The following is a 117,731-nucleotide window of genomic DNA, read 5'->3' as shown; positions in this document are numbered from 1 at the left end:
GCACGGGGGCTCTATCCCAGGACCCTGGGATCATGACCTGAGCCAAAGACAGAGACTTAAACTACTGAGCCAAAGCAGGCGCCCCTTAAAATCTTTCTTTAAAAAAAGTGCATTAAGAAGGTGACAAGATGGGACGCCTGGATGGCTCAATGTGTTAAGCCGCTGCCTTCAGCTCAGGTCATGATCTCAGGGTCCTGGGATGGAGGCCCGCATCGGGCTCTCTGCTCAGCAGGGAGCCTGCTTCCCCCACCCTCTCTCTCTGCCTGCCTCTATGCCTACTTGTGATCTCTCTGTCAAATAAATAAGTAAAATCTTTAAAAAGAAAAAACATTTCTTCTACTTTATTATCATTATCCTTTTTTTTCAAGAATTTATTTATTTGACAGAGAGAGATCACAAGAGACAGAAAGGCAGGCAGAGAGTGAGAGAGAGGGGAGCAGTCTCCCTGCTGAGCAGAGAGCCCGACGCGGGACTCGATCCCAGGACCCTGAGATCATGACCTGAGCCGGAGGCAGCGGCTTAACCCACTGAGCCACCCAGGCGCCCAATAAAATCTTTTAAAAAAAAAAAAGAAGGTGACAAAATAACTCACAGAATGGGAGAAAATACTTGCAAGTCATATATATGATAAAGAACTAGTAATCCAAAATATGTGAAGAATTTGCAACAAAATAACAAAAGGGCAAATAACCCAATTTACAATAGGCAAAGAGCTAAATAGACATTTCTCCAAAAAAGTTACACAAATAAAAGTCAATCAGAGAAAGACAAGTAACATATGGTTTCACTCATATGTGGAATATAAGAAATAGTGCAGAGAATCATAGAGGAAGGGAGGGAAAACTGAGTGGGAAGAAACCAGAGAGGGAGACAAATCATGAGAGATTCTTTACTATAAGAAACAAACTGAGGGTTGTTGGAGGGGAGGTGGGTGGGGGATGGAGTAACTGGGGGACAGGCATTAGAGAGGACACATGACGTGATGAACACTGGGTGTTTTATGCAAATGATGAATTACTAAAGTCTATGACGTTCAGTCATTCTGAACTGATGATGTACTCTATGTTGGCTAATTAAATTTAAATTTTAAAAGTTGTATAAAGGACCAACAAGCATGAAAAGATGCTCAACATTATTAGCCATCATGGAAAAGCAAATCAAAACTACAATGAGAGGGGTGCCTGGGTGGCTCAGTTGGTTAAGCATCGTACTCGTAGTTTCGCCTCAGGTCATGATCTCAGGATCCTGCAGTCAAGCTGTGTGTGTTGGGCTCTGTGTTAGGGTTCTTCCCCCTCCCCTCTGCCCCTCCCTTGACCTCTCTCTCTAAAGTAAGTTAAAACAACAATAACAACAACAATGAGATACAACTTCCTATTCTTAGGATGGGTCTGATCAAAGAGACGGACAATGACATATTTCTGAAGATGTAGGGAAATGGGAACCCTCATATATTGCTGGTGGAAATTTCAAAAGGTGCAGCTGCCTTAGAAAATAGTTTGGTAGTTCCTCAAAAAGTTAGAGTTACCATATGACCCAGCAATTAAACTCCTAGGTATATATCCCTAGGCAATGTTCACAGCAGCATTATTCATAACTATTATTATTTCCTCCAGAAGAGGAAACAACCCAGATGTTTATCAACTGGCAGATGGGAATGAGATGGCATGATATGCTCATACAATGGGATATTATTTGGCAATAAAAAGGGAAGAAGTACCGACAGGCTGCACCATGGATGGAACTTGGAAACGTGCTAAATAAAAGAAACCAGTCCCCAAAGGCCATACATTGTATGAGTCTATTCAGAATAGACAGATCTATAGAGACAAAAAGTAAGATTAGTAGTTGCCTAGGTCCGAGGAGTGGGGAAAATGGGAATGATTGCCAGTGGGTACAGAGCTTCTTTTGGGGTTGGCAAAAATGGGTTAAAGTTAGATAGGGGGACAGGAGGCCTGCTTCTCCCTCTCCCACTCCCCCTGCTTGTGTTCCCTCTCTCGCTGTGTCTCTCTCTGTCAAGTAAATAAATAAAATCTTTAAAAAAAAATAAAGTCAGAGAGGGATGATGATGGCATGGTTGGTGCATGATAGTTCTCTATGTATGACTCTGAATATTCTGAAAATCACTTGTAGAGGTTAAGGACAGGCGGTCCTGAGATGGTCCACATTGGCATGAGGGTTATTTATGCAATCAAAGCCTAGCAGACGGGGCACCTGGGTGGCTCAGTCATTGAGCGGCTGCCTTCAGCTCGGGTCATGGTCCCAGTGTCCTGGGATAGAACCCCACATCGGGCTCCCTGCTCCCTTCTCGAAGAAACACCTTCGAGAAGCTGTTTCTCCCTTTCCCACTCCCCTGCTAGTGTTCCCTTTCTTGTTGTGTCTCTCTCTCAAATAAATCAATAAAATCTTAAAAGAAAAGAAAAGAGAAGAAAGCCTAGCAGATGCAGGAAAAGCTCTTTACTCCCCCTGCCTGACTTGCCCCCCCATCCCCTGCCGGAACTGCCTTAAAAAAATTGATAGAGAACCTGCTCCCAGAAGAGAGCTATCACCATAGATAACTATATTATACCGTGAGTATACAGCAGAAGTATCCATGCAAAAGAAAAAAAAAAATCCAAAAATTTTGCCGGGCAGTGGTGACAGTCCTTGGCCCCTGCATTTCTCTCAGCTCTGGTTTCTGTCTCTCAGTCCTGATGACCTCGCAGACCAGTCTCTCTCCTCCCCGAGTAGTGTCTCCCATACAGTCAGGTGCCCTTGAATTGTTCATTTTATTTTTTTAAAAGATTTTATTTATTTATTTGACAGAGAACACAAGTAGGCAGAGAGGCAGGCAGAGAGAGAGAGAGAGAGAGAAGCAGGCTCTGCACTGAGCAGAGAGCCCAATGCGGGGCTCGATCCCAGGACCCTGGGATCATGACCTGGGCAGAAAGCAGAGGCTTTAACCCACTGAGCCACCCAGGCGCCCCAAATTGTTCACTTTAAACATACACTCTGAATGTGTAGTATATGAATTATATCCCAATCAAGTTGTTAAAATGGACTTATTTTTTTTAAAGATTTTATTTATTTATTGACAGACAGAGATCACAAGTAGGCAGAGAGGCAGGCAGAGGGATAAAGGGGAAGCAGGCGCCTCACTGAGCAGAGAGCCCGAGGCGGGGCTCGAACCCTGGGATCATGACCTGAGCCTAATGCAGAGGCTTTACACACTGAGCCACCCAGGCGCCCCAAAATGGATTTATTTTTTATTTTATTTATTTATTTTTATTTTAGAGAGAGAGTTTGTGGGCATAAGCAGTGGGGGGAGGAGGAGAGGCAGAGAGAGAGAGAGAATTTCAAGCAGGTTCCATGCCCTGCGCAGACCCCAATGCAGGGTTCCTCTGCGGCTCTACCTCACGACCCTGAGATCATGACCTGAGGCCAAAATAAACAGTCAGATGCTTAACCGGTTGAGCCAACCAGGTGCCTCTATCCCTTGTGAATAGAGATACAAACATTCTGTTAGGAACTTTTTAAAAAATATTTTATTTATTTATTTGACAGACAGAGATCACAAGTAGGCAGAGAGGCAGGCAGAGAGTGAGGAAGGGAAGCAGACTCCCCACTGAGCAGAGAGCCTGATTTGGGGCTCCATCCCAGGAACCTGGGATCATAATCTGAGCTGAAGTTAGAGGCTTTAACCCCCTGAGCCACCCAGGCACTCCCTGTTAGGAATTTTTAGCAGAATAAAAACCTAACAAAATAAACTGAATTCTCAGTAGAATATCCTGCCGCACAGTCTGCAGTAATTTGTTACGGAAGTCCGAGGAAAGGAAAACAGTAGCCTATATAGAAAGTTCTAGGGAATCTACAAAAAAGCTTTTCAAACTAGTGAGTGAGCATAGCAAGATTTCAGGAAACAAGATCAATAAAAGCAATTAAAAGTAAGTAATAAATAATAATTTATTATGAATTAATTTTATTATGGGTGCTTGGCTCACTCAGTCAGTAGTGCATGTGACTCTGGGGTTTGTGAGTTCAAGCCCCACGTTGGGTGCAGAGGTGACCTAAACAAAACTTTAAAAAAATTAATTAGTCTTGTTATTATAAATGATAATAAAAGAAAATTCAGAACAATGGTATCTCTGTATTCCAGTAATAAACAGTTGGAAATGGAATTTTAAAATACCATTTGTGATATCATCAAAAAATATGAGATAGTTGGGGATAAATATGACTAATTATGCATACGACCTCTCCACTGGAAACTACAAAGCACTGCGGAGAGAAATCAGAGACCTAAATAAACGGAGAGGGATTTTATGCTCATGGAGCAGGTGATGCGGTAGTGTTCAGGTATCAGTTATTTGAAAATTAATCTATAGATTCAGTGCAGTCCCAATAAGAATCCCAGCAACTTTTTTTTTTTCCCAGAAATTCACAAGCTGATTTTAAAGTTCGTATGAAATGTGAAGGCGGGAACAACTTTGAAAAGGAAAACAGGGACGCCTGCGTGGCCCAGTGGGTTAAGCCTCGGCCTTCGGTTCAGGTCACGATTTCAGGGTTCTGGGATCGAGCCCCGCATCCGGCTCTCTGCTCAGCAGGGAGTCTGCTTCCCCCTCTCTCTCTCCGCCTGTCTCTCTGCCTACTTGTGATCTCTCTCTCTCTGTCAAATAATAAATAAATAAATAAATAAAATCTTAAAAAATAAACAAAAGTAAAATAAAAAGACCAACTATACTAAGTGTTGGGGAGGATGTGGTGTAACAGAGACTCTCATACGCTGCTGGTATGGGTGAAAAATGGTAGAGCCATATTGGAAAATGGTTTGGCAGTTTCTTAAAATTTAAAATTCATCCAGCCTTTCCAGTCCAAGAAAAAAGAAAGCATATATCCATATAAAGGCATGTGCATGAATATTCATAGCAGCTTTAGTTGTAATAGCAACAAATGGAAACACACAAATGCTCATCCACAGGTGAACGGATGGACAACGGTATATTCACATAATGGAATTTACACAGCAGTAAAAAGGAATGAAGCGGGGCACCAGCTGGCTCCGTCCACAGAACATGCAGCTCCCGATCTCAGAGTTGTGAGTTCAAGCCCTACGCTGGGTGTAGAGATTATTTAAAAATAAAATCTTGGGGGGGGCGCCGGGGTGGCTCAGTGGGTTAAGCCTCTGCCTTCGGCTCAGGTCATGATCCCAGGGTCCTGGGATCGAGCCCCACATCGGGCTCTCTGCTCTGCAGGGAGCCTGCTTCCTCCTCTCTCTCTGCCTGCCTCTCTGCCTACTTGTGATCTCTGTCAGATAAATAAAGAAAAAATCTTAAAAAAAATAAAAATAATAAAAAAATAAAATCTTGGGGTGCTTGGGTGGCTCAGTTGTCAGGCGTCTGCCTTTGGCTCAGGTCATGATCCCAGAGTCCTGGGATCAAGCCCAGCTTCAGGTTCCCTGCTCGGCGGAAAACCTGCTTCTCCCCTTGCTTGTGCTCCCTCTCTCGCTGTGTCTATCTCTGTCAAATAAATAAATAAGGCCTTTAAAATAAAATAAAAATAAAATCCTTTGAAAATAAGCAAATAATTAAATAAAATTATTAAAAGTAGTGAAGGGCTGATACATGCTACAGCGTGCAAAATCTCAAAATAATTATGCTGAGTGACAGAAGCCAGATAAAAAGGAGCACACAGCGTATTCCCTTTTATATACAATTCTAGAAAATGCAAACTAATCTATAGTGACGGAAAGCAGATGAATGGTTGCCTGGATGGGGCGGGTGAGGGTGTACGAAAAGAGGAAAAAAGGCAGGAGATAGGAAGGGTGGGAAGAATCTTTTGAGGGCAAAGGATATTCTTATTATTTTAATTGTGGTAACAGTTTCACAGTCACTATATATATGTATATATAAACTTATGTATGTGTACACTTTAAACATGGGCAGCTTACGGAACATCAAATATATCTTGCAGCTGGTAAAACTGTATAAAAATGAAACCAGTGGGGGAACTGGGTGAGGAGTACAAAGGATCTTTCTGTACTATCTATGGATCTTCCTGCAAACCTATAGTATTTCAATGCAGAAAGTTAAATGGAGATTTAAAAAATTGTATTAGTACTCGGTAAATTGATCTGGGAAAAAAAGCTATGTATTTTTTAAGATTTTATTTACTTACCTGACAGAGAGAAAGAGAGATCACAAGTAGGCTGAGCAGCAGGCAGAGAGAGAAGGGGAAGGCTTCCACTAAGCAGAGAGCCCAATGTGGGACTCGATCCCAGGACTCTGGGATCATGACCAGAGCCAAAGGCAGACAGTTAACCAGCTGAACCACACACAGGTGCCCTGGTCTAACTTATTTTATTTTATTTTATTTTATTTTATTTTTTTTAAAGATTTTATTTATTTATTTGAGAGAGAGAGACAGTGAGAGAGAGCATGAGCGAGGAGAAGGTCAGAGAGCGAAGCAGACTCCCCATGGAGCTGGGAACCTGATGTGGGACTCGATCCCGGGACTCCAGGATCACGCCCTGAGCCGAAGGCAGTCGTCCAACCAACTGAGCCACCCAGGCGTCCCTAACTTATTTTTTTTTAAAGATTTTATTTATTTATTTGACAGATGGAGATCACAAGTAGGCAGAGAAGCAGGCAAAGAGAGGGGGAAGCAGGCTCCCTGTTGAGCAGAGAGCCCGATGTGGGGCTTGATCCCAGGACCCTGGGAACATGACCTGAGCCGAAGGCAGAGGCTTTAACCCACTGAGCCACCCAGGCACCCCAACTCATTTTTTTTTTTAAGATTTTATTTATTTAGAGGGCACCTGGGTGGCTCAGTGGGTTAAAGCCTCTGCATCAGGCTCCCTTCCCCCTCAGCCTGCCACTCCCCTTGATTGTACTCTCTCTCTCTGTCAAATAAATAAATAAAATCTTTAAAAAGCAAACTCCATATATGTTATGAAGATTCACATTTTTATCACAAAGGGTGCATATTTTTCCCCTCTGGATGTTTATCTTTTACTTTGCCACATAGAGATTTTAAATTTTATGTGGTTATTTATGTTTTATCTTTCATGGCTTCTGGATCTTGTGCCTTCATTCCCTAAGATTATGAACACTTTTCTATATATTTCTTCTAATCCCATAGATTTTCTCCTTGTAGAACTGTAATTCATCTAGAATTTATTTTTCTGTCAGATGTGAGATAGAAATAGGACTTTATTTTTTTTTAAATGATAGCCAACTGTCGGTAATTCTCTTAACATACCATTTGTGTTTTTCCCTGTCTTCCTAACTAACATTTTAAAGGGCTGACTGATACTCTTTTTTTTTTTTTTTAAATCTGGAAACAATTCTTTTACTGTTGTGCAATTGTGACATTTATTTATTTCTTGTATTTCCTACAAGAACTTAATCTTCGTATCCCACAGAAACATTTAGCTCTGTATCTACCACACAAGTGGGTGCAGAACTGTGGGGTCGACAAATAAAGGGACAGAGACCTGTGTGCGGGCTTCACGGGAGCGGAAAAGTCCTCAGAGCTGGAGGGCAGGTTTGAGGTTTCCCATCCCTGTGACAAAGTTTTCACCCATCAGTGGATAAATTAAAAAAAAAAAAAAAAAAAAAAGACATATGCACACATGAGCCCCTAGGTGTAGAGAAAATCACTGTAAGGCTGCCAACGATCTGTCCTCGGGAAGGATCCTGAAATCTTGGCTTTTTCTCGTGTTCTGGTGTGGTGAGTTTCACGTTCAACTCCGAAAGCCAAGGAAACACTGAACTCCCGGCGTGCTCATCCATCCCGTAGACACCGAACCACAGCCAGGAGCCCTCCGCTCGGCGCGGGCACTGCTGTCACAGGCGTGCAGGACTCAGCCGTGAAAAGACCAGCCTGGAGGCCTGTGTCGTGCAGCAGGGAAAGTCCACATTCCCGAAACAAGGACGCCAGTTTATGGCCGCCGAGGGCCGGGTAAGGAAGAGGACAGGGTGACAAGTGCACTGATGGAAATGGAGGCCCAGGAAAGCGCAAAGAACAGGCCTCGGGAACACAGTTCGGGCGGTCACAGGCGCGTCCTTAACTTGGGCTGCGAGGCCCGCGAGACGGGTGGGGGCGGGGGCAGGGGCGGCACCTGAGCGGGGCGGGGCCGGGCCGAGGGGGCGGGGCGGGGCGGGGCGGGGCGGGGCGAGACGGAACACACGCGCCCGCCACTGCGTTTCCTGTCGGAGGCCTTTGCAGACAGCCCCGCGTCCCCAGGGGGCGGCGGCGGCGGTGGCGGTGGCGGCGGCGGAGGCAGCGGGGGGATCCGGAAGTCAACGCCATGTCGAGTCTGCACAAGAGCCGGTGAGGGCCACGGGGGCCGACCCAGCCACACCACTCCCGGTCAGGCCGCCCCTCTGCTTTGCAGAGGGGGACGCAGGCGCGGCCAGGAACCCGGGAGCACCCCCCGCGGTAGAGGGTCTCGGGCGCCCACTTTCCAACCTCATTGCCTGTGGGCCTGAGAGGGCACGGAGCGGAGGGACTTCTGCTGCTCCCCGCTGTCACCCCATTTCTCTCCCTCATCCTGGACCCCGGGTTTCCCTCTTCCCCTCGTGCCTTCCTCATCCAAGGCCTCGAAGCCCGGTTCCCCAGCTCCCCAACCCCACCCCCGTTTTTGTCTCCCCCTCTGTCCCAGCACCCTGTCCCCCGCTGGCCCGTTTCTAACTAGACATGCTGGAGCACCTGGATTCTCCAGGCTCCCCTCCCCCAGGCCAAATCCCTCAGCACCGGCCAAATTTTGCTCACTCTTCAATTTTCCTCCGCCACTTGTTCTTTAAACCTTTTGTCCTTGCCTGCGGGTTAGCCCAGAAGTCTTCTAATGGTTATATTTTTGAGCCTGGAGAGCTGCGTGCAGATTACACAGGCCCGTTGTCTAGGGATCATGTTACTCCTGGTTCCTAGGGTTCCTTGAGTTCAGATAGTGGCCCTGTGGGCTGGGCTTGGCCAGCAGGAAGTGCCCAATAAATGCTCGCTCACTAAATATTAGAAATGTGTCTGATTTCATGATGTTTGCTTGAGAACCTCTAGACAAGAATACCTCTCTGTTTCTGGGTTTGAAGGAAGGAGTGATCTGTAGTTCTGTCGTTCCCCAAAGATGCCTTTGGCCAGGACCTTGACAGCTTTGCTGTCTTTCTGTCCTGAAGGGACAGGGGGAACGGGTTGAAGACTGGTGATATGAGAGCTCTGGGCTTCAGGAGTGGTCACTAAGTCTGTCACTGTGGGGTTTGGGTGTGCTTCACCTGCCTCCGCATCCCGCCTTCTAGGATTGCAGATTTCCACGATGTCCTGAAGGAGCCCACCATCGCCTTGGAAAAGCTTCGGGAACTCAGTTTTAGTGGTAAGCGGCGGTTCCTCTGGGTTCAGAGTGTTCCTAGAGAAACGCTGTGTGTGGTTGGAATGGAGGAGACAGGGGCGCCTGGGTGGTTCAGTGGGTTAAAGCCTCTGCCTTCGGCTCAGGTCATGATCCCAGGGTCCTGGGATCGAGCCCCGCATCGGGCTGTCTGCTCCGCGGAGAGCCTGCTTCCTCCTCTCTCTCTCTCTCTGCCTACTTGTGATCTCTGTCTGTCAAATAAATAAATAAAATCTTTAAAAAAAAAAAAAAAAAAAGAATGGAGGAGACAGCCCGCAAGGCCACACCTGGGCAGTTCTGGGGGCCAGGATGCCTCCCGGGGACTTCGCCAGATTGTGTGACTCTGAAACAGCCCTTGACAACCCTGACCACCAAGGACATGTCTGTGGGCCTGGATGTTTCCTGGTGTTTAAGTGGTGCTTGCTGCTTGCCGGGAGTAACTGGAGAGCGGGTCTGGGAGGCTGGAGCGGGAGGCTGGAGCTGCTGCAGTGTCTTCCTCACTCCTCAGACAACTTCCTGTGTTGTAGAGTTTGGTTAGCTGCAGAGTGGTTTCTGGTTCTCTCCCAGGCTCGGGGATCAAAGCCGACTCAGGGGATCGTGAACTTTGGTTAAGGCCTTGAGACCCTGACTCTAGGAGCCGAACTTCAGCAATGTTTGACTTTGCCCTCCCGGGCCTGGTTACCCTGCTAACACAGAGATTTCTGCTTATCTTATAAAATACCCTAAGGTGTTCTGTGCAGGTTCTTGTTACTGCTTGGCCCTTGTGACTTGGTCAGCAAGGAATTCTTGAGTTGCTGTTCTCCCCGTGCGGATTCTGAGGTGGAGGCATTAGCTCCTATTCGCGGTGTTGGGGGTCTGGGAGCAATAGCTGCTTTAGCGAACTTCCTCACAGTCTTGCCTCAGGAGTTTGTTTTTTGTTCACGAGTGATATTTAGACCCTGAAGACCTTGAGGGGGTCCCGGGGTGTGTACTGAGCTGGAGACTCTTCCAGACCTTGGGGCAGCCATTCTGCGGGAGCTGTGGAGTTGGGACTGTAGGATTCAGACACACCCGTGTTTGAGTCCCTGATTGCTCTGTGCTAAGGATTGGTTTCCTTATTTGGAAGATGAGGGCACCGATGCTAATCTTGCCTATTTACTAGAGTTATAATGAGGGTTAAGTGAAGCAGTGGGCATAAGGCACAAAGCACTTACCATTTATAGCTTAATTTATGTTCCACAAGTATTTATGGTTTGCCTTCTGTGTGCTGTGTCCCATGCTAGAGAAAGGGACTATAGGATGCATTTGGCTCTTGTCTTTCTGGGGCTTACCCAGTGCTCAGGGTTACAGATGTTAAATAAATACACAAACTGTGTTACACAGTCCTGATTGTGATGGACACTGTGAAGGAGAAGTCACGGAAACATCATCGCTTGTAATGAGAGATCTGACTTTAATTGGGAAGAGATGGTGGTGGGTAAATGCTGCTCCGAGGAAGAAATGCCGAGAATGAGAAGGTGTTATCCTCAAAAGAACATTCCACACAGAGGGAGTGCTGGGCTGGGGGCAGGGGTCACGGAGAGAAATACGCAGGATTAGCATCCAGTCCAGTCATCTTTCTGACAGAAAATGAACCTGAAAGAAGTACTTCTTGCGCATTCCATTTCCTGCCAGCTAACTCTGAGGTGGAGGGCTGGGGGTCCAGGGACTCTGGCCTGGGGCGTGACTCTTGCCTGCTGTGTCCACAGGCATCCCCTGTGAGGGCGGACTGCGGTGCCTCTGCTGGAAGGTGGGTGTGCCTGGGCTGGGGCGTCTGCTCTGCCGAGAGTCCTTGGGTTCCTGCATGGGCTATCCCCACCCCAGCCCCTTCTTCTTGTTCTGCGCCTTTCCTTGCTTGTTCGAGGAAACTTTTCTGGGAAGTTGGGGGTTTTCTGTTCTTCTTGGCATCCCCTCCAGGATCCCCTTGGGGATGGAACGCTTTGTATTGCCAGAGAAGCCCTCTCCTTCCTGGTTCATACAGAGAAACGGAAGTGATGCTTCATGGGACAAAAAAAAGGCCATGCTTTGCCCACGGCTCTTAGCTGAGGTGGGAGCCAAAGCCCAGTGCCTGGGTTTCCAGCCTCTTTGAGCACCACATTTTATTATCATTTGGAAGTCTGTGTGAAGAAAAGCAGTGGATAGGGCTGGTTTGGGGTCAAGGAGGAGGGAGTCAGTGGAGGAAAAAGGGAAGGCTACCCTAGTCCACACCTCCATTCGTGGGTTTCAGCCCGTCTGGTCTGCTCTGGGCTTTATTAGGCATTTTCCGTGAGGCCAGTCCACCTCCATGTCCTGTCTGGGACTGAGCTGGAGGGTCGCCAGAGCTTTATTCCTCTTCCTTGTGCAGATTCTCTTGAACTACCTCCCCTTGGAAAGAGCCTCATGGACCTCCATCCTGGCCAAGCAGAGGTGAGACCATGAGAGAGGGGGATGATGGGAGGCCCTTTGTGTCTGATCGCAGGTCTTGCCTCCTGTTGCTGCTTCTCTGGTCCATGCTCCCGGGATGGGACCTTTGGGATCATCCGTGTCTCCTCTTCTCTTCCACAGGGAGCTATATTCTCAGTTCCTGAGAGAAATGATTATTCAGCCTGGCATTGCTAAGGCCAACATGGGTGTGTCCAGGGAGGATGTGACCTTTGAGGACCACGTGAGTAAGGATGACAGCAGGGACCGAGGCTACAGAGTAGGGAGGGATGCAGGCTGTGGAGCTGGCAAGTTCCCCCAGCCCCGGAGGACAGGTGGAGCCAATCTGGGTCCCCTCTTGGCCTGTCCAGTACCTCCTTTCTGCGTGGGGCCACTCGGCCCATGAAAGCTGTTGTCTCTTGTTTCTATTTCCCGGGCTCTGGACGCAGTAGAGAATGTTAAGTCATATCTTGGGCTCCGAGGTGTGCGTAGCACTGAGCCGGGTCCTCATGTCGGCACTGTCTCCTTTCCACCCCACCTCTGTTCCCGTGGGGAAGGTTTTGATTTTATAGTTGAAGAAAGTCAGAGCAGGCAGGAGTGAGGATAGACTATGTTCCTGTGGCCAAGAGGAAGCCTCATTCTCTACTTAAATACTGAGCCCCTCCCCATGTGCAGGAAGTGAGGATAGATGGACCCAGGCTCCAAGGATTAGGAGGGGCGATTCAGAGTGTTGACGAGTCACATTTCAAGAGACCTAATGATACCACGTGCATTCATTCAAGCGTTCAGCAGCGCCTGGTGTAGGCAGCGTTCGAGAACAGCAGCCACAGACAGAAGGGACGCTCCCTGGCCAGCAGGGGTGTCGTCAGGACAGACTGCGGGGCTCTGCTTGGAGTTAGAACGTGATGTGGGAGGCTCCCCGTCTGGCCCACGGGCTGTCTCAGAGCTTCAGCGGGGCCCCTGGTGGGATTGTTGGTTCGGGGCCTCTGCTCCGGCCCCCAGACTGGAGTCTGTCGGCTGACATCCTGGTCGGACCTAGAACAGAGCCGCTGATTCTCTCCCTACAGCCGCTCAACCCCAATCCTGACAGCCGGTGGAACACTTACTTCAAAGACAACGAGGTGCTGCTGCAGATCGACAAAGATGTCCGGTAAGTGGAGCCCTGGGGGGTCAGGAGCTGGCCCATGGGACTGTTGGGGAGTTTCCCAGTCCTGTAATTTCCAGCCCATGCCCACAGGTGGGTGTTTGAGGAACTAGTGGGTTGTCCAGTAGGTGGGTCCAGGCCCCAGCGATGTCGGCCTGTGAATGGGGCTGGCAAGCGAGGTGAGTGCCTGATGCTCCTCTTTTTTTTTTTTTTTAAAGATTTTATTTATTTATTTGACAGACAGAGATCACAAGTAGGCAGAGAGGCAGACAGAGAGAGAGAGGAGGAAGCAGGCTCCCTGCTGAGCAGAGAGCCCCATGTGGGACTCGATCCCAGGACCCTGAGATCATGACCTGAGCCGAAGGCAGCGGCTTAACCCACTGAGCCACCCAGGCGCCCCCCTGATGCTCCTCTTGCCCTGCCTTAGTGGCATTGGTGCCCCAGGCGTGTACGGATGGTTCATCTGATGGTTCTGGCAGCAGATACTGAGGCCCTGCTTCATGGCAGGCTTCGTGCCAAGCTCTGGGTTGAGCATGGAGTCGACAGACATAGCCCTTTTTAGGAGCTTAGTACCTGGTGGGGAGGACCGGAAGATAGTCGTTCAGCAAGACATCTTCCAAGTAATTAGCATTTGTGGTAAAGCTCTGAGAGGAGAGTTCAGGGTTTTTAGAGTTTGGGGGAAGCCTTGGCTGAGGTCTCGGGAGTGGTAGACCTTGGGGGATGAGGAAGAGAAAGGTCATGGCTGGGGAGACCTGCCTGCAGGAAGGCCCTGGAAAGCGCACAGAAGCACATTCGAGGAGCAGTGTGAAGGCCAGCGTGCTTGAAGCCACACTAGACGGAGGCGGGGTTGGACCTCGGACTTGATCCGGAAGACATGGGGCAATTGTGCAAAGGTCTTAAGCATAGCAGTGACGGGGTCAGGTGGGTGTTTTATGAAAAGTGGTGAGCTACAGCGTGTACGTGGGTGTGCTTTCCCACTTGGCAGAGAAATGTGGAAACACACTTGTGCTGTCTGTGGGGTTGGCGGGTCTGGCAGTGGGCGGGATCTCCCACAAGGCTGTGTGCTGAGCGGGAAGGGAGCCTTATCTGCAGTGGGGCTGAGTGGTTGGAACTCGAGTTCTGGGTCTGTTTGGCTGGTTTCAGTTCCGCCTTCAGCGGGTGTCAGCTGAGTGTCCAGGCCCTTGCCACCCTGGGGGCTGCTCCTCTGTCTCTGCTCATTTGGCCCAGGCCTGTCTTCAGAAGGCCCCAGCTGGACACCCGGCCCAGCGCGGCTCCGCCAGGATGCCCGGGGCTCGTCTCCTGCATTCTTGGGCTGGTGTTGGGGCATCCTCTGTCCAGAAGGTGTCTTAACCAACCACATCTTAAACCCGGTTCTAGAGAAATGGGTTCAGTCTCACACTGGTAGCGACTGTAGCACGTTGCGCAGTGTTTCTAGAGAGCAGGTTTGCAACGTGCTGTATGTGAGAAGTCTGGAAAACGTGCTTCTGCTGTCTCACGGACACGAGAAAAACCTGGGGCCTTAAACTCACATGGCGCTGTGTGTCGGTGATTCCTCAGTCAGACCGGAAGCAAAACTGTCGCGTTCTAGAAACTATCTCCCACCTTGATTTGTTCTCTCCCTCTGTCTTGGACATCTTCCTGTGTCAGCTGTATATACTGTCCTTTTATACCATGTGCAACATCACTATTTTAAACCACGCTACACCTAACACCCTGGCATATTGGATAAATGTATATTTTTAAAGATTTTATTTTTTGTCAGAGAGAGAGAGAGAGTGAGTATGTGCGTGCCCACGGCTACCCGCACACAAGCAGGGGGTGTGGCAGGCCAAGGGAGAAACAAGGCTCCCTGATGAGCAGGGAGCCCAATGTGGACCTTGATCCCAGGGCCCTGGGGTCGTGACCTGAGCTGAAGGCAGATGCTTAACTGCTTGAGCCACCGAGGCTCTCTAGATAAATATTTTTGACATGGAAAGATGTTTCTGGTTTAAGAGAAGAGTTGCAGGGCAGCTGTCTTGCGTCCCCTCCCTTCTCGGGAGCTTTGTACTATCACTTTGCTGTTGCTCAATAAATCTTGCTTTGCTGCCCACCAAAAAAAGGAAAAGAAAAAAAAAAAGATTTGGATTAGAAGACTGTAAAGACCCCTAAAAGTTTATATATGTGTGTGTATCTATTTACAAATAACGTAAGAATATGGGTATATTTGTGTGTGGGTATATATATATAATACGTGTCTTGCTCTTTAAAAACAAAATGTTTTTTAAAAACACATAAAAAATGCCTTTGGGATACTGGTGCACCCCGCAGTGGGGCGCTGCTGGAATGCCCCAAACCTCCACCCTGAGTAACAGAACTCTGTCCTCTTTCCTCTCGACAGGAGGTTGTGCCCAGACATATCTTTCTTCCAGAGAGCCACCGAGTACCCCTGCCTCCTTATCCTGGACCCCCAGAATGAGTTTGAGACCCTTCGAAAGCGGGTGGAGCAGACAACGCTGAAATCGCAGACAGTGGCCCGGAACCGGAGTGGAGTCACAAATGTGAGAGCCAACCTGGGGACCCCAAGGGACCTTTTCCTCCATGCCTCCCTTGGAGCCCTGGCCACTGGCCATCAGGCCTCCGACCATCTGCCCTGACAGTTACCCAGAGCGACTTTGGGTAATTTGGTCCTGCCAGGTCCGCCTCTGGGGTTCCTCGTGCAAGTCAGGTCTCCAAAAGCTGGGTGTCAGGGGTCCCGGGGGAGGACCCTGCTGTGCAGTGGAGGAGCAGCAGAGGAGATGGCTCTTGAGAAAGTAATTACCTGTTGATGGGGAAAGTGTGGGAGCAGTGATGGCGGTGGGGAGCTGACCTGCACTGGCCTGGCCACGACCTCTCTGAGGAGGTGACATTTAAGCTGAGCCCCCAAGAACTAGGAGGAAAGCTCATTCCAGGAGGAGAGGAGGGCATATGTGGAGGCTTCAGGCAAGAGAGAGCCGTGGTGTGTTCGGGGACTGGGGGTGTCCAGCCTGGCTAGAGGCAGGGCTGCCGGAGGATGCTGGCAAGATCAGTGGTGTCGAGGATGCCTGGGGCCTTGGTCCTGAGGGCTGCGGAGCCTTGCAGCATTCCTGGCAGGCCAGTGACACGATTCGGGTCTGCTTCTGGAAAGGACTGCTGTGGGCCCCGTGAGGGTATTGATCGGAGGGGTAGGAATGGAGGTTGGGAGGCAGCTGCATTCTCCAGGCAAAGGCATGTGAGGACCAGGGTAGAATGGGGGGCTGGGGTAGAGCTGAGAGACTTAGGAGCTAGAATTTTTTTTTTAAGATCTTTTTTTTTTTTAAGATCTTATTTTTTTAAGTCGTCTCTATACCCAGTATGGTGTTCAGATTTACATCCCTGAGATCAAGAATCGTGTGCTCTGCTCACTGAGCCAGCCAGCTGTTCCAGGAGCTAGAATTAATAGGACTTATACTGGCCAAGTCGTGCTGAGTGTTTGAATCCCGTTCTTCTAACAGATTCTGTAACTCTGAGAAGTTGCTTGTAGCCAAATGAAGCACATTACCTTGTTCTTTAATTTACACCTGTGCTTTGTTATGTGGAACTCCCAAATTGTTCCTCAAAATTTTTCTTTGTCCTCCAACAGTGGAAAAACCCTTCTCTGGAATCTCCAACAAGCTAGTGACAGATAATTTCAGAAGCTTTTGGTCTCCCAAGTAGAATGACTGATGAGGTCTCTGTGTCTCTAGGAGAGCAGCCATTTTCTGCTACAGAGGTGACAAGGGCAGTTACAACTGATCCCAGGGTCCCCCATTCTGGGACAGAATGCTTGGTTTTGTGGGTGACCCTCTTACTCACTGCTGATGTCTTGGCTATAGGGCAAGGTGGGGATCTGACTTCATTCATTTCACTATAGTAATCGGGGTTTGAGAGCCAAGGTCTTACCCACTTTAGGTTCTAGTCTGGTCCTCGTGGCAGAGAACCTGACCAGAAGCTTCATCCCTGGACCTCGGGCCTGTGGTTGGACAGTTTAGTTGAGCATCCATCTAACTTTGGGACAGTAATACCCGGTGACCTTCCTGGACTTCCGTCTCCTCTTCTATAAACTGGACATAATCATTTCCAACCTCCTGGCTTTTAAACTGGCCAGAGGTTGAAATGAGCTTGTGGCTCTGTAGATTTTTGGAAGGCTGGAAAGTGCTTCTCTGAGGTCTTGGCTCCGGGCCCTGGGGTCAGCCACTCTGGGTGCTGCTACGTAATGCGAGCAGTTGATGAGTAACCCAGCATCTGTTTGTTTGTTTAATATTTTATTTATTTATTGGAGAGCACGAGCAGGGGGGAAGGGCAGAGAGAGAGGGAGAAGCAGACTCCTCACTGAGCAGGGAGCCTGACTTGGGACTTAATCCAGGACCCGGAGATCATGACCCGAGCCGAAGGCAGATGCTTCGCTGATGGAGCCACCCAGGCGCCCCGAGTGACCTAACATTTCTGAGCCTCAGTTTCCTCATTGTGAAAATAACGTTGAGCAGATACCATCGATTGTACAGAGGATTTGATGGCTTGTAGAGTGCCGTCTTGCACTCGGCAGACTCTCAGGAAATATTAGCGATGTGTGTCTGAGCGCATGTGGATGCACGTGCATAGGAGGGAGAGGGACTTGGTCTTCGGGACCCTGTGCTTCGGGGACGGCTCCATACGCTGTCCCTGCCCACTCTGGCCTGTAGTTCTCTCACCCTGGGGACCCCGGCACCCGACTCCTCGCAGAGCCCCTGAGGCTCCTGTTGGCACCTGCTGTTGGAGACCTCTGCCCTGCTTCACGAATGGCCCCCTGGAGCAGGGATCCTCTTCTATTTAGTGCCAACTTTTTCTTTTCCTTTCTTTTCTTTTTTGTTTAAGATTTATTTTAGAGAGAGAGAGTGAGAGAGAGGGAGTGTACGTGTGCACTCAGGGGACATGGAGAGGAAGAGGAAGAGAATCTCAAGCCGACTCCCTGCTTAGCGTGGAGCCTGGTGTGGGGCCGGAGCCCACCACCCTGAGGTCATGACCTGAGCCGAAACCAAGAGTTGGATGCTTGACCTCCTGAGCCACCCAGGCTCCCCTCTAACTTTTTCTTAATGGAGAATCTGAGGAGCACCTGGCTGGCTCAGCAGGTAGAACATGGGACTCTCAATCTCAGAGTTGTGAATTCGAGTCCCTCCTTGGATGTAGAGATGATTTAAATGAATGAAACTTAAAAAAAAAAAAAAGAGAGAGAGCGAGAGAGAGAAAATCTGAAACTTGCAGAGAAGCTGAAAGAAGAGTACAGTACTCAACTATATACTTTGCACCTGAATTCAACAGTTGTTAACTTCCTGCTGAACTTGTGGGTGTATTCTGTATGGAGTGAGTTGCGTGTGGCCTGACCCTTGCTCCCCAGGTATGTCAGCAGGCATCTCCTGGGAGCGAGCACCTCCTCCTCCTTAACCACCGTCACATCTATGAAAATTAATAATTCTGCACTAACACCCAGTATCCAGGCCATGGTCAGGTGTCCTCCATGGTGCTGAGAATATTTTTATTGTTTGACTCCCAGCCAGGACCCCGTCAAGGTGTATGTGTTGCACGGAGATGTTACGTTTCTGTAGTCTTGTGACCTAGGGCGGCCTCCACTGTCCCCCCCCAGGCGTAGTATTTGACTTTCTGAAGAATCTGGGCCAGTTGTCTGTTATTTAAAGGTTGGTTCTTGTTGTTGTTATTGTTGTTGTTGTTATTTTTAATTTATTTTAGAGAATGTGTGCATGCACGTGAGCCAGTGGGAAGAGAAGCACGGGAGAGGGAGACAAGTAGACTCCCCACTATGCAGGGAGTCTGACTCACAGCTGATAGAGGGCTCAGCTCTAGGACCCCGAGATCATGACCTGCACTGAAATCCAGAACTGTATGCTTCACCGACTGAGCCACCCAAGCGCTCCTGTTTAAAGATTTTTTAAAAAAGTAAAATATGGGGCACCTGGGTGGCTCAGTCGGTGAAGTGTCTGCCTTTGGCTCAGGTCCTGATCTCCAGGTCCTGGGATCGAGCTGGGCATTGGGCTCCCTGCTCAGCAGTGAGTGGCTTCTTCTTCTCCTCTGAGATCCCTCTCCCTCTGTGATTGCTTTCACTCTCTCTCAAATAAATAAAATCTTAAAAGAAAAAAAAAAAGTAAAGTATAACTTACATGCAATAAAATGCCAGATCTGAAGTGTATAGCTGGGTGAACTTTTTCTTATGTCCATATCTTGTGCTGCCAACCCAGTCAAGACACTGAACATTTCCATCATCTAGAATGTTCCTTAGTGTCCCTTGCCAGTCAGTAGGCCCTCACCTCAGAAGCAAGTGTTGTAGCTTTTATCACCATAAATTAGACTTTAGTCCAGCTGTCTTACACAATGTCCCACATTCTGGATTTGTCTGCTTGTTTCTCCTCATGGTATTGGACACATTCTGCTTAGCTCTGTATTCCCCATAAGCTGGAAGTTGGGTCTAGGCTGAAGGGTGAACATATCTGAACACATTATCTGTAATGCCGCCTGCCTTCCCGGGTCCTCTCCTCCCACAGATGAGCTCCCCGCACAAGAACTCCGCGCCGTCCTCCCTGAATGAGTACGAGGTGCTGCCCAGCGGCTGTGAGGCCCACTGGGAGGTGGTGGAGCGCATCCTGTTCATCTATGCCAAGCTCAACCCTGGCATCGCTTACGTGCAGGGCATGAATGAGATCGTGGGACCCCTCTACTATACCTTTGCCACTGACCCCAACAGCGAGTGGAAAGGTAAAAGGGCTCATGGCTGCCCCCATCCCTCCGGCGTCTCCCTAGAAAAGTGGACCAAGGAAAGCCAGGCTGATGGGCCTTATTAGGCTGTGCAACTCTCTTCCCTTCTCTGGGCCTCCATCTGCCCTCCATCAGATGGGAGAGGTTCACCTGGATGGTCTCTGGGTTCCTTTGCAGCTCAGGTTTTCTAGAATGTTGGAGGAATACTGATCCCTCTCTGTTTATCACTGAAATCCTGGTAGAGGAGGTGAGATTAATATACAGGAAGCTGAATGATTGACAAGGAATTAAATAATGATTGGGAAGATGTCATCAGAAGAGCATGTGATAGTTGCTAAGCGAAAGTACAGTGTTGCCAGAAGACGTGAGAAGCCATGATGTCCTTAGTGTGGGGGTGGAGCATGGTCAAGGAGAAAGGAGGGCCCGAGTCCAGCCAGGACCCGGGTGGGTGGCCTGGAGAGGCTCAGAGGTAACGGGGGAAGCTGTCCTATGAGTGAGAGTTGGGGTGGGACTCGAGAGAGCATCAGTTCCCTTGCAGCTGCCCTCCCCCTGCCCCTGTTGCCCAGAGCACGCCGAGGCAGACACCTTTTTCTGCTTCACCAACCTCATGGCTGAGATCCGGGACAACTTCATCAAAAGCCTGGATGACTCACAGTGCGGCATCACCTACAAGATGGAAAAGGTGTACTCCACCTTGAAGGACAAGGACATGGAACTCTACCTGAAACTGGTGAGGGGCACCAGGACCCCTGGGCCAAGGCAGACAGATGGGAAGGGGCACAGATAGCGCGCCTCCTGAGCACCCCAGGCCCCGGGCAAGGTCTGGCTTGAGTCTGGAGATGAAAAGTGGCCACTCCACTGGGGACCGCTGGCCCAAGTGCTGTGGCACGACTGGGAGACAGAGGCAGCAGTTGATGTGGAGACTAGCAGGCTGGGTGTGAAGAGGAAGTGGGCAGGGGGCCCGTCATGGGCCAGGCACGGCATAGGCTGTTTACCATGTGCTGGATGCCTTTAGCCTGGTGGTAGTCCTCTGAGAAAAACGTAGGAATGTCATTCTTAAAAATCAAAAATAATCTAAAAAGTTACTGGACTGGCATTCCCTGTTTATTTCAGAAAACAGTTTTGTGAAGAGACATTCTATATAAACAAAAATCATTTGAACAGAAAAATACATATAAACAGGTCTTTTTAAACAGAAATGGAATTATGTTTTTGCTTTCCCTAACAATTTTACGGTTAATATTCCCTGGGGCTGACCAGAGGCTCATCTTTCTGGGGAATGATGGCCCCATAGGCTGTAATGTAGCGGAAATAAGTGATATTTCACATGCTAATAAACACAAGCCCAGGCTTTTTAGTAAGTGCCCGATAATGGGTCTGTCTGCTGCTAAATCCAAGGTTTTAACCCATACCGTATTTTAAAAATAATCAGAGCAATCACTTGTAAATCTAGAGAGCTTACATCAAAGCTTGGATTTCTGGCTTCTCTTGACAAATTGGAAGATCTGACAGCACTGGCTAGCGGCAAGCAGCGGCTGCCCCTCAGCTGGCCGAGGCTCTCCAGGCACCCCAGTGCCTTTGCCCACTCAGTGTGCCTAGCCCAGGCACATGTGGCTGGTGTGATAGGCTGCATGGCACCGCGTGGTAACTGAGCACCCCACCCCATGCCTGTGTCTCCCCAGCAAGAGCAGAACATCAAGCCCCAGTTCTTCGCCTTCCGCTGGCTGACACTGCTGCTGTCCCAGGAGTTCTTGCTGCCCGATGTCATCCGTATCTGGGATTCCCTCTTCGCTGACGACAACCGTTTCGACTTCCTTCTCCTGGTCTGCTGTGCCATGCTCATGTGAGTGTGACCGCCAGCAGAGGGGTTGGCGGGGCCTGTCCTCAGGAGGAGTGAGCTACCACGGGCTGGGAGGAGGGAGTGGGAAGGGGCCTGCTGGGCCTGCACTCCGTGGCCTGGGGTTCCAGCAACTTCTCTGCTTGTTTCCCTCAGACTGATCCGGGAGCAGTTGCTGGAAGGGGACTTTACCGTAAACATGCGGCTCCTTCAGGTAATAGGATCTGGTGCGGTGAGCTCTAGCCGAGAGAGGCATGTGCTTACCAAGCACCCACCCACGCCCATGGGTGACAAGCTGCTGTGACAGGCTGTGGTCAGGAACCTGGGACATAAGCGTCCAAACCCTTGGGCGGATCTGGTCTGGATCTAGGTTTGAGTCCCACTTCTGCCACTTGAGTGTGGTGTTGCCTTGAGTGAATGACTCGGCATCCCTGGACCAGACGCTCTACGGAGCTTTGTTGTAACTGGGACACCGTGGCCCCGGGTCCATCGCAGTACTTGTTGGTGCGAGTGCTCGGGCCTGGGGGAGGACGGGGCACATAAGGGTTAAGAACCTGGGTGCCAAAGCAGACAGCTGTGGGTCCACGTCTTCGTGCTGCCATGCCTGAGCCAAGTGACCACCTCTCCAGGCCTCGCTTTCTTCAACACCTGGCCTGGGGTTGGTGTGCAGTAACTGGACTGGCCAGGTCTGTAAGAGAGGAGGTGACTTGTGAACTAGTGTGCCAGCAATGTCCGGTCCGTTCTCAGGTGGCTCGTTACGAATGCGCTTGGGTTTGAGGGCAGGAGAGAGATGGGGGGGGTGGTCCTGGTGCTAAGGAAGACGCTGTGATCCTAGCTGGTGCTGATTGGGTTGGGCTGGTGAGGGCTGCAGCAGGTGGTGTTCACTCTACGCAGGGATTTGGGCAGAATGCCACCTCCGGTAGCCTGTGGTCCCTGTCCCTGAGGCTGGGGGCCCAGGGCGGTGACAGGGCCCATGGGAGGGGCATGGCTATGGCAGAGGTGGTGAAGGGTGACTGACTTCAGAGGCACATTGTTGACCTTTCCCATACCTAGGATTATCCCATCACTGATGTCTGCCAGATCCTCCAGAAAGCCAAGGAACTCCAAGACTCAAAGTAGCCCGCTGGCAAGAGGCCCAGGTTTGGGAAAGAAGACACCGACCCCTGTACCGTGGCTTCTGGGACACACAGGAGCCTCTGGGATCCCAGCCAGCCTGAGGGGAAGCTGCAGGACCGGCCCACTCCAGGCCTCCTCATTTGGCCCTCACCCTAGGCCGCGCCCCTCTGGGGGCACACTGTGCCATGCTCCTTTCTAACCACCCAGCCCTGGCTCTCTCCCTGCTCTTCGACCCGGGGGACCTTTGGCCCAGGCTGCCGAGCAAGGCTGGAGCTCATGAGGTGGTTTCTTGGGGCTAGGGCACACTGGGGGCACTGGGGGCTGGCAGGGGTCCTCCCCTGCCTGTGCTCTGCCACTCCCTTCCTCCTCTCCTGCTCAGATCTTCTGGGCTCTGGTTGCAGGAGGTGCTGGGCAAATGAGCCAGAAACCACTTCTGGTTCTTGGTGCTTAGGCTTCTCCATGGGGACGGTGACACTGTGAAGGAGCTAAGAAGCTGCCAGGCCCAGGTCACACCCTCTGTCCCTTTCCCACCGAGTGTGTGTTTTTGTCGGTAGTCATGGGTGTGTGTGTGTGTGTGTCTTCATCCCCCAGGTGTCTGCTGCTCCTGTGTGTGCGTCTGTCATTGTGTGTGAGGGGGGTGGGGGTATCTTTGGTCCCTCGAGGTCTTTCTTCTTGGTCTCCCTCCCTTCACAGAGTATGTGTGACTCTGTGGCTCTGTCTGCCCCTCTCTCCATTTCCCTCTGCCCTTCTCTCTTGGGGTGCCTTATCCCCAGCCACTTCACCCCTCCTCCTCTCCATTCCATGAACCCCAGAGACAGTGAAGAGTCTGGCTGAGCAGAGCCCTTGGGGTCAGCTTTGGTATGTTCCCATCCCCAGCCCTAGGCCCCTGGGTCCCACAGACTGGGAGGGAGTCAGTGCCTCACTAGAGGGCCCTGAGTCTGCTCCCAACAAAAATCCTGGAAACCAAAAGCTGTTGAGAAATGGTGGCCCACAAGGCCCCTTGCCCTCCTTTCTGCCCAGGGTTGGAGGAAGGAGATGAGGGAGAACTGGATCTTCCAGAGGTTCCCCTCAAAGGCCCTTGTTTCCCAAAGGAAAAGGAGGCACAAATGGTACTGTGCCAGGGGTTGGGATCCAAGTGCTTCAGAAGACTAGTCATTCCCATGGCTTCCAGGTCCTGCCCAGGGCGGTGAGTCCCATAAAGGGGGGCGGGGTGCGACGGGAGCCTCCCTGGGCCAGCGGTAGCTGAGCTTAACAGCCCTGGATCCTGCCAGTGCCAGGAAAGGCATGTTTCCCCCAAGCAGGGTGAAGGAACTGCTGGCCCTTCTTCCCTGGGCACCTGCTTGGGCTGCCCCCAGGATTTGGGGCAGGGCGCCCTGAGCAGGAGCAACTGGCTTCTCTTGCCCCTGGGCCTTGGGAGGAGTGGGCTTATTTTGACCAAACCCCTCCTCCTCCTATGAGGAAGCAGGTGGCTTGGGTCTGGAAGGCTGGGCAATGTAGCAGGGGTCCTCAGGCTCTCAGACTGGCCAGCGGTCTTTCGTCCCCAGAGCCTTCCCGAGTCTGGCATCCAGGACTTCGTGCTGCCCACCCAGGCCTGGCTGTGGGCTGGGAAGAGCTGTCCCCAAGTGGCTCCTATACCAGGCTGTACCTTGGGACGTTGTGCACATGCCTTTTTGCCTCCTCCTCTCCCAACACACAGTGTTTGGGAGATTTTTTACTATTTATTCAGACCCCTGGTTATTTATTGCCGACTGGCTAGTGCTTGATTCGGAGGTGAAGGGTGGGGCCAAGAGGGTAAAAAGCCATTGGAGATAGTCTTCTGACTTTCCAAGTCAGAGTCTGTATTCTCTCCCCCTGCCTCTGGGACCTCCCTGATTTCCCAGCAGGTCCTGGCTGGGAGGGCTGTGAGCTCTGTACTGGAACTGGAGGGCTGGTGTTGAGAGGGCTGTTGTGGCCTCCGGACTGCAAGACCCCAGCATGGCACAGAGACCCACTTCCCATCAGCCTGGCTTGACCTCCTCCCAGAACTTGTCAGCTGGTGGTTCAGTCCCGACTTTGACCCCCTCCCAGTCTGAGGCTTGGGCCCCAGCCTGGGATGCAGCAGACTCTGCCCAGGACACCTGATGCATTCCCTCTTGCCTCTCCCTCTACTTTCCCTCCTGGGGCCATACTACTTGAATTATTGCGTTTGATTCGCCTCATTGGCAGGCTTAGGTCCAGTGCTCTCTCCTTGACCTTGGGATGAAGGTCAAGAGCAGAGGGATCATGTCCAGATTGGGCTGAGCTCCCCAGACTCTCCAGGGAGGCACCTGAGAGCCAGAGTGCCTGAGGCTTCCCCATTGGGAAGCTGCCCCCAGGACTTTGGACACTTAGAGATTGGGCTGTATGAGCTCAGCAGGTCTCACTGCGGGCTCAGAATGTGAGTCTGCTTTTGTTCTTTTCATCAGTTTTATTCCTTGAATCAATGCTGTTGATGACAAGTTGTCTTTAATAAATCATGTGTTCTTTGCAATGAGCTTTGGTGTTGTGATGGGCTGAAACCTTTGAGACCTCAGAGAAGGACAAGTCTGAGCAGGGGTGGAGTCCTGAGACTGAGAGTGGGCAAAGAAAAAGGCTGGGAAATTCTTGTTGAAGAGCCCATTCAAGTCTTCTCATTCAACAATTGCAATTTGCAACTGCTGACGAAGGGCCAGTGGGCTAGGGAAGGAGGTACTTCGCACTTGATCACACAGCAAGTTATTTTTGAGATTGACAGAATTTTGGAATTCAAGTAAATACAATCCAGACTAACCACAATCTAGAGAAAATCACTGAGAACATGTTAGTCTTTGCTTTATCATTGTCTTTTTCTTGATAAAATTTTGCGTACTGTCTCATCCCTGAGGTTAGGTGGTAAGCAAGTTGCTGATATTTGCGGGCTATATAGTATTCTCAAAGACTAAAAAATGTCCGAGTCCAGCCTCTACTTGGGGTATTTTGCTTAGTTCACCCTCCATTAGGAGTAATACTGCGGCGTTTAAAATCCTAGCGTTCCGGATTCATTTTCCTAGGCGCAGCTCTCTAAGTAGGTTGAAAGGTATGAACCTTTTAAGGCTGTTAAACATACTGCAAGGCTGTGTTCTAGAATCGTGCCGGTTTCCCACCCAACCAGCCATTCCCCAGCCACCTGCATCCTTGTCCTGTGGCTCGGATTTGCCCAAGTCCTAGAACTTTTGACGTACGGTGTAGTGGGTAGGAGGGTAGATTTTGGTGTCAGACAGACCTGGGGTCTTGTCCTTGTTCGCTTGTTTTGCCAAGTAGGAACTTCCTCTCGAGGCTCTTCTGAAGGTTAAGTCAAGTAGTGGAAGCGGATTAGATCAGTGCCTGAGGCTTCTCAGCGCGCCTAAGTCAACTCCTACGGCCGCGCGGAGGTCCGGATGCTGTCCGGTGAGGGGCGGGCGGGGCGGGGCGGTGGCAGCCAGTCACGAACCAGGAGCGCGGTGATACGCCCGCACGGTCCCGCCCCCTCTCTCTCGCGGCGCGCGTCTTAAAAGGGCAAAGAAAGGGCTCCGGGACATTTGCTCGGCGCCAGTCCTGACCCACTCTGTTGGGGTTCCCTAGGTTTTCGAAGCGTCTGTGAATGGAAACGACGAGGATCCCACCCTCTCGCGCCCCTATCCAGCCTCCTTCCCGCTGTGGGCCCCGTAGACCGGCGCGGCCCCTTTAAGAGCCTCGCGGTCGGCCGCCGGAGGTCGCGGCGTTCCCTCGGCGCCCCGGGCCGCTCTCAGCCTCCGCTCTGGCCGCGCTCTCCGCCATGCAAGCGCTGCGGGCAGGCCTGACCCTGGTGCTGGGCGCGGGGCTGGGCGCGGCGGCCGAGAGCTGGAGGCGCCGACGGCGGCCGGACGCGCGGGAGGCGCCGGGGCTGCTGGGCCGGCTGCCCGTGCTGCCCGTGGCCGCGGCAGCCGAGCTGCCCGCCGTGCCCGCGAAGCCCGGGGCCCCGGTGGGCACCGGCGAGCTGGCCAAGTACGGGCTGCCGGGGCTGGCGCAGCTCAAGAGCCGCGAGTCGTACGTGCTGTGCTACGACCCGCGCACCCGCTGCGCGCTCTGGGTGGTCGAGCAGCTGCGGCCCGAGCGGCTCCGTGGCGACGGGGACCGCAGCTCGTGCGACTTCCGCGAGGACGATTCGGTGCACGCGTACCACCGCGCCACCAACGCCGACTACCGCGGCAGTGGCTTCGACCGCGGCCACCTCGCCGCCGCCGCCAACCACCGCTGGAGCCAGAAGGCCATGGAGGACACCTTCTACCTGAGCAACGTCGCGCCCCAGGTAGCGGCCGCGCCCCGGCCCCTCAAAGACTCTCGGAGCCTCGGCTTGCGCTGCGCGGAGCCGGGAAGCTGCCGAGCGCGCGCTCCGGCTCAGGCGCTTGGCTGCTCAGTCCGCGCGCCCCTGGCGGGAGGCACTGAACACCGGGCCACCCAGCACCCGCTCCGCAGTCCGACCTTAACTGTGGGCCTCTGGGCATTTCCCTGAGCTTCAGTTTCCTTGCAGCGCCAAGGAACCGAAGACAATGCGTACAATGTACTGAGCACACTTCCCGGCCCTTGGCAGGCATTCAGCAGGGAACTGAGGCACAGAGAGGCAAAGGGACTGACCCATTGTCACACAGCAGAAAACTCGGGCAGTCTGTCTAGAGGACCCTGAGCCATTGTCCCTACTACCCTGCCTTGCCTCCCAGGAGTCCGAGGAAGTTAATTTGCAAAGCCAGCTGTTAGCAGTCACTGTGTGCCCTCTTTCAGGCCCTGTTCAAGTAGGGCTTGGAGACTTGACTTGGGCTCTGGATAAGGCCCAGGGGTTCTGAGCCTGCCATCTGACTTTTGCTCTCCCAGTGTCACAGTTCCTTGCCCATTTGACTTGACACGGGAGAGCTCAAGAGCAGACCCAGGAGTTCAGCTGGGATCTGCATGAGGTTCAAAAAGGAGAGGGTAGGGCTGGCAAGGTGCCTCCCCATGGGCCCCTGGGGATGGGTACAGGGAGCTTGTTACTCTCTCTGAAGAGGGAGAAGTGCCTCTTTCCTTGGTGTGGCTTTTTGGATCCGAGAAGCTGTTTTGAGGCCTGGGATGTTAGTCCTCCCATTCCGTCTGGGGGCAGGCTAGCACCCCCTGAGCTCTGTCATGGCCAGGTGACCTAAAGGGGTATCTCCTTCCTTGAACCCATTACCTTAGCATCTGACAGTCTGAGCCCCACTTCTTCAACCAGGTGCCCCATCTCAACCAGAATGCCTGGAACAACCTGGAGAAGTACAGCCGCAGCCTGACCCGCACCTACCAAAATGTCTATGTATGCACAGGGCCGCTCTTCCTGCCCAGGTAAGGCTAGAACTTAGGGGGGGAGGCACTGGGGATGCCAGGGCCTACCATTCACTAGAGGCCTCCTCCTGCCACTCATCCTCCAGGCCTGCCTCAGCTTCTGGGTCCACCTGCAGTCCCAAGTCACATCATCTGGTTTCTTGCCAAGGGTGTCCGTCCCCTGCACTTCAATAGCTGGAGGCCTGTGGGATACCCGCTAAGATGGCCTCTTCTGCCCCTGGCAGCAGGCCCCAAACCTGCCTCTGTTCCTCTCTCCTCACCTCTTGCCATGTGCTCCTGACTCCCCTTCTGTCCAGATAGAAAGCCTTGTACCAGGCTCTTGCTTTCACAGCCTCCTCTGCTTGGAACAACCCTCCTCACCCTTCTCCTGAAGCCAGGGTTTGACCTCCATCTCCCTGATCCCGAGTCTTCACTCTTGTCCCTCTGCAGCCCCACCTCCCAGGTAGAAGGGATCGGGCTCCCCTGGGCATGCTCAGTGAGTTTTCTGCCCACTGAAGACAGACTGGGGAGGCAAAGGGAAGCCATCAGCCCTGGAGTCCACAGGCTTCAGATGGAACCCAGGCCCTGTCACCTGGTCTCTGGGTGCCATGGGCAAAGGACCATGGAAAGTGGGCATAATAGCCATTCCCTCCCCTGTGGCTGCTTAGGGGTCAAAGGGGGGATGGGGGATCATCGCAGTAGGCGCTTGGCACGGGCTGACCAAGGCACCGATCATTAGCAAGTGCCTCCTGCAGCCTGCTGGAAGGAGTAGGCTCTGCTAAGGGGAAGATGGGAAGTCCTCCGTCCCGTGTTCTGGGCCCCAGGCCCAGTGCACGCCCCAGGCCCAGTGCACTGGGAATTCAGGGTCTAGCCCACTTGGTGCCCACCCTCCACAGGGGAGGCAGCCGTAACTCCAGGTCTGCACGAATGAAGGTGAATGCCCACGAGGCCTGGTTCTCTTAACAGCATTTATTGCCACCCCCACCCTGCCTGACCTGGTGCTGGGCCTGAGGAAAACAGGGGACGGGGGTGTCTACCCAGCAGGGAGCACCTCCTGCCTCCTGGGGGAGCCAGGAAGGGCATGGACGCCTCCTGCTAAGGGGGCAGTGCTACGGGCGGACACAAGGTGCAAGTCAGGTGCAAGTCAAGTTGGGGAAGGCTTCCTGGAGGTGCAGCCTCCCGTCCGACCAGACCCCTTGGGAGCTCAGAAAGGCCACGTGTGCCCCGCTCTGCCCGCAGGACGGAGGCTGACGGGAAGTCCTATGTGAAGTACCAGGTCATCGGCAAGAACCACGTGGCGGTGCCCACCCACTTCTTCAAGGTACTGATCCTGGAGGCAGCAGGCGGGCAAATTGAACTGCGCTCCTACGTGATGCCCAACGCCCCCGTGGACGAGGCGGTCCCGCTAGAACGCTTCCTGGTGCCCATTGAGAGCATTGAACGGGCTTCGGGGCTGCTCTTTGTGCCAAACATTCTGGCGCGGGCAGGCAGCCTCAAGGCCATCACTGCAGGCTGTAAGTGAAGGCTGTACCCCGCCGGACTGGGGGAGCTGGGTCGCATTAAAGGTGGTGATTTTTGGAGACAGAAGTCCTGGCTGTGTCTGTCCCAGGGGACCCTCAGGAGCCTTTAGCTTCCCTCCTGCTTGCTTTGCTGTCTTCTGCCTGACGGCACCTTCAGCTGGGCCGGGCGCCCGCCTGGGTGAGGCCAGGCTGCAGGGCGGCCAGAGAGATGAGGATGGCCTCCTGGAGGGGGAAGTGCGGCCACGGGCTGGGGTCTGGGAGGCTGGCAGGTGCCTGGCTGCCAGCCTCACCCACCCTGCCAACCTCACAGGGCTCGGCTGTCCAGGACCCACCGCCAGGGGCTTGCTGCCCTCTGCATGGCCCCAGAGAAGTTAAGAGCAAACTCCCCCCCATCCTGCCCATCTGCTGTGGGCTGGCTGCATGCCTTCTCCTCCCCACCACCCCCAAGGGCCTTGCCTCTCTGCTTCTCACTCTTCCCCTCTGTAAAATGTGCTCCTGATGTGATAATACCTACCTTTCACAGTCAAGGTCAGGGTCAGGATTAGGGAAGTTCTCAGCCCACAGGACAGGGTGGGTTTAGGGGTTCCTGCTGGTAGGGTGTGCCCTCAGGGACAGACTGTGTAGTCAGCCCCCTTGGAGACTACTGGAAGCCAAGGGCCTCTAGCATGCAGACCTCCCAGGACTGAGTCTCCCAGAGCTGGCTGCATACTGCCCCCCACAGCACTGAGGGGCCAGTGAGGCCCAGAGCGGAGGGCTGCCCTGCCCACTATGGTCACGTGTGAGGAAGTGGAACACTGAGCATACAGCTAGGGAAACAGGCCCAGAGCTGGAACGGCCAGGGTCTCCTGGGTCACCCAGCCTGGGAACAGTTGGGTGGGCAACTGCAGCCAGGATTCTGGACGCCCAGCTCACCCCTACACTATCCCTGCTGGAATTCACAATGGTGCGAAGCTGAGGCTGTCAGGAAACCATCTCCAGGGAAGGCTGGCTCGAGACCAGGCCTGCTGGGACAGACCCTGGCTGGCAGCAGAACCCTGACAGCAGCCTGGGGCGGGAGCGGGAGGCAGGCAGGCTCACCTCAGTGCGGATGGTGCGGCTGCCCTGGCTAGGACAGGTGTTGACATACAGATCGAAGAGGACGCTGGGTTCAGCCACCTCTAGGTTGGGGTCAGCCTCCACTCCAGCTTCCAGCCCCTGGAGGCCCCCAAACACCACGAGAGCATGCCTGGCACCACAGGAGGGAATCGGTCACTGCTCACCAGGCCACACCGAATGCAGCTTCCCAGGGCCTTCAGCCCCCACTCCTGGGACACAGTAGGGGCCCAGTCTGTACAGCTCTGCCCCCCACCAGACATGTTTCCGGCTCCACTCCCGCTACCCTGGTCCTTGCCCCAGGCTGTACCCACCTGAAGCTGGGAAGCTGGGCAGAGGTCACATCCGAGCCTCTCTCTGACGTCCCAATGGTCAGGTCATACCCGTCTTGGAAGGGGGCCTCAGCAAACACAGCACCTAGGGGAGAGACCAGGTCACTGGGGGTCCTGCTCCAATGCCACAGCCACTGGGCTACGTGTATCTACATACTTGGGGAGTGTGGGAGGGTTTGGGCCGGAGAAGGGGACTCAGGTAAGGGAGCCACACCCAGCCACACAACACACATCCACCATTCCTGAGACGTCTGCGACTCAGGAGGGAGAAACCACACCTGTGCTAGACCGGGGACACAGAGTAGAAGATGGGTGGGCAGGAGATCTGAGACCTCATATTACACCCTATACCCATCTGGTCCTTTTGTTCCATCCCCACCCCACGGCAGACATTTCTAGTGGATCACGACCCTTTTTCTCAGGAGTCCTTTACGGTATTCCAAGCAGCACAGTCAGGAAGACCAAGGCCCAGAGAAGGGAAGGCATTTGCCTAAGGACACACAGTAACGTAGAAGGACAAGGACCCTGGTCTGCCTTTTGTGTCAGGCAAGGTTCTCTGTGGCCTCCCAGAGAGGGTCAGCTCTTCAAAGGAGGAAGCGCTGCACTTACTGAGGCAGGAGGCCAGTCGGACTGTGTAGCCCCAGTACAGACCGGCTTTGGTGCGAGGGTCCTGCGAGGACACAACTTTTCCCCGGTAGGTCTTGCTTTCTGAAGAGGAAGTGGAGAGGCTGTGAAGATGGGGCAAGGGACAAGGCGTAGCAGGAGGCAGCTCTGAGCCCTCCGGCTGGCCAGGCTGGGAGGTTTCCAGATACCTGGGAGCTGTTTCTGGTTCAGCTGGACGGTCACCCGAAGTCCAGGCTCCAAGTTCTTGTCAATCTTCACCTCCTGGGGAGAAGCCAGGAGAAATGGGTGCTATTCCCCCAGAGGGCCAGCAGGTGTCCCTGTTCTCCCGGATGCTGAGGGCAGGAGGATCTGGGCAGCTGGCAAGGTACCGGAGGGGTCCAGGTCAGAGGGGTCCTTTGTCCCCTTTCTCTGGCACCTGGGCCAGGCCTGCTCTCAAGAGACCATTTGTGGTGTGCCTGGGTGGCTCAGTCGGTTAAGGGGCCAACTCTGGATTTCCACTCAAGTGCAAGATCTCAGAGTCCTGGGATCGAGTCCCAAGTGGGACTCAGCACTTAGTGCGGACTGGGTCTGCTTCAAGACTCTCTCTCTCTCCCTCTGCCCTGCCCCCCCCACACATGAGCAGGAGCAGGCTCTCTCTTTCTCTTTCAAATAAATAAATCTTTAAAAAAAGAGAGACCATTCTTGCAAAACAACTACCACAAGACGCTGGGCAAAGATAAATGCTCTGGGCCTGGCACAGAGCAGGAAGTAGTTCGTGAGATGAAATTCCAGTCTTCTGTTTTGAACACAAGTGGCTATGCCACTTCCTAGCTACAGCAGTTTGCGCAGCCACTTAACCTCCGCGAGCCTCGGTTCCCTCCTCCGTCAAAGAGCAAACCCTCCATACACAGCCCCTGTGACACAGCCCCGGGCCTGGCGTGGGGTCAACTGTCTGTGACGAATGACAACCAATGTCTGTGTTTCGTGCCAACTCTGAATTCAGGATAGGGCACTTTCTTTCCCTTCTGAGGTTTCTCTCTCTCCTGTTTTCTCCTTTCGTCTGGGTCTGGGTCTAGGTCATCCTGGTCTGCATTTAGCCTGTCATTGCTGATCTGCTTTTTGAGGGGAGGGGACCGTCCACCTGGAAGGGTTTCTGTCTCGACTCCAGAAGATTTGAGAATAAGCAGGTGGCAGACAAAGGCGCCAATCCCAGTGTGGCTCTGCGTCCTGCCAGAGCTGCCCCAGAAGGATTCTGAACTTATTTCTGTAGGGTTATGGTTGGGTTGTTTTGGGTCTAAGCGTGAGGACTACCTTCTGTTCATTTACTTTTTAAGAAACAGTACATTTGCTCTAGGCTTTAGCTACCAACCCCTGTTCGGGGGCATTTCTTTGGCCCAAGTCTACATCATGGGCGAACTGCAAGCACAGATGCCTGGGTCCAGGGCTCCCTAGACCCTGCCTGCCCTCTGTGGCCGTCGCGAGTCCAGAACGTATGTCCCAGCCTGCTCTCCCCATCCCTACCTTCTTCATGCCACAGTTGACAAAGGACCCATGGCCTGGCCGGGTGGGCCGGTCCACCACGATGCCTTCTCTGAACTCGGACTCCTCATCCTGACGCATGTGGTGAGGGCTGTCCAAGGGGTTCAGAAGCCCTGTGTGTTGGGAGATGCAAAGGCACCTAGTGGTATGGCAGGAACACTGGAGCCCCGGTCCAAGTTTCAGGCCTGCCACAGACCTGCCACTCTCCACCAGGCACAGGCCTTGCCCTGCCTGGGCCAGTTTTCTCAACTGCGCAGCCATTTCTCAGGGTCTGGGAGATGAACTCTGAGAAATGGGGGTCAGTACCCCCTTGCAGCCTTACCTGCAAACTGGAGATCCTGATGCTTGGGGAAGAACGCCTTTCTTAGGTACCTAGTAAAGAACATGGACCTCAGGAAGTTTGTGGGGGAGGCTGCCCCTGCCTGACCTGCACCTCGACCACCCTGCTCCTCCCTGTCAAGTTCAGGGAAGTCCGCCCTTCACGCCCTCACTGTGGACACTCCAGGTACTGCAGGATCCGAGCAAGCTGCACGCACGCCTGCCCTTTCTTGCCGACTCCCCTGAATTCTCCCTCCACGGTCCTGGAAAGAGAAAGACAGGGTTTCCAGAGCCTACTGTGGTCCCTTCAAGAGTTCCTCTACCCAATCTGACCCTTGCAGTGCCCCTGCTTTGTGACTCTTCCCACCAGATTCACCAGGGACAGTGTTCTCAGCCCAGGCAGGCAGCGACAAGGACCAAGCAAAGTCAATCCTAGCAGTCCCTCCCTCCTTGCTGAGGACCCATGCACTGTTGGATGGCAGCTCACCTGGATTCCTGGCCTTCTTCATCGAACACTATAATCTCATCCACACAGAAGATGGTGCAGGCCCTGGCGATCTGGCCAGCCAGGTAGGTGCGAAGCTCTGGTGACTGGGCATTGTCCAGGATAGAGCCTGGCAGGGCCACGCTCAGGGTGTAGGGCCGACCTGGGAAGTGGAAGGGCATTCATGGTCAGTCTGAGAGGCTAGGGCTGAACTTTCCCTCCCTCCCTCTAATCCCAGAGCCCAGAGTTAGAGAACTTTCCCCCTGGGAGGAATTTTGAGGCCAGCAAAATAGATCCAACTCCCCTTTCCAGGCCTCAATCTACCCAGGAGGAAAATGGACCTCCTGGTCCCCAAGGCTCCTGTGAGCAGGGCACACCACTGGGCAAGGCTGGAGAGGGGTTAGAGGTACCGGCCAAGTTCATATGCTGGCTCTGCCTATTACTCCCTCGGTTCTCCAGCTGGCAAATGGGGATAATAAAAAGAACTAATATTATTAGACCTTTTCTGTATGTATTTACCCCATAACCCTCAGAACTATTACTATGATCCCCACTGAGAGGTGGGACCCAGAGAGATCAAACATGTGGCCCAAGGTCACACAAAAGGCAAGACAGCAGAGATATGGGTTTAGGCTGTTTAACTCCAGGGAGATCACCATATTCTCCCTCCCAGAGTCGCCCAAAGGGAGCCACATAAGGGAACACTCAGGAAGCATTTCCTTGGTTTCTGTCCCCACTGTCACCATCATCACTGGTATCCAATGGGCTCAGAAGGCACATTATGACACCCTAACCCTCCTGAGGTTTGAGTCTAGACAAGGAGAAAAGATACAATTTGTTAGGGTAGATCCAGATGTACTGATGTGGAAGAACACACAGGGCACAATGTGGAATGAGAAAAACCACGTCCAGAAGCTAATGGATAAAGTGGTCTCACTTTTGTAAAACTGTATCTATATATTCTCTACATATGTATCTATGAGTGGATATAACATAACATCTGGAGAAACTTACACTGCCAGGTTTGCTAGGATTTTTCTTTTTTACAGTATTCTGCATTTTTGGGAGGGGGGCTGTTTTGAACAGGTATTATTTAACAAGAGAAAAAAAAGGCAAACTCTTATTATAATCAAAATAAGGGGTGCCTGGCTGGCTTAGTTGGTGGAGCATACAACTCTTGATCTCAGGGTTGTGAGTTCAAGCCTCATGTTGGGTGTAGAGCTTCCTTAAAAAACAAAATCAAAATAAGTAAATGAAAAACTCGATTAAAGCACACAGAAAGTGCTCAATAAAAAGTAAAAAAAAAAATAGGGGTGCCTGGGTGGCTCAGGGCGTTAAATCCTCTGCCTTCAGCTCAGGTCATGATCCTGGGGTCTCGGGATCAACCCCCGAATCAGGCTCTCTGCTCAGCAGGGGCCTTGCTTCCACCTCTCTCTCTCTGCCTACTTGTGATCTCTGCCTGTCAAATAAATAAAATCTTTAATATATATATATATATATATATAAAACTGTCATTATGATGATGATGATTTCTGGAGGTGTAAGGTTATGATATGTGATGTTTAGGCTCCAAAAGACTGAAATCTAACTAAGTATGAGGTTAGGACTCAGGTTTTCCCATTCTCTGGGCCTCAGTTTCTCCCTCGGGACCCACTGGTCTCTAACAACTCTTACAGATATGACATTCTCTTCCCTGCCCACGACAGCCTGCTCACCCTGGTCCTCCCTCTGTGCAGCTGCCTCTTCTTCCCGCTGGAGCTTTGCCTGTTCCTCCTGTGCCCGCTGCCGCTCCAGTTTTTTCATCAGCTTGAGATCCTTCCACTTCTTTTTCTCCTCTTTCTCTGGAGAAGAGGACACTTGGATTGGTGGAGGGGAGAAGGACATAGAGCAGTCCTGGAGATGGTGCCCTCCCAGTAAGGTCAGCCTGGGCTCTCCAGTGTTGCTTAGTGAGCCCTTCCTTTCCCGTTTTGGGTGCTGGGCGACCCAGAGGGACAAACCCGAAGGCTCTCCCCAGGTTCGGAAGCGCCCTGCTGGAGCAGCCTCGGGCAAGGCTAAACAGATCCCCTCCACTCCAGCCCCTTACTTACTCTGCTGCTTCCATTTTCGCCACTCGACTCTTTGGCCATGTTCACCCTAGAGCAGGACTCGGAAGAGGTATAGGATTGAGGCTGAATAATCACGGCTGGTAGGGGGTCCTGCCTATCAACGGGGGTAGTGAGGAAACCACGGAACGCCCCCACACTGCCGCGGCTGGCAGAGTAGGACTGAGTCTGACACTCTGCAAGCCCTCAAGTTGTTGAATCGCGTCTGACAGAAGAGAAGAGGAAACTGAAGCTCAGGGGGAGACCTGCCTACTGCCGCCCTGGGAGTCAGAGGAGATGCGCCACTAAAGGGCTCGAGAGGGCGGGCAGGGTCCCACCCCCTGAATCAAGCCTCGGTCGGAGTAGCCGCAAGGGTTACCTGACGCTGCCCCAGCCCTGGCTCGGACCCTGGCACCTACCCCCGGTTCCTACCCGGGCAGGAGCACACGCGGCCACCAGCATGCGGCACCTCGGGGCTCCCGGCCTCGGATCATCGACGAGCAGGGAGCGGGAGGCTCGGCCTGGCCCCGCCACGGGCCTCCACACGTTCGGTTCTCGCGCCCCCACCCCCTGTCCTGCCCGAGACCCCAGCTCCAGCCACTTACCGGGCCGCAGGGCCGCTTCTTCACGCGCTCCGCCATATTCGTCGCACACCGTCGGCCACGCCCTGCCAATCAGACTCACCCCTTCCGGCCACACCTCCTCCGAGCAGTCCAATCGGAGAGCCAATGGCGTGCGGGGGCGGGGCTAGGCGTCCGGAGGCTTTGCGAGCGCGTGGCCTGGAACTCGCAGGCCAGTTGAGCAGAGTGCGCGCAGACAGTGGGGGTCGAGCCGGGGCGGATCTTGTCGCAGGCTTCGGGGGTCCAAAGGGCAACTTGTGCATTGTTGTCCCGGATCCTTGGACCACCGGAGAGCCGCCCTCCGATTCCACACGAGCGCGACACTTAAAACTCAGCTCGATTTTATTTTACGTGGGGACCCTAAGGCCCAGAGCTGAAGTGTGATTCAGAGCTGGAAACGATCTTAGAATTTAATCGAGTTTTTTTTTTAAAATTAATTTTTTAAAAAGATTTTATTCATTAAAAAAAAAAAAGATTTTATTCATTTATTTGACAGAGATCACAAGTAGGCAGAGAGATAGGCAGAGAGAGGGAGGAAGCAGGCTCCCTGCCGAGCAGAGAGCCCTATGTGGGGCTTGATTCCAGGACCCTGAGATCATGACCTGAGCCCAAGGCAGAGGCTTAATCCACTGAGCCACCCAGGCGCCCCTAATTTTAATTTTTTTAAAGATTTTATTTATTTTATCTGATAGACAGAGATCACAAGCAGGCAGAGAGAGAGGGGGAAGCAGGCTCCCGGAGGAGCAGAGAGCCCGCCAGGCTTGATCCCAGGACCCGGGGACCATGACCTGAGACGAACGCAGAGGCCTTAACCCACTGAGCCACCCAGGTGCCCCGAATCCAGTTTTTTTTTTTTTTAATAGATGCATTCATTTGCTCTCTTTTAATTAATAGACTTTTTTTTTTTTTAAGATTTTATTTATTTATTTGACAGGCAGAGATCACAAGCAGGCAGAGAGGCAGACAGAGAGAGAGGTGGAAGCAGGCTCCCTGCTGAGCAGAGAACCCAATGCGGGGCTCCATCCCAGGACCCTGGAATCATGACCTGAGCTGAAAGCAGAGGCTTTAATCCACTGAGCCACCCAGGTGCCCCTAGACTTTATTTTTTTAGAGCAGATTTAGGTTTATCAAAAATTGAGCACATAGTACAGAGTTCCCATATACCCCTTCTCCCCTACTCATTTCCCCCCACCCTCAACATTTTGCCTTACTGTGTAGGTTTACTATAGTTGATGAACCAATGTTGATACAGTGTTATTAACTTAAGTCCATAATTTACATTAGGGTTCTTTCTTTGTGTTGTACATTCTGCAGGTTTTGGCAAAGACATAATATCAGGTGTCTACCGTCACAGTACGGTACAAAATAAGTCCACTACCCTAAAAATTCTGTGTTCCTCCTACCCTCTTCCAAGCCCCTGGAAATCACTAATCTTTTTTTACCATCTCTTTAATTTTGTCTTTCCCAGAATGGCATATAGTTGGAATCTAAGTATGTAACCTTTTTATTTATTCATTTTTATTTTTTATTTATTTTTTCAAGATTTTATTTATTTATTTACAGAAAGAGAGATCACAAGTAGGCAGAAAGGCAGGCAGAGAGAGAGGGGGAAGCAGGCTCCTTGATGAGCAGAGAGCCCAATGGGGGGCTCAATCCCATGACCCTGGGATCATGACCTAAGCCGAAGGCAGAGGCCTAACCCACTGAGACACACAGGTGCCCCCATTTATTAATTTTTTTTTTTAAAGATTTTATTTATTTATTTGAGAGAGAGAGACAGTGAGAGAGAGCATGAGCGAGGAGAAGGTCAGGGAGCGAAGCAGACTCCCCATGGAGCTGGGAGCCTGATGTGGGACTCGATCCCGGGACTCCAGGATCACGCCCTGAGCCGAAGGCTGTCGTCCAACCAACTGAGCCACCCAGGCGTCCCTATTAATTTTTTTTAAAGATTTTATTTATTTATTTGACAGATAGAGATCACAAGTAGGCAGAGAAGCAGGCAGAGAGAGAGGAGGAAGCAGGTTCCCTGCTGAGCAGAGAGCCCGATGTGGGGCTCGATCCCAGGACCCTGGGATCATGACCTGAGCCGAAGGCAGAGGCTTTAACCCACTGAGCCACCCAGGCACCCCCATTAATTCATTTTTAATTACTTATTTTAAATAAGCTCTACACCCATGGTGGGGCTCAACCCACAATCCTGAAATCAAGAGTTACCGGCTCTACCAATGGAGCCCTAGAAAGGCGCCCCCAGAAAGCATGTAGCCTTTTCACACACCCTTTCATTAAGCAATTTGCATTTCAGTTTCTTCCATGATTTTTCATGGCTTGATAGTTCATTTCTTTCCATTGCTCGATACTATTCCATTGCAGGGATATGCCAAAGTTTGTTTATCCAGTCACCATTTGAAGGATATCTGATTGCTCCCAGTTATGAATAAAGCTGCTATAAACACTCATGTGCAGGGTTTTGCATGGACAGGAATTTCCAGCTCACTTGGGTCAATAGCTGTGAGCCTGATTGCTGGATTGGGGTGTTAAGACTGTGATGAGCTTTGTCAAACACTGCCAAACTAGCTTAGGAAGTCACTAGACCACTTGCAATACTGCCTGCCATGAATGAGCTAAGCTCTCTCTTATGTTAGTACATCTGAGGGGCACCTGGGTGGCTCAGTCGGTTAAGCAACTTCCTTTGGCTCAGGTCATGATCTCAAGGTCTTGGAGTTGAGCCCCGGTCCCCCAGGTCAGGCTCCCTGCTCGGAGGGGAGTCTGCTTCTCTCTCCCCCTCTGCCCTCCCCCTGGCTCAGGCACGCCCACACTCACACTTGCACGCTTTCTCTCTCTCAAATAAATGAAATTTTAAAAAATATATATAATAAAAAGAATAAATAAATTTGAGTTAACTGTGGGAGCAAGTCCTGGTTTAGAAGGGAAGGGAGGGTTCATAGCGCAGAGTGTCCTCCAACAGTAAATCTCTGACCCTAGGTGGGTGTCCTACACTTCAGTTCAATTCTGACCATTGGCGCAGATCCTAGAGGTTAAGGGCTCAGTCCCACCAGACCATCCCCCCCACCCCCGCCATTTCAAATGCCAGGATAGATTGGGACATTTCCAGATTGGGGCATTTCCAGCGTTCCCCCGGAGCTCAGTAATTCCATGAAATGATTCACAGCACTCAGGAAGGTACTGTACTCACATTTTCATTATAAAGGATACAACGCAGGAACAGCCCAACGTGAGGGATGCACAGAATGAGGTTTTGGGGGAGGAAGGTCCACGAACTTCTGCGCCCTGTCCCGATGCATCACCCTCCCCGCACATTGCTGTGTTCGACAACCCAGAATCTCCCCGAGCCTCACTGATTCAGGGTTTTTTAGGTGGGGTTTTATTCCATATGTACGATTGCTTAAATCATTGGCCAAGGGAAGTGACAACTCAATGTTCAATCCCTTTCCCCTCCATCGGGGCCTGCGGTTGGGACCAAAAGCTCTGACCCTCTACTGACATAGTCCAAGGGGCTCATTATGAGTACAAAAGACAGTCCTAGGGGCGCCTGGGTGGCTCAGTGGGTTAAGCGTCTGCCAGGGGCTCAGCTCATGATCACAGGGTACTGGGATCGAGCCCCGGATTGGCTCCCTGCTCCACGGGGAGCCTGTTTCTCCCTCTTCCCACCCCCTGTTCATCTCTCTCTCAAGTAAATAAATAAAATCTTTAAAAAGGAAAAAAAGAGACAAAAACAAAAGACAGTCCTATCTCTCAGCGAATTCCGAGGGTTTTAGGAGCTCTGTGCCAGCAACCAGGGACAAACGCTAAATACACCCTATTACGTTGCATGTTGCCATCAGCTCCCCCAATTAAAAGGCTCACAGGAGCAAACACATGGGCCTGCAACGTAAGGGCAAATTCAAGCCCCAAGCACCACCTTCCAAATGAATTCAGGGTTACTGTTGCTTTCCAGAGAGACGCCCACCCCTGGGAACAAACTTGCTTCTAGGTGAGCCAGATGGCTTTGGGCAAGTCACATCACCTCCGAAGTGGTTTGCCCACCTGTAAATGCAGACAGTAACTCCCATCTCAAAAGTCTGTTTAACAAGGTGGTGGGCATCTTGGCCCTCGCCACAGGGAGGTACACAATTACATGAGCTACTTCCTCCCCCTTCTGCCTAAACTTCCTGACCCTCCTGGCCTGCGCTCTGACCCCCTGTGAGACAGGAGACTGTTCGTGTCTTCCCTTTCAGACAGAAAGTGGAGGCCCTCACCTCCTGCACACACGCACAGTGTGCCACAGTCACAACCCCCATCTGAGCCCTGGGTTCTAGGCCGGGTTTTACCACTAACCGTGACTTCGGACAAGACCCCCGTCCTTGCCCTGCTTCGGGCCTCGGTTTTACTCCACAAAACACATTTGTGCAAACAGGGGCTGGGATCTAAGTTTCACTAAGGTGCCTTCCGCTCTGCCCCTGTTCCCATCAGTCATCAGCACCACTGTGTGAAGCAGAGAAGCCGCTAATAAGAGTGTAAATAACTTATAACTTTATTATGGATGAAAAATACTCGCTTGAGAACTCGAGCCTAAAGGCCACTTCCCGAGGTTACCTAAGCAGATAAGGAAAGGAAGGGGTGCCGGAGCCTGGGCTGGGGCCAGAGCAGGGCTGGGACTCAAGGCCAGGACACTGCTGGACTCTGTTCCCTTGAGTCCCACACGAGGAGACCCAAGACTCTGTGACCGGATCTAGGGAGGAGCAGGGAGAGGCCCGGGTCAGTTCCACCTTCCCATACAGGTCCTGTGGGAAGCGCTCCAGAACCCACCAAGACCAAGAAGGAGGGCTCTTCCCTGGGGACATCCTGTGTCGCAGAGTAGGCAGCCCCAAGCTCTATCTGCGCGCAGCCTGGGAGGGGCTGATGCGCAGGCACAGAGCAAGCGGGAGCCAGGCGGGGCCGCGTCAGGGCCTGAGCTCATCCTTCCACTTCTGCAGCTTCTCGTCCATGGCCTGGAGCGTGGACTCGTCCTGCACCAACACATGTCAGTCCTACTCCGCCCTCCCCACAGCACCAGTGGGCCACGGGGAGCTTGCGCAGGTCCTCTCTCCCCTCCAAACCCCGTCCTTTACCTTCACAAAACAGAAGCGGACGTAGTGGTCAAATTGCTTCCGATGCGGGGTGCTATAGAACACGGAGACCGGGATGGCCGCCAAGCCCTAGGGAGGAGGAAGCCCACGTCTGAGAGCCTTCCCACAGCACGGCAGGCCCTGGCTCTGGGGGACAGAGAGCTTCCTGTCGTGGCCTGGGGCAGGGACAGTTAGCTTGGGTGCAACACCTCCCAGGGATGGGTCAAGGTCAGAGGAAAAGAATGGCAGAGCATGGTTCCCAGTCCCTCCCTGTATACAGAGTGGAGGTGAAGGCTGGGGGGGGGGGCAGGGGGTAGCAGGGGCCTGCCATGTGTTAGATCAGGGCAGACACAGAGGAGAAATCAACCTCAACGTCAGAGCCCAGAGCCCACCCAGCTGGGCATCAATGCGCCAACCCCACACCCTACAGACAAGCCGGCCAAGGCCCGGAGAGCCCAGGGATGCCCGCCAGCCGCACAGCATCTTTCTGCAAAATTCCAGACAGAGATGCACACTGGTCCTAGCTCTGATAGCAGAGGCTGCGCTGGACTGGGGGCCTGGCCTCGCCTCTAATAACGCCCACGGGACCCTGGCCGAGCCCAGCCCACCTTGTTCCTGATCATCCACTTGACGAAGCGTCTGTCGTAGGGCTCATCTGCATCGCCTGGCAAGTCTGGCATCTGGGTCTCTGGGGGGACAGAAGCCACACTTAAGCCCCGGCTGCCTCTAGCCACCCCCCTCCCGCCCTACCTCTGCCCGGCCTGGCCAGTCCTGCTCACTGAAGTCTGAGATGTCTGCGATGAGGAAGTAGCTGCCCTGGGGGACCACGGGCCTCAGGCCCACAGACTGCAGACTGCGAATCATGTGGTCCCGGTAGCGCTGCACGGCTTGCGGCAGCTGCACGAAGTAGCTGCTGGGTTGGCCAAAGTGCAGTTGCTCATGCTGGAAGCTCTGGGCCACGGCGGCCTGCGGAGGGTGGGTGAGCATGGGGCGGGCTGATCGGACAGGGGAGGGGGGTTGGCCCGGGCTCTGTGGTGCCTCTCCCCCCAAGGCCGGGTCCCCTGCCTCTCCTCACCTGGCCCTGCGTGGGACAGTGATAGATAGTGTTCTGGTGGACGGTACGCAGGTGCTTCATGAGACTGTCCGGGCCCAGGGCCCAGCCCACCTGGACCGGGAATACAGGGAGGGGGTGAGGCCCTCTGGGGCCTGGCCACCCCCTTTCCTAATTCCCAGTGCAGCCTTGCCTGGCCCGGATCATGGGGGTAGGCGGTACCTCGACGGTACCCCAACCCTCGTCAACTCACCTTCCAGCCGGTGGCGCTGAAGCTCTTACCAGCGCTGCCAATGGTCAGGGTGCGCTCCCACATGCCAGGGAGACTGGCTGCCCAAGGCCAAAGAGAGACACTGCTCAGACGGGGGGGGGGGGGCGGGGGGGGTTGGTGGCTAGGCCCCAGACACACACTCAGGCTCTGGGCACCCCGGCGCCCGCTAGGTGTTAAACTATTTACGGGGCTCATCTGGGCTCATGTTCATGACCATCCCTGGGGGCAGTGCCATTGCATCCTCCTGCTCTCTGAGAGGCTAAGTCACTGCCCCAGGTCACACGGGCCCTAACCATGGGGCCTGTGTGGACTCCCAGACTGGGCTCAGGGCCCTGCCTCCAATGTCAGGGGAAAGGGACGGTCCCAGGCAGGCAGGGCTCACCGATACTGATGTGCTGGTGACCATCGTAGACCAGCCACTGGTAGACCTCATCACTGATGCAGATCACGTCATGCTGCTGGCACAGGCTGGCCACCAGCTCCAGCTCGGCCTTGGAGAACACCTGTGGGGACCACCCCCAAACAGAGACACCTGCTCAGGGAGATGAACGGATACCACCGAGTTGGCTGCTAAGGGCTTTTCCATCCCATTCTATCGAATCCCTTGCAACACTGACCCTGGGAGGTCTGTTGCGAGTTAATAGAAAATATACACGTTGGTCTCTGCCCCCGGCCCCCGGGGCTCCTGGCACACAGCTCCTGCAACCCTTGTAAATGTCTTAGTGACAGGAGCACTAATATTGGGTCTTTGACCCCTGACAACAGGGCTCCTAAAGCCCTCCTAAATTCCTTAGTGAAAAGAGCACCAGAAGTGGGTTTTTTTTGTTCCAACGAGGCGACGCTGGGCGGGCACCTGCGTAGCTGCAGCATCAGGGCTGGTCACCAGAATGACCAAGCGATGATTAGAAACTGAAACTGGAATTTCAGCCCTACCTGTATCCTACAGAGAGCAGAGGGGTTGGAAATGGAGTTGATAGTAATTAATCATGGTGCGCCTGGGTGGCTCAGTGGGTTAAGCGTCTGCCTTCAGTTCAGGTCATGATGCCGGGGTCCTGGGATCGAGCCCAGTATCGGGCTCCCACTCCCTGGTCGGTGGGAAGTCTGCTTTTCTTCTTCTCCCTCTGCCCCTCCCCCAGCTCATGCACTTCCTCTCTTAAATAAATAAAATCTTTAAAAAATTATAACGACTAATGATGTCTATGTGAGGAAGCCTCCATAAAATCCCAGTAGTACAGGGTTCAGAGGGCTTCCAGACTGGTAAACATATCCATATACTGGGAGGGCAACACACCCAGGCCTCGGGGTCCTCCCAGACCTCGTTCGGTGTATCTCTTCATCTGGCTGTTGTCTCCTTTGTCATCTGTATCTTTCTCAACTCCTTAATAAACTAGTAAGTGGAAGGAAGCATTTCCCTGAGTTCTGAAAGCTGCGCCAGCAAATTAATAGAAATCGAAGAGGGTGTGGTTAGAACCTCAAATTTATAGCCGGGCTGGCATCTGAAGGGCAGGCAGCCTCATGGGGCTTAGCCCTAACCTATGGGATCTGACGCCACCCCAACACTGACGCTGGTGTTGTAGGACTGCCGGGTGTGGGGCCCCCCCACACCTGAGGTCAGAGTGTTATAAGGGCAATGGTCGTATGAGGGATAGACACCCAGTTGGACAGCTGGATTTTCCTCTGCGTCAATTCTGTCATGTTCCCATTGGACATATGAGAAAACACTCCAAGAGGTGAGGTCACCATTCCCAGGGTCTCAGGGGTCACAGAGGTACCCAGTCTGCTCCAGCAACCAGCACTTCCGCCTTCCAAGGGGATTCCCACCCCTGTCCCTGGGACCCTGGGGAGTCTCGGTCCTCAGAGCTCATTACAAGTTGCCTTCCCATTTCACAGATGAAGAAACTGAGGCCCAATGCAGCAAATCAGTAACACAGCAGGGACCTGAACCCAGTCGGGAGGGCGGTCTCTCGGGTACCTTTCCCACGGGGTTGTTGGGTGTGTTGAGGATTAGGGCTTTGGTACGAGAGGTAAACTTGCTGGCCAGCTCTGTGGGGTCCAGCTGCCAGTTGCTGGCGGAATCCAGTTCCCCGTCCTGGGTAGGGCTCTGTGAGAGGAGATGAAAGGGGGCAGCAATTAATTCCCTAGCCGACCTTCAGCTCCTGGGATTTGGCCCTCCTTCATGGGCATCTGTTTCCGCCCTCTCTCCTCTGGGACTCTGGACAGCCCCCCATCCCGGAGAAACAGGCCTCCTTTCCTTCCTTCTTTCCCACCTCCCAGGGGCCAACACGACACACTCCTTGGACCCCTCTGCCTACCCACACCCTACCCAGCATCCTCACCGGCTTCAAGGTCACAAACACAGGGCAACCCCCTGCCATCAATGTCATGGGTTCGTAACAGTCAAAGAAGGGCTCCACGATGATGACCTAGCAAAAGGATCAGATTAGCTGGCCCCTTGGCCCTCATCCCGACCCAGCCCGAGCCTTGCTCACTCACCTCATCTCCTTCGTCCACCAGGGCCTGGAAGGCTGTGAACAGGGCTCCATAGGCACCCACAGTCACCAGCACGTTCTTGAGCGGGTCTATCTCCTGTCCCAGGAGCTTCCCAAAGAAACTTGCCAAGATCTTTGTCAGGGGTGGGTAACCCTGGCAAGACAGCAGCCGTCAGCCCGCCTGGCTCAGCCGGGGCCACCCTCCTGCTCAGCTGCATCCAGGGAGTTCTAGCACTTTCCAGCCATAAGCCTGAGGCAGATTTGGCCTTTCATGTCCTCCACCAGCGCTGGCCATCGAGCCTGTTCTGCACAGGCCCAACGCCCAGGGCTAGGATTTGGTGGAGAACGGACAGAGTGTGTATTTTGCGGAGAACTGTCCAACTGAGCCCCATGGTGGTGGCAACTCCATGACTGAACCCCTTCCTTCTCAGTTTAAGAAGCACATCTGTGCCATCGGCTCATCCCAAAAGCCTTGCAAGACACGTATTATTTGATCCCCACAATTTGCTAGGTAGAGAAACGGAGACCCAGAGGTAGGAAATGACGTGCTCAAGGTCATGCACAGTTGAGGAGCAGGAAGGGGGACTCTATGGAAGCACCCCACTATGAGAGGAAGGTTGGATCCATACGCTTGTCTTGAGGCTAAGCCAAAGGCCTGAAACCCCAAGGTCTAGAACTTTACCAACTAATTCACTCAACCAGTCTGGACCATGTAAAAATTTAAAATTTCTGTCCAGCAAAATATACCAGGAACCAAGTTAAAAGACAAAACATTGCAGACTAGGAGAAAGAGGTCAGATATTTAATATATAAAGAGCTCTTGCAAAACAACAAGACAAAGATAGAGACCCAAATGAAGAAATGGAGTTGGTCACGAAAGAAAAAGGACCGATGCCCAGTGCACATATGAAAAGGATAATAATTGAAGAAAAATAAAAGCAACAATGAAATATTGCTCTAAGAATATGTCAGTATTAAAAAGATTGGAAATGCTCATGGCTGGCTATAGTAGGAGACAAGTGTGTTGGTGGGGATGTGAGTAAACCTTTTTGGACGGCAGTATGAAGATATCCATCACATCTTTAAATGTTTACACCCTTTGACTCTCTAGTTTGGCTTCCAGGGTTTTGTTTGAGAGAAAGGCATGTGTACAAAGATATACACACAGAAATATTCAGTGTCATTGCTTATAAAAGTGAGATAGTCAAACCAGCCCATCAGAGCAGGGCAGGTTCAAGAATTTATAGCACAGCTAAGCAGGGGAATACCATGTGGCCCTTAAAGAGAATGAGGCTATTCTGACATGGAAAGTTGCCCATGACAAGCTGTTTAGTGAAATAAACAGGTTACAGAGCATTATAGTATGAGTCTGTTCGTGCCAAAACCCTCAAATCTCATGTTAGGAATATGGGTGTGTGTGAGCATGTGTGTTTATATAAGCACTTTAAAATGTTAAAAGTTTAAAGTCTAAATGCTCAGTGAAGTAGCAAACTCTTGGTCATAGCTACCTCTGGGTGGCGGAACTGGACAAAACTCCCTCCAGGTAATTCTGATGCATACCAAAGTTTAAGAAGCATTCACTGTTTTACTAAACCAAGGATTGACAAATATTTACCCTATGACCTTTACAGAAAGAGTCTGGATTTGGAGTCAGATGGGTCAGCAGCTTGTCTTTCGAGACGCAGCTTACACGCCACCTCCTCCAGGAAGCCTTCTCTGGTCTCCCCAGATTTCATTCCCTTCTTCCTGCTCCCACAGCACCCCATCCTCCCCTATTACAGCATATCAAATACCTTTATTTTCTGCTTTGTTTTCTTTTGGTTTTTTTTTGGTCTGCTTTTCCTACTAGACCCTGAGCTCCCAGCTCATGGTTTTTTGTCTGTCTCTCCCCAGACCATGAGCGGTCCCAGGGCCTGGAACAGAGGAGACACTCAGTGAACAATGAACTATAGCCACACTGAATTCTCTGGGCTCTGCTCCAGAACGCTGATATCCATGTGGGCCTGATGTTCAGAAAGGCCTGACCCTTCCTCCCCCAGGGCCTCCTTGAGGCCTGCATCCCAGGGCCCTGGGCGAAGCTGAGACTCACAAATGCCTTGGTGTACTGGTTGAGCATGAAGTCACTGTTGAGGGCGAGCTGAAAGGCTTGAATGGCGAAGTCTGGGGGTGGGAAGTCGGGGAAGCCTTGGCCCAAGTTCACGACATCATACTCACTGGCCATTTTACCAAACTCCACCCTGAGCAACAAACAAGAGAGTTGACACCAGGCCACCTGGAACCTGGAGGTGAGCGGCTCTCTCCAGGACAGGATGAACAATGCACTGGGCTCATTCCAGAAAAACTGCGCAGTTAAATGCGTCTGCCCCAGCCTGAGATCTGTGTGAGGGTCAAAACTGGTCCCTGCTTTGGAATTACGTGGGCCAAGCACTGGGCCAATCCCGGGTCCTATTTTTTTTAAAGTAGGCTCCATGCCCTGCATGGATCCCAGTGTGGGACTTGAACTCACAACCCTGAGATCAAGACCTGAGCGGAGATGGGGAGCCCGACGCTCCCCTGACCGAGCCCCCAAGGCGGCCCTATCCTACCCATTCTTTAGAAATATTTGTTGAGACTTCCTAAGTGGATTTCACGAACTAGAGTTTGAAATATGTGCTCAAGGGGCGCCTGGGTGGCTCAGTTAAGCATCTGCTTAGGCTCAGATCATGATCCCAGGGTCCTGGGATCAAGCCCCACATTAGGTTTCCTGCTCAGCGGGAAGCCTGCTCCTCCCTCTCCCACCCCCCTTGCTGTCTCTCTCTGTCAATTAAATAACATCTTAAAAAAAAATAATGTGCTCGGGGCGCCTGGGTGGCTCAGTGGGTTAAGCCACTGCCTTCGGCTCAGGTCATGATCTCAGGGTCCTGGGATCGAGTCCCGCATCGGGCTCTCTGCTCGGCAGGGAGCCTGCTTCCTCCTCTCTCTCTCTCTCTGCCTGCCTCTCTGCCTACTTGTGATCTCTCTCTGTCAAATAAATAAATAAAATCTTAAAAAAAAAAAATAATGTGCTCAATAAAAACTTTCCCACACGTATGCATATGTCCTATTCCCAAGTCACAGTGGGGATGGAGACGCTGAGGCTCGTAGCGATTTGCCCGAGGACTCCCTGTTCGCGCATGGCCCAGCCAGCCTTTGTTTCTTTCTTTTTTTTTTTTTTAAGATTTTATTTATTTATTTGACAGACAGAGATCACAAGTAAGCAGAGAGAGAGGAGGAAGCAGGCCCCGCCGAGCAGAGAGCCCGATGTGGGGCTCGATCCCAGGACCTGAGCTGAAGGCAGAGGCCCCAACCCACTGAGCCACCCAGGCGCCCCCGGCCTTTGTTTCTACATTGGCTCCAAGCAAAGTTTATGCCCTAGACCATTTGCCTGGACAGACTGGGGTCCCACCAGCCCCCACCATCTGCCACTTCTGGCCCCCGCTGGTGGTCAGCTCCTCAGGGAAACAGACAGAGGCTGAGAGGCTGCATGAGAGGCCGGTGTGGGGTTGCAGACTGGCTGGCGGCTGAGGAGTCAGCCTTGGCTGCATTGAGTTTGCATGACAATAAATATTGTTCCATCCAAACTGTCATTTTCTCCCCAGAGCCGCATAATACTTCTGAAGTTGCTGACGCTCAGCTGAAGCTCAGAGAGGCTAGTGACCTGCCCAGAGTCACACAGCACCTGAGGGCAGAGCTGAGCTGCAAAGTTGGGTGGCGGATGTTCTGTGGTAATTGAGACAAGGAAACTAAGCTCCACTAAGCCCTGCAGAGACCCGCTGCCCTCTAGGTTGGGTTCTGAACCTCTCAGGCCACCACTCTGGGGTTAGCCGGAACCTCAGGCCCTTTTTGGTCCAGACTCACATGGCCCTCATCCCTCTGGCACCCCCACTCCTGTCCTGCACATTCTCCCCAGGCCTGCTTCTGCTCCGCCCTGCCTTTGCCATGAGACTTGGCCTCCCTTGGCCTCAACCTCCCCTTCTGTATAATGGGGGTGTTGGGTTCAAGAGACTGCTGGGTCTGTGAGTCAGGAAAGCGTCTTGCTGCCTCTCCCAGCCTATCTCCTAGGCCGAGTTGGACTCTACCTTATCTGCAAAGGCCCCCCGAGGCTGCGCAGCCTCCCTCAGAGACAGAACGGAAGGTGGCATGACTGAGGGGGGCAGGCAGATACTAGAGGGGTTTTGGGTCTGGTTCCTCTGTCCCAAACACCATGGAGTGTCAGGCTGTACATGGAGGTGGGGGGGGGTGCTCGGGGGGGGGTCCTTGAAAGGGAAAAATGGTTGTGGGGGGGCTCCTGGGTGGCTCAGTCGATTGAGGGTCCAACTCCTGATTTTGGCTCAGGTTCTGCTCCCTGGGTCGTGAGATTGAGCCCTGAGCCGTACTCTGTGCTGGACAAGCAGCCTGCCTAGGAGTCTCTCTCCCTCTGCCCCTCCCCCCACCTTCCATCCCTCTGGCAGGAGCACACCTGCTCTCTCTCAAAGAAAAAAAGAAAGATGGGGCAGCTGGGTGGCTCAGTGGGTTAAAGCCTCTGTCTTCGGCTCAGGTCATGATCCTGGGGTCCTGGGATCAAGCCCCGCAACGGGCTTTCTGCTTAGTGGGGAGCCTGCTTCCTCCTCTCTCTCTCTCTCTCTCCCTCTCTCCCTGCCTCTCTGCCTACTTGTGACCCCTCTCGGTCAAATAAATAAATAAAATCTTTAAAAAAGAAAGAAAAAAGTGCTCCCATTTTTATGAAAACGACAGCCAACAACTTTTTTTTGAAAGTACAGGGATGTCGGGGGCGTGGCTGGCTCAGGGGGTAGGTAGAGCATGTGACTCTGGATCTTCTGAGTCTGCGACTCTCTGCTGCTGGCCAAAGGTGGGGGTGGGAGGGCGGTTAGGAAAAATCTTGCATTTTTCTTACACACCTTCTTACTTCATCCATTGTATTACTAGTAACCACGGGAACACGTGTCTTTCAAATTTAGAACAAGTCAACAGAGAAAAGAAATTAACCTCAGCTCATGTCCAGTGCAGAGCTGCCTGTATTTTACATTACCTTACTTAATTTATTTTACTCTGTACTAAGTGGGAAATAAAATCCCTGGAAAGCCCCAAACCTGATGCCTTCATACAGCATATCATTCATTTCATTTCATACGTTGATACAGCATTTAATACAGAGTTTCGCCTTATCCTCCCAAGGCCCTTCAAGGTAGATGTAATTAGCTTCATTTTGCCGGTGGGGAGCTGAGGTTCAGAGCAGGTGTCACTGCCCCCCCCACCCCGCGCCCCAGCCAAGAGCGAGGTGAAGCTGAGATTGGAACCCAAGCCCGCGGCTCCCAGTCTCACCTCTCCCAGGCTGTGGCTGCAAACCTCAGTCCCAGGACGGTGGCCGTCCTGGGTACCCCCGAGTTATGCAGACCCAGACCCCCCCCCAGCCCTGGCCCACCCTCACGCCCGAGAGGGGACCCCACACGCTTCCCCAGCCCTGCGGAGCTCACCATGGGTTGTGGTCAATCCCGTCCAGCCGACGAGCCTGGAGCCGTTTGGCCATGGCGAACTGGAGACAGAGCGAGCAAAAGGTCAGAGCGGTGGAGACCGGCTTTTTTCCGACCACAGCCCCCGCCCCCTTGAGGCAGAGGTGCACATCCGCACTCCCAGGGAGCCCGCCTCTGGGCCTGGCTCCGCCCCATGCCGGGGGCCCCGCCCCCGCCTGCCCCACCCACCATCCCCGGCTCTGTGGGTCCTGAGACTCCGACCAGTTTCAGACTGGATTCAGACCGGATAGGCTGAGGAGGAGGAGGGGTTACAGGAGGGGGAGGAAGGCAATACCACGGCCAACATGCAGCCTGCGTTTAGGACGGCCGCTTCCCTTTAGGACGGCCATGCTAAACTCAGAACAATCTGGCTGGGCCCATTTTATAGATTAGAAAAATCACATTTTTAAAAAAATAATGTTTTGGGGCGCCTGGGTGGCTCAGTTAAGTGTCTGTCTTTGGCTTGGGTCATGATCCTAGGGTCTTGAGATCGAGCCCCTCATTAGCCTCCTGCTTGGCGGGAAGCCTGCTTCTGCCTCCCCCACTTCCCCTGCTTGTATTCCCTCTCTCGGTATCTTTCTCTCTGTCAAATAAATAAATACAATCTTTAAAAAAATATTTTTTTTAAAGTAAACGTTATGCCCCACATGGGGCTCCAACTCACGACCCTGAGATCAAGAGTCTCATGGTCCTCCGACTGAACCGGCCAGGTGCCCAAGAAAAATCATGCTTTTGGAGAATATTTATCAATATGATGTGCTGACATCAATAAAACGGGCTACAAAACAGTACGTACAGTATGATTATGTTTTGTAAAAAAACATACCCTACTACGTATTTGTATACAGGTACAGTTTTCTATAACCATATAGGAGTAGGCGAAAAAAAGTTTGGAAGATAAATACATCAAAATGTTAACAAAGATTCTCTCTGAGTGGTGGAATTATAGGTGATTTAACTACATGTATGTGCTTTTCCCTTCTTTCTTTCTTTCTTTCTTTCTTTCTAGTTTATGTATTTAAGTAATGTATACACCCAAGGTGAGGCTTAAACTCATAACCCTGAGATCAAGAGTTGCATGCTCTTCCAACTGAGCCAGCCAGGTACCCCACGTGTGTATTTTTCTATGGTTCCATTTTTTTTGGTATGGAGATCACACCATATGGGATTGATTCTGATATATGCTTTTTTTTTTTTTTTCCCCTTGCACGTTCTCTGAATTCAAACGTATCTCGGAATCTCCAGCATGAATCTGATTGGCACTTCCCGCCCCCCCCTTACTAGCCCATACAAAACAGCATATCATTGATGGAATCGTGGTTTCAATGCTATAAGGAATTACTGTTGAATTGGGGATACATCATTTTTAAGAAGATAGAGGGGCGCCTGGCTGGCCACAACAGAACATGTGACTCTAATCTCAGGGTTGTGAGTTCAAGCCCCATGTTGGGTGTAGAGATTACTTAAAAATAAAATCTTAAAAATACATACAATGAAGATGAAGTTGGGGGGGAGGTGAGGGTGTATGTTGGGGCAAGGGAAGTTTGAGAAGGTTGGGGTGGGTAAGGGGTACCGGGGTACAAAGGCATAGAGAGAGAAAGAGAACAAAGTAGGTGAATGGAGGTGAATGAGAATAGGAAGGAGGTAAATATAATGCAAGCACAGAAATTCGGGGGAACTCAAAGGAGTGACCCTCAAGTATGACACACATTAATTGCATTAAGTGAGGAAACAGTGCCTGTTTTTGGACTTATGTATAATGTATTCCACAGCCAATGTCTACTGAGCACCTACTGTGTACTGAACACTGGGCTGGGCTTAGGGGATGAAGGGCAGGCAGCACAGCTCCATGCAGACCATTCAGAAGCAGAGCTACAAATTCAAGGTTAGAGGAAAGAGCAAAGGAGGGGTTCCCTCCAGGCTAGAGTCAAGGAAGGCGTCCTGGAAGAGGGGCATCATGCACAGCTTTGAAGCCGGGACAATGCCAGATCATCGGGGCTCTGGGCTGGACAGCAAAACACATGGGACTAGAGCACTTACAGTCTGGTGCATGCACCGAGTGAGAGAAGTTCCAGCCTTCTTTCTCTGGAAGAGCCCAGCCAGGTGCAAATACATGGCAGCCACATTCCTGAACATGCCTCCCAGGGCCTTGGGAAACTGGTGACTTTTCCTCCAGAGGCAGAGAAGAGGGAGGAGAACGCTCTGGCCAAAAAATGGCTCCGAGGCCAGGGTATGGATCCCACACACACAGCTCTAACAATAACAACAACAACAGCAGCAGCAACAATAAGAGCTAATATTTACTGACTGGTCACTGTGTGCCAGGCATGGCAACAAGTGCTTTCTTGCATGATTATCCCTCACACCTACAACCCCCTGACCCCCAGAAACCAGAGGGACCCTTTCAAAATGTAAATTACCTCTAACAAAAGAAAAAAAAAAAGATGCCGGTGAAGATCATGGATGACCCCTAACACCACAGGGAGAGTCGATCCCACATTATGTTCTGAGTCTGGAAACACACACCACTCCTGCAAATTACCTCCGTGCTAAAACCAAATCTAGATCAGATCCTGCCACTGGGTTACTAAAACACAAGGGACAGAAGAATATGTTAAATGATACCATGGAGAGGTGATCCACAAATGACTTTGTTTCTTCAACAAATAAAGTGAAGGGGTAAAAAGTCCAGGGCAGGATAGATGAAAAGAAACTTACATTTAAAAAATGAATGCAGGGGCGCCTGGGTGGCTCAGTGGGTTGAGCCGCCGCCTCAAGGTCATGATCTCAGGGTCCTGGGATTGAGTCCCACATCGGGCTCTCTGCTCAGCAGGGAGCCTGCTTCCCTCTCTCTCTCTTATGATCTCTCTCTGTCAAATAAATAAAATCTTTAAAAAAATGAATGCAAAAAAAAAAAAAAAAAAAAAGAATGCCTTGAAAAGGAAGAAAAATGTTGGAGGGCTTGATGCACAATTTCAAAGCTTACAAGAACCAAGAAAGGATGGTATCAGCATAAGGACAGACATATCAGTCAATGGAATCATAGTGAGAGTCCAGAAATAAGACTCTCCCATGGTCAGTGGTCATATGGTCACTTGCCATATGATAAGAGTGCAAAGAAAATTCATATGGAAAGAACAGTCTTTCAACAAATGGTGCTTGGACAAGGATATTCACAGGCAGAAGAGTGAATGTGTACCCCTACCTCACACCACACACAAAACTAACACATTGTAGATCATGGATCTAAACACAAGAGCTAAAGCTATAAAACTCCCAGAAGAAAACAGGAGCCTGTCTTTGTGATCTTGAGTTAGAAGACGGTTTTGTTTTGACATTTTTTTTGCCCAAAAGCGTGGGCAAGAAAAGAAAAAAACAGATACAAGGGACTTTACCCAAATCAAAAACTTCCGTGCCTCAAAGGATACCATCAACAGAGTGAAAAGATAAAAGTATGGGGGTAAGTATTTGCAAATCATGAATCTGAATTTCTCCAAGGAAGATTACACAAAGGGCTAATATAGGCACATGAAAAGGTGTTCAGCATCCTTAGTCACTGGGCAAATGCCACTTCGTACTCGCTAGAATGGCTACAGCAAATATCGGGGGTAATTACAAGTGTTTCAAGGATATATGAAGCTTATCAGCTAGAGACTTCCATGGCAAAACACATTCTCTTTATTTTTATTCTTTAGAGATTTTACTTATTTATTTGAGAGAGGGAGAAAGAGCATGAGTGACAGGTAGGAGGGGCAGAGGGAGAGGGACAAGCAGGCTCCTCACGGAGCCTCGAGCCTGACCCCCGGACCTGGAGATCATGACCTGAGCTGAAGTCAGATGCTTAACCGACTGAGCCACCCAGGAGCCCCGCAAATTCTCTGGAAAGTAGGAACAAAATTCAAAGAAATCTCTATCACCACTTTCTTTCACCACTGTGTTGGAAGTCCCAGCTGGTGGGGCAAGAAAAGGAAATTACATGTATAAGACCCGAAAGAAATAATATCCCACTATGTGCAAGGGGATACAGTTAACTACACACAATAATTCAAATATACAAACTGGTAAAATTAACGAACGCTCAGCAAGGTGGCTGCCTTTAATATCAAAATGGGAAAATAAATGGCATTGCCACCCCTTCCCCAAAATGCTGCCTTTCTCTTTCTTTGGCCCTACGGCCTGCAGGTGCATTAAATACCCTTGGGCACCAGGAAAACACACACCCAAAAGACAAACACACAAGTCAGACGATTACAAATGTCTAAAGATGCTTCAGGGATGTTGAGGAACTGAAAGCCTGGTACATTGCTTCTGGGAATGTAAGTGGCGTGGCTGTTACGCAAAATGGTCTGGCAGGCCCTCCGAATAGTAAACACAGAACTACTTAAGATACGACCCAGCGGGACACCTGGGTGGCTCAGTTGGCTGGGCGATTGCCTTTGGCTCGAGTCATGATCTTGGAGTCCCGGGATCGAGTCCCACATTGGGCTCCCTTCTCAGAGGAGAATCTGCTTCTCCTTCTGACCCTCCCCCTTCTCGCGCTCTCTCTCTCCCTCTCTCTCAAATAAATAAATAAAATCTTAAAAAAAAAAAAAAAAGATATGACCCAGCAACTCCATTCCTAGGTGTGTAACCCAGAGGAGTGAAAACATGTGCTCACACAAAGACTTGTATGTGCATGTTTATGCCAGCATTATAAGGTGGTAGCAACCTGAGTGTCCGCTAAAGGACAGTAATAAAATGTGGTAGATCCATGGGAGGGAACATCATTTGGCAACAAAGGGGGAGGAGGTTCTGACACCTGCTGCAACACAGGTGAGCCTTGACAGCAGGGTGCTGAGTAAAAGAAGCCACTCACCAAAGACCACACATTGTATGATTTCATTTATACTAAGCAGGCAAGGCTCTCGAGATAGAGAGTAGATCGGTGGATGGCCTTGGGTTGGGGTGGGAGGGTGGGTTGGGAATGTGGACAGACTGCTACGGTTACTGGGTATCTTTTCGGCCTAATGAAAATGTTCTGAAGTTAGACGGTGGTGTGGCCATGCTAAAAACCGGTGATCGGTACACTTGGAACGGTTGAATTATACGCTATGTGCATATCATTGTATCTCAATAAAATGTTTTTTTTTTAATCACCAAGGTTAGGGGTGCCTGGCTGGCTCAGTTGATAGAACGTGCAACTCTTGATCTTCGGGTCATAGGTTTGAGCCCCACGTTGAGTGTAGAGATTACTTAAAAATACAAAATCTTTAGGGATGCCTGCATGGCTCAGTCAGATAGGTGTCTGACTCTTCTCTCTTTTTTTTTTTTCCTTAAGATTTTATTTATTGATTTGAGAGAGAGAGAGATCCCGACATGGGGTTCGATCCCAGGACCTGGAGGACATGACACGAGCCGAAGGCAGACACCCAACCCCCAACTTTTTTCAGTTGTCTGACTCTTGATCTCAGCTCAGGTCTTGATCTCAGGGTTGTGAGCTCATGCCCAGCGCAGAGCCTACTTAAAAAAATAAAAATAACAATAATAAATAAAATAAATAAATAACCTTGTAAAAAGTAAAAATAAAGGAAAATAAAGTAAAAATCACTAAGGTTGTTGTTTTTTTTTTTTTTAAAGGCAGTATCCCTGTGGTGGCCACAACAATATGTGCCTCTGCCAGGAGCCTAACTGACTGAGGAAACGGTGAGGGCTCCATCCCGAGTCCCCAGTGCTGGGTCTGTACCTCCATGTGCTTCCCTGGCTGTTCCTTCCAGTGTCTGGAAGACAGCGAGGCCGGCTGTCGTTAGGAGACGGGGCACTTCCAAGGACTCCCACTGGTTTCACTGAAATTTTCTTTTTAAAAAAATTTTATTTATTTTCAAAGATTTTCTGTACTTATTCATGAGACAGTGTTGGGGGGGCGAGGTAGGCAGAGGCAGAGGGAGAAGCAGGCTCCTCACTGAGCAGGGAGCCCGATGCAGGGCTTGATCTTAGGACCTTGGGATCATGACCTGAGCTGAAGGTAGATGCTTAACTGACTGAGCCACCCAGGCGCCCTTGCTGAAATTTTCTGAGAACGGCACTGCCGTCTGAGACTTTTCCTTCCAGCCTTCCTTCCTTCCATCTCTCTTCCAGGGGGGTCAGAACACGGCACTGAAAAAGAGGTGAGGGTTTGGGGACCTCGGGAGCGGGGTGGGGGGGGTTTGCTGTCGAAGAGACCCAGCAAGCAAAGGCAACATATGACCCTTAACTGGATCCGGGATTGGTGACAAGAACAGTGAAAGTTCCTAAAGGGTATCTGTGGCACAGCTGCGGCATATCTGAATATGGCCTGTCCATCGGAGGGCCTGCCTGGTCAATTTCTTTGAGGGCGATAACGCGGGGCGTTCACATGGGGGGATGGCATTCTTAGGAGGCATGTGAAGTATTTAGGAGTGAAGGGCCGGGATGTCTGCAACTTGCTTTCAAAACATTCAGAGGGGAGCCTGGGTGGCTCAGATGGTTAAGCTTCTGCCTTTGGCTCAGATTGTGATCCCCCGGTCCTGGGATGGAGCCCCACGTAGGGAATCTCATCGCGGAATCTGCTTCTCCCTCTGCCTCTCCCCCTCCCCGCCGCTTGTGCGCTCTCTCTCTCTCTCAAATGAATAAATAAAATCTTTGAAAAAAATAACAATAAGCCCTTATTATCTTAAAGTTGCTTCGGTCAGAACATATCTACTAAAAAAGAAAAGATTCAGCAAAGACACACAGAAACAAGGGCAGGGCAGAGAGAGGCGTTTGCAAGTGCCGTCGGTCCACGACATTGGTCCATTCAGCAAGGGCTGAATGCGGGTGCTAGGCAGATGTGTGGCCACTGCACGGTTCTTTCTCCTTTTCTGTAGGTCCGACTCGGTCAAAACAGAAGGCTGAGAGGCAAAGGAGACCCCCGAATGCAGTGCATGTGATGAGGGAACAGAAGGCAAGCAGGGGACAAAGCAGAAGCTGACACCCCACAACACCCCCTCCCACGACCCACGAGATACATGGGACGTGGCTCAGACGCTCTGGGCTGCCCTAAAGGCAAAACAAACAGTTAACTCATGAGATCACAATCCTGCAGGGCCTGAATGTCCCTCCGTTTACAAATGTCCTGGTGATTTACAAGGAAGAAGCTTTCTTATCAATAGCCTGACTTCCAGAGACCCGTAACTCAGTTTCCCTAAGCCCTAACATCACCGACCCCTCCCTAAAATTGAGGAGGCTGAAGCAGGAGGAAAGGTCAATAAAATAGAATTTCTTTTATACCTGCAGCTCATTAACAAGGACCTGTGATAGGAGGAAGCTCCCAACTGTCTTACTCTTAATGCCTTACCAGAAGGAAAACCAACTTTGACAAACAGCAAAGCCTCCGGGATCCTGTATGTCTTCTTTGATTCATGAAAGTTCATTCTCGAAACCTCCCTTTTTCCTTACCTCCCCCAAGTCACATAGTCTATAATCAGCCGCCCCTCACAACCCGGGGCAGCAGCTTTTCCTGCCCACAGGTCCTGTCTTTAATAAAATGACCTTTTTGCACCAAAGACATCTCAAGAATTCTTTCCTGGTTGTTGGTTCCAGACTCCACCCTGCTGAACCTCATCTATGCTCGTTCTAGAATGAGCATCACATGGGCATCTGGGATTGTGATCCACAAAACCCCGGGTTATAAATGGTGCCCCCTGCCATCCTGGCCCCCTCCCCCGTGGGGCAAGCATTCAAGAAAAACACACCAAGCTGTTTATTCCTTATCAATCTCTTAGGGAATGTCTGGAAAATCTGGTAACTGATTGAGCAAGCGGGGTTACGGGAAAGGGAAGAACGGGCTGAACTGGACCTCTTTGACCCGAGGATGCAGGGCTCAGAGCCAGAGATAGAGCCAGAGAGAGATAGACAGAAGGCTCACCCTGGGGGTTGCATGTGGAGAAGACCCCACCTCTGTTTGGTGGGTGTGGAGGGGGGTGAACCAGAGAGAAAGAGGCTGCTTGGTTTTGAGCTAGTCACTTCAGGTTCCCCAGGTAATGGGGCGCCAGCCTCCTTGAGACCCTACACCGCCCCACACCCCACCCCCTCCAAGCTTGACTACTTAGGACTTGTTAGTTCTCATTTCAGGTTCGAAACTGTGCCAGGCAGGAAAGGCTGGGTAGATCATACCATCCTTAGGCACTGTCACTCGAGGGTGGTCCTTGGGGAGGGGGCTGTGGGGCCCGGGGGGGGGGAGCGCCCCCCAGCAAAGCTTCATTAGACTTGCAAATATCTAGACATCCGCTGTGTGGGCTCCATTAAGGGTCCCCAGATGTTAGGGGTGAGTCTGAGGGACGAATGTGAACAGTGACTGGGTAACGTACGATACGAAGAAATCAGTAATTTATTGGCTGTGCTAATGGTATCGGGGATATCTTTCTTTCCTTGTAACAGTCCTTATATTTTAGAAATGTCTCTTTTTTAAAGATTTTATCTTTTTAAAAAAAGATTTTAGTTATTTGTTTGACAGAGAGAGACACAGCGAGAGACGGAACACAAGCAGGGTGTGTTCAGTCTTCCTGCTGAGCAGAGAGCCCGATGGGGGGCTCGATCCCAAGAACCTGGGATCATGACCTGAACCGAAGGCAGACGCTTAACCGACTGAGCCACCCAGGCACCTTAGAGATGTCTCTCGAAGTACTGACAACATAATATCTGGGATTTGCTTCAAAATAATCCAAAATGATCCAGATTGTGGAAGTAGGAAGCGGATAGGGGAACAGAGTTACTCCCTCTGTCAGACCATGGGTGAGACTGGGCAGGTCAGCACACTCTACTCTACTTTTGTATGTATTTCGAAGGTTCCACACGTCTGAGGTGGAAGTCACAGCCACAACATGGAAGGAGCCTGGGCCTGTGATAATAGGGGAACCATCGGTGATCTCTGGACTTGGGGGGAGGGGATGGATCTTGTTCAAGATGCTGTGATTTTGTTTTCTTTTTCATTAACAGGAAATTAGGTCTCATGACTAAACCCTCATCAGTGTCCTCAGCCGCAGGAGATCAGGAGAGACTGAGAAGTTGCGGTGAGGGAATGCTTGCCAGGGGGCCGTGGGGTCTCAGTGAGAGGCTGTTGGAACTTATTATGGTATTTGGGCTTTGGCAAAGTAATTTGGGGGAGGGTTCAGGGAAGCTAGATCACTTTATGGTTAGATATCACAATAATCTTTTTTTTTAAGGTTTTATTTATTAATTTATTTGAGAGAGAGTGTGCATGAGCGAGGGGAAGAGCAGAGGGAGAGGGACAAGCAGACTCCCCGCTGAACGCAGAGCCAAAGGCAGGGCTCAGTCTTAGGACCCGGAGATCGTGACCTAAACCTAAATCAAGAGTTGGATGCTTGGTTGGGGCGCCTGGGTGACTCAGCGGGTTAAAGCCTCTGCCTTCAGCTCAGGTCATAATCCCAGGGTTCTGGAATCGAGCCCCGCATCGGGCTCTCTGCTCAGCAGGGAGCCTGCTTCCTCCTCTCTCTGCCTGCCTCTCTGACTACTGGTTTTTTGTTTTTGTTTTTAAAGATTTTATTTATTTATCTGACAGACAGACAGAGATCACAAGTAGGTAGAGAAGGGGCGCTGGGTGGCTCAAAGGGTTAAAGCCTCTGCCTTTGGCTCATGTCATGATCTCAGGGTCCTGGGATGGAGCCCCGCATCGGGCTCTCTGTTCAACAGGGAGCCTTCTTCCCCCTCTCTCTGCCTGCCTCTCTGCCTGCTTGTGATCTCTGTCAAATAAATAAATAAAATCTTTAAAAAAAAAAAACAAAGAGTTGGACACTTAACTGACTGAGCCACCCAGGCACCCCCCAATAATCATCTCTATAGGGAGGCAGGTTCAAGTGAGGCTATACTTGGAGAACCAGCCCAGGCGTGCCAGGAGAGGAGGGCACTGGGTTTCCAGTGGCTTCGACAACGTTCATGTCCGTTTGTGCTCAGACATGATTGCAGAGCGTTGTGTTTTTTTCCTTCTGGATTTCTCACGGTCGCCACGTGGCCTTGTCTGATACCGGTGTACCGTGCAGTTGTGTTCAACACAACACAAGTCCTATCTGTGGCTGTCAGGCCAGCTCCTGGATTCTAGAGGCTGCTTTTCTCTTCCTAAATCCTCCTTCTAAGAGTAAAATCCAAAATCTTTACCATGTTCTAGAGGGCCCCGTGAAATCAGCTGTGAGGCCACCTGTCCCAGCCATTTCCTGCCACTGTCCCTTTCGCTTGCTGTCCACCCCCGGCCACACTTGCCACTCCCGTCTACCTGTTAGTTGTGGCCCTATATCCACTCTCCTTCTAGAGCAGCGTCTGCAAACTTTTTCTGTACTGGGCCACAGCAGATACTGTGGGCTTTGCAGGACCTACAGTGTCTGTCACAGCTCCTCAGCTGTGGCAGGGGGAGTCTGCTACTCCCTTTCCCTCTGCCCCACTTCCCTGCTCATGCTTCCTCTTGCTCTCCTTCCTTAAAAACAAAAAACAAAAAACAAAAAACCCCCCAAAAAAACTTAACAAAAAATAAAGCTGTATTAACAAACCCTGGTGGCAGACCAGGGTTGGACTGTGGACCCTCTAAGTGTCTTGAATTCTCAGACATGTCCACGCTGGGCTTCCAGCAATTTGTCCATTATGTTTAAGTTTTCGTCCCCCAGAATTGGGCCACGTGGAAGTCTCTGCTCCTCTAAGTCACGATTGTCTGTATCTGCTGGTTTGTCTAATTTTGGAGGCAATCGTTTGCCCCGTGACCTCCTTTCTCAAATGGGCCTAAGGTGTTGATTTTTCGATTTGGCCAGCTTTCTGCTTGCGAGGATGGTGGGATGACTTCCAAGCTCCCCACGCACAGGACTGGAAACCAGAAGTCCAATGAAACCCGCCTGTTCATGGAATTTCATCACTACCCGTGGAATGCTCTAACTTCATTACAAAAGAGAAATAAACAAAAATAATTAATAATGCACTAGTCAGGCTTGCCCACTCTAGAAGATTCCATGAAGTAGATAGCTGCTTGCACCTGCTTATAAGAAGTAAGTTCAGCCTGACCAGGGCAGCTACCTGCTAGTCCCTCCTTAACCCCGACGCAGCCCAGCCTCTTCCCCTGGGGTCTTCCAAAGCATCTCAGGGCACTGACAGTCATCCATTCTGTCCAAAGGTGGGGCATGCCTCCCTCCGTTCTTCAGTCATCACCTTCTCCAGAGCATCTTCTGGGGCCCGGCCCTGGCCTGGGGCTGAGACTACAGTAGGGACCAGGAGCTGTCGGCAGGGGTAGGCGGGAGGAGAAGAGATGCCCCCAAGCACTGTCTCCTTCATTCATCCTGCAAGTATTTCCTCATAAGTACAAACACATGTTATGGTTTGAACTGTGTCCTCCAAAAGTGAATTTGAAGACCCGGGGCATCCATGAGTGGAAATAGGGCCTTGGTAGATGTGATCTATGTAGAATAAGGTCATACTGGATTCGAGTGGAGCTTACTCCAGGATGACTGGTGTCCTTCGAGGAAGGGAGAAGAGACACAGACACACAAGCAAAGGCCATGGGAAGACAGAGGCAGAAATGGGGGTTGGGGAGGTGTCTGCAGGCCAGGGAGCTCCACGGATTGCCAGCAACACCACAAGAGAAAACCATGGGACAGATTGACCTCTAGAGGCTTCGAGAAAGCATGACCCTGCGGACGTGCTTCATTTGGGACCTCTAGTCTCCAGAGCAGTGAAAGAAAAACTTTTGTGTAAAACCACCCAGCTTGGCGGGACTTCAGGCTGGCAGCTCCTGGAAACTAACGCAATGGGACACCAGAGGGCGCTCCAGGCACGGGCTGGGGGAACCTGGGAGTTTGGGAGGGCTCCCTGGAGGAAGTGGCATTAGCACAAAGGCCCAAAGCAGGGAAAGTGACCCTGGTGGAGAGGGCGGTGCAAAGGCCCAGGAGTGGAGGAGGGCTGGGAGATGTCAGGGGCTGAGAGTTGATGCTCTAGTTTCTCAAAACTGAGTCACTTCCCAGGGGAACCCTGCAGGAAGTACTCCCTGGCGGCTGTAGCTAAAAACCAGAGCTTGGAACAACAAAAGGTAGTGTAATTATTATCTGAGGAAGGACATTCCACAGAGTGTCATCTGGGGAGGCGGGGCGGGGGGGGGGCGTCAGTGTGCCTCAGCCTCAATCAGCCAGGGGACATGAAGTCTGAGTGGTCAAGTCTGAGTGTAGGGCTGGTCACAGGAGGCACCTTCTGCCTGTTGCAATGTTCTAGGGGGACCGGCTGTCCTGCTTGCTCAGGATTAAGGGGTTTCTCGGGACCGCGACCATCCTGGACACATGGGGAGGGTTGGTCTCCCTGCCGAATACAGGGATGGCTGCCCTGTTCTGGGTCCGATGTCCTGCTGATTCCTCCAAAGGGACCCTCTTCTGTCTCCTGACTGAAATCTCCGCATGTCCAGCAGAACAGTCCTCTCTGACACCCTTACCCACATCATTCCACATCTATGAATTCTGTCCTTTCTCCTAAAGTGACAGTACCTCCTCTGCCCTAAATTATACCTCTATAATCTCACTGGATTCCTGTGGTGGGACTAATATTAACACAATTGGCAATCAGCTCTAATCTCACGAGCGCTTGCTTTGTACCAGGCACTGCACAACTGGTGGCTCCGTACGTCATCGGACCCTTTTAACAGCCCTGGAAAGCAGGTGCTTTCCTCACCTCCATGAACAGGCAAAGACACTGGTAATAATGATAAAATAACAATGAACACTCATACTGAGCTCCCGGAGATTGGAGAGGGGTCTGCAACACCCGATGCCCAGCTCAGGGCAGAGGGTCACACCCCCAAGGGAAAAGATCCCAGCTCATGGCTCTCGCCTGTCCTCTGCCACCACCACAGACCCTCACCCACTCTGGGTACCGCCTAACTCTGGGGAAAGGAGGTGCCTTGGAGTAACCTGGCTCCACAGAGAGCAAAGAGAGCCCGTGCTGGATGAGGATGTGCTGAAGCACTGGCACTGCCTCAGGGCTGGAGCTGGACACCAGCAGCCGCTTCTCCTGCAGCAGACTGCCCGGGCAGGGGGTGGCTGGTGTGGGTGGGCTGGGGCAAGTCTCAGGTCATGGGAATGAGCATCACATTGTACCATCCGTGGGCAGTTCTGTCCTACTGTCGCCAAACTCCGTGCCTGCCCACGACTGGGCCCTGAATAATTCCCTGGAGAGATGATTAGAACATAGACTTCGGGGTGCCTGGGTGGCTCAGTGGGTTGAGCCTCTGTCTTTGGCTCAGGTCATGAGCCCAGGATCCTGGGATCCAGCCAAGCCCCAAGTCAGGCTCCCTGCGCAGCTGGGGAGTCAGTTGGGGAGTCTGCTTCTCCCTCTTTCTCTCCTTCTGACCACCTCCCACCTGCTTACGCTCTCTCTCCGTCTCAAATAAATAAAATAAAATCTTAAAAAAAAAAAAAGCAGCACAGACAAATGGATACTCAGGGGCAGATACTCAATGGGAAATAAGGGATTTTGGTAAAGTCACTCATATTTTATGGATGGAGATACTAATGACCAGGGAGGGGAAATGACCAGGCCAGATTCTACCAGGACATGGTCATCTGAGTCACAGTCCTGGCATTTTTCTCATCTCCGCATGCTGGCTGATCCAAAAGACATTATGTACTAGGCAGAGAGTAAGCTGCTACATAAACTTTCGCTGAATGACAGAATGAATGTCTATTACTCTCACCAGACAGTGAGCTCGGTCAGACGAGGACTCTCCTCTGTTTATCTTTTTATCATCACCATGTGGCTCAGGGCCTGCCACACGATAGGTGCGTATCTTTTCATTGCCCCAGCAAATTTTTATTGAATTTCTATTACATGCTATGCCTGTGCCCTATGCCACCACGTATATTAACAGCGAACAGGATACCTTCCTTTTCTTCAAGGAGCACACAGTCTAATGAGGGAGACAAGTAATGAGCCCATTTTAATTTAGTATGAACCTCAATATACAAACAGTTCTTATAAATCAATGACAAAAAAACTAACTTCTCCAAAGGAAATAAGAAGTGGGCGAGGTATAAATTCACAAAAAAAAGAAAATAGTTGATAAACTTGAAAAGGTGCCAAGCCTTACTCATAATTAACAAAATGCAAATTAAAATGAAACACTATTCTCTGCCTCTCAAGGTGGTAGAGGATAAGAAGACTGAGACTCACCAAACTGATACTACCATACACTATGAGGTTATAAGCTATGATCTGGGAAATACCAAGTTAGAATGTTCGCCGGTGTAACTTTTGGAGGGCAACTTCACAATAACAATGCACATTACTCTTTGATGTTGGAAAGACTTCCTCTTTAGAAATTTATCTTACAGGGATACTCACACATACACATAAAGAGCTCTCGATGATCAATGCAGTGTTGTGTGTGAGACAGAAAAACCTGGAGACAATCCAATGTCCATCAGGTGGGGGCTGGCTTAATATATTCTGACTTATCCATACAATGAGAAATGGTGCAGCCACTAAATGGAGTAAGATTAAGATTGCCCTTAGCGTCCTAACGTGGAAAGAAATATAGGTTACGTGAAAAAGGCAGGTTGATATCAAAGATTACTACAAAGCTTCAGCAAGCAAAACAGTGTGGTATTGGCACAGACACACAGACCACTTTTGAATAGAGAGCTCAGAAATCAACCCAAACATACGGTCAACTAATTTTTTTTAAGTCTTTTTTTAAAAAAAGATTTTATTTATTTATTTGACAGGAGGTAGAAGGAGAGCACAAGCAGGCAGAGCGGTAGGCAGGAGAGGGAGAAGCAGGCTCCCCACTGAGCAGAGTCCGACGTGGGGTTTGATCCCAGGACCTTGAGATCTGAGCCAAACCTTCAGTGGGTTAAAGCCACTTAACTGACTGAGCCACCTAGGTGCCCCCACATGCCTTTTCTTTAAAAGTAATCTCCAGGGGTGCCTGGGTGGCTCAGTAGGTTGGGCCTCTGCCTTGGGCTCAGATCATGGTCTCAGGGTCCTGGGATCGATCCCTGCATTGGGCTCTCTGCTCAGCAGGGAGCCTGCTTCCCCCTCTCTCTGCCTGCCTCTCTGCCTACTTGTGATCTCTCTCTCTCTCTGTCAAATGAATAAATAAAATAAAATAAAAAAGTAATCTCCACACCTGGCATGTGGTTTGAACTCACGACCCTGAGATCAAGAGTCCCGTGCTCCACTGACTGAGCCAGCCAGGTGCTCCCCGGTCAATCGATTTTGACAAGGGTGCCAAAATAATTTAATGGTGGAAGAAACAGTCTTTTCAACAAATGTGCTAGGACAGCTGGGTGGCCACAATCGAAAGAACGGAGTTGGGGGGTGCCCGGGTGGCTCATTCTGTTAAGCGTCTGCCTTTGGCTTGGGTCATGATCCCAGGATCCTGGGATGGGGCCCCACATCAGGCTTCCTGCTCAGCGGGGAGCCTGCTCCTTCCTCTGCCTCTGCCTGCCACTTCCCCTGCTTGTGCTCTCTCTCTGTCAAATAAATAAAATCTTTTTAAAAAGCTGTTAATTATTAAAAAAAAAAAAAGAATGGAGTCAGATCTCTACCTCACTGAATCCACAAAAACTGACTCGAAATAATCAATGACCTTGATCACATTCTTGCCAATGTCCTTTGTGTTTTTAAAAAAAATTTTATTTATTTATTTATTAACATATAATGTATTATTAGCCCCAAGGGTGCAGGTCTGCGAATCACCAGGTTTACACACTTCAAACATTTCCTCCCTTGTATTTTCACTGTTGTGAAATATATCTGGCCGTTCCTTTGATATGACCTCTTTGCCTGGCATCCCTTCCTCTAGGACATCTTCATCCTTCTGGTTACAACCACGTGCATCAGGTACGATGGTCAACCTGCCTTCACTAAGTTTCTCTACTTGCTGGAGTTTCTAGAACAGCGAAGGGCTGTGCTGTCAACATCCCTACAGCCAGCGCTTTCTTTCATCATTCCACTTAGGTTCAATGCTCATTGTTTAAAGATTTTGTTTATTTTTTTTAAAGATTTTTAAAGATTTAAAGATTTATTTTTATTTATTTATTTATAATATTTATTATATATTTTATCTATTTTAAATATTTCAAGATTTATTTTTAAAGATTTTATTTATTATTTATATATTTTATTTATTTATTTATTTATTTACATATTTTATTTATTTATTTGACAGAGAGAAACACAGCAAGAGAGGGAACACAAGCAGGGGGAGTGGGAGAGGGAGAAGCAGGCTTCCCGCTGAGCAGGGAGCCCAAGGCGGGGCTCGATCCCACGTCCCTGGGATCATGACCTGAGTCGAAGGCAGACTTGCAAGGACTGGGTCACCCATGTGCCCCTCAATGTGCATTTCCTGCGGTCTCATCGCTCTGCATTTCTCTGCAGCACTTTCATCTTGGTTGGCCAATTCCCTCTTCTGATGATCACTTGTGTAGTCTGTCCTGTGGGTTCACCACGGGGAGGCAGGAGGCAACGCAACTACGGAGCTTTGTTGGGTGTGTGTGTGTGTGTGTACTGCAGAGCATGCCTGGTGTGTGTGTGTGTGTGTGTGTACTGCAGAGCATGCCGTGTGTGTGTGTGTGTGTGTGTGTGTGTGTGTGTGTGTATACACTGCAGAGCATGCCTGGGGCCATTCCCTGATCGGCTTTCCAAGAAGTGATGTGATTAGTCAAAGCGCATCTGCGATCACCACAGCGATCCGTAGGCTTAAAAGGAGCAAAGTTTGCACTCTGGACCATGACTTGTAGTTAACCGGACATCGCAACGGAAGTTGGAACGGTGTGGCTGAGGGACCAGTGTTATTTAACTGAACCTTCGTGCCTGAAACTCATTCTGTTGTGCAAAGCAAGCGCCGCTTGGCTATGTACAAGGCTGTCTCCAGGGACACGGCTAAATTATTAATAGTGGTTTTCTCCGGGATGGGGTTAGGGTCTTACACACTTCCATACTTCCCCAAAAAAGAAGTGGGAGTGGGAGAGGCTGAAGGTGGCTTCCCGCAGAACAGGGAGCCCGATGCAGGGCTCGATCCCAGGACGCTGGGATCATGACCTCAGCTGAAGGCAAACGCTCTACAACTGAGCCACCCAGGTGCCCCTCAACACTTTGTTTTGTTTTGTTTTTTTCAGGCTGTGAGGCTCTGGAATCAGACAGACCTTGGACTGAAGCCATTTAATAGCTGTGTGACTTTTGGCAAATTATTAAAGTTTTTTAAAGACTTTATTTTACTTATTTGAGAGAGCAAGAAAAGCGAGCATGAGCGGGGCGAGGGGAGGGGCAGAGAGACAGGGGACGCAGACTCCCCGCTGAGCAAGGAGCCTGCTGTGGGGGCTCGATCCCAGGACCCCCGATCATGACCCAAGCCGAAGGCAGATGCTCAACCGATTGAGCCCCTCAGGCGCCCCAAATTATTCAAGCTTTCTGAGAACCAAGTCTGAATCAGAATGATAATAGCACCTGCCTCATAGAGCTGTCGTGAGACGTCAGTGAAAGGCCATGTGAAAGTCACTTAGCGTGGCGTCCTGCGAAGAGTCAGGGTTCCACAAATATCATCACTGTTACTGTTCTCCCTCCAGTATTCACTGGAGCAAAGTACCCCAGTGCGGGCAGCAAGGGGCTCCATCTCACAACCCTGATATCATGACCTGAGCCGAATCAAGAGTTAACCGACTGAGCCATGCAAGTGTCCCTTTTCCTTATTATTTTTTTAGATTTTATTTATTTATTTGACAGAGAGAGCGCACAAGCAGGGGGAGTAGCAGAAGGAGAGAGGGAGAAGCAGGCTCCCTGATCAGTGGACAACCTGATGTGGGGCTCGATCCCAGGATGCTGAGATCATGACCTGAGATAAAGGCAGCCGCACCCCCTCAACCCTTTCCTTATTTATTTAAGATTTTATTTATTTGACAGAAAGAGAGATCACAAGTAGGCAGAGAGGCAGGCAGAGAGAGAAGGGGAAGCAGGCTCCCTGCTGAGCAGAGAGCCCGATGCAGGGCTCAATCCCAGGGCCTCGAGATCATGACCTGAGCCGAAGGCAGAGTCTTTAACTCACCGAGTCACCCAGGCGCCCCCACCTTTCCTCATTTTTTTTTTAAAGATTTTATTTATTTATTTGACAGAGAGAGATCACAAGTAGGCAGAGAGGCAGGCAGAGAGAGAGAGAGAGAGAGAGGGGAAAGCAGGCTCTCCGCTCAGCGGACAGCCCGATGCGGGACTCGATCCCAGGACCCCGGGATCATGACCTGAGCCGAAGGCAGTGGCTTAACCCACTGAGCCACCCAGGTGCCCCCCTTTCCTTATTTTTTAAGTAGGCTCCACGCCAAATGCAGGGCTTGAACTCATCACCCTGAGATCAGGAGTTGGGCATTCTACCAGCTGAGCCAGATAGGTACTCCTCGCTTGCTTTTGGATAGACATCTGTGCCCCTGCCTGGCATACCCCTAACCTCCAGTCCTATCTCCCTAGCAGGGCCCAGCCCCAGCTCTGCCTCCTCTCCGCCTGTGTTCACCTGGGCCTTCCTCTGAACTCAGAGGGCGCCCACTATACATCTGACGCCTGTGCTAAATTCCCTACTCTTCAAAACAACCTCCTAGGAAGGCATTATCATTCCTATTTTGCTCAGAGAACAAAGACCACTGAGCTGAGAGCCTGAGCTGCGATTCGAATCCTAGTTTGCTGTTTTCAGACGTCCAAAGGCTTTCCCCAAACACCCCTCTTTCAGGAGGTGGAAGCTGTTGCCTCCATTAGCTCCCCTGCCTACAGACCAGCAGCCCTTGGGGGCTGGAAACTTGCCTCTTCCGGCCCGTGGGCCGGCTGTGACGCCTAGCCCCAAGCCCCCCTAAGCCAATTCCATGCAATATGGAGATCTGGTTTCCGTGTTTCGCAAAAGGGGCACACCTGGTATTTGGGGTGAGTCAGTCCTCCAGGGGGCAGATCTCTCCGGTGTCTGGAAGGATGTTTAGCATCCCCTGGGCTCAAAATGTGAGGTGCCCCAGTTACTGAGAAGACACAAACCACAGTGCTTGGGAGATGGGGCCCAGGGAGGGGCAGCTTGTTACACGAACAATCCCAGAAAATGAAAGCATGGGCATGGATAGAATGGTCCCAAGCTCCACTCTGAACCAGCTGTGGGGCCTTGGTCACGCCACACCGCAAGCTCTCTAGGCTCAGCTTTCTTGTCTGTCCGAGAGGATAACAATAAAGCAGCCATTGACAGAAGGCGCTCAGCACAGGTCCTGGCCCGTGGGAACCTGTCCAGAAGAAGCTGTTAAAACAGGGTGCCCGGGCAGCTCAACTGAGCGGCTGCCTTCAGCTCAGGCTATGATCCCAGGGTTCTGGGATCAGCCCCGGTCTCTGCTCATCCGGGAGTCTGCTTTTCCCTCTCCCTGCATCCCTCCCCTCTGTTTATGCTTGTTCTCTCTCTCAAATAAATACATAAATAATCTTTAAAAAAAAAAAAAAAAGCTGTTAAGATTTAAACCTATACATTTAAGTTTCTTGCCAGATAATGAATCCTGATTTTTCTTTTCTCTTCTCTTTTTCCCTTTCTTTCTTTTCTCAGTCTAGAACCAGAGTTCCTACAAGCCAAAGATTTTGTGAAAACTTGTTGAGTTGCGGCACCAGGGTGGGTTAAGCCTTTGCCTTCAGCTCGGGTCACAATCCCAGGGTCCTGGGATTGAGCCCTGCATCATGGGGCTCTCTGCTCAGCGGGGAGCCTGCTTCCCCACCACCCACCCCCCACCCCCGCCTGCCTCTTTGCCTACTTGTGATCTCTGTCCGTCAAATAAATAAATGGAATCTTTAAAAAAAACACAAAAATCTGTTGAGATGATCGTTCTGCCCCACGGGAGGCGACAACTTGTTTGGAGGGATCTAGTAAGCACAGTGACCTACACCTCATTTCCTCTGACTTTGGAATCAAAGTCAAAGGCAAAGCAGAGAGAAATGACTTCTGGAGCCCATACTGCAGGTTTCTGGGCTGCCGGGGGAGGGGGTGGTGAGTGGAGACCCTGAGTGAGACACGCAGTAGGTAGCCTCCTCTTTACTCCTCCTGGCACAGGATTGAGATCCAAAATTGAGATCTCATGCTAAGGCAGTTTTACACATGGGGGAAAAACAGATCTACATTTACATACTTAATGCCTGGCAAGAACATTAAATAGAGTCACATCAGTTTTACAGAAACTAAGGCTCAGAGTAGGGAAATGACTTACCCAAAGTCAAAGTCCCGGAAAAGCACCGAAAGACCTTAGCTGCAATTCCAAAGCTTATACCATGACCCAGGAATGAGGAAGTAGGATGAGCGTTTGCCTCTATTTTTTCAAGGAGCTGACAGTGCAGTCTGGGAGTGGATTGTGGCCCCACCATGTGTTGGCACAGGACTGGCAGTGATTTCTCTTCCACTGTAGCTGGAGCGACTTTGACCTGCTGGCCACAGAACTGGGGCGGGGAGGGGCCATGTCCAACTGGATGTCCCAGGGCACTGGCAACCTGAGAACCCGAGTAACCGTAAACAGCCGGAAAGACAGGAACTTCCAGTACTAACACCTGGATTTGCAAGGGCAGAGTTCCTGCTTTAGCCAGCTGGCTGCCAATCAGGAGGGGGGAGGAATTTAGGGGTGGGGGAGTCCAGGTGGGAGGTGGGGTGTCCCTAGAGAAGCTCTTCCTTGTTACTAACTCTCCTGTGTTCCTTTGTCGCCCCCACCTGGATTCTAAAATCGGGAAGTCCTACTCTGGCTTATGCACAGAAGTGAAGTGTGGATGGAGGGTGGAAAGCCACAGAGGTTGTCATGGGAAGGCATTCTCCAGGAGGAAAGATGGATTCATGCAGGTGTTTGACTGAATCTTTCTAACCTGCATGGTCTCTGATCGTGTCAGTTACCTTCAGGTATGGGCACGCCTCTGCTTGGATCTCCAGCCTCATCATTCCGCCTTCCAGGTACCCTACACGTTTTTCAGACACAGATTAAAAATTACCTATTTTGAGAGGCACCTGGGTTGGCTCAGTCGGTTGGGCATCTGCCTTTGGCTCAGGTCATGATCCTGGAATCCTGCATGGAGTCCCACATCGAGGGTTCCTTGCTCACGGGGAGTTGGCTTCTCCCTCTGCATCTGCCCCCCCCCCCACTCCCTACCTGCCCAACTTGTGTTCTCTCTCTGTCTCTTTCTCAAATAAATAAATTCTTTTTTTTTCTTTTTTAAGGTTACCTACTTTGAGAAGCCCTCTCTTTCTCCACCCAGGCTGAGTCAGATGTTCCTGGCATTGTGCTCCCAAAGCCTGAGCTGCTGCCCACCATAGGGCTCCTCACAGATGCTAAGTACTGTCACCCTCACTAGACTTCAGAAACGGGAGCTGTGCGTCTGTCCTGTTCTCCACCAGATCCTCAGCCTCTGGCAGCTCAACTAGGACTGGAGGTCTCCCCAAAGCATTCGTGTGGATCATCCCTGGAGGTTGAGGGGGACCCAGAAGCCCAGCAATCTCTCTCAGTTAGTGGGGGTGTTCCCTCTTTGGGCAACTCTCTTAATTTCTCTGTGCTTCCCTTACCGATCTGTAAAATGAAGCTCATCTGCACGTAAAGCCCTACGTAGGACAGGTGGGGCACTGGTGGCCTTGTGGTCGCACTGGTTAGTTGTAAAGGTGGGGCCAGGGAGGCTGGGGGAGGGATGTGCCACGTGCACAGTCTCCAGGCAGCAAAGGGGGCAGGCCTTGAACTCTAGTCTGTGCTCTGGCCTCTAATGTCCCTCTCTTCATTCTTCAATTGCCACTGTCTCCAGTTCGTTGTACCTGTTCAGTCAGTAAACAGCCAATCAAGTTACTTGGATAGAGCTGCCTGCAGGACCCCACGCTGGCTGTCATGTGGTTGGTAACAAAAAAAGATTCTCAGTGGCAAGTGGGATAAGGAGATCCTAGCCTAAAACCCTCAGGGGCTCAAATTCCAGTTTCTCAGTTTCCAGGCAGGGAGGTAGTAAATCCCTAATCTCGCAGCCATATTCCCGCCTCTAAAGACAGGGGAAAATCAGACCTTCCAGCAAGAGGGCTGAACCCAGGCACTGGCTCAAGGCTTGATGGATGTGAGCCCTTATATCTTCACCACCTTATTTAAAAAATAAATTCTCCCCCCTTGTCCGGGTACCCAGGACTCCAGTTCCCCTGTCCGAGGCTACCACAGTTAACCCTTTCTTGTGCATCTTACCAGACGGCTGGTGCGCACCCCCCAGACACGCACACTCTCACACACACGTTCTTTCCCACAAACTGTAGCGCCGATCAACGCAGGTCTTTTTGCCCCTTCCTTTTTTTTTTTTTTTTTTTCATCTAAGGTATCTTGGAAGTCGTTCCATGTTAGTGCATATGGAACAAATTTCGTTTTAATGGCTGCACAGCATTCCATGGTATGGATTATTTCCTAACGTGGCGGGCGTTACTATTGTCAGTGTGGGAGCCGCGAGGACTCCGGCCCCACGGAGCGGTGTCCCGGTGCCAGCCCCGGCTCTGCCCATAAAATGGCCAAGCTACCTTGGGCTTCTTCCTCCCCACAGACATCACCGCGGGGGATGCGGGAGGTGGGTGCAGAGAGGACAGCCTGGCGGGTCCCAGCGTCCGAGTGCGGGTCAGCGTCAAGCGCGCGCAATTTATCCCCAGGGACGGTTCCTGGCTGGGTTAAGATTTCCGCGCCCCAATCCGCCGTACCAGCAGCATCAAACGCAGCGAGTATTCTGGCACAAACGATCTCGGAACCGGTTACCAGGTCCTCCGGCCTCGGCACCCGGCCTCGGGGCAGCAAAGCGCAGGCACCAGCTACTCACCCTCGCCTCGGCGGCTTCACCGCTTCGTCCCCCAGCGCGCCCCGAAGGTTACAGGTGTCCATATGCCTTTAAGGGGGCTGAGCCCGGTCTCCGGTACTTCCGCCCCAAACAAACATGGCGCCACCTGGGCGCCCAGGGTGTGAGGGCGCGAAGAGAGTTCCCACCAAAAAGATGGCGACGCCCTAGCCGCCGCGCTCGCGCCTGTGGTGACGTCACTTCCGGGGCGGAGGAGGCTGAGTGGTGCAGTGAGGGACAAACAAAAGGAGGCGCCGGAGGGGCGCAGCGGCCGGCGGCGGGACGGAGCGGTGGGGGCGCGGGGCTGCCTACTGGGCGGCCGGACCGGGCGGGACCAGGTGAGTGGGTGGGGCGGGGAAAGGGGCACGAGCTGTCACTTCTCGAAACGCACTCCTGCACGCCCCCGGCCAGCTGCCGGGCTCCGGGCGCTTCGGGCAGCTCGGGCTCTGCCCGCCGCGGCTGGCTCCCTGGGGGCCTCCCGCGGCAGCTCAGTTCGGCCTACCTCCTGGCTCCCCGGTACTCCGGGTCTCCGGGGCCCCACCCTCTCCCCGGCGCCGCGGCGCGCGAGCCCCCTCCCTGGCACCCCAGTGCCTCCCTGCGCTCTACATACCGGGAGTTTCCGCCTGGGCTCCCCCAGGTCCCCTTGTCATCCCTTGGGTTCCCCCAGATCCTAACTCCTACACGCACACCCTCCCCACTTCGTAGAGGTTCCACCTTGAAACCTCTCCTTGGCAGCTTCTTTTTTTTTTTTTTTCGTTTTTAAAGGTTTACCCTGTTTTCTTCTCCTGGGCTCCTGGCCCCCTCCACTTCCCTCGGACCCCTCCCTCCTCTTGATCCGGCGGGAACCGTGCCCTGACTTGGGGGCCGAATCCCTAGCTAAGATCTTGGGGCTCGTCCACCCTGGGGGTTTGCGGGGGGACCGGTTCAGGGTCTGAGGCCCTGCCCATGTCCTGTGCATCCGTATGGGCTGGAGAGCCGGATCCGATGAGGTCCGGACTGGAGATCCAGCAAAGTTGGTTCCCAGGCTGAAGAAGCATAGCCAGGGTGTTTGGGGTTCACGATGATTCTGCTTCTTTTGTTGACTGCTTTTTCCCCTTGGTCTGGACTGGAGTGAACCAAGACTGGGCTGGTGCTCAGCTGATGCAACTAGGGACTGCCTTTTTTGGGAAGGAGGAGAGATGGTTGGGGGGTGTCCGACACTCTTCTGATTAGGACTTGACTGGAAGGGTGGGGCTGAGCACGCTCTTCTGATGCTTCTTCCCCCTTCTTCCCCGGCTCTGTCCCAGGAAGCCTTTGGAGGATGAGGTGTGAGGGTGAGGAGAGAGAGAGCTTGTGAGGGAAAGAGAATTTGGGCCTAAATTGTGGAGGAGGGATTTGGTGGAGCTGAAAGGTCCCCATGGGCCTCACCCATCTTTTCCATTAGGAGTTTCTTTAACCTCTTTGAGCCGACAGACCAGCAGAGAGACTGTGGGCGGGGGGAGGAGGAGGTGGTCTGTTGCTGGTCATATTTCCTGCAGAGCGGGTGGGGGAGTGGGCGTTCATTCAGAGGCTGGGCAGTGCCCGTGGTTCAGTCACACTGGCATTGCCTTCCTGAAGGTCAAGTCTTCCTCTGGCTTGTGAGGGGAGGCAAGGACAGATGGCTTGTGCTGGAGGACCGGAGAGATGCTGGGGCATGAATGGCAGGCCTCTGCCTTCCTGTCTTCCCAGTCTTAGAGGTGCTTTGGGGTCTGGTCTCATGTCTCTCTGCCTTCCTGGGTACAGAGCAGGGGCCCAAGAAATGTTTGTGACTCCCCTCCCCCCCCACAACTCAATGCTGTGTTTTTGTACTCCATTCTGTGGGCACACCCACTAGGAAGCAGTTTTCTTTGCAAACTTCAAGTGGCCTTTCTGGACAGAGGGGACTCCTGAGGATTGCCCCGTTGGGTCAGAACTTGGGGAAGTGGCTGGAGGCCTTGGGTTGCTGCCTGGCTTGGGCCAGACCTCACCTGCAGGAGCTGGAGGGAAGAGATCACCCGGGTTCCTGACTCCCTCTCCTGAGAGTGGAGGCGATCCCAGATTTTCACATGAGGACGCTCAGGCACAGGTTGATGGTCTAAGACCTCATGAGAAGTCACGAGGGATGGGTGTAGGGTCCTAGAGCCCAGCACACCGTCTCTCCATCCTAGATCCTTCAGTCATTCAGTCATTCATTCGTTCATTCATACATTTAGCCATTCTTTAGTAAGTACCTGGCCCGGGCCAAGAATGATGCTAGAGAACACAGTTCCTGGCCTCCTGAGCTGCGGTCTGGGAGGAGAGGCAGGCAGGAAAGCACTGACACAGTGGCCAGCATAATAATAGAAATATTACAGAGGAAGGAGGCATTAGCTCTGGGTGAATATGTTGGCGGTGGTCAGCGTGTATTTCCTGGAAGAGGGAGGACTAGAAGAATCAGTGACCGGAAGTCCCAAGGCCTGAGTTCTGGTTCAGGCTGTGCTGTGGGCAGGTGACTGGGCTGTCCAGCCTCAGTGGGGACCCCATCCTTGAGGAGCACAGGGTGGAGGTAGAGTCTGGCTCAGAGGCCTCTGTGCCTTTACAACTCTCGGTACTTTTCTGTTGGTTGCCGTCACCCTGTGTGGGTTTGCTGGTTAACATGACCTATCTCTCCTCCAGGCTGAGGACTGTCTTCTGCTTCTTTCCTCCCCGCACGATGCCTGGCATGGAGTGGGTGCGTGAAGTGCTCACTGGTACCTGTGGTTAATAGGCTCCACAGTCCCTCCCAGAGCCATTCAGTTCCCTGTGTCCGCCGGTGCACTCCCCACCTGCACTCCCTCCTTCCTCTCAACTGCTTATCCTTTGGCCTTTCCTGGTGGCTGAGCCGCCAGCCATCCTGACTCCTAGCGGTTTAGACACTCCCCGTCCCCCAACCCCTACTGTGGTCTGATCATAACTTCCCTCCTTACCCTGCTGACTTGCCCTTTTCAGTTTTGTGAATGGTTCTGAGCAGTGCCTGGGGTGTAGTAGGTGCTCACTAAATGCGCCCTGACTCATAGGTGCTGGCTGGAATTTGTGTTTGAGTTGAACTCGTGTGTCCGGGCTGAGGCTGTGTCTTCGCCTGAACTCAACTCGCCCCCCCGCCATGGCTCCTGTCTCGCCACCTTTCTACTCTGGTCCGAGATCTACTCAGACTGAACAATCGTCCACAGCGCTGTCTAGATGTCATGTTCTTTCCCTTCCGGGCAAACTTGTGCTGTTGCTTCTGCCTGGGATGTTCTTTCTCCCGCTTCTGCTCTTCCTCAAGAGTCAGTTCGGGCAACTCCTTGTCCAGGGAGCCCCCCCCCTCAACTCCCCGGTCTCGGTCTAGGGCTTCCTCCACGTTCCCCTCGCTGCCCGGTGCCCCCAGCAGAGCCCTGGGCTCCCCAAAGCCAACTGTAACCGTAACTTGGCATCTCCCAGTAGCCTGTCTGGTTCCCTCTTGTCACCCCGGGCGCCCAGCCGTGGGCCTGGCACCGAGCAAGCGCTCAGAGAGCGTTGGCGGCACAGCAGGGAACGCTGACGGAAGCTCTTACTTCTCGTAGGGAGGCTGCTTCCATGGAGCGAGAGGAATGCCAAGACCCTGCCCAGACAGACGTGGGCCAGCCCCAGCACCGGCAGCCAGCACGCAGATAGCAGAGTCGTCCACGGGGTAAGGATGGGGCCCCTCTCCCTCCAGGCCAGCCCCGAGTCAGGTGTCTTCCCCAGCTTAGAGGGCAAAGGGCGCTCTCTCCATCTCTGCGGTCCTTTGCTCTTCTTACCGTAGACCCAGGGCATCCAGGGCAAAGGCGGCAGGAGACAGCACGCTTCTTCCTTCTCCCGGCTCAGCGGCTGGCGGGGGAAGATGCGGCTGCTGGACTTCAGATGCCTGTGTTAGGTCTCGTTGTGAACCTTAGTTCTTTCCTTTCTGGGCGCAGATCTTGTCAGTCTGGGCTGTTAACCAGACCGTCTGGTGACGACGTCTCTCGAGGTGTGTTCCATGGAACACCAGTTTCTGCGGTCGAGGTGGTTTGATAACCCTGGGCAACGGGTTGTCCCCGCCGCGGGACTTCTTAGCCTTGACTGCGCGGAGTGAGCTTGACCTCCTCAGAGAGGGAGCCAGCGCGCTGTGTGTCCCCACACTTACTTGATCACGTGGACCCCTTTGGGGACCGGGGTTCCTGGGCCTGCACTTTGGAAACCAGTTCCCAAAGGCAGGAGAGTGCCCTGGTTAAAGACCCAGACTTCGTGGTCAGACATGGGTTTGAATCTTCTGTCAAGTGTTCAGGGAGTGATGGGGGCCCAGTCACCCTGCCTCTCTGAGCCTCAGTTTCCTGAGCTGTAAAGCAGCCATAATTTTAGCACCTTACCTCCCCGTAGGGTATTTTCAAGATTCAGTGTGTTGATAGAGGGAAGGCACTTAGCAGAGTATGTCCTGGGACCATTCCGTAGGCTGAGCGGCATTGCTGGCCCATTTTATAATTTATAAAACCACCATTATCGGTGATTTTCTCTGGCCATTTGAGGACGTGCAGGCAGTGGCCTTTGTCCCTTGTTTACAGTTGTAGAAACTGAGGTTCAGAGGGGGGAAGCTGCTTGCCCAAGAGTTCAGGAAGGAAGGAGGGATGTGGGGCTGGAGCCAGATCCCAGAATCAGGTCAGAGTCCTTTGCTGCGCGCCTGAGACCTCCCTGCAGCCACCTGTCCCCTTGGCTTTTGGTTAAGGAAGACCTGGCCCTCCCTAGCGTGGATTTTAAGAGAAATAAGAATCTTTTTTTTTGGGGGGGGGCGGTAATTACCAACATAATTGCGTGTTCGCTGTTATGTTTTTATAATGTTTTGATTTTGATGTCATGGAAAGCGAAAGTCTCCCGTGATCCCCATCTCCAGAGATATGGACAGGGAGGAGTGCGCTGTTCCACATGTATCATTACCGTTTGCTTACCTTTCCCACGTCAAGTGTCGGTAGGGCTGTTGCTTCGCAGTTTGCCTCCATTTCATTACCCCCACCCCCCACCAGGACCTCTTTCCCAGGCAAGGGTGGATCTGCGTGTGAGTCCCATAAGCATGGCCCTGTTGCTCCCCTCTTTGCCACCCTGGGGTTCAGAGCCTCGTGTGAGGGCGTTTACAGCAGCAGCACAGGGGGGGTTAGGAAACGCCTGGTGTGTGATTTTGTTGACTCTCCTGTTTATTGGGACAAGGTCAGCAAACCCCAGCCCTGCCCCGCGGGAGTTTCCTGTTGGTTTTAAGGAACTCTGCCTCCTGGAGAGGAGAGGGGAGGCCTGAGCTGAGGTCTCTCTGGCCAGAGATGAGCAGGAAGCAGCAGGTCCTACTTATCCGAGATCAGAATTCCTCCTCCGTGCCAGGGACAGTGTGGAGACAACAGCATGGGCAGGCCTGGGAGGTTTCAGTCTCTGCTGTCGCCTGGGGCAGTGGCCAGGTTGGGGGTTGGGAGGGACACGCACGAGTTGCTGTGTTGTCTGAGTGTGGCCTGGACTCATTTACCCCGGCTGTGCCCTGGGGAAGTCTCGGTCCCTTCAGAGTGCTCTTTTCAGGTTTTGGATTTTTGTGTTTTTTTTTTTCTTTAAAGATTTTATTTATTTGACAGAGAGAGAGAGAGAGTGGGAGAGGGAACGTGAGCAGGGGGAGTGGGAGAGGGAGAAGCGGGCTCCCTGCGGGGCTCGATCCCAGGACCCTGAGATCATGACCTGAGCCGAAGGCAGAGGCTCAACTACTGAGCCACCCAGGCGCCCCTTAAGATTTCATTTTTAAGTAATCCCTACACCCAGCATGGGTCTCAGACTCACAACCCCAAGATCAGGCGTCACACCACCAACTAAGCCAGCCAGGTGCACCCCTCTCCTTTCAGGTTAGGTTGTTTGTTTTGTTTTTTAATTTATTCATTGAGAGAGACAGTGAGAGCATGAGCAGGAGGAGGGAGAGGCTGAGAGAGAGGGGGAAGCTGATTCCTAGATAAGCAGGGAGCCTAACATGGGGCTCGATCCCAGGACCCCGGGATCATGACCTGAGCTGAAGGCAGAAGCTTCACCGACTGAGCCACCCAGGCGCTCCTCCTTTTGGGTTGTAATCTGGAGGGTGGGCAGGTGAGGAGAGGGCTGCCCTGTGACCTGGGTCTAAAGACACTCTGTAGGGACAGGAGGGGTTTCAGGTCTGGCCGCCTGCTTTGTGGTCTGGCAGGGTCCGACCCTGGTGGGCTCGTCAGGCTCGCTGGCTTGTCTTCCTCACCTGTGTGTCCTCCTGTTCTTTCCCTACAGTCTCTTTTTCTTCTTGTCGGAGACACTTCTGACCCCAGGAGTTGGCCTCTCCGCCTTCTCCCTCCTCCTAGTAGCAGGGCCTTTGTGCCCCCGGTCGTCCTCCGAGGCCGAGGTCCGAGCACCGGGCGGGCAGTGTGCCGGGTCACCGCGTACACATAGCAGCCCTCCCCTGTGATGTGGTCCCACCACTTTTGCAGGTTCAAGGCCAAGGCTTGGAGGGACGAGGGCTCTTGCATGGGTGGCAAAGCTGGGACTTGAATCCGGATGTTTGCCTTGGCAGCCTGGGCTCTTTGTACCCCACCTTCCGTTTTTCTTCTCCAGGTTCTCAGGCTCCGGGGCACTTCCGAGCTGCCCAGGGGCTTGCTTTCAGTGCTGGGTTCCCCGGAACTGCCCTGCCCCCTCAGCAAACACCTGTAGAGTCTGACCTGGGGATGGGATGTGGGACAGGAATCTGCATTTTGAGGACACTGCCAGGCCGGCGTGAAGCTGGCGGGCTACAGATGCCAAGCAGGGCGACGCGTTCAGCCCTGGTCCCAGCCTCTGATCAGCCCTTGGTGTAGAAGCAGGGCCAAGCTCCCCTCAGGACCGGGGGTTCTAGTGACTCCCCAGTATGTGCAGGGGGGTTCACCATCCCTCTTCAAGGATGTGTGGGACTGAGGTTTCCAGAATAGCTTTTACTCCCAGCCACAACATCCCTTGCTGTCTTTCCCAGTGCGTTCCTACTGCATCTCGTAGCAAGTTCTAAGTTTAACTGTCTCTTGAGGGCCGAAAACCTCAAAATTAAATGGACTGCTGCCGTACAGCCTGCCGGGAGCGGCGTTCCTCCGGAGGGAAAGTGGCTCTAGAATTCCCAGACGCCCTCAGAGGCGCCGCGGCCAAACTCACGCCCTCTGACAGGGTCGGCCGTGGGCAGGTGTGCTGAGCAGCGCCTGGGCACGCAGGGATCCTGCCTTTCCCCCTCTCTCCGGCCCCCTGCGTCTCGATCTCTGGGGGGGCAGCCCCCCTCCAGCCCGGAGAGCCGGGCCACAGGCAACAGGTTGGCCTCGGCCCCGGTCCCCTGGGGTCTCACAGATGTGTCTGCAGCTCCCGTGGGTGCTCCAGCCCGCCATTCCGTAGCCGGTCCTGGCACGCGGTGCTGGTGCTCGTAGCCGACCGAGGCCCCTTGTCCCCGTGGGCCCAGACCTGGCAGAGTGGGGCTCCCTTCTAGAGTTCCCTTCGAGCTCTCCCTGCGACACCAGAGGCCTCTGCGTGTGTTCCGCTGGGGTTCCCTGCAGACCGCTTGGTTCCTTGTGCCCCTCAGGAAAAGGGGCTCTTGTTCTAGGAAGCATTTCTGGAGTTCTGGGTGCTCAGGGAGGGCTCAGGAGGCCTGCTTGCCTTTGAGGCAGATTGGTATCATAGAAAGTCAGCCCTGTGGGGCTCTGTCCCACCACCTCCTGGCTCTGTGGCCTTGGGCGGGTCACTTAATCTCTCCTCAGTAAAGGCACCGGTGAAACCTGGCGGGACAGTGACGGCAGCTAACACCGCAGTCGTAAATATGCGGTGGGCGCTGGGCCAGAGCTTTCCATGGACTCTTGTCATTCAGTCCTCGCTATAAAGTCATGAACCATTTTACAGATGAGGAAACCAGAGCCCTGGGAGGGAAAGTTGGTGACTTTCCCAAGGTCACCCACAAGTGAAGTGACGGGGAGTTATGGCCAGGAAGCAGTGGGCACAGTGTTGGCATGTCGTCCGTCTCAGTAGCTGGGGGCTCCAAAGCCAGCCTGGTGGGGCGAGGGGGCAGCTCGGGCCTCCAGCTGGCCTGCTGCTCCGTGGGCTTGGCTTGGGAGCCCCTGGTGGGTGTCCCTCACTGGTTACCCTTCGCCCCAAAAGGTAGGCCGCAGCCTGGCAGGATCGCAGGAGGACACACCTGCTGGGGAGGCCCAGCCCAAATGTGAGAGCAGTTTGGAAACAAAACTTGTGCCTTCCGCCTCCTGCCCTGACTGTGTCCCCTCTTCCTTTCCCGGGAAGTGAGGGTGTGCCTTTCTCTGCGGGCTGAGTGCCAAGCCAGGCAGTGCCCCCAGCCCATGGCTGACTCACCCCAAGTGGGTGTGGGGGCCTAGAGGGCAGTGCCCCGCTCCGGAGTGGGTGGGGGCTGTGCGCAACTGATGACGAGGTGAGACCTTTCCTCCCACTCCTGGCTCTGGGACCAGAGGAGGCCCAGGGGGGCTGACCGAGGAGGAGATTCACAGGCCCGGAGCCCTTCTGGGACAGGGCCGCTGACCCACTGTCTTCCTCAGGCCTCTGGGGAATGGCCCTTCCCCCTTCCCTGGGAGCGCAGCGGAGGGACAGACCGCCTTCCCAAGTGTGGTACGAGGAGGGGCGCCAGCCTCCTACCTCCCCTCTTGCCCGGGAAGCTTGCCCAGCATCTCTGTTTGGTCTTGAACAAAAGGCTCTCTGTGCCCTGCTTCCCCGCAGCCCAGCCCGCTGGCCCTGGCTCGAGTGTGAAAGCCGAAGGCCTGCAGGCTGACACAGGGGCTAGGCATGCTTGGGTGGTCTGCCTCTGGGCCAGAGTGGGCTGCAGGGCATGTCTCTGACTCCCTTACCCGTCCGGAAGAAGCGTTCAAGGGAAATCAACAATGTCGAGGGGTCCCTAAGGGGCGGTCTGAAAGCAAATCCCCAGCTCTCAACCTCCATCCTTTCCTGGGGCCCTGAGCCTGGCAGGGGCTCCAGAAGTTCAAGGCTCTTGAATGTAGCCTGTGTGATGGGGCAGGTCCTGGAGGGCTCCTGTGCCTGTCCTTGTGGCTCAGCCCTGACCTGGGTGTCTTCCCCCACTGAGCTCCAGGAGGGTTTTCTGCGAGGGCAGGTGAGCTGTGACCAGAGCGCACCTTCCTCTGGGCGACAGGCAGGATACATTATGTCACTGAAGTAGTCACAGTAAGCCCCTGAGGTCGGTTCGGCAATATTCCCATTTTGCAGTCAAGGAAACTGAGGCTCAGAGCAAAGGTCGTTTGTTCCCAGGGTCTGAGCTTACCCAGCCTGGGCTCTCCTGTACGGGGAGGACGGCGCCCTGTGGCGTGTCTGTCACCTGGGTGGGGCAGGCTGGGCGGGCTCACCTTCTCCTAACACGGTAGAAGGCAGGTACTTCTTGTAAACTTTTACAATCTCTGAAACTACATAGTGAGGAAGGTCTCTTCTCCCCAGATATTTTTCCTACTCCTAAAAGCTCCAGTTTTAAATGATAGAAGAGTGCGCCGTATAGACAGTCCTCTCCAGTCTTATCCACCCGCCGACTTAACGATACACAATTCTATGTATAGCTTTCCAGATTTTTCCATGCGTACAGCCGTAAGTTACTGATAGAATTTTTTTTCAAAGAAGAATGAGATCGTGCTTCTCTTTTCCTAACTTCATTAAATTGCGGTCAGATGCACGTAACTGGAAAATTACCATCCTCACCATTTTTAAGTGTCCCTTCAGCAGCATTAACACCGTCATGTCCAGAGGCAGCCACCACAGATCTCCAGAATTTGTGTTCATCTTGCAAACCGGAAATGCCCTACCGGTAAACACTCGCTCTGCACCCTCCCCTCGCCCAGCCGCTGGCGTGCACCCTGCTACTTTCTGTGTTTATGAATTTGCCTGCTTACCTCATATGAGCGGATTCCTGCAGGATTTGTCCTTTGCGACTGGCTTCTTTCACGGAATCTATGTTTTCCTCTACTGGATAGCATCTTTTTTTGTGTGTAATATCCCTTTGGACATATTTTGGGTCCCTGTATCCAGAGAGATGAGACAGGGAGCACTATTCTTATTTTAAAGTTGTGAAAACGGAGCCTGGGGCCAGTAATTGGTCCTGGGGTCTTGGAAGGATTTCAGACGAGAGCTGGCTTTGAACCTGTGTCTTCTGCAGCTCCGAAGCTTATGCCCTTTGCACTCCCTGAGATCTGCCTGTCATCAAGGGAAAGATAGGGACTCCCCCGGTTGCATCTCTGACCTCCCTCCTACCTCCCCGGGGCAGGAATCCTCCAGCCTCGCCAGAGGAATCCAGCCCAGCTTCTCCCCACCTGTGCCGTGAGCTCTGTGGAAAGGGTCTGGCTGCCTCCTCCCGACTTGGGCAGCTCCCTAGGGGCAGGGCAGCACCAGGCAGGGGTGGGACTGCCTTCTGCGGGGTCAGGATCGTCGGAGACCACAGGTGCTGCCGCTCTGGTCAGCAGCAGGCTAGTTGGAAGGAGGAGCTGAATTTGCTGCCCTGGCACTGGATGGGTCCAGACCTGCTGCCTCCCGCTGAGCCTGGCAGGTGCGAGGACCAGAGAGGAGGCCTGCCAGGAGGGGTAGAAACGGGTGATTATTTTGGTAAATTTTGTATGAAGTAGTCTAAGTACACAGAAAAGGTTGAAACCAGAGCAAATATCATATCCAGGACTCAGCTTTGTCAGACCTTCATGTTTTTCATGAATTGCTTCAGATATAGTCTCTCTTTCTCAAAATATTTGGGACACAAGTGAAGCATCTTCCCCAATCCCTTTCTCTTCCCTCTCTGGATGAAATTATTATCTTTTTTTTTTTTTAAAGATTTTATTTATTTATTGGACAGAGAGAGAGAACACAAGCAAGGGGAGTGGGAGAGGGAGAATCAGGCTTCCTGCCGAGCAGGGAGCTGATGTGGGGCTCAATCCCAGGGCCCTGAGATCTTGATCTGAGTCCAAGGCAGACGCCTAACGATCAAGCCACCCAGGTGCCCCTGAAATCATTATCTTGATCCCGGGGCTCTCTGTGCACGCTTCTGTAGCTGTACTAGGGTACATACGGTATAGAAACTCTTGTGTAACCCGTAAGGAATTAGTCTGTAGCGTGTTTTTTGGCTCAGGTTTGTTTTTGAGGTCTGTTCTTGTTGGTACGTGCAGGTATAGATTATTAATTCGCTGCTTTAGCATTCCAGTGTATGAGGATGATGATTTATCCTTCCTCCTGTTGATGGATAGGTGGCTGCTGACTTGCGGCCGTTAGGAACAACGCCTCAGTGAGCATTTTCGTCCATGGCTCCACGTGTGTGTAAAGCGGTTCCCTGATTCTCTGAGATCTCGAACTAGGAGAGAAGTGGCTACATTGTAGGATGTGTGCTTCCTAATCTCAGGGGGGAATTCAGCATTTTTGCCAGTCACAGGGTAGTGATATGGCCTCTGATTGCATTCCTTGATTAGTAACGAGGTTAGGAATTAATTTCATATATTAATTGCCATTTTCATTTTTTCTTATGAGTTGTCTATTCATTTTTTTTCAAGATTTATTTACTTTAGAGAGAGAGAGCGCGCGCACATGCACACGTGTGTGTTCATGAACTCATGGTAGGTTGTGGGGGGTAGGGGAAGGGAGAGAGGGAGAGAACCTCAAGCAGATTCCCTGCTGAGTGCGGAGCCCAACTCTAGGCCCGATCTCACGCCCCGGAGATCATGACCTGAGCCGAAATTAAGAGTCAGATGCTCAACTGACTGAGCTGCCCAGATGCCCTATCGGATTGTCTCTTTCTTGGGTTTGTAGGAGTCTGTGTTTGTCCGTGATAGTAATCCTTTGTAGTTATGCACATTGCAAAGATCTCTAACAAGTCTGTGGGTTCTTTTTACTTATTACGTTCTTCAGTGTGCATACATTTTAACTTAATGTGACCAAGATATCAGCCTTCTCCTTTAAGGATGAAGGATGCCTCTTTGTGATGGGAAATCCTTTCCCATCCTAAGTTGATCTTTTAGCTCTTTCTTTAAACATTTTCAGGTTTTGGCTTAGGTCTTCAGTTCATTGGAATTCATTTTCATATAAGGAAGTGGATGAGGCTATGCCTTTTGCACACGAGTAGCTGAGAGCCAGATCCGTTCCTGGATGCCCGCTCTTTCCCCCGATCCACAAAGCCAACACTGTCACATCAGTTTCCCGACATTTCGGGGTCTGTTTCTAGGCTTGCTCTTCTGTTCCTGTGGTCCATCCCTCTATCCCTTCGTCAGCACCACACTGGCTGAATGCCTGTAGCTTTGTAGAACGTGTTCTCCCACCTTGTTCTTCCAAATTGTTGTAGCTTTTCTTTTTTTTTTTTAAGATTTTATTTGTGAGAGAGAGAGAGAGAATGCATGAGCAGAGGGAGGGACAGGGAGAGAGAGACAGAGAATCTCAAGCAGATTCAGTGCTGACTGCAGAGCCCAGCATGGGGCTCGATCTCACCACTCGGAGATCATGACCTGAACTGAAATCAAGAGTCAGATACTCAACCGACTGAGCCACCCAGGCTCCCCTGTTACCTACGTCGGCATTAACATACTCCAGACAGTTTCCCTCTCACCAAGTCATCAGGTGTCTTGCTCTAACGTGTTTTCATTATTTCATAGTATTCTATCGTCTGATCATTTAATAAGTATTTAACCAGTCAGCTCATAATGGGCATCTGGGTGGTTTCCAGTTTTCCTAGGGCATGAATAACGCCGTGATGAACATTCCCGTAACTGATTCTTGTGCTAGAATCTGTCCCAGACAATGGCCACCCTCCCTCCCACTGCCTCCTTCCCGGTTTCTGCCCAACTCAGCAGATCTCTCCACCCTATTCTGGGCCCTACCTAAGGGACTCGGATGAATCTGGAGTGGCCGCTGTCCTGCGGGACTCTTACCCTCCCCAGTCCCTCTGGGTGGCCTCTTGGCCACTGCCTCCTGCGCTTTTCCTGGGTGCAGCCAGAGGTCTCCCATCTCAGTGGTGATGTTGATCCCCGACTTCTAGGAGGGCCCAGTCTCTGACTCAGAGTGAGGCCTCTGTCCTGGAAGAAGGAGAAGTAGCCGGACCAGAACTCAGAGGACAGCAAGGCAAATTGCCTTTTTGTCTTTTCTCAGCCACCTGAGTTTAACTTGTTCATCTTTGTCCTCTATTCAGGATCCTTTCCAAATCCCCTTCCTCTTACGGCAGAGACCTGACCTGATCTGACCCAATTCCCCATTGTCCCCCCTGAACTGCCCTCTCGGGGCTTTAGAAGAACACCTGATCACCATACTTGAGGGCCAGCCTCTCTCTCTTTTCCTTCCTTCCTTTCTTCCTTCCTTCCTCTTTTTTCTCTTTCTTTCTCCCTCTCTTTGCCTTCCTTCTTTCCAAGATTTTATTTATTTATTTGAGAGAGAAAGAGAACTTTGAGAGAGAGAGAGATCACAAGCAAGGGAGGTGGGAAAGGGAGAAGCAGACTCCCCGCTGAGCAAGGAGCCAGTGTGGGGCTCCATCCCAGGACCCTGAGATCATGGCCTGAGCCGAAGGCTCATGCTTAACCGGCTGAGCTGCCCAGGTGCCCTCTTTCTTCCTTTCTTTTTTTCTTTCTTGCTTTCAGCTGTTTCTTTGGAAACAGCTACTATTGTTTCAATCACAAAGATAATGCACACTGATTAAAAAAAAATTACAGTTTCCTTTCATTCTATTTCCTTTTTTTAAAAAAGATTTTATTTATTTATTTGACAAACAGAGTTCACAAATAGGCAGAGAGGCAGGCAGAGAGTGGGGGAAGGCAGGCTCCCTGCTGAGCAGAGAGCCCTATGCAATGAATGCGAGGCTCAATCCCAGAACCCTGGGATCACGACCTGAGCAGAAGGCAGAGGTTTTAACCCACTGAGCCACCCGGGCGCCCCATCCTTTCATTCTGTTTCTTATTCCCACTCTGAGAGGGCAATCCTCCCCACAGTGCAGGGACTTTGGTCAAGGGCTTATGGGACTGTATTTATTTATTTTTGTAGATCTCACTTGTTTCCTCAGTAGCCTTACAGACAGAGCTCCTTGGTCCATTGAAAAGGCCACATTGCATTCTCGTGGCAGGAGGTGCTCACTGCCCTTCTTGGGCCAGGCCCCGCCTACCCGCGTCTCTGCCTGGTGTCTACGAGGCCTGCGGGTGGCTTTCCTTCTTCCATTTCCTTCCTTTCTGCTCCTGCTCTGGGCACTTTTCAATTACCCCTGACTGTTGAAGTTAGGGTTGGTCTGGGGGGGGGTCAGGCCCTCATCTGATTCAGCCCCCTTCCTCAAATCGGGGGTTGCTAAGGCTCAGAGACATGAAGACACCTGCCCAGGGTCACTCCACTGTCCAGGCCGGAGCCCCAACTGGCCCTGCTGTCCCTCTAGCACTAAGCTCACACCACGTAGCTCGGGGCTTGCTCTCCTCCTGACCCGGGGGCCACACACAGGCAGTTTGGAAATCCTCATTTCTGTGACTTCTGATAGTCCTGAGAACTTGGTGGGGCATCTGTTCCCACCGCCCAGTTTATGGACAGGGAGACCAGTGTGCCACCTTCTAGGGAAGGAGTCCTGACTTCTGGACACGTCATTCCCTCCATGCCAGTGAGAGGCAGGAGTGACCAGGACAAGGGGGTGTCTGCTGGCATCAGCAGCTCTGGAACCAGCCTCGCTGGCAGACCTCAGGGTGGGATGCAGTTGGAAGGGAGGCGTCCACGATGGGCCCAGGTCTGGGATCACATGTGCCTCTGGGTACCTTGACCACCTTTTACAAAATGTGGTCACATCCACAACAGAGTCTCTGCTCCCTTCAGGACAGGGAAACAGGCCCTGGGAGGGAAGCTGTTCCACACCCCTGCTAGGACGCCATACCGTTTAGGGAGGGCTCAGTACAGGGAGGGGATGAACACACTAGCTGCCTGAAATGGCCTGGAAAGGGTTCTTTCTGTAACGGGGAAGGAAAATCCCCACTTCTTGGATCTGCCCATTTCCCTGTGGTACTCTCCCGACCGGACCAGCCCTGTTCCAAGGCAGCTACCACGTGGGAGCTACCCTACCACCATGGCCCCCTGGAGGCCCTGCATGCCCGGGCTCCCCTGTGGATCTGTCTTTGAAGGTGGCCTCTGTCACTTACAGGTGGTGTGAAGTTGGGGACATGGCTTTTCTCTCTGAGCCTGTTTTTCCCTGTCTGTAAAATGGTTATAGAGAATATTTCAGCCTTAAAAAGGAAGGGAAGGGACGCCAGGGTGGCTCAGTTGGTTAAGCAGCTGCCTTCCGCTCAGGTCATGATTCCAGGGTCCTGGGACCGAACCCCACATCAGGCTCCTTGCTCAGCGGAGAGCCTGCTTCTCCCTCTCCCTCTGCCTGCCAGTCTGCTTACTTGTGTTCTCTCTCTATCTCTCTGTCAAATAAATAAATAAAATATTTTTTTAAAAAAAAGAAGGGAATTCCGACATCCATGCCAAAACATGGATGAATGTTGAGGGCATTCTGTTACCCAAAATAAGCCAGACATCACGAGACAAATACTGTTATGATTCTACCTCTATGAAGTACCCAGGCCAGTCAGCTTTATAGAGACAGAAAGTAGAGGGGTGCTTGGGTGGCTTAGTGGGTTAAGCATCTGCCTCTTGATTTTGGCCCAGGTCCTGATCTCAGGGTCATGAGATCAAGTCCTGCATCTGGCTCCACACCAGGCGTGGAGCCTGCTTAGGACTCTGTCTCTACCCAGCTCCCTCTGTCCCCCACCCCATTTCTCTAAGTAGAACGGTCATGGCCAGGGATTGGGGAAGGAGAACTGTGGAGCTAGAGTTTAGTTGGGGACAGGGTTTTCGTTCAGCCAGGTGGAAGCGTTCAGGAGACCCAGGGTGGCAATGGCTGCACCGTGGAAGTGTATTCAGCGACACTAAATCATAGACCTAAAAAAAGGTTAAAGGGGTAAATTTTATCCTATGTATATGTTACCAGAATAAAACAATCTTGAGGAAAAAATGGATGGGGGTACCTGGCTGGCTTTGTCGGTAGAGCACGACTTTCGATCTCAGGATTGTGAATTCAGCATGTTGGGTGTAGAGCTGACTTTAAAAAAAAAAAAAAAAAAAAAAGGTGCCAGAGCAGCGTGCACGTCCTAGACTTGGCGGGGAGTCTTCAGTCTGGGAATGGCAGAGCTGCCCCACTCCCAGTCCCACCCCTCCCATTGGGTGTTTAGTGCCCTTGAGTCACTGGCTCCTGGGGCCGGTGCCTGCAGGGAGATCCCTGCCTAGGGGATCTGTTTTCTTCCCCAGGGCCCTCTGGGCTGGGTGGAGCTGGTAGGGCCAGAAGCCCCTGCCTCGGCTTCCTCCCTGCCGGATGCACAGCCCTGCCCACATCCCCCTGAAACTCACTGCTGCTCTGCCTCCCCGCCACACCCAGACCCTGCCCTGCCCCGACGCCCTTGTGGCCCTCTCTTGAGATGGGCTGATTTTGCTGAGCGCCTGCTGTGTTCCAAGGACTCCTGCCCCAGAGGAGCATGACGGTGGGCACCTCAGCCCACCTGCCCCAGTCTGCGCTAAGCACAGCCGAGTCTGACATTCCAGGGGCGCTACTCAGCGGCGCTTGAGGTGTCTGTGCAGAACCTGAGGGCGGGAGCCAGCCAGGGCCTCCCCAGGCCCTGCAGCGAGGTCAAGGCCGGCAGATCCCAGCTTAGCCTTGTTGGCCCCGACTTCCCCCACGCCCTCAGCAAGAGCTACTGGAGAGCAGGCTGCCCAGCCTCCAAGCTGTTTCTTCTTGGGGGCCTGGTCTTGGAGCAGGAGCCCCTTCCCTGGCATCCCTGGGGACTAAGGCCTAGGGTTTGGCCCCTCTATCTTCTTTCCAGCGTTCTCCCAAAACCCTGTGGAGCGGCGGGGGAGGGGAGCGGAGAACTGTGACTTGTCGGGAATTCCACAGTGAGTTGGTGGCCGAGGAGCGACGGAGGAACAGCAGAGCGAGAGGGTGACCCCACCCTCTGAACAGGCCCCCCCCACCCCCACCCCCCACCCCCAATGAGGCTGGTCCTGCACTGGACCCCCAGCTCTGCTTTCCAAGCCAGGGCCCCTGGCTCTGCTCCCCTGAGCCCCCATGAAGCCTTTCTCCGCAGGGAGGTGGCGGTAGCCACGACTGCCCGTTGCCCTGTTGCAGGCCCGCAGGTTCCGTTTGGACACGCCCCGCCTCTCCCACTGCTGCCCACACGCTCCCCGAGAGGTCCCTGAGGCGTGGACACACCTTGGTCACTTTTTTTGTCCCCGGAGGGCTGAGCCAAGGGCTGGTGGCCAGTTCAGGATGTGTTTGAGACCAGGTGTTTGGGGCTGGAGGAGGGGAAGAGCGAGAGATGCCAGAAGGGAACTGGCGGGGCGGTTTCCTCCCTCTCAGCCTCCCGTTCCCTCACCTTAAACGGAGCAGTGAACAGTGTCTCCCTTGGAAGTCGAGAGGTGACATATGCAAGGAAAGCCCCGGGATAGCAGGGGCCCAGAGGCAACTCCTCACGGGGAGCCTGGGTATCCTCACGGGGAGGCTGGCACACCCACTCTCCCTACCGGCGAGGCGGCAGCCACATCCTGCCTGGTCATAACCTGCACCGCCCCCAGCGTCTGGCGTCCTGCCGGGGTGGGTGGTCTCTTTCTGGACACTCCAGGGGCAGGCTGTTTCATGCCCTCGGGCCTTCTGCCTTGGCCCCTCCTCCTTTCCTGTCCCCAGCCTTTGGGTGCCTGCTTGGATGTGGACTTGGGGAACTGGGAAGGGAGGGACAAGTGTCCAAGTGTCTTTCAGCTGAAGGCCAGCTGTATGACTCAGCGCCCCGCCCCTGGAGTGCCCCCTTCCCAGGAGTGTGGGTAGGACGAGGAGCCAGCCGGTCATTAGCGGCCCGGGCCTTCCTGTGGGGCGGCCATTCACCCTGGCCTGGGAGTCCTGGCCTCCCTGGGAAGGCTGACCTCTGGGCTGGAGCTGGTGGCCCAGGGCGGGTGGTGGTGTCTGCTGGCCCCGTCGTGACCTGAGTTCTGGGAATCCCAGGGGACAGGGAAGCTGGACTCTGGGGCGTGATCTCTTGGTGCTCTTGGCATAGGCAGGTGGACAGGGGGCCTGCGCAGCAATGAAGACCCAGGTGGGGAGGTGGGGAGGTGGAGGGACAGCCCTGGGTTTGGTCTTAACTCTGCCAGGAGCAGTACAATGATGTTGGGCAGGTGACTTTACTTCCCTGAGCTTAGTTCCTTATATACATGTAGATGCACAGAGCCAGAGGTAATAGTCATACATGTGACATCATCTAGTGTGGGGCGGAGACCAGTCTTGTTTTCTTGTCCTTTCTCTGCTTGGCCCCACCCCGTACGTACCATGCATGCGCATGTGTGTGTGTGTGTGCCTGTGTGTGTGCCTGTCTATGTGTGTCTGTGTGCGTCTGTGTGTCTGTGTCTCTCCCCTCAGATCCCATATGGACATAATTACATGAACCCTTGCGGAGTTTTTTAAACTTCCCCATTTGTTTTACAAAAGTGAGTTCACATCGAGCCCCCTCTTGTACGTTTAGATTTCCAACACTTAGAGGGAGCCTCTTCCGGTCACTGGGGCAGCGTCATGGCACCGGGTTCCAAGCGAACTGAGAGATTTCAACAAGCCCCTCTGGTCAGTCTGATCATTAAGAGGATGGAGTCTGGACAGGAATTCCCGATGGCTCCCGCTGGAACCCTGGGGAGGCCACGTTAGCAATCTGTCGGCACAGCTCCTGCGTCAGTGCTCGGTCTTCATGTCTGTTAAATGGGGAGGCGGCCTGCCTTCTCTGGTGGTGGTTTCCCAGCTACCGGTGACCAGATGGCTTCTGGAGAGAGGCCGATCAGTGCGCCCCCATGTGAGTGGCAAGACTGTGACGTCTCCCAGCTAGACACCAGGTGAAATTTTGGCCAGTGGGTGCGTCGACTCCAGGGTCCCGGACGGCCGGGCCACCCTGGTTAACCCCCTCCTGTGGGTCCTTTTCAGATTGAACCATGATTCCAGTGACAGAGCTCCGCTATTTTGCGGACACGCAGCCAGCATACCGGATCCTGAAGCCGTGGTGGGACGTGTTCACCGACTACATCTCCATCGTCATGCTGATGATTGCGGTCTTCGGGGGCACGCTCCAGGTCACCCAGGACAAGATGATCTGCCTGCCTTGTAAGTGGGTCACCAAGGACTCCTGCAATGACTCATTCCGGGGCTGGGCAGCCCCGGGCCCGGAGCCCAGCTACCCCAACGCCACCGTGCTGCCGACCCCCGGCACGGGCCCCACGGGCATCAGGTACGACCTGGACCGGCACCAGTACAACTACGTGGACGCCGTCTGCTACGAGAACCGCCTGCACTGGTTCGCCAAGTACTTCCCCTACCTGGTGCTTCTGCACACGCTCATCTTCCTGGCCTGCAGCAACTTCTGGTTCAAGTTCCCGCGCACCAGCTCGAAGCTGGAGCACTTCGTGTCCATCCTGCTCAAGTGCTTCGACTCGCCCTGGACCACGCGGGCCCTGTCCGAGACGGTGGTGGAAGAGAGCGACCCGAAGCCCGCCTTCAGCAAGATGAACGGCTCCATGGACAAGAAGTCGTCGACGGTCAGCGAGGACGTGGAGGCCACCGTGCCCATGCTGCAGCGGACCAAGTCCCGGATCGAGCAGGGCATCGTGGACCGCTCGGAGACGGGCGTGCTGGACAAGAAGGAGGGGGAGCAGGCCAAGGCACTCTTCGAGAAGGTGAAGAAGTTCCGTACCCACGTGGAGGAGGGGGACATCGTGTACCGCCTGTACATGCGGCAGACCATCATCAAGGTGATCAAGTTCGTCCTCATCATCTGCTACACCGTCTACTACGTGCACAACATCAAGTTCGACGTGGACTGCACCGTGGACCTCGAGAGCCTGACGGGCTACCGCACCTACCGCTGCGCCCACCCCCTGGCCACGCTCTTCAAGATCCTGGCGTCCTTCTACATCAGCCTGGTCATCTTCTACGGCCTCGTCTGCATGTACACGCTCGGGTGGATGCTGCGGCGCTCCCTCAAGAAGTACTCGTTCGAGTCCATCCGCGAGGAGAGCAGCTACAGCGACATCCCTGACGTCAAGAACGACTTCGCCTTCATGCTGCACCTCATCGATCAGTACGACCCGCTCTACTCGAAGCGCTTCGCCGTCTTCCTGTCGGAGGTGAGCGAGAACAAGCTGCGCCAGCTGAACCTCAACAACGAGTGGACTCTGGAGAAGCTGCGCCAGCGGCTCACCAAGAACGCGCAGGACAAGCTGGAGCTGCACCTGTTCATGCTCAGCGGCATCCCCGACACCGTGTTCGACCTGGTGGAGCTGGAGGTGCTGAAGCTGGAGCTGATCCCGGACGTGACCATCCCGCCCAGCATCGCGCAGCTCACGGGGCTCCAGGAGCTCTGGCTGTACCACACGGCGGCCAAGATCGAGGCGCCCGCCCTGGCCTTCCTGCGCGAGAACCTGCGGGCCCTGCACATCAAGTTCACGGACATCAAGGAGATCCCGCTGTGGATCTACAGCCTGAAGACCCTGGAGGAGCTGCACCTGACGGGCAACCTCAGCGCCGAGAACAACCGCTACATCGTCATCGATGGGCTGCGCGAGCTCAAGCGCCTGAAGGTGCTGCGGCTCAAGAGCAACCTGAGCAAACTGCCGCAGGTGGTCACCGACGTGGGCGCGCACCTGCAGAAGCTGTCCGTCAGCAACGAGGGCACCAAGCTCATCGTGCTCAACAGCCTCAAGAAGATGGTCAACCTGACCGAGCTCGAGCTGATCCGCTGCGACCTGGAGCGGATCCCGCACTCCATCTTCAGCCTCCACAACCTGCAGGAGATCGACCTCAAGGACAACAACCTCAAGACCATCGAGGAGATCATCAGCTTCCAGCACCTGCACCGCCTCACCTGCCTTAAGCTCTGGTACAACCACATCGCCTACATCCCCATCCAGATCGGCAACCTCACCAACCTCGAGCGCCTCTACCTGAACCGCAACAAGATCGAGAAGATCCCCACCCAGCTCTTCTACTGCCGCAAGCTGCGCTACCTGGACCTCAGCCACAACAACCTGACCTTCCTCCCCGCCGACATCGGCCTCCTGCAGAACCTCCAGAACCTGGCCGTCACGGCCAACCGGGTGAGTGCGGGCGCACCGGCTGCAGCGGCCCGGGCTGGTGGGGGCGTGTGGTGGGGAGGGGTTTGCTCCCGAAGCTGGGCATCTCCTGGTGGTCGGGATGGTCAGATGCTCCTAGCTGGGGGAGGTCCTCACCTGTGGTTCCCAGAACCACGCGGAGGGGCTGGTTGACAGATTCCAGGGCCATCCCCTACTCCTCCCCTGGATCTCCTGACTCGGGATCACTGGGCTGCCAGGGGGTTGTCTCTGCTACAGGATGTTGCAGAATCCTTTTGCCAGGAGGGATGGTGGTCTGTCCCCGCCGAGGTGACCTGGGGCCGATTTCTCGTAGGCAGGGATCTGCAGGGACAAGAGGTCCAAGGGTTGGGTTGTGGGAGGTGAGGCTTAGCCTGGAGCCTGTTCTAGACCGCATCGGGAGCTGAGGGGCCGACCTGGGCCCGTGGGGCACAGGAACCGTGGGTGCCTGGTGCTCACTGAGGCCGAGCCGGGTGGTCTCTGCCGCTCTCGCCACCCCCCCACCGACACACCCTTCTCCCTCTGCTTGTCACCACCCGCCTTTCTGGAGAGGAAATTGTGCAAACCATTTCAGGCCAGCCGTATGGGAGGCCACGCCCTGGAGACGCCCAGGAAACCGTGTGTACCAGCCCCTTGCCTGGCCAGGGAAGCCCCCACACCCACGGGCCCCTTCTCAGAGGCAGGCGGGTGGGGTTGAGGGCTGGGTGCTCCTGTGGCTTTGTGGTCTGGCCCCTGTGGGGCTAATAAAGCCGCAGCCATGGAAGGATCACCCCCTGCCCACCCGTCCTGGGGATCTGTGTGAAGAGTGACCTGTTCCCGTTTTCTGCTTTCGGGGTGGGGACATGGTGAGGCAAGCGGTGGTGGGATTCCAGAGCCCGGGGTGGGGACTGTGGAGACCAGGTTCCAATACCACCTCTGCGCCTCCTTCCCTCGCAGCCAGGGGCACCGGGCAGCCCACGCTGTGGCACCGTGCTCTGGGCAGCACCTCTCTCCAGCAGCCTCAAGCGTAGGGGCAGGTGGGACCTGAAATCCCCTCCCCACCCCCGCCCCAGGAAAGGACGTACTTCCTCCAGTGTCACTCAGATTGGAGGGTCTGGGCCTCCCTCCCCTCTTCCCTAAGCCTCCCTTACTGCTAACTACCCTGACTTTTCCATGTATCCGAGAAAGAGTCACAAACTCTCTCTTCCTCCCCCAGATTCTGACTTAGTGAGTGTCCAAGGACCGAGGTCAGATCCCAGATTCCTTCACGTGGGAGCATCTGCCCCCAGGGCCTGGGACAGGCTGTGAATCAGAAAAATTGGACTCCTGGAGGGAAGCCACATGTGGGGAGCACCAGACAGATCCCAGCCCCTTCTTTAAGGGCTTCCCAGAGCATAGTGTGGGGGCCAGATTGCCCCTGGAGTTCGGCCCGACTAAGGCACCTCAGGACCCTCTGTAACCTGCCTTCTATGTCCTGCAGTGGCCTGTGTGGCCCCCCCGGGGCTTGCTGGGCCGCTCTTCCAGGTGGAGGACCCATCAGGCATCCAGCCTGGCTTGCAGTTCCGTCCCCTACCCCTGGCTCCTCACCCCTAGCAGGACCTTGAGGTCACATCAGGCCTTTCAGGTGAGGTCACCCCTCAGGAAAGGAGCTGGAGACAGGCACACTGTCCCGAGGAAGGAGACCCCCTGCTCACTGCTTAATCACATCCTGTCCCCGCCCCAGGAATGCCAGAGGCCTTAGTAGGGGAAAAGTTCACTTGGGCTGGTGCTTGTCAGGCCCATTCTTTTATTTTATTTATTTATTTTTTTAAAAGATTTTATTTATTTATTTATTTGTCAGAGACAGAGGGAGAGAGAGCGAGCGAGCACAGGCAGACAGAGAGGCAGGCAGAGGCAGAGGCAGAAGCAGGCTCCCTGCCGAGCAAGGAGCCCGATGTGGGACTCGATCCCAGGACGCCAGGATCATGACCTGAGCCGAAGGCAGCCGCTCAACCAACTGAGCCACCCAGGCGTCCCAGGCCCATTCTTTTAAATTGGAGCCCCTCTCCTCCTCCCTTGTGGGCTACCTGGGGCTGCAGGTAGACCAGGAGGGGAGGCAGGACCCAGCTCGGGCCCTCAGCTGCTCTTTCCCCAGGTTTAAACTCACATGAATAGGCGTGAAAGATGCTCGTGGTCTTCAGATTCATTTATTCATTCTTTCATTGATTTGGCAGATGTTTTTCGAGCATTCGTAGGGTAGAGGAAGGTGACCCAGGGACAAATAAAGCCCCCGGCTGCCCATCTGGAGGCTCCTGGTCAAACACAGGGGTGGTGTCAGCCCAGATTTAGGGCAGGCAGATGTCCTGGAGGAAGGGACATCTCCCATGGCCCCGAGGACAAGGGGAAGTTAGCCAGATGAAGGGGAAAGGGAGAGTCTAGGAGGTCCTGACAGTGCGGGGCAGGGGCGGGGGGGGCGGGGATCGGTGAGCTAGCAGCCCCTGGAATTTGGATTTCCCCTGAGGTCAGGGCCGGAAGGAGTCCTGTTCTGCCCTCTTGTTCCATGCGATCTTTGTTGCCCTCGTCTGGTGACGTGGATCTTGGCTCTTTCATTCCGTGCCTGACACAGAGCAAATGTTCACCAAATTCTCCAAGTAGGTGAAGAAACGAGCTGACTGATAATTGGGAGAGATTGTTCTTGCTGCGGCGTGAGGCGTTGGGTTTGAGGGGCGCGAGGGAGAAGTCAAGAGCTGGCAGAGAACCCTGGTGGCACCATTGGTGGGCAGGGTGGGGGGTGAGGCCTTGACTCACAGAGGCTGCCCTGGGTAGAGAGACTTTGGTGGGAGAATCCGCAGGATAGGGCTGGATTGGACGGGGGAGACGGGGAGAGGTCTGAGGGATTAGGGGTTTCTCACTTGGCTGCTGGGAAGATGGGTCGTTGAAACAGGATGCAGGAGGGGTCACTGGTTTTCCGAGAGGAGAGTGTGTGTCCCATGTTGGGTGTCTGGGGCCCCTGGGACATCCAAGGGACCATGTTGGGGCAGCCTGCAGCTCAGGGACTTCTGTCTGTCCCTGCCGGGGCTCCTGGAGGAAGAGGTGTCCTTGTCGAGATCACTGCGGGGAGAGGATGGCGGGAGAGAGGAGTCTGGCTCAAGCGTGTGGGCTTCCAGCACGTGGGACGGTCGGCTGAAGGAACGGATTCAGGTCCAGTGGATTAGGAGGGACTGTTGGTGACTCTGGCCATGTGGTTTCAGGGGTGGACAGGGGCAGAAGCTGGATCACAGCTGAAGAGAGACAGCGTTTTCTTCCACATGGTTTGTCAGGGTGGGGGAGGGCGATGGAACAGCCCCAGAGGCTTCTGGGAATATTGTCTCTTTTTTCAAAGACTAGGGGAATCTGGGGCTACTTCAGTGCTGAGGGGGGAGCCATCGAGGTCCCTGGGAGGGAGGAGAGGACAGGACCCCCCAAGCCTTCCGCAGCCGAGTGACACCTTTGGGAAAGGACAGGTCCAAAGGACGGGGTGACTATGGTGAGGCACTGAGCCACTGGGGCACCTTCTCTTTTCTCTGGGGGACCTGGAGGCAGCTCACTGGCTGGGGCAGGGGTGCTGGGGAAGGGGCGTTTTAGGGAGGGAGCTCTGCACGTGAGCCCCAGCTGTGGCACTCAATGGGCCAGGCCTTTCATGCTGCCCTGACCCCTGCCTGAGCCACCAGACAGGGGTCAGGGGTCCCTGTATGTGTGTGGGGGGGGAGTGGACTCTCTGGGAGGCTCAGGCCCCTCTGCCCTTCGAGAGCCCACTTCCTGTCACGTCCTCTCACGTTCGTGTCCCTGACCTTTAGCCCTGCTCACCTGGAGGTCACCTTGGCTCCATCCTTGACCACTGGGCACGACGATGGCTGTTTTTGGAGGCCCAGGTCGGGGTCTCTTTTCAGACAACAAGTCACCCAAGATCCAAGTCTGCCCAAAGGCCCTCAGCCACAGAACACTGAAGGCGAGAGGCATTGCCCGTCCTACCTCTTGTTCTACAGGGGCGAAACCAAGGTCCGGAGAGGGAAAGGGCCTTGCCAACGAGGGCCATATTTGGAAGAATGGGAGCATGGCGCGGGCTCTGAATCAGAGGAAGCAAGGCTTGCTTACACCCTCTCCTGACCTTTGTGGCCGTGCATTCTTGGACACTCCGCCTCTGCAGGCCTCAGCGGGACAATGGGGACCGTGACAGGGCTTATTAAACAGTCTCTCCGTCATCCTCACGTGGGATCGAGTGGGGTCCCTTCTGCCCAACCCTTCTGAAGGAGACTGTTCTGGCAGATAGGTTCAGTGAGAACCCGGGTTTATAGCCGACTCCTCACAGAGGGCAGGGGAGAAGGCAGCATTTATGGACCTTTTCCTGTGTGCCAGAGACTCAGCAGGGGCCCACTTGGGCCCCACTGTTTGCTCCTTGCTCCGCCGGCGGTGTGGACGGATAGCCGAGCCCAAGCTGTTGAACCTGGTTCCGGCTTGGTTCCCCCTGTTCCAGCTGTGAACCTCTGGGCAGGTTAGCTTCTTTAGGGCCTCCTTGGTGAAATGGTACCCGACCTGGAAAGCAGAGGAAGTGTTGATGTGGTATTTAGCGGGGGTTCTGACGGGCAGATGAGGTAGTAGTATCAGTGCTCAGGGCGAGCCCGCTGGGGAGGAAGCTGCGTGGGGCGTAATGATCCATACTGGACCCCCTGCTCTCATGATCAGGGTGTGACTTGACACATGAGGGGACTGAGGCCCAGGACAGGGAGGTGTGACAAGGCTGGGGTCCCCACCCCTATCAGAGTGCTCCCCGCACTTCTCAGCACCTGGGGTGTGTGATTTTTTTCAGCATGCCGCTCTCTTTCATAAATCGTTCTTAAACCAAGCAGGCCCCACAGCCTGGCTCCTGAGGAGGCCTGGGCAGTGCAGGAGGGGGCGGGATTGACAGTAGCTGGCCAGCGTGACCTGCTTCTTAGGGTGCCAAGCGCTGGGAGACAGCAGGGAACTAGGGAGCCCCAGCCCTGCCCTCTCAGAGCCTGGCCGGGAGTGACAGGGGATTAAGCAGCTTTGCTGCAGAGGGATCGGTGACACTGGGGGCCATGAGTGCCCTAAGTGACCCAGGAGGTCAGGGAAGGCTTCCCGGAGGAAGTGAGCGCAAGAGCTAAGACTTCCGACCCAGGTGGAGGTCAGGCGGGCTTTAGGCCAGATGGTGCTGCGGCCGGGGGCCCATGGAGCTGAAATGGGTTTCAGAGGAGCAGCTGGTGCCTGGGGTGAGGGGCTGGGGGGACGCCCCAGCCAGGGCCCCAGGTCTGAGCTGCGCCCCTCACTTTGGCTCTCTGCTTCCGCCCTTGCAGATCGAGGCGCTGCCCCCAGAACTCTTCCAGTGCCGGAAGCTGAGGGCCCTGCACCTGGGCAACAATGTGCTGCAGTCGCTGCCCTCGCGGGTGGGCGAGCTGACCAACCTGACCCAGATCGAGCTGCGGGGCAACCGGCTCGAGTGCCTGCCCGTGGAGCTGGGCGAGTGCCCGCTGCTCAAGCGCAGCGGCCTGGTGGTGGAGGAGGACCTGTTCAACACGCTGCCCCCCGAGGTGAAGGAGCGGCTCTGGAGGGCGGACAAGGAGCAGGCCTGAGCGCTGGCACACGGCTGAGCACCAGCTCGCCGCGGAGTCCTCGGGGGCCCCAGGACCCAGGGACGACCAGCCGGGCCTCAGTCAGGGCCGGAGCCTGGGGCTGGACGTCGGCCGGGCTGCGGCCACGGGACCGGGACCGCACCTGAGGGGCTGGCCCCTTCCCTCCTTCTGAGACTCACATCCCCCAGGGCAGGCGCCTGTCGGGGAGATCAGAGACCTATGTCTTGGACAATCAGGGCGGCCCCCCTGGAGGCTGCCTCTGCGGGAGGCGGATCCCCGGGGCTGTCCACTTAGCTCTGGTATTTATTTTTCTGCACTTCCCCTCCCCTCCCTCCGGATAACTTCTACATTCCCGACAAAGTTCAGCTCCGATTGGGAGTATGTAAGGAAGGGTGGGCAGTTTCCCTTTTCCTGTTTTGGTGATGCCACCGGTAGGACCTCCCAGACTTGAGCAGAGGGGTCCAGGGAGAACCAGCCGCGACAGTCACCCCAGCGGTGCTGGGCTGGGCTCTGGCGGTGTGGCCCAGGGGACAGCAGGCCACCAGGTGGAAAGGCCAGACCTGGGGCTTGTCTCATCAATTTTAGATTTTTTTTTTTTAAGTAAAAAGAAAAAAAAAAAGAACTTTTTTTTTAAAGCTTTGAAAATTGATGGTTTGGGTATTAAAAAGAAAAAAAAAAACTAAAAAAAAAACAAAACTGAAAAAAAAACCGGTGAAGGCCAGTGAGTTGGGGTCTCAGGGCAGGACGTCAGCGTCTCTTGAGCAGAGCAGCAAGACACTGAACTGTTTCCCCCCCGCCCCCCCCACCCTTTCGGGGGCCTGCAGGCTGCAGGATGTGTTCGAGTCTGGTGTGACCTTGGTCCAGGAGTTCTGTTTGTTCCTCTCCTCTCCTAGGGCGGGGATTTTGTTTTGTTTTGTTTTGTTTTCGGTGTCTTGTTTTCTTTTTCCTCCATGTGTCTTGGCAGGCACTCATGTCTGTGGCTGTTGGCCAAAGGGAATGTTCTGGAGCTGCCAAGAAAGGAGGAGACTCGGGTCGACTAATCCCCAGATGAACGGTGCTCCATGCTCCCTGTCCGCCCCCCGTCAGTGTTAAGAAGCTGCCCGGCCCGGACTCTGCTTCCCACCTGCTGTGTCAGGAGTTTGCCCAGTGCCATCCGTAGCCTCAGCTGCCAACGTCAGCCCGTCACCTCCTGGTCCTTCAGAAGAGACCCTGGGAGGCGGGGTTGTTGGGGGCAGGCGGGGTAGGTCACTGCTGGGAGGGGCAGGCTCCCCGGGTTTGGGTTCCGGTTTCCGTCCCAGGTGCCAGGCATACACACGCAGCCCTCTCGGGCCTGGTGGCAAGAAGCCTCCTCACTTTAGATAAGCCACGGGGGTCCCTGCATTAGAAGGGTGCCCCGCCTTAGATCAATCACTTGGACACTAAGGCACGTTTTAGCGTCTCTTGTCTTCATGATTATGTCCCTTTGTCTGTCCATTTGTGTTTCTGTGTCATGTCAGCGGATGTAATCCTCAGAAATAATGCACACTAGCCTTTGACGACCATGAAGCAATCCGTTACGTGAGGGTCTGAACTTGTAGACTCCGTTCAAATATCAAATAAATCTATAACAGAAAGTAGCCTTTGGAGGTCTCCGTGTCATGGGGGGGACCCTTCCCTCAGCTCTTTGGGTCCCACTGGACTCTGAGGACTAGTTTGTTGAGTGGCTGCCGCCGGGCACCTAGAAGCAGGTGCCCCTCTCCCTGTCCCTTGGAGGCCGCTACTGGGTGTGGGCTGGACAGAGCCTGATACAGGTCAGGTGTGGCCTGGGCCTGGGGTCTTGCCTCCAGTCTGGTCACCTGGAGTTTGGGCCTTCATGAGCTTTGATGGGTGGGGAGGCCGCGGAGGGGAGGGGGACACTGGGATGGGAGCCAGTAGTCTCCATTCTTGTCCCTGCTCTGTTACTCCCTGCATGAAGTTGGGGCAACCCCTTCCCTCCCACAGCCTCCAGAACCCCATCTGTGCAATGGGCATTTCCACTCTGTGCTCTCACAGGTCCCTTGTAATTCCCAACAGCCATTCCCCCGGGTTCCGCAGAGGTGGGCCCGCCGAGAGTCACTGTGGGAGAGCCAGCTCCTGGCCCCTATGGGAGCCTGCTGAATGTGCTGGGGTCAAGGACAGAGGCTCAGGGAGATGGGTGGAGCTGCCTTCAAATCATAGCTCTGCCACAGTTGCCTTGTTTGTAACATCAGGCTAGTATATGCAACCTTGCAGGACTGTTCTGAAGCTTACCGGATGATGACTTGGTAGTGGGGCCAGCTTTCAGTGCCCAGTAACTGGTATCTTCCACCTGGACCAGTGAGGTTTGCGGTGGGCTGACCTGGGGACCCAGGGGCAGGGGGCTTTTGGCGAAGAAGAAAGACCAATCCCCTCTGAGACCCTCCTGTCCGGTCTGGTACCCCCTTACTGACTCCCACTCCCCCACCCAGTCTTGGGGCCACCCAGCACCACCAGGAGCAGTCGTGTTGGACCTGGAGCTGGTTAGCTCTTGGAACAAACAAACAAACAAACAAAGAAACAAACAAAACAATGCAAACCCACCTCCCAAAGCCTGACGGGGATGAATGAGCAAATCGTGGAGGCCCAGCCCCTCCGACTCCCGTCCGAGCCCCTCTGTGGGCTGTCCCCTCCAAACTTCAATAGTATAGTCATTCCACAGATGACAACAGCAGTTTGGACAATGGGGAAGCTCAAAAATAAGAAATACCCTCATATTTCGCCCAGAACAGTACCCCCCAGCTAACTTCTGGTGAACAGCTAGCTGATGGGCACTTTCAGTGAGTCCCAGGCCCTGTGCCGAATCTCTTTATCGGCAGGTAAGTATTCCTCTTCCTCCTTACGAGAGGTTATCCCCAAACTACAGGTGGGGAAAACAAGGCCCAGGTCTGGATTCAAACCCAGTCTGCCTCATGAAGCCTCCACTACAAGCCGTCGGTGGGGACTCCCAGGGGAGCTGCTGGCCCACGGGATGGGGACCCTCGCTGTGCCCCTGACACATGGCGGGGGTCCCTGTAGTGGACAGCTGCGTCAGATGAGGCCAGGACAGCTGGGAATGGGCCTTGCCTCAAGTGAGCTGAGTCTCATAGAAGACAAACTATGCCTGCCCTCCTCACCCAGCCGGATTCTTCAGAACCTCTTCTCCATTCTCAGGAACCTGGCCACCCCTCTCCCTAGCCTTTGGGAATTGGGACCGAGCAGTCACTCCCAGTGCGGTGGCCCAGAAAACATGACTTGACTTGGGGCCAAGGCTCCTGAAGGCTGAGCTCATGTCCCCACACTCACTCCCAAGACATTCTGTCCCTTTGCCATTCAGAAAAATGTCATTTCGGGGAAGGCCAATGGCCAGTTTTTAGGAGCTACAGCCAGAATGGCCCTGCTGGGCAGGCCATGGTGGCTGTAGTCCTGGCTGGTGGATTTGAGACACCCAGCGTCTTGGGCTGGGGAACAGGAACCATGGTTTTCCCCTCATTCTGGAGACCCAGGTTCTCAGTTGTATCCCCTTCCTCTTTCTTCCTTTCTTTGTTTTTGTTTTTGTTTAGGTTTATTTACCTAAGTAATCTCTGCACCCTTTATGGGGACTGAACTCAGGGCCCACAGGCAAGAGTCACATGATTTTCCAACTGAGCCAACTAGGTGCCCCCAGCCCCTTCCCAACTCTAAGATTTCCCTTTATCTGCTGTCTTCCTCTGAGCTGTAAGCTGACCCTTCCACCTTTCCCTAATCCTCCCAAGACAGACAGAGTTTCCGGGGATCAGAGCTGGGAGGGGCCCAGACAATTCTCTGAGGACCTTTTCCACCTCTGGAACGCAAAGCCACTTGCCCCAGTCCGACCAGTCTGATGTGCAAGCCCCCCCAGGCCCACCCTGTGTCCCCCCCACCCCACATTGATGCTGGCGGCCTGGGGATTTTCTAATCCACACATGAAGTCCAGAGAGAGGCTGACATTTCTGCTTGCTTCAGCAGTACATATGCTAAGAAAAAGACAGGGGCTGACACTTATCAGAGGTCACAGTGAGTCATGGTGCCTAGGATCAGGGATCCTTCGGCCTCCCCAGCTTCTTTGCGCTGACACCCCTCGAATACAATTTCTAGGCACCTGGTAAACGGCCAAAAGGGGGCAGTTTCTGCAAAGCAACTGGGAGGGAGCCATTAAAAACCACGAAGGAGATTGGAAAGGGTTAATCCTAGATTAACTAGGGGGATGGACCCAGGGTATTGGGCTGGGGCAGAGGCAAGGGCCCCATCCAGGTACAGAAGTGACTTGGGGTGGGGGGACAGTTCAGGCTGGGGTGTGTGCTTGGGGGAAGGGTTGGGGGCTGGGATTGGGCTTCCTCTGGGTGGGAAAGGGTTAAGTCCTCCTCCGTCTCCCAGGCTCCAGCACTTTGCACCCGTCACCCCTATTAGGCACTTCCAAACTGCTTAATTTGTACTTTCTCCTCTCGGGCCTCCGGCAACAGCAGCGGCACCCAGAGCCTCATCCTCATGTCCTGCCTGAGCCCTTCGCAGCTCCAGAAGGTAGGGCCATGTGGGGTAGGGGTCCGAGAGGGTCAGGTAAGAGTTGGGGGTCTCTCCGACTTCTAGTAGACCCTGGGAACTCAACCCCACCCTCTGCCATTTTTTCAGAAGATGAAACAAACCCAGAGTAGCCAGTGTCCAACCACCGAGTGACGGAAACCATAATAAAGAGTAAAGATCAGGGGCATCTGGGTGGCTCAGCCTTTGGCTCCGCTCATGATCTCCGTGTCCTGGAATCCAGCCCTGCCTCAGGCTCTCTGCTCAGCGGGGAGTCTGCTTCTCCGTCTGGTTCCCCGCCCTGCTCTTGATCTGGCACACTGGCGCAACTCTCTCTCTCTCAAATACATAAATAAAATCTTTAAAAAAAAAAAAAAAAAGAGTAAAGATCAGGCAGCCTAGGAGTGGCTCCTGATTGCGAGGAGAGAAGAAGGAGGAAGGCAGGCGAAGCTGGGGGGGGGAGGGGCAGGGCCCGGGGGGCGGGGTCAAGAGGAGGCGGAACGCCCCGCCCCGCCCTGAGCCCTTGGAGGGCCGCAAAGTCCCACCTGCGGTCAAACACGAAAAGCTAATGCTTGGGAATTAGAGTGACGCAGACTTAAAAAACGTGTCCCTCGTTTATTCCTGACGACAAGAGGAAAATGCTGAAAAATACAGAAAGTCTCAAAGAAGAAAATGAAAAACCACCCATAATTTCCTACCCCAAGACTTAGTATTTTGGTAGACATCTTTTTAAAAAATTATTAACCTTTTTTTAAAGTTAACATATAATGTATTATTTGTTTCAGGGGACTGAACAACTTTAAAACTTTGAAAGTTTCAGGGTACAGGTCTGTGATTCATCAGTCTTACACAATTCACAGCACTCCCCATAGCATATACCCTCCCCAATCTCCATAACCCAGCCACCCCATCCCTACCACTTCCCTTGCCTCCAGCAACCCCCAGTTTGTTTCCTGGGATTAAGAGTCTCTTATGGTTGTCTCCCCTCTGGTTTCATTTTCCCCTCCACTCCCCTATGATCTTCTGTCTTGTTTCTCAAATCCCTCATATCAGTGAAATTATATTATAATTGCCTTTCTCTGATTGACTTATTTTGCTTAGCATAATACCCTCTAGTTCCACCCACACTGTTGCAAAGGGCAAGATTTCATTTTTGATGGCTGCATAGTATTCCTGTGTGTGTGTGTGTGTGTGTGTGTGTGTGTGTGTGTGTGTGTGTGTATACACCACATCTTCTTTATCCATTCATCTGTTGAAGGACTTCTGGGCTCTTTCCATAGTTTGGGTATTGTGGACATTGCTGCTATAAACATTCGGGTGCATGTGCCCCTTTGGATCCCTACATTTGGATCTTTGGGGTAACTACCCAGTAGTGCGATTGACAGCCCTAGAAACTTTAAAAGTCGATCATAATAGCTACTTCTTATGAGAGCTTGCCCACCTTTTTAAAATTTTATTTTATGTTTTTTCTTTTTTTTTAAAAAATATCTTATTTATTTATTTGACAGGCAGAGATCACAAGTAGGCAGAGAGGCAGGCAGAGAGAGAGGAGGAAGCAGGCTCTCTGCCGAGCAGAGAGCCTGATGTGGGGCTCAATCCCAGGACCCTGGGATCATGACCTGAGCCGAAGGCAGAAGACTTATCCCACTGAGCCACCCAGGCGCCCTGCTGGTCCCTTTTAAATGTCACCTTCTCAGAGCTGCTCCCCTGACACTCCGCTGTCTCCCTCCTGAGCAGAGGGCCTGATGCGGGGCTCAATCTCAGGACCCTGAGATTATGACCCAAGCCAAAGGCAGAGGCTTAACCCCCTGAGCCACCCAGGCACCCTTTGTTTGATGTCAGCCTCCGTTGCTAGACTGTAAGCTCCAGGACGCCAGGCTTCCTCATTACTGTAGCTCTAGCTCCTAAAATTGTGCTGGTACACAGTAGATGCTCAATAAATTTTAGCTGACTCAATGAATAAGGTTGTATTCCCATGTGCCCCAAAGCCCACTGGAGGGGAAGGATGGGGACACTTCCCCTTCCTCCTTCCTTCGTTCAAGCAACTACTATTGGTTGCTCCCCACTGGGTCCCAGACGCTGTGCCTCGGGTAGGGGTGTGTTGTGGGGGGAGACCCAGCAATGAACAGGACACTTGGTCCTCCGGCACACTTGGGTTTCAGGAAGGGGTCAGGTCAGTCCTCACAGAGAGCATTGGAGAGAGGGAAGCCTGAGTTTTCTCCTCACCTTCAGTTTCAGGAGGATGGATTCCTGGTGCTGGAAGGATTTTTCTCTGCCGATGAATGTGCCGTCATGCAACAGAGGATTGGCAAGCTAGTGGCTGACATGGATGTCCCTGTCCACTGCCGCATAGAATTTTCTACCCGGGAAGAGGGGCAGCTGAGAACCAAAGTAAGTGTCTGCGGCAGGTAAGAATGGGATCTGGTCTTTGAAGGGGAGGGGAGGGGGCTCAGGCCCCAGGCAGAGAAGCAGCCTGGGACGGAGGCCCCCAAAGCCCATGGGCTCATTCTGATAAGAGATGGAGCCCTGAGCCCTCTCTGTGCCCGGCTCAGTGCCTTGTCTGCGTATTTCCTCGCTCCTCACTGTGGATGTCTAAGGTCGGTAGTATTACCCCTGTTTGATAGCTGGGGCAGATGAGGCCTGGCTCACTGGCCCCACACCGCGTGGTTAGTAAATTGATAGAATGAGGATTTGAACCCCGATCGTCTGTTCGCTGCTCTGCGGAACTTCCTCAGCGGTTCTCCTGCTACAAGGGCCTCTTCTGTGGCCAGCAGCCCGGAATGCGCCGAGTGACTCTGATGACCACCACCGCCCCTCCCTCAGCCTTACCCCTCAGGGAGGCTAGAAACCCAGCTTCTCCACCCCCACCCCTCGTGACTTAATATAGTTTGAGAAGGGTAAGTTGAGACTCGGGGGTTCTCCCACACAGTTCACTTAACCCTTCAGGAGCCTGTCTGTGGGGGCGCCCGGGTGGCTCAGGTCATGATCCCAGGGTTCTAGGATCGAGCCCCGCATCGGGCTCCCTGCTCAGCAGGGGGCCTGCTTCCTCCCTCTCATTCTCTCAATAAATACAATCATAAAAATAAAGAAAAGAAAAGAAAAAAGGATCCTGTTTGTGGTGTGGCCCCGGAGCCAAAACTGTGGTCCTAGCTGCGCAACACGGCTCCTTCACGCTGAGGAGCTCCTGCCATCTGGTGGGCATAAAGGGAATTACAATGGCCTGAAGACTGGGAACCCAAAGAGCGTGACTGGGGGGCACTGTTCAGCAGGACTAAGGGTTACAGAGTAATTTCCTCCAAATAGTGGGTTTCATCTGGCCTCACCCCCGCATTCTAGGTGGGGACAGCAGAAATGGGGGTCCAGTGCCTAGAGACAGGTCACTCAAGGCCCCATGGAGTGAGGGTGCCAATCTTGTGCCCTCCTAGCTACCGGAGACCAGTGAAGGGTTGGGGGGAGGGTGGGAGAATAAAATGTATGTATCTTGGTTTATAATGCTTGCAAAGAGCTCAGCACAGTGCCGTACTCAGTAAACCCTCAATATTCACCACTGATATTAAGACTTAGAAATGGGGGGGGGTGCTGCTTGACTCAGTTGTGGAGCGTCTGCTTTTGGCTCAGGTCCTGGTCCTGAGGTCCTAGGATCAAGGCTGGCATTGGGCTCCCTAATTGGCAGGAAGCCTGCTTCTCCCTCTCCCACTCCCCCTGCTTGTGTTCCCCTCTCTCGCTGTGTCTTTATCATATAAATAAAATCTAAAAAAAAAAAAAATGGCTTTGAAATAGGCATTAGGAGGAAAAAGATCAGGGGTGTCTGGGTGGCTCAGCCAGTTAAACATCTGACCTCAGCTCAGATCCTGATCTTAAGATCCTGACTTCAGGGTCCTGGATCGAGCCTTGTGTCAGGCTCCCTGCTTGTCCTACTGTTCACCCCCCACCCATGGGCATGTGTACACACTCACCCTCTTTCAAATAAATGACAAAATTTTGAAAGATTTTATTTATTTATTTGACAGAGAGAGACACAGCGATGAATAATAGTTAATATTCATCATTTAGCCGGGCGCTGGCTGATTGTTTTCTGTTTCGCTACAGCAGTAGCAGTAACGATGATGATAAAACTAGATATTCATGTAGCATTCACCACGTTCCAAGGACTGTACTAGCACTTCATGTACACTAATTCATAATCGCTGCAACACCCGACAGGATACCTTTAGTCACATCTATACTTTACGAGGAAACTAAGCCCAGAGAGGTTCAGCAAGTGGGGTTGTGGTCACACAGCAACTCCTTGGCAGGGTTGGGATTTGAACCCAAGTATTCTAGCTCCACGGTCTGTGCTCTCAACTACCATAAGATTCAGCCTCTGCCCGAAGCCTCCATCAGTCCTGACGAGGTCAGTTCAATGATTATTTCCCTTTACAGATGAGGAAACAGGCGTGGAGTGATAACAGGTGGCCCAAGGCTACCTGGGAACTGTGCCTGTTGGACTACTGTGCCGAGACTCAGAATCACACTGTATTGAGCATAAGAATCATGTGACTTATTAAGTGGTTTCCAGGAAATTTTATGCTGGGGCTTCCTAGTATGCTTCCAGGCACTGGGGGTTCCTGTTCACTGTGTCTCAGTAGATGAGTTTGAGAACTTACTTCTGGGGGGTTGGGAAGCATGAGGATCCTCTTGCCTCTTGGCCAGCCCCAGCTCTGACCCTGTGATGCTCTCTCAGTCCCTCTGATATCCCCTCTCCCCAGGGCCAGGGTGACAAAGACTATTTCTTGAGCAGTGGTGACAAGATTCGATACTTCTTTGAGAAAGACGTTTTCGACGAGAAAGGTTCGGAGCTGGGGCCCCTGGGGTGTGGGAAGGGCTAGACTGGGGTATCTCCCCCCAGGGCTGAGGGCTCCCCGCCGAGGCCAGTTGCCCAGGGGAAGGTGGACTCCAGCTCTTTTGTCTTTACCTGTTCCTTGTGCTACAGGAAATTTCCTGGTCCCTCCGGAGAAATCCATCAATAAAATTGGCCACGGTAAGCAGGTGCCTGGGGGAAAGAAAACAGAGAGGCTGAGGCCCGAAGAGGCCTGGGGCCTAACCCAAGGCCCACTGTAAGTTAGTGGCCCAGCAAATGGCACTTCTGGCTTCAGCTCCCACTTTGGGCCCTGCTGCTCTGGCCTTATGATGCTAACCCTAGATGCTACCAACATAGCCCTGGGGAGAGGAGCCAGCTGAGTCCCTGTGCAGATGATCCAAACCTCAGGCCTGGCGCGCTCCTGGCCCTTACTGCTTTCTGGAGCCTCTTTCAGAATTACCTAACATGTTGGCATGGTCCCTATTCTGAGACCCCAGATGAAGCTAGGATGTCTTCTTTTTTTTTTTTTGTTCCCCCAGGATCATATATTATAATTTATTTTGCAGACCGCTTATTTTTTTTTAAAGATTTTATTTATTTATTTAGAGAGAGAAAGAGAGAGTGTGTGAGAAGGGGGAGGGGGAGAGGGAGAGAGAGAATCTCAAGCAGACTTCCCATTGAACGTGAAGGGCATCATGGCGGTGGGGGGGGCAGAGTGGGAGACCTTGATCCCAGGACCCTGAGATCACGACCTGAGTCAAAATCAAGAGTCAGACTCCATCGACTGAGCCACCCAGGCGCCCCGACTCGTTTTTAAACTTGAAGTTACATCATGCTAGTAGAAAGAATTTTTGTAAAAAATTCTTTGTTAAATCTTTATGAAAAGAATTGTGGTAAAATATATATAATATAAAATTTGCCATCCTAACCATTTTGAAGTATAAATTCAGTGGCAATAAGTATATCCAACCATCATTTCTAAAGTTTTATTTATTTATTTTATTATTTTAAAAAAATATTTTATTTTATTTATTTGACAGAGAGAGACACCACGAGAGAGGGAACACAAGCAGGGGGAGTGGGAGAGGGAGAAGCAGGCTCCCTGTTCAGCAGGGAGCCCAAGGCAGGGCTCCATCCCAGGACTCTGGGATCGTGATCCGAGCCGGAGGCAGATGTATAACCGATTGAGCTCCCCAGGTCCCCCCTATCCCTTGCTTTTTGTAACAACAACAATAATTAAGAGACGACCAGAACAGGCATGTGTTAGGCCTTCGAGTCTTGGGGTAGCCTGAGAGGCAGGACTGGCTCTGGTTCTGCGGTACAGAGGAGTAACTGAGGCTCATAGGAGATGAATGGTCACTTGAAGCATCACAGAGTAAGTGGCAGGACCGAGACCGCTACCAAGTTACAGATCCCTTTGAATCGGGTCTGGATTGAGGTTTCCAGATGGCTGCAAGGCTGAGAATCAGGCTGGGGCCCCGTCTCTCCGTTATGAGCCAGCAGAAAGCTCAATGAGTACAAACAGGTGAGAAGCCATAGCAAGGCCCATGTCTGGGTGCTCAGGGCCAGGCTCAGGGGGACGCATGAGGGCAGAGGGGCTGGCCCGTCAGCCTGCCTCTGTCCTGCAGCTCTGCATGCCTATGACCCTGTCTTCAGGAGTGTCACACACTCCCCCAAGGTGCAGGTGAGTGAGGGTGTGGGCAAGGGTGGGGGGTGGCCCAGGTGTGAGTGTGGGCAGGCTGGAAGTCTGACCTCTGTCCCCCTCCAGGCCTTGGCCAAAAGTCTGGGCTTCCAGATGCCCGTGGTCGTGCAGAGCATGTACATCTTCAAGGTGAGCTCCCTGTTGTCCCCAGGCCTCAGTTTATCCTCTGTAATATGGGCAGAGTACTCATACTAAGCCCCTCCTTACCATGGGCCAAAAGCTGCCTCCCTGAGGAATTCCTAAGTTGCAAGGAGAACATGGGAAATCTGCCTCCTCGGGGTAAGGTGCCTTGCACTTAGTAGGTGCTCAGTTAAAATTTGGTGGCAGGAAGGAGGGGGCCCCCCAGGACTCTCCCCCGCCTTTTTTTTTTTTAGATTTTATGTATTTATTTGACAGAGACAGAGGGAGAACAAGCAGGAGGATTGGCAGGCTGAGGGAGAGGGAGAAGCAGACTCCCTGTTGAGCAGGGAACCCAATGCGGGACTCAATCCTAGGACCCTGGGATCATGACCTGAGCTGAAGGCAGACACTTAACCGACTGAGCCACCCAGGCATTCCTCCCTTCTCCCTTCTTTTGCTATCGAAATGCTCTGCTCCCAGCTTCAAGGCCTAGCTCACTGCCACCTACTCTAAGCAGACTTCCAGTTTTGCCTTGGGAAGAAAGGGACCCATCTCTGATCCTGGGGCTGAGTGGCTTAACCTCAAGCCTGGGCCCCGGCCTCTCTTGCCACCCCTCACTTCTGCCTTTGCTCTCAGGAGGCGTGCATGTGTTCGGACTCGGAGCACCCTGTGGGCAGGGTGCTTTTTCTCTCTGCCGCCCTCCTGGGCCTGGCACACGGTGGGACTCCATAGCTGGGTGATAGCGTGGAATCCTTAGAGGCAAACGCATCCAGGACTTAGAGTGGTCCCTGCTCCAACCCACTTTCCTCTGGCCTCACCGGTCCTTCTTCTTTCTTGCAGCAACCTCACTTTGGTGGCGAAGGTGAGCTGAGAACAGGCCATGGGGTCCAGCAAGGGTCACGGTGGGACATCTGGGGCATCAGGGGTTGTCAGGTCTCTGCAGGGAGGGATGGCACTTGCTGAGATGTCCATGGGCAAGAGGGCCAGGAAGGAGAAGCTACCTTTTGTTCCTTTTTGGAATTGTCTATTGGGAGGGTGTTCTGGAGTCCTTGGCACAGTGGTTCTCGAACCTGGCAGCAAGTCCTAGCTGGTTAAAATAGATTCTGGGGCCCCAGTCCCTGAGCTCTTGAGTCAGTAGGGTTGCAAGAACCTGTAAACATGTATTTTTCTTTTTTAAAGATTTATTTATTTGAGAGGGAGAGGAAAAAAAACACACATGAGTGGAAGGATGAACAAAGGGAGAGAGAGAGAGAGAGAAGCAGAGAAACAGATTCCTGCTGATTGTGGAGGGACTTAGGGCCGGATCTCCGGCCCCCAAGATCATGAGCTGAAATTAAGAGTCAAATGCCCAACTGACTGAGCTACCCAGGTGCCCCACGAACCTGTATTTTTAACAAGTTCCCTGGAGGACTGATTTAACAGAGAAATTGCTGCTGTAATTTCAAACCCCCTGGATGCACAGATAACTTTTATAGCCCCCATCGCGGGTGATTATCTACTTCTGCTTAAATACCTCCCATGACACAGGGCTCCTCCCCTCACAGCAGCCCTTTCCTTCGTTGCATGAGCCCAAGTTGGCCTCCTTGGGACTGCCCACTTCTTCCTACCGTTCAGCCCAAGGACAGTCTCCCGAAGGGATGAGCAGCCCCTCCCTGAGTTCAGCAACCCCACCTCCTTTGGTCTTCCTCCACATGCTGCGGAGTGCCCACTGTTAGGACACCTTCCTCTGGACACTGTCTGGATCGTCCAAGTCAAGTTTGGGGCTTGGAAAACACACAGTTCCCTGGGAAGGAGGGAAAGGAGACGAGCATCATGGTCTGCAGTCCTTTGTTCAGTGGTCTTCCGTCCCTGCTGGGCCCCAGCATCACGGGGTTGATGTGGACGGGGGCTGGCGCACACCCCGGTCTCCTCTCGTACTGCCCAGTCTTACGCCTCCCGGTGGACCCTCTGGTGGCCGGAGGTGCTTGTTCTGGTTCAGGCGGTGCCTTTAGTCGCCTGGCTGGAATCAAACCGCAGCAGCCACATTGTAGTGATTACAGTGTTGGGCCCGGTCCTGAACACTTTTCACATACTGTGTTGTGGGGGCCTCCGGCCACCCTAGGAGGTAGGTTACTGCCGAGGCCACTTCACCGTTTAGGAAATGGAAGTTTTGAGAGGTTACATCTCGTGCCCCGAGTCTCCAGGCCGGGAAGCGGGGGGTTTCCTACTGACCCAGGAAGGCTCTGAGAGCACCAGGGAGTGGGGAACAAGGCCAAGGTGAGGTGGGCCAAGTTCCTCATGGCCAGTCCTGTTGCAGTCGACCCTCACCAGGACTCCACCTTCCTGCACACGGAGCCGCTGGGCCGGCTGCTGGGCCTGTGGATAGCGCTGGAGAATGCCACTCTGGAGAACGGCTGCCTCTGGTTCATCCCAGGCTCCCATACCGGTAAGGACACCTGTCTCGCCCTGCCCACTTGTGTCCCACCCTCCCTGGCAGAGAGACCCGGGTAAAAGAGAGGCTAAAGTCTCCACCTTGGCCTGCAGGTGGGGTGTCAAGAAGGCTGGTACGGACCAGTGATGGCTCAAAGCCTGACGTCACCTTCCTTGGGTCAGAGCCTGTCCGGGATGCCAGCCTCTTTGTGCCCACCCCAGCGCGGAGAGGTAGGTGGGATGCAGAGGGCAGGGAGGCGGGCCCCAAGGCTGTGCCTGTGGGTCTCTGCTTGCTCTGAACGCCCAGCTCCCCGGAGGGCCGTGAAGTCACAGAATGGGAGGTGGGGCTGGATGGGCTCTGGGAAGGCTGAAGGCCGCGCCATTACCTGGAAGGCCTCCTGGATCAGGCTAGAATCCAGACTCTGCTGTCTCTTCCGTCGAATGCCTGAAACTTTCTGAGCCTCAGTCTTCCCGAATGTAAAGCGGGGAAGTCAGTGAGATAGACGATGTACAGAAGATGGGGCACAACGCAGATGATGAACCAATGCTGGCCGTTCCTTTTAGAACAGGGTAACCCGATGTCCAGTTGGCCTTTTTTTTTTTTTTTAAAGATTTTATTTATTTTTGAGAGAGAGCGAGACAGAGGGAGAAGCAACTCCTGGCTGAGCAGAGAGCCCAATGTGCGAAGCCCCAGGACCCTGGGATCATGACTCGAGCCAAAGGCAGATGCTTAACCACGGAGCCGCCCAATCGCCCTCCGGCCCAGCTTTTGATAGCGAGGTCCCAGCTGCCAGGCACAGTATAGACACTTGGGCCTGGTTCCACAAACACCGCAGAAGGGGAATGCCCTTGCCAAGGCTTGCCAAGGGCACAGGTCACAGCAGAAGGGACTTGGTCCCAGGCGGACCTCCGGCCAGCAGCACAGCCTCTGACCCTGGGGCAGGCCCCTGAGCTCTCCAGGATGGGAATGGGAGGGAGGAGGGTCCTTTGTCCCTCCCTGCCAAGTGTTCTCCTGACCTGCTGCATTCCTGCCAGGGGACCTCATCCTAATTCACGGGGAAGTGGTACACAAGAGTGAGAAGAACCTCTCCGACCGCTCACGCCACGCCTATACTTTCCATTTCATGGAGAGCTTGGGCACTGTCTGGAGCCCGGAGAACTGGTAGGTGGCAGAGGGTGTGTGCGCGTGCCCTGGACAGGTTCCTGAAGAGGTCCTGGAGGCGGGGAGCAAGGTCATCTCTCTCTCCGCAGGCTCCAGCCCTCAGCTGAGCTGCCCTTTCCCCCACTGTACACCTGAGCGCCCTCTCCAGGCTGGGCCTGGCCCCTCAAGGGGAAGCTGTGGGCCCCACGTACCAGTGCCTCGCCGGCTGCCCAGCTGCCAAGGGGAAGTCGAATCTGTCCCCCTGCGCTTTCTTCCTGCCAGGGTCTGTGCCCCTCAGCCCTGCAGACAGAAGGGCGGGAGGTAGCCAGCGGGGCAGCAGGAGCCCCCGGTAGGACGGTAGGACGGTTGGCTTTCGGGAAACCTCCCTCTCTCTGCTTCTCTCCTGCTCCACCCCAGCCTCCCCCAGGGGAGGCAGCCTTTCACCATGAAAGCATTCTGGCCACTTCTCTGCTAGCTTCCCACTGTTCTCTCCTCTCAGATGCAATTCACATTAATATGGTACAAGACATACAATAAAACCAACTTCTGGATGCAGCTTCTTGACCCTTCTTTTTCCCCAGCTGCCTTGCTTTCGAGATGAGAGCCCTGCTGAAACTTTTCCCCGGTGTCCTAGCCCTGCCTGGTGAGGTCTGCACGATTTTAATAACACAGTGGGCGTTTGCTGTGCCAAGAGCTTTAAGTGTGTTGTCTCACCGTGTCCTCACAGCTCCGGTGAGGATCTTATCATCTGGGTTTACAGACGGAGAAGGTGACACATGGTGTGGGAAGTCTCAGGGACCTGTTCCTGTCCTGGGGCTGTTCAGTTTAGCGACTCAGCCAGCGCTTCTAACCTTTGCTCCCCAGTACTCCTTGCTCGGGGAGGAGAGAAAACCAGGGCTGGGAATAGAGTCCCAGACTCTGGCCCTGGCTTTGTGACAGACTTGTTTTCTGGTCCCAGGCCAGGACCTTCTTTTTTTTTATATATATTTTATTTTTTAAAAATATTTTTATTTATCCACTTGATAGATAGACCACAAACAGGCAGAGCCAGAGGCAGAGGGAGAGGAGAAGCGGACTCCCCGAGGAGCAGAGCCCGATGTGGGACTCGATCCCAGGATCCTGGGATCATGACCCAAGCCTAAGGCAGACGCTTAACTGACTGAGCTCTTCCCTCTGGGCCCGCTTTGCCACCTGTACCATTAAGAGGCCAGAGAAGGCCTCCATGGCCCACACCTTCTGTAGGGGCAACGTGGTTGACATTCAAAATCTGCACAGCCGGGGTTTGGCCCAAAGGTTACAAAATGGGACTGCAGGGGCGCCCGGGTGGCTCGGTTGGTTAAGCGTCTGCCTTCGGCTCAAGTCGTGATCCCATGGTTCTGGGATCGAGTCCCCCATCGGGCTCCCTATTCAGCAGGCATTCTGCTTCTTCCTCTCCCTCTCCCCCTGCTCATGCTCTTTCTTGCTCACTCTCTCTCAAATAAATAAATAAAATCTTCAAAAACAAACAAGCAAACCGGGGCTGCAGATGTGTTTTGTCTGGGGCCCATGTTTTAAAAAAAACAAAACAAAACATTTTAAGCTGGGAGGTTTCACGTAACAATGCACGTTTCTAAGCTTCCCTGAATGAGCAGGTCAGCAACTCTGGGCCTACGGCTGAGCGTGGTGCTGCCCGGCCAGAGCAGCCTCCTTGGAGGCTCTTCTGCTCCTCGCTTCCCACGTCCCCAATCCTCTGCATTGCCTGCCTGGCCTCAGCAGTCATATGAATTTGTGACCTTAATTTTCAGTCCCCGCTCTGTTTGTGGGTAAACCGAGGCCCAGAGGACAGAGCCCTTCCCCACAGTCCACCCAGGGAATCAGTGAGGCAAAGCTCTCTGTTGGCATTTTGCTGCCTCTTTTAGCAAGGAGAAAGCAGCCAGAGAGAAGGGAAGGGTTTAAGTCTTCTGTGAGCCCCAAAGGAATATCTTAATAGGTTCTTCTGAGGGACAGGGCTTGGCAGTGATCCCTAGAGCTCTGCTCCTGGCTTCTGGCCTTGGTGGGCCAAAGTTCTCATGTCTTCCATCTAGGCTCCTTCCTGTTAGGTTGTGTAAGAAGGGGAGAACCTTGTCAGGCAACTCACTATGCTATCTTCCCACTGACGTGAAATTTTCCGTGCACTCGGCAAATGTCCACTGGGCTCTTGCCACAATGTAGGGCTCTGCTGGCATTGGGGGATACGGTGGAGAATGGGGCAGCCCTGGACTCTGCCCCCACAGAGAGCAAGGATACAGCCTGGGCCCCACAGTAGAGCCATTCTCAGTAAACCCCGCCGGTCCCTGGTCTCTAATTTCTTACCAAGAGAAGAAACACAGATTTGGGCATAACTGGAGTGTGAGAGGCTCTTAGGAGGAACCCCTTGCTAAGGACGCTGTGCCATCCAGCCTGGCCTTCAACAGCACCGCTCAGCTAG

General features: G+C 53.0%; 6 protein-coding genes across 13 annotated transcripts; 4 read left to right on the top strand and 2 right to left on the bottom strand.

Moving 5' to 3' along the window:
• The first annotated feature begins 7,789 nt into the window (after window positions 1-7,789).
• Window positions 7,790-25,135, top strand: TBC1D13 (TBC1 domain family member 13). Of its 3 annotated transcripts, none has more exons than XM_044264741.1 (12): window positions 7,790-7,935; window positions 9,267-9,340; window positions 11,080-11,120; window positions 11,715-11,776; window positions 11,915-12,014; window positions 12,838-12,920; window positions 15,292-15,451; window positions 19,460-19,670; window positions 20,237-20,400; window positions 21,353-21,513; window positions 21,664-21,721; window positions 22,561-25,135. In XM_044264741.1, exons 5-12 carry the CDS (start codon window positions 11,943-11,945, stop codon window positions 22,624-22,626), a joined length of 975 nt encoding a protein of 324 aa, XP_044120676.1. In that variant the 5' UTR covers window positions 7,790-7,935; window positions 9,267-9,340; window positions 11,080-11,120; window positions 11,715-11,776; window positions 11,915-11,942; the 3' UTR covers window positions 22,627-25,135. The 3 variants fall into 3 exon arrangements, with proteins under 3 accessions (XP_044120676.1, XP_044120677.1, XP_044120674.1); XM_044264742.1 differs by lacking the exon at window positions 7,790-7,935 and adding an exon at window positions 8,214-8,307; XM_044264739.1 differs by lacking the exons at window positions 7,790-7,935; window positions 11,080-11,120.
• Window positions 25,136-26,161: 1,026 nt separating this feature from the next.
• ENDOG (endonuclease G) lies at window positions 26,162-29,525 on the top strand. The gene is made up of 3 exons (XM_044264735.1): window positions 26,162-26,926; window positions 27,857-27,966; window positions 29,185-29,525. Exons 1-3 carry the CDS (start codon window positions 26,414-26,416, stop codon window positions 29,465-29,467), a joined length of 906 nt encoding a protein of 301 aa, XP_044120670.1. The 5' UTR covers window positions 26,162-26,413; the 3' UTR covers window positions 29,468-29,525.
• SPOUT1 (SPOUT domain containing methyltransferase 1) lies at window positions 29,504-36,555 on the bottom strand. Its single transcript, XM_044264377.1, has 12 exons — window positions 36,520-36,555; window positions 35,921-35,966; window positions 35,549-35,674; window positions 33,837-33,996; window positions 33,523-33,612; window positions 33,354-33,403; window positions 33,014-33,144; window positions 31,702-31,774; window positions 31,499-31,597; window positions 30,872-30,974; window positions 30,543-30,690; window positions 29,504-29,687 (listed from the first exon to the last, which is right to left on the bottom strand). The coding sequence occupies exons 1-12, from the start codon at window positions 36,553-36,555 to the stop codon at window positions 29,619-29,621; spliced, it is 1,131 nt and encodes a 376-aa protein (XP_044120312.1). The 3' UTR covers window positions 29,504-29,618.
• Window positions 36,556-41,041: 4,486 nt separating this feature from the next.
• Window positions 41,042-73,867, bottom strand: KYAT1 (kynurenine aminotransferase 1). 4 transcript variants are annotated; one of them, XM_044264731.1, is made up of 14 exons: window positions 71,192-71,397; window positions 53,019-53,231; window positions 50,943-51,001; window positions 47,540-47,687; window positions 45,455-45,604; window positions 45,298-45,384; window positions 44,934-45,062; window positions 43,344-43,464; window positions 42,944-43,020; window positions 42,715-42,804; window positions 42,419-42,605; window positions 42,248-42,327; window positions 41,643-41,729; window positions 41,042-41,540 (listed from the first exon to the last, which is right to left on the bottom strand). In XM_044264731.1, the coding sequence occupies exons 2-14, from the start codon at window positions 53,112-53,114 to the stop codon at window positions 41,475-41,477; spliced, it is 1,377 nt and encodes a 458-aa protein (XP_044120666.1). In that variant the 5' UTR covers window positions 53,115-53,231; window positions 71,192-71,397; the 3' UTR covers window positions 41,042-41,474. The 4 variants fall into 4 exon arrangements, with proteins under 4 accessions (XP_044120666.1, XP_044120669.1, XP_044120668.1 ...); XM_044264732.1 differs by having other exon boundaries at window positions 41,513-41,561; window positions 71,192-71,396; XM_044264734.1 differs by lacking the exons at window positions 53,019-53,231; window positions 71,192-71,397 and adding an exon at window positions 73,785-73,867.
• A 191-nt stretch (window positions 73,868-74,058) lies between these two features.
• Window positions 74,059-102,141, top strand: LRRC8A (leucine rich repeat containing 8 VRAC subunit A). Of its 3 annotated transcripts, XM_044264728.1 has the most exons (5): window positions 74,059-74,137; window positions 77,357-77,463; window positions 92,318-92,675; window positions 92,764-94,928; window positions 100,250-102,141. In XM_044264728.1, the coding sequence occupies exons 4-5, from the start codon at window positions 92,772-92,774 to the stop codon at window positions 100,523-100,525; spliced, it is 2,433 nt and encodes an 810-aa protein (XP_044120663.1). In that variant the 5' UTR covers window positions 74,059-74,137; window positions 77,357-77,463; window positions 92,318-92,675; window positions 92,764-92,771; the 3' UTR covers window positions 100,526-102,141. The 3 variants fall into 3 exon arrangements, with proteins under 3 accessions (XP_044120663.1, XP_044120662.1, XP_044120664.1); XM_044264727.1 differs by lacking the exon at window positions 92,318-92,675; XM_044264729.1 differs by lacking the exons at window positions 77,357-77,463; window positions 92,318-92,675 and having other exon boundaries at window positions 74,068-74,137.
• Window positions 102,142-104,984: 2,843 nt separating this feature from the next.
• PHYHD1 (phytanoyl-CoA dioxygenase domain containing 1) lies at window positions 104,985-115,840 on the top strand. Its single transcript, XM_044264726.1, has 11 exons — window positions 104,985-105,076; window positions 107,306-107,464; window positions 109,822-109,903; window positions 110,046-110,093; window positions 111,542-111,597; window positions 111,682-111,744; window positions 112,576-112,597; window positions 114,032-114,160; window positions 114,259-114,375; window positions 115,180-115,306; window positions 115,396-115,840. Exons 1-11 carry the CDS (start codon window positions 105,044-105,046, stop codon window positions 115,439-115,441), a joined length of 882 nt encoding a protein of 293 aa, XP_044120661.1. The 5' UTR covers window positions 104,985-105,043; the 3' UTR covers window positions 115,442-115,840.
• The last annotated feature ends 1,891 nt before the right edge of the window (window positions 115,841-117,731 follow it).

This window comes from Neovison vison, chromosome 9, assembly GCF_020171115.1.
Source record: "Neovison vison isolate M4711 chromosome 9, ASM_NN_V1, whole genome shotgun sequence".
NCBI classification, from domain to species: Eukaryota; Metazoa; Chordata; class Mammalia; order Carnivora; family Mustelidae; genus Neogale; species Neogale vison.
This window is presented reverse-complemented; position numbering and strand designations above follow the sequence as displayed.

Coding starts and splice junctions, on each gene's coding strand:
- TBC1D13 (XM_044264742.1), top strand. CDS start 8,285: ATGTCGAGTCTGCACAAGAGCCG. Junction 19,671..20,236: donor CCCCAACAGCGAGTGGAAAG/GTAAAAGGGCTC, acceptor CCTGTTGCCCAG/AGCACGCCGAGGCAGACACC. Junction 21,514..21,663: donor GTCTGCTGTGCCATGCTCAT/GTGAGTGTGACC, acceptor TGTTTCCCTCAG/ACTGATCCGGGAGCAGTTGC.
- ENDOG (XM_044264735.1), top strand. CDS start 26,414: ATGCAAGCGCTGCGGGCAGGCCTGACCCTGGTGCTGGGCGCGGGGCTG. Junction 26,927..27,856: donor TGAGCAACGTCGCGCCCCAG/GTAGCGGCCGCG, acceptor TTCTTCAACCAG/GTGCCCCATCTCAACCAGAA. Junction 27,967..29,184: donor GGGCCGCTCTTCCTGCCCAG/GTAAGGCTAGAA, acceptor CTCTGCCCGCAG/GACGGAGGCTGACGGGAAGT.
- SPOUT1 (XM_044264377.1), bottom strand. CDS start 36,555: ATGGCGGAGCGCGTGAAGAAGCGGCCCTGCGGCCCG. Junction 35,675..35,920: donor GCGAAAATGGAAGCAGCAGA/GTAAGTAAGGGG, acceptor CCTCTTCTCCAG/AGAAAGAGGAGAAAAAGAAG. Junction 30,975..31,498: donor CCGACTGGCCTCCTGCCTCA/GTAAGTGCAGCG, acceptor TCTCTCCCCTAG/GTGCTGTGTTTGCTGAGGCC.
- KYAT1 (XM_044264731.1), bottom strand. CDS start 53,114: ATGTTCAGGAATGTGGCTGCCATGTATTTGCACCTGGCTGGGCTCTTC. Junction 51,002..53,018: donor CTCGGTGCATGCACCAGACT/GTAAGTGCTCTA, acceptor CTCTGTCTCCAG/TTCGCCATGGCCAAACGGCT. Junction 41,730..42,247: donor AGTGGATGATCAGGAACAAG/GTGGGCTGGGCT, acceptor CCTCCTCCCTAG/GGCTTGGCGGCCATCCCGGT.
- LRRC8A (XM_044264727.1), top strand. CDS start 92,772: ATGATTCCAGTGACAGAGCTCCGCTATTTTGCGGACACGCAGCCAGCA. Junction 94,929..100,249: donor TGGCCGTCACGGCCAACCGG/GTGAGTGCGGGC, acceptor CCGCCCTTGCAG/ATCGAGGCGCTGCCCCCAGA.
- PHYHD1 (XM_044264726.1), top strand. CDS start 105,044: ATGTCCTGCCTGAGCCCTTCGCAGCTCCAGAAG. Junction 109,904..110,045: donor AGACGTTTTCGACGAGAAAG/GTTCGGAGCTGG, acceptor CTTGTGCTACAG/GAAATTTCCTGGTCCCTCCG. Junction 115,307..115,395: donor GTCTGGAGCCCGGAGAACTG/GTAGGTGGCAGA, acceptor CTCTCTCCGCAG/GCTCCAGCCCTCAGCTGAGC.